At 39.7% G+C, this 144,179-nt stretch overlaps 1 protein-coding gene across 1 annotated transcript; it reads right to left on the reverse strand.

The window, feature by feature from the left end:
* Positions 1-445: 445 nt before the first annotated feature.
* LOC136866898 (uncharacterized) lies at positions 446-120,777 on the reverse strand. The gene is made up of 5 exons (XM_068226891.1): positions 120,590-120,777; positions 110,204-110,333; positions 92,480-92,575; positions 49,722-49,804; positions 446-515 (listed from the first exon to the last, which is right to left on the reverse strand). Exons 2-5 carry the CDS (start codon positions 110,267-110,269, stop codon positions 494-496), a joined length of 267 nt encoding a protein of 88 aa, XP_068082992.1. The 5' UTR covers positions 110,270-110,333; positions 120,590-120,777; the 3' UTR covers positions 446-493.
* Between the last annotated feature and the right edge of the window lie 23,402 nt (positions 120,778-144,179).

A 144,179-nucleotide genomic window follows, 5' to 3' on the forward strand; every position in this document is an offset into this window, starting at 1 on the left:
CCTTTGTGTTCTGTGCCCTCCACGCTGGTTTTGTTAATGCAGCTGCTGCTCGATGGTAAGTATTTTGCTTCTAGTGCTCATTTGGTGCTAGTTATAGGTTTTCCTTATCATTCCTGTTTTATCTAAGTCGGGTTGCAGTTATGGTTGTAGGTGAATGAGGCAAATTGTTTATCTTTGCATTCTTTAATTAGGATTTTTAGGTGTCTTTTTTACTTTGAATATCAAGTTATTGATGAGGTTATTACTGAATCTATTGTGAGGTGCTAAGGTTTTGATGGTTTTTAAAATTCTCGACAACAATATCCACCATATAACCAACACATGCAAGATGTGTAAAAGAAAAATAGATTTAAAAAGAACAACAGTAATGCTCACATCTTCCATGTCCAAGATAGCGCACGCTCTGCAATTCACCTGACATATCAGCAGGTTGAACAACAGTTCACAAGCCGTGTCTGCTCGTGCGGCACGCGACACTCTAACCGGCCTTGCATCAGACTTCCGAGAAATGATACCTGCAAAATTCAGTGACATGAAGAAGGAGGTAAGCCACCTACAAGAACATCTAGATGAGGTAGAAGAATACAGCCTCCTCCTAGCGAGGGTACCTATACTGTGGTGTTAGAAACTTTGACTGTCTATGCCGGGCCGTATGAAGAGGACGGCGGCCGAGGTGCATCTGGCGTGCCACGCAAACTATGAATCCCTGACAGAAGGAAATACTAAATAAAGCACTGGATTCTGGGATATGCGCCGGGTTTCCACGCAGAATGGCCGCATTATTGTTCATATATGTAGATGATGGAAAGAAGCTGCAAATTAATACACCTTCTGAACTGAATTCACACTTGAGGCGACTAGGTGGATTATCGGAGTGCGATGTACCTTCACAATATTGTTTTTATTAGGTTGATGTGCTAACCAGTCAGCGGTCCACTTCACCACGATATCAAGCATGCCTGTTACTCAGCTAATTACGGGACACTCCGCCTTTTGAGACAAGAACTCTACAGTGTTGTCATTTGAACAGTCTACACTTACACGCACTCTTGGCGAAATTAAGGGTATATTTCACGAAATTGCGTCTATGTGATAGGTATCAGTGAAAGTCTCCCTCTGTTCACCTTGATGACTATAATCTCCATTGCCATGGCCGTACTAATAAGAGGGGTGGAGGCCTTGTTCGTTTTTGTAGACAAGACTTCAAAAGCCAAGTCATTTGTACCTCATCGACTGGCGAGTTACCGAGGGTAGAATTTGTGTTCATTGAACTAAGAGTGGACAGAAAATACTTATTGGAGTAGTTTATCGACCAAATAATATATCTCATATCACCAAACTTGAAACATATCTCCTTAATTTACTGCTAGTGTATGAACATGTTATAATATTAGGGTCCTTAACTCTAATTTATTTATCAAGACCAGTGACACTAAGAAATTAGCGACTGATTTCGTCAAGTAATATGGCGATCCTTCCCTCTGACCATGCGTATGCTGTGTGACGATATTAAATAATGTGAGCCTCCCCCTTATAAACATTTTGAACTGGCCTGTGAGCCCTAGAATATCTTTGTCAATGGACTGCTCGACATACCGTTTTAAACTAATGTAGGCCGCGCGCAGTATCTCCTAGCTCTGTTTGGTTGCGCATGCGCAGACCTGCTACCAGGCAAAACTGGCCTCCTCCTCGCTTGCTTGCCGACGCGAGAGGCGGTTCGCTTGAGGCAGCCATGTTGTGCTGGTGTGTATTTGTGTCCGGCGTCATGGAGTGTTGGAGTACCAAGAAACCACCGTAAATTGTATGTTAACGGGGATTTTCCCCAGGTAAACTAGTTGAAGACCTCCTGCCTTTTCTTCTGAGCGTTTTTTGGATTTATTTTTCGTCTGGATACTTCACAACGAGGTCTGGATCCCGGTGGCTTGACTGTATTTCTTCGTCAACAATGTCAGGTTAAAAATTCTTCTCATTTCTTCATCACCTAAGGTACGTACCAGTGTTTGACACACTTTAAACGTCGTCCTGAAGAGGATTTTGATATTTTCGAAGATTTCTGGAAAAATAATAATAATAATAATAATAATAATAAATATTTGGACTTCGCCGTTAAATTTATTCCTATTTGCGTGTGTGGTATCGAAAATCTGGAAAACTGTTTCGGCAACTAATCACAGTAATGTGGAAGGTTCACCATGAACTAAATTGGAATAATTAATTTAAAATTTTACTGATCTACTTTTGGCACTTCCAAATTGTAACCTTCTTTGTAAACCAAGGTACAGTCTCCAAGGTACCGAGCTTTACCTTTTCGGCTTTCTGTTTGCTTCCCTGTGTTTTGTTTTCTAATTCGTTTGGTATGTTTTCTTCTCCCCTCCCCCTTCTGGGGTTTTTGGGTGAATTTAATTATTTTCTCTGGCCTGTTTTTCCTCCGTGTTTTAGGAGGCCTTGCTTGTTTTTTGGTGGTGACCTTGGCGACGGTTCGTGTGTGGATTGTTGTCGGGTTAAGAGTTGTCTGGTGTGTTGAGCCTGTGTGGATCTTGAATTATATATATATTTCGGGGTTGAGTGTATCGTTTTCTGTTTAAATTAATTTATTTATTTTCTCCTCCTTAAATGTTGTGTTACCATTTCCTTGCCCCGCGTGAGGAGGTATTTTTACGTAAAATTCTGTTTGCCTTGGAAACTGTCCTTGGTGTAAACTGAACGTTTTCAAATCTGGTAATTATTAGAAGCGACCGCGTTGAAGATCCAGTTTATTGAATAATTGTTAACTTAGTTTTTTTATTAAATAACTATCCGTGATCGATCACATTTTATTTCAAGTTGTACTTATGTAAGAGAGTCTATTGGTTTTCCGTTGTTTTCTGATTACATTTTGTTTGGTACGGAGGTCACCCCTTTCCTTCTTTGTTGTTTTCATAAAGCTCCCCATTTATTATCTGTTAAAGAGTATTTATTTTTCATTAATTGTTATTTAGTAATGAATTAATTTTCTTTAAAACCCCACCTGGGTACATTCTAATTTATTTTACTTATTGTTAATTTCCTTTTCCATTTTTCAACCTTATGTTGATTTTATTTACATTTTGCCATTATGTTTTAAAAATAAACTTAGGCTTTATCATCTTAATAACTTGGTTTGTTACTTACTATTTGCCCTTCCATTAATTTTTTTTTACTTCATGTAAATGCTGGTTTTCATTCGCCACGTTCGGTGGAGCACTGCCATTGATTTTCTTGTGCATTAATTTCCACGGCCTTTAGTTGTCTTCCTCGCTGCTCCCGGTAAGTTATTTCTATGATTTCTTGTTTTTAAATTGTGCTTGAACTTCGGTGTTTTTCTTCTTGTGCCCATCTTCTTCCTCGTGTTCGCTATTACTCCCATTTTGGGGCGGACACGCTAACAACCTTCTCACCAGGGTATCTCTCTCTCTCTCTCTCTCTCTCCGTCCTTTTTTTCTCTCTCTCTTTTTCTCTCTCCCTGGTGGATAAGGTTTTTCACCTCATCACCCCTAGGTGGTACCGGGGTCCTAGAGGGTGGTGAGCGGTGAGAGTGGTATCAGAGCGGTGGTTGTTTGTTGTTCCACTGTTGTTGCTCTGCTGCCTAATCTCTGTTGTTTCTGCCTGGTGCAGCCTAACTTTCCTCCCCTCCTACCCTTGCTCGGTGCAGTGCTGTGGCGAATGTTGGCGGATGGAAATCAAAAAGTAAAAAACTAAAAGTGTTGTTGTCAATAACTATTGTAAAAGGAAATGCAAGGATCTCGTGTAATTCCCTATGTTATTTGTTTCATGTACCTGTGTTTTGGAGTTCCCTGTTGCTTTCAACTGTGTTTATGCTGAGCTGTATGGACTTATCTACTTGCTGATTATGATTTTGAAACCCTTTGGGTACCTGTGCTGTGTATTCTGCTTCTGCCTTGCTGTTTCGAGGTGACCTGTAAATTTTTCTTCCTTTTTCCTGGCGGATTTGGTGAGTGACTGCATGTAATTAATTATTCTGGGTTGGTGGAAGTTGTAATTATTGAACAACTTGTAATAGAGTATGACTTGGTTGACTCAGGGCTACTGGTGTACTACCGCCTGGTACATGTCCTGTATTATGCGTACTGGCTGTCAACCTTGTATTTTTGCTGCCTACCTGCATACTGTGGTTGCGATTTCGGTGGGAATTAATCTGGTTTAATCGTGGAGAGCTTTTCTGATCATTATGTTATGTGAAGGTTGCTCGGTTGCTTTTGCAGAGTGACATTGTGTGTCCTGGGATCACCTTGTTGTGTTACCTGCTCTGGCCTTGCTTTGGGCTCCGAGGCTTAATGTTGTTATTATCATTTCTAGCATATTTCCTGTATGGTACCTCGGTGGTGTACATGCTAACCGTTTATTTGTCTTCTAAATTTAATACCTTCTTACTGCGTTAACTCTGGTGTGTGATTCTGATTATAATTTGACCTGGCCACTAAGCATGTCCAAATATGCCTACTTGTATGTGTAAACGGTTATGTGCCGTAGTGTACGGTGATGTGTTATGCCCTTTCATGGTTTTGAAATGTGACCTGGTGTTATGGCATTGATGGTTGTATGTGCTTTTCATTTAATTGGGGCTGTGTGGGTAAAGTTATTTGCCCCTACTAACTTATGGCTAACCTCTGTTGTTTCCATGCCAGTAACCGTTCTTGGCTGTTAGTATCTGATAATCTAGTGGGCAACATCTTGGTATTTTGAAACTTATCAAGTCTGTAATGTTTCCGTTCTTTTTGGTTGGTTTTTAATTTGGAAATTGCTTAACCTTACTTGCCTTTGTTATTTCTTCAAATTTGGTTCAAGTTTCTGTTATATGAAGTGTAGTTGGCTGTTAGTGTGCCGTTAAATATGCACCCTTGTGAGATCATGTCTGGTTTATTTGACCTGTTACTAGAGACGTGTTCCCATCCTTGTGTGGAATTTGGTATATTGAAATCTGCCTATATAATGTGCTTCGATCTTTACCGAGCTTTGTGTGTTTGTGCCTTGGCTGTGTGCTGTGTGTTGTTGGCTTGAGTGTCTTTTCATTTCATCATCCCATCCGTGAATATGTGAATGTATGTCTGGTCTTGGTTTGTGATTGGAGTTGTCTTTCCTGTCAACTGCTCGTGAGGCAGTCATCAGTTGGTTGGGCCATGTTGGCCGGTATTAGGTTGGGATAACTGGATGGCCTTGTGCCTGAGCTATTATAGTTTTAACTGGTTTTTTCCTTCCTGATTTTTGGTCGAGCGTGTTTCACTATTTCTGGTGTGTCGTGAACCATCTTCCTCGTGTAAGCTATCAACTAGTTGAAGTGCATTTATCTGGTGTCTGGGCCACTTCTATTTTCCTACTCGTGACTTGTCTTGCTGTGTATTAATTAAACTAATTGACCTTTTCTGAACTACTGCTTTGGATTTCATCCTGCTGTAAACATTACTTGGTGGTTTAGTGTTTCTTATGCCATTTTGGTATCGTGCACTACCGTGGTAATTATAGGCCTAGAATATGTGTTGTCAAAATTTTGTTAACCTATCGGTACTTATCTAATTCCTTTGAGTTGTGGGTTCAAGTATTCCTTACCATATCTACTTGTCGGGTCTTGTGTTGTGTTGTTGATGATCCTCTGCCTGAGGGGTGGTATATGCCCTTTTGAACCTTCATTGGGATGGCTTTGGACATATGTAAGGTGGTTGTGTTGTAACGGTACCGTGGATTATTTTTGGGGAATTATTTTGGGGTGGCATGAGAACTTCACGGCATGTTCTTGAGGATGTTTGTGTTCCTTTAATCCCTTTGTGGAGCTGACACATGTCCGGTGTGGTTTGTCATGGTTGGGTTATTCTTTTGTGTTGTATTATTTGGTGGTGTTGGCACCTTGGTATGGGCAGTGTTCGTGTCTGTCTTTGATTTACCTCCGTGTTCTGTGGATATGGCCATTTCTTCTACATGAATCTACTACTCTCAGAATTAGCTTGTTGGTCTTCAGTAATGTGTCTGTTTGGTATGCTCGGGTTTTACCTTCCCTGTCTCCATGCATTTCCTATTGATCTGATGTCAGTGTGTCTGTAATTTCTTCTACTGTAATGCTCATTTTAATTTTACCTACCACTCTATGGTGTTTCATTGTTCACAGTGGATCTCTTGTGTCTGTTGACTTTGGTGTTTGTCATCTTACCGTGCTCTGGGTTTGCTACTCTGGTATGGGACGGAGTAGTGCTCCCTTGGTCGGTACTGGAATCTTCCTGCGAGTTGATTATGGGGTCTTCTTGTAGAGTACTGCCTTCTTCATGCTACTGTGAGCATTTTCCATGGACTCGCCTCGTATTCCGCCACTTATGTTTTATTTGCTTGCTCTCCTGGTGGATAGGAGAAAGTACCTGTTGGCTGTAGAGCGACAGTGTGATGGGAAAGTCACGTATTTGTAGACCGGGTAATGCCGAGACCCTATTGGGTATCCGGTGGTGTACGTTGTGTGCGTCATTGCTCGATATTTTCCATTTTGGTCTTCCGGTCTGAGGTTTTACTTTGCCTTTTAATTTGATTGGCTGGCCATTGTGAAATTAATTGTATTTAAGGTTCGGTGTAGTAGGTTGGTTACTGATTCCAGATTGTGTTCCCTCCTGTGATTCTTCTATCCCTATTTCTGTTCCGTTAATTCCAGGTTGCTTATTTGTGACTAATGATGTGTGCGGTTGCTTGGTGTTGCTTGGCTGATTTGTTGTCGATGACAGACTGTTCGCGAACCCTCCATCTGGATACCTTAAGAAGTCTCCAACAGGTCCAGTCAATCCTTCCCTTGCTCTAAACATGTTTACCCTTTTAAGCCTTGGATTTTCCATATTTAATATCCTAACTCTGACTTCTTGAAGCTGGATTTATCTATTGCGTTTTGGTTTCTTGTCCTCACTCTTATTCAACTAGGTGGTGTATTTTGATGTGGGAAGTTGAACCTGTATTTGAAATATTTTTTTTTTGCCCTAATGCTCTTGTCAGTGGATCTTGGAATCTGTTAGTGGTCGATTCTTCACTGTGTCGTAGCCCTGTATCTACTAAATTCAAAATCTTGGACTTAACTTGCTTTCATTGGAGTATGCCTGTGTATGGACCTTCGTCTAGATGAAAAACCTTCTCGACCTATGTCATATTTATTTATGTTTAGTTTGTGGTGGTAAGCCGTTGTACTGTTGTGATGGTACTTGTAGGGTAGGTGTTCTTTCTCTCTGGGCTTCTAATTTGAGCTCCTGTGGAAAATCGCTATTTGGCACTGCGGTCATGGCACCTTATGTTGTGGTTGATGCTCTTGATTATGGATTGTTGTTTTTGCGGTGATTTTAATTCTGGGTATTTGATTGCTAACCGAATCGAGTGTTGAAGTTTGAGGTCTTGTTTGGCTATGGTGATGGGTGTGGTTGCTCGTTCCATTCCGGTATTATGGATACTCCGTGTACTAACTGGTGCTTTCCTCGTTGACTACCTACTGCTGTGTTTTGAGTGGTGTACCGTGGCCCTGACTCAATCAAGCGTAACAAAACTGTGTTGATCTAATATTTGCGGTTCACTTATTTTGAAGATTACATTCACCAATTGCGCTTTCTTTGGTCCTCCCCTGATCCCGTTGTGCGTTTCTTTCCCCTGTTGTCACCCTTTTGCAACCCGAGATCATGCATTTCCTTAATATCAAAGGAGACTTGTAAAGGTATTCGTGCATTAAAAAATTAATTTACCACCGTGCTTGAGAAAATAACCTGGATGGGTGAACTTATAGTCATGTGGTTTTTGTTTAATTTTGGGTCAGTATATCTGTGATTAGTGTGAGAGTTGCCAAACCTCAAGGTGAACTGCGTCATGTGTCATAAACTATATCATTGTGTGATGCATTGAAACAATGTGTATTGGGTGAAACTGAATATTTGGCGAACTCTGGTCATTGTGCTCTCTATTTGATGACAAACTTTACTCTGGTGATTTTCCGAGTGCTCGGTTAACGTTTCTGGACACTGATGTTGATTGCACCCCGCCAATTATTTCTAAAAACTATGTGATGGGGAACTGTGTCTTGGACTATTAATCTGGTCATGTGAACTCCTAACTAAAATTAGTTAATCTTGGTGGTCGTTTTCTGTTGGACTACTCCGCCCAAATTTAGTGTATGTGTGACCACCTCATCATTGATGGCATGTGCATGAGATTTTGTCGTCGATTCGGGGCGGGAGGGCTGTGACGATATTAAATAATGTGAGCCTCCCCCTTATAAACATTTTGAACTGGCCTGTGAGCCCTAGAATATCTTTGTCAATGGACTGCTCGACATACCGTTTTAAACTAATGTAGGCCGCGCGCAGTATCTCCTAGCTCTGTTTGGTTGCGCATGCGCAGACCTGCTACCAGGCAAAACTGGCCTCCTCCTCGCTTGCTTGCCGACGCGAGAGGCGGTTCGCTTGAGGCAGCCATGTTGTGCTGGTGTGTATTTGTGTCCGGCGTCATGGAGTGTTGGAGTACCAAGAAACCACCGTAAATTGTATGTTAACGGGGATTTTCCCCAGGTAAACTAGTTGAAGACCTCCTGCCTTTTCTTCTGAGCGTTTTTTGGATTTATTTTTCGTCTGGATACTTCACAACGAGGTCTGGATCCCGGTGGCTTGACTGTATTTCTTCGTCAACAATGTCAGGTTAAAAATTCTTCTCATTTCTTCATCACCTAAGGTACGTACCAGTGTTTGACACACTTTAAACGTCGTCCTGAAGAGGATTTTGATATTTTCGAAGATTTCTGGAAAAATAATAATAATAATAATAATAATAATAAATATTTGGACTTCGCCGTTAAATTTATTCCTATTTGCGTGTGTGGTATCGAAAATCTGGAAAACTGTTTCGGCAACTAATCACAGTAATGTGGAAGGTTCACCATGAACTAAATTGGAATAATTAATTTAAAATTTTACTGATCTACTTTTGGCACTTCCAAATTGTAACCTTCTTTGTAAACCAAGGTACAGTCTCCAAGGTACCGAGCTTTACCTTTTCGGCTTTCTGTTTGCTTCCCTGTGTTTTGTTTTCTAATTCGTTTGGTATGTTTTCTTCTCCCCTCCCCCTTCTGGGGTTTTTGGGTGAATTTAATTATTTTCTCTGGCCTGTTTTTCCTCCGTGTTTTAGGAGGCCTTGCTTGTTTTTTGGTGGTGACCTTGGCGACGGTTCGTGTGTGGATTGTTGTCGGGTTAAGAGTTGTCTGGTGTGTTGAGCCTGTGTGGATCTTGAATTATATATATATTTCGGGGTTGAGTGTATCGTTTTCTGTTTAAATTAATTTATTTATTTTCTCCTCCTTAAATGTTGTGTTACCATTTCCTTGCCCCGCGTGAGGAGGTATTTTTACGTAAAATTCTGTTTGCCTTGGAAACTGTCCTTGGTGTAAACTGAACGTTTTCAAATCTGGTAATTATTAGAAGCGACCGCGTTGAAGATCCAGTTTATTGAATAATTGTTAACTTAGTTTTTTTATTAAATAACTATCCGTGATCGATCACATTTTATTTCAAGTTGTACTTATGTAAGAGAGTCTATTGGTTTTCCGTTGTTTTCTGATTACATTTTGTTTGGTACGGAGGTCACCCCTTTCCTTCTTTGTTGTTTTCATAAAGCTCCCCATTTATTATCTGTTAAAGAGTATTTATTTTTCATTAATTGTTATTTAGTAATGAATTAATTTTCTTTAAAACCCCACCTGGGTACATTCTAATTTATTTTACTTATTGTTAATTTCCTTTTCCATTTTTCAACCTTATGTTGATTTTATTTACATTTTGCCATTATGTTTTAAAAATAAACTTAGGCTTTATCATCTTAATAACTTGGTTTGTTACTTACTATTTGCCCTTCCATTAAATTTTTTTTACTTCATGTAAATGCTGGTTTTCATTCGCCACGTTCGGTGGAGCACTGCCATTGATTTTCTTGTGCATTAATTTCCACGGCCTTTAGTTGTCTTCCTCGCTGCTCCCGGTAAGTTATTTCTATGATTTCTTGTTTTTAAATTGTGCTTGAACTTCGGTGTTTTTCTTCTTGTGCCCATCTTCTTCCTCGTGTTCGCTATTACTCCCATTTTGGGGCGGACACGCTAACAACCTTCTCACCAGGGTATCTCTCTCTCTCTCTCTCTCTCTCTCTCTCTCTCTCTCTCTCTCCGTCCTTTTTTTCTCTCTCTCTTTTTCTCTCTCCCTGGTGGATAAGGTTTTTCACCTCATCACCCCTAGGTGGTACCGGGGTCCTAGAGGGTGGTGAGCGGTGAGAGCTGATAACCACATTTCACGTACCTTAACTGATCTCAATGTGACTAATAACTCTCAGACAGTTGCAACACGTGGCCGTGTCCACTGATAATCAAATATTTCTTGCTCACTCCTTTCGTATTCCAAATATAAATTCAGGTATGTAACATGGAGGAATTTAAAAGGCACTGACATGAATCAGTTATGATATGATAACTAGCCCTCCGTGGCATAACACATTTAAATCTAGACGATATTGAAACTACAATTAGTCAATTTAATTCTTTAATAACTAGGCTATATAACAAACATGCACTGAAAAGACAGATTAGAGGGTCCATGGCTAACCTCTGAGGTTAAAAACATGATGTCTCAGTGTGATGTTCTTTTTTCGATGCTGCAAAAGAACTTGTAATCAAAGTGACTTATAAAAATTACAGAGTAGGAATAATTACAAGTTGCCCATTTCATGGCCGTATCAATTAATATAATCAAGAAGTTAGTAAAATAACCACCTAATTGATACTTTATTATTGCCTCAGGCAAAATTAAATGTAAAATTAGCACTTACAGGACATGTTTCGACCACTTAGTGGTCCTCTTCAGCTCTATAAAGAAAGAATTGAGAAGAAAAAACATTAGGACAATAAGCACAAATAATCAAAGTTCTTTGGAGGTTCTTTTGTTAAAAACTGGAGGTCATCAGAATAGGACATCTTGCCTCTCGTTCTTGTTTGGAAAGGATGTTTATTCTGCGCTGTCTAGAGGATTTGTCTTTGAGCGCGACCTGGTGAAGTAACGATGTGACACAGTCTGACAGTTCATGCAAAGCTCTGGAGAGAAGGGAAGTAGAGTTTTGTCGTCATCTAAAATATCATGTGAGGGAGGAGGAAGATTGGGCTGTGCTTCTGCGATGTCGTGTTTGATTATATCTCTTGTCCGTCTTGTCTGTTTTATGTCTACCCATTCCAAGTATTTACTAATATTCTCCTATAAGATTTTTTTGCTCGTTGTTTTCGTTAAGATTCTCTTCACCGTTTTCTAATTTATCAAGAACGATGTGGATGTTTTCCAGGTTGTTCATTAGATTTCCTTTATTTATCATACAGATAATTTTAAGGTCTTGTCTGATATTGGTGAATTTGTGGTTGGACTCTTTCATATGGGATCCCATGGCAGAGAATCTTTTGTATTTTTCAGCTTTGACGTGTTCTTGATATCTAATTAAGAAGTTCCTTCCGGATTGCCCCACGTAGGTTTTTTACATTGAGTACAAGTTAGTTTATAAATACCAGATTCCTGGAATTCGTGATTTTTAAGTTTATTAGCTTTATTGTGCCTGAAGAACATATGTTTCGTGTTGTTGTTGGTTGAGAAGGCTACTTTGGTGTTGTGTTTCTTGAATAAGTTGGTGATTTCGTAAATCTTCGGGTTATTCAAGGTGAATTTGACATATCCTTTTTTTTCTGAATGCTGTTTAAGTTTAATTTGTTGTTGGTATTTGCATTTAGTAATGATTTTATTGATGAATTTCGAACTGAAACCGTTATGTAGAGCTTGCTGACGAATGAAAGATAGTTCCTTCTTTCTGTCTGTTTCTGTTAGCGGAATTTCATAGGCTCTGTTCACGAAACTACAATAAGCAGGTTTCTTTTGTGGGATGGGATGTACAGAATCACTTTTGATTGTGGTCGGCGTAAAAGTGGGTTTCCTGTATATTTTAAATTAGAAATGGTTGTCTTTCCGAATTGTTTGGATCTCTCTTCTTCTTCAGCTGTAAATTTTATATTGGGGTCTGAATTATTCAAAGTATCTAGAATACTGTGACTGTCGTTGATTTCCTTATTAATTATGGCATAGGTATCATCAACATATCGAAGCCAGATATCAAGGCCTTTAATGTGGCCTACTATCTGAGTATGTTCCAAATAGTCGAGGTATATGTTAGCTAAAATTCCAGAAGCAGGCGCTCCCATTGGTAGTCCATCTTGCTGATATATTTTATTATTAAAAGAAAAGAAATTGTGGTTCAAAACGAATTCCTAGATAGTTATGAAGTTTTTTATTTCGGGTATACTGATACGTTTGTGAACTAATAGATTCGTCTTTATAATCTCAATGGTGTTTTAATAGGAATATTCGTGTACATGTCCTTGATGTCGAAGGAACTTGTTTCATGAGATGAAGTTAACTTGAAATCTTTAATAGCCGTGCAGAACTCTTTGGAGTTTTTTTATCGAAGATTTGGTATAAAATACGTAGTTTTGGGCCAAGAACTTATGAATAAACTGGGATATTTTGTATGTGGGGCTTCTTCGAAAATTAATTATAGGCCTCATAGGAGCATCCTTTTTATGTAATTTACGCATAACTCTTGCTTTAGGAAGTCCTGGATTCATATTAATGAGTTTTTGAATTTCTTGGTCGTTAAAAAGGAAGGAGCTTTACTTCAGTATCCCTTTCAAACTCTTTTGAATTTCTCAATTACCTTAAATTTGTTGTTAGTGAAACAAGTTTCCGTTTTATTGATGTATTCAGTTTCATTTAATATTACCACTGTTTCACCTTTATCAGCTTTCGTTATAACTACGTCACTTTGTCTACTTCCCTTCTCTCCAGAGCTTTGCATGAACTGTCAGACTGTGTCACATCGTTACTTCACCAGGTCGCGCTCAAAGACAAATCCTCTAGACAGCGCAGAATAAACATCTTTTCCAAACAAGAACGAGAGGCAAGATGTCCTATTCTGATGACCTCCAATTTTTAACAAAACAACCTCCAAAGAACTTTGATTATTTGTGCTTATTGTCCTAATGTTTTTTCTTCTCAATTCTTTCTTTATAGAGCTGAAGAGGACCACTAAGTGGTCGAAACATGTCCTGTAAGTGCTAATTTTATATTTAATTTTGCCTGAGGCAATAATAAAGTATCGATTAGGTGGTTATTTTATTAACTTCTTGATTATATTCAGCAATACGGCCATGAAATAGACAACTAGTAATACGAATGCTGACCAAGCAGGTAACAGTACGAACATCTATCTTAATCTCAAACTTGCTAAAGTAAGCACAGATATAATTTTCCTTAAAGTATGTCTAAATAATAATCTAATTCCTAAATTCTTAAAAGGGAAACAAAGAAACAACTTACGCTCAGTTTTCCAAATTTCTACACAAAGAACAGTTAATCGCATATGGCTTAAACGAGAAATAAATTTTTTTGTATAGGAAGAAATCCTTCCTCAACCGAGAACTTTACCTAGCGCACCTTTCTGCTTCAATTAACTTAGTTCCGTTAGAATGGGATTCCGTACAAAAATATGGCAGAGATATAGTTGAAAATCTACTAAACAAGAAATGTACAACTTTAAATAAGAAGTTAGAAAACCTAAAAAACAATGCCCCAACAAATCTAAATAAGCATCAACCTAAATCTTCTTTTAATTCTGAAAAATTTCCACCCCCCGTCATGAACATGTCGAACACGACATTTACAGAACAAGAACTACATTTATTAAGCAAAGGGCCTAATCACAATTGGCATAGTTTCGATAACAGACAAGTATTAATAAAAACTTTGGCAGAAACAGAGACGGCCATACAAACTCTTCCAGTCGACATTCAGAAAGACGTACGGTACGAAGCAAAGAAAAAAATCCCTCCGTAATTAAAGGATTACTGACCAATTCCACAAACACTAAGATCGAGAAGGATCTTCAGCGTGAAATTAGACAAAGTGACGTAGTTATAACGAAAGCTGATAAAGGTGGAACAGTGGTAATATTAAATGAAACCGAATACATCAATAAAACGGAAACTTGTTTTACTAACAACAAATTTAAGGTAATTGAAAAAGACCCCACCCTAAAAATTCAAAAGAGTTTGAAAGGGATACTGAAGTAAAGCTCCTTCCTTTTTAACGACAAAGAAATTCAAAAACTCATTAATATGAATCCAGGACTTCCTAAAGCAAGAGCTATGCCCAAATTACATAAAAAGGATGCTTCTATGAGGCCTATAATTAATTTTCGGAGAAGCCCCACATACATAATATCCCAGTTTATTCATAAGTTCTTGAACCAAAACTACGTATTTTATACCAAATCTTCGATAAAAAAAACTCCAAAGAGTTCTGCATGGCTATTAAAGATTTCAAATTAACTTCATCTCATGTAACAAGTTCCTTCGACATCAAGGACATGTACACGAACATTCCTATTAAAACACCATTGAGATTATAAAGATGAATCTATTAGTTCACAAACGTATCACTATACCCGAAATAGAAAACTTCATAACTATCTTGGAATTCGTTTTGAACCACAATTTCTTTTCTTTTAATAATAAAATATATCAGCAAGATGGACTACCAATGGGAGCGCCGGCTTCTGGAATTTTAGCAAACATATACCTCGACTATTTGGAACATACTCAGATAGTAGGCCACATTAAAGGACTTGATATCTGGCTTCGATATGTTGATGATACCTATGCCATAATTAATAAGGAAATCAACGACAGTCACAGTATTCTAGATACTTTGAATAATTCAGACCCCTATATATAAAATTTTCAGCTGAAGAAGAAGAGAAAGGCATACTCAATTTTCTAGATATCCAAACAATTCGGAAAGAAAACCATTTCTAATTAAAAATATACAGAAAACCCACTTTTACACCGACCACAATCAAAAGTGATTCTGTACATCCCATCTCACAAAAGATATCTGCTTATTATAGTTTCGTGAACAGAGCCTATGAAATTCCGCTAACAGAAACAGACAGAAAGAAGGAACTATCTTTCATTCGTCAGCAAGCTCTACATAACGGTTTCAGTTCGAAATTCATCAATAAAATCATTACTAAATGCAAATACCAACAACAAATTAAACTTAAACAGCATTCAGAAAAAGAAAATGTCAAATTCACCTTGAATAACCCGAAGATTTACGAAATCACCAACTTATTCAAGAAACACAACACCAAAGTAGCCTTCTCAACCAACAACAACACGAAACATATGTTCTTGTCAGAATAAAGCAAATAAACTTAAAAATCACGAATTCCAGGAATCTAGTATTTATAAACTAACCTGTACTCAATGTAAAAAAACTTACGCGGGACAATCCGGAAGGAACTTCTTAATTAGATATCAAGAACACGTCAAAGCTGAAAAATACAAAAGATTCTCTGCCATGGGATCCCATATGAAAGAGTCCAACCACAAATTCACCAATATCAGACAAGACCTTAAAATTATCTGTATGATAAATAAAGGAAATCTAATGAACAACCTGGAAAACAACCACATCGTTCCTGATAAATTAGAAAACGGTGAAGAGAATCTTAACGAAAACAACGAGCAAAAAAAACATCTTATAGGAGAATATTAGTAAACACTTGGAATGGGTAGACATAAAACAGACAAGACGGACAAGAGATATAATCAAACACGACATCGCAGAAGCACAGCCCAATCTCCCTCCTCCCTCACATGATATTTTAGATGACGACAAAACTCTACTTCCCTTCTCTCCAGAGCTTTGCATGAACTGTCAGACTGTGTCACATCGTTACTTCACCAGGTCGCGCTCAAAGACAAATCCTCTAGACAGCGCAGAATAAACATCTTTTCCAAACAAGAACGAGAGGCAAGATGTCCTATTCTGATGACCTCCAATTTTTTACAAAAGAATCTCCAAAGAACTTTGATTATTTGTGCTTATTGTCCTAATGTTTTTCTTCTCAATTCTTTCTTTATAGAGCTGAAGAGGACCACTAAGTGGTCGAAACATGTCCTGTAAGTGCTAATTTTACATTTAATTTTGCCTGAGGCAATAATAAAGTATCGATTAAGTGGTTATTTTACTAACTTCTTGAGTAGGAATGAAACAAAACAAATGATACGTGAACTTAAAGTTCAATGTGTTTCTGAATCAAATACGACTATTGCAAGGAAGCTAAGGCCATAGGGAAAAGAACCGGGTAGCCGACATTCCACTTGACGAACTGAACGCGTATATCACAGAAGACATGATCCAGACAAAGACGACAAACAGATCACTTGTACCTCAAAATCGCCCCTGTTTTGCCTTTCGTGCAGTCAGTACTAAGAACGTCTCGTACATCAACGGCGATATTCCTGCCACCTTATTCACAATATTACCGGTACTGTTCTCCCCATCCTCACCCATATCTTTAATTAAAAAACAATTTGTAAACTACAAAGTTGCTAAAGATGAAGAACATGAAATTCTAGATGTAAGGCTCATCTTTAAAGATAACAGGCAACTTGAGGCCTTTGGAGTGTACAGACCAGGAAAGGGTAGCGTTGACGCTGATATGGAATTATTCCATTACATAATCTGCTATGTGGGAAACGATATGGAAAGGAACATGATTGTAGCAGGTGATCTCAACTGAAAAATTTCAATTGGGAAGGTAATGCAAATTACAGGAAACATGACCAACAAATGGCAAATAAGTTAATATTGGAAGGACAGCTGAACCAAAAAGTGATGGAACCAACTAGAGGGAAGAACATTATGGATATGGTGCTGGTAAAACAAGATGAGCTCTATAGAGAAAAAGAAGTAATAGATGGTGTTAGTGATTACGAAGCTGTTTTTGTCACAGTTAAAAAATAAATGTGAAGGAAAGGAAGGTCTTAAATTAGGACTATTAGGCAGTACCATATGGCTGATAAAACAGGAATGAGGGAGTTTAAAAAAAAGTAACTATGATTAGCGGAAAATGGTAAATAAATATGTAAACATGCCCTTGGATGGGTTTAAAGCAATTGTTGAAGAATGTGAAAACAGGTTTGCACATTTTAAGATGGTAAGGAATGGTAACGGCCCACTATATTATAACAGAGAAGTAAAGAGACTAGGAAGGAGGTGCAGGTTGGAAAGAAATAGAGTTAGAAATGGCTGTGGAAGTAAGAAGAAACTGAAAGAACTTACTAGGAAATTGAATACAGCAAAGAAGTCAGCTAAGGATGACATGATGGCAAGCATAATTGGCAGTCATACAAATTCTAGTGAAAATTGGAAGAGTATGCATGGGTACTTTAACGCAGAAGCAGATTCCGAGAAGGATCCTCAAAAGGGAGAAGTATTCAGTCAACAGTATGTAAAGACTTTTGGTAACAAGGATAATGTCCAGATAGAGAAGGTGACTAAGAATAATGAAGTATTAAAATTTACCGGTGATAACACTGACATTTACAATAAGACACAGAAGTTCCAAATTAGAAAAGCAGTTGGAATAGATAAGATTTCTAGGGATATACAGAATGGGTTGAGATATAGTACCATATCTCAAGTACTTATTTGATTTTTGTTTGCATGAAGGAGCTATAGCAAATTAATGGAGTGTTGTTATTGTAGCCCCTGTGTATAAAGAGGAGGGCGGCAGACATAAAAGTGAAAATTACAGGCCAGTCAGTTTGACATGCATTGTACACTGACTGACAGAGCAAATGCAACACCAAGAAGGAGTGGTCAGAACTTTATGCCAATTGCAGGGTAGACTGACGTCACTGAGGTATGCTCATGATGTGAAATGCGCCGCTGTGCTGCGCACGTAGCGAACGATAAATGGGACACGGCGTTGGCGAATGGCCCACTTCGTACCGTGATTTCTCAGCCGACAGTCATTGTAGAACGTGTTGTCGTGTGCCACAGGACACGTGTATAGCTAAGAATGCCAGGCCGCCGTCAACGGAGGCATTTCCAGCAGACAGACGACTTTACGAGGGGTATGGTGATCGGGCTGAGAAGGGCAGGTTGGTCGCTTCGTCAAATCGCAGCCGATACCCATAGGGATGTGTCCACGGTGCAGCGCCTGTGGCGAAGATGGTTGGCGCAGGGACATGTGGCACGTGCGAGGGGTCCAGGCGCAGCCCGAGTGACGTCAGCACGCGAGGATCGGCGCATCCGCCGCCAAGTGGTGGCAGCCCCGCACGCCACGTCAACCGCCATTCTTCAGCATGTGCAAGACACCCTGGCTGTTCCAATATCGACCAGAACAATTTCCCGTCGATTGGTTGAAGGAGGCCTGCACTCCCGGAGTCCGCTCAGAAGACTACCATTGACTCCACAGCATAGACGTGCACGCCTGGCATGGTGCCGGGCTATAGCGACTTGGATGAGGGAATGGCGGAACGTCGTGTTCTCCGATGAGTCACGCTTCTGTTCTGTCAGTGATAGTCACCGAAGACGAGTGTGGCGTCGGCGTGGAGAAAGGTCAAATCCGGCAGTAACTGTGGAGCGCCCTACCGCTAGACAACGCGGCATCGTGGTTTGGGGCGCTACTGCGTATGATTCCACGTCACCTCTAGTGCGTATTCAAGGCACGTTAAATGCCCACCGCTACGTGCAGCATGTGCTGCGGCCGGTGGCACTCCCGTACCTTCAGGGGCTGCCCAATGCTCTGTTTCAGCAGGATAATGCCCGCCCACACACTGCTCGCATCTCCCAACAGGCTCTACGAGGTGTACAGATGCTTCCGTGGCCAGCGTACTCTCCGGATCTCTCACCAATCGAACACGTGTGGGATCTCATTGGACGCCGTTTGCAAACTCTGCCCCAGCCTCGTACGGACGACCAACTGTGGCAAATGGTTGACAGAGAATGGAGAACCATCCCTCAGGACACCGTCCGCACTCTTATTGACGCTGTACCTCGACGTGTTTCTGCGTGCATCGCCGCTCGCGGTGGTCCTACATCCTACTGAGTCGATGCCGTGCGCATTGTGTAACCTGCATATCGGTTTGAAATAAACATCAATTATTCGTCCGTGCCGTCTCTGTTTTTTCCCCAACTTTCATCCCTTTCGAACCACTCCTCCTTGGTGTTGCATTGTCACTGTCAGTCAGTGTATGTAAGCTTTGGGAGAGCAATCTTCCTGATTATATTGGACATGTTTGCAAAATTAATAACTGGTTTGACTGAAGGCAAATCGTGTTTAGAAAAGGTTATTTCACCGACGCTGAACTCGTAGGATTCCAGCGCAAGATATAGCAGATTTCTTGGATTCAGGAGGTCAAATGGACTGTATGGAGATTGACCTACCTAAGGCACATGACAGGGTAGATCACGGGAGACTGCTGGCAAAAATGAGTGCAATGGGACTAGGTAAAAGAGTGACTGAATGGGTGGCTATATTTCTAGAAAATAGATCTCAGAAAATTAGATAAGGCGAAGCTTTATCTCCCCCTGTAATAATGAAGAATGAAATTCCTCAAGGCAGTAATATTAGAACTTTGTTTTCTTGTATATATAAATGATATGAGTAAAGATGTGGAATAAGAGATAAGGCTGAATTCAGATGATATTATTCTGTATAGAGAAATTAATATGTTACAACAATATTGTGAGAAACTGCAACATGACCCCGATAATGTTGCAAGATGGACAGTAGGCATTCGTTTGATGATAATTGGGGTTAGAAGTCAGGTTGTAGGTTTCACAAATAGGAAAAGTCCTCTCACATTTAATTACTGCGTTGTTGGGTTGAATATTCCTTTCAGGGATCATTGTAAGTACCTAGGTGATAATATAAAGAAAGATCTTCATTAGGGTAATCACATAAAAGGGATTGTAATAAAAGGTAGAGATCTTTGCACCGACTTGCAGTCAAGCCTTGAGACTTCAGAACAGCAATGCTTACTCTCCGCACAACTCACACCGTATGCACCCAACTTCTCGTCAGGCCTTAACACTTGATAACAGCAATGCTTACTCTCCGCACCACTCACACCGTATGCACGGTACTTCTCGTCAGGCCTTGAGAATTGACAACAGCAATGCTTACTCTCCGCACCCCTCACACCGTATGCACGGTACTTCTCGTCAGGCCTTGAGAATTGACAACAGCAATGCTTACTCTCCGCACCCCTCACACCGTATGCACCCAACTTCTCGTCAGGCCTTGAGAATTGACAACAGCAATGCTTACTCTCCGCACCCCTCACACCGTATGCACGGTACTTCTCGTCAAGCCTTGAGAATTGACAACAGCAATGCTTACTCTCCGCACTCCTCACACCGTATGCACGGTACTTCTCGTCAAGCCTTGAGAATTGACAACAGCAATGCTTACTCTCCGCACCCCTCACACCGTATGCACGGTACTTCTCGTCAAGCCTTGAGAATTGACAACAGCAATGCTTACTCTCCGCACCCCTCACACCGTATGCACCCAACTTCTCGTCAGGCCTTGAGAATTGACAACAGCAATGCTTACTCTCCGCACCCCTCACACCGTATGCACGGTACTTCTCGTCAAGCCTTGAGAATTGACAACAGCAATGCTTACTCTCCGCACCACTCACACCGTATGCACGGTACTTCTCGTCAAGCCTTGAGAATTGACAACAGCAATGCTTACTCTCCGCACCACTCACGCCGTATGCACGGTACTTCTCGTCAGGCCTTGAGAATTGACAACAGCAATGCTTACTCTCCGCACCCCTCACACCGTATGCACGGTACTTCTCGTCAGGCCTTGAAACATGAGAAGGGCGCATGCGCACGCGACTTGTCGTCAGCCGACCACATTATATTGCATGCAGAAGTATTCCTGATAGAAAGCCCTACCCCACACTCTGCCGCTCCCTTTTTTAACACGTGTCAAGTACAATTTATGATTCCTAGCCCTTCCTTGATATCTCCCTTTACCCGAATAACATTTACTCCGAAAGCATGTGGATGCATCCTCTTTGCTGACTCAGTGAATTCTACCTTCTTCCATTGGCTCCATCAATACTGATAGCTCCGCATCGAATTCCATTTCGTTTGCCAAGTTGCTCGCTTGTTAAATGGAAATGGGACGGCATTACTGTGCGAAGCACGATGTTACCCTTACTTACACATAGTGCAAGTGAGGATCTCTCCTCTAATGGGTTACGGACAACCGGTGGATTGTACTCTAATCACCTGAGAACAAGAAGGACCACAACTCAGAATATGTCCACGATGCCCACGCCCGTTCAACAGCAACTAGTATCCCAACTTTCAGGACCAGTTACGCCACTCAGCCTTTGCAAATTGTTCACGAACTAGGACGTGACTACAGTAACCAAGACATGAACCACACGAACATAGAGACTTCTGATAATACCATCAAAAATGCAAGCAAACATTGTTTGCTACTGGAAGTTCCATGTCTGCTAAGATACAAGAAAATCGGTGAGAAAACTCTAACGTCTTCACATAGCTTCATTCACTTCAAGAAGTCTTATCACCAGACAAGCCCTGAAGACTACTCCAGGCTTTATCCTTTCTATTTTGAACTCCTGTGATGCTATCTTCTTTAGTCCAATTATGGAATGAATTATGAAACTGAAAGGCTGCCTCAGGTTCATTTGTTACTTGAGCATACAACTCATTATAAGCAAGAACGTCATTGCCTAAAACTTGACACTAGCCATAAGTAACGCAATGCTTTAGATAATCCGTGAACATTCGCACTGACACTCTTCTTCTTCGTGAGAAAAACGTTTAATCACTTTTAATTACTGTAAGTGATTGCCAGTGAAAATGATATAATATGCAGACTTAGTGTCCTTTCTCACGAAAAAGAAGACAACCAGAAAATATAATATGCTTTTTAATTACTTTTTATCAAATCTCTCTCTCTCTTTCTCGTGTGTGTGTTTTAATTATGTGTCCCTTGCCATTCTTGTGTATTACTAAGCTAAAAACAACATCAACAGCCATAACAGTGCGTGCCTCCACTGCGAACCATGTGACCTCGCCGTTGTGGGGAGGCTTGCGCGTCCCAATGAAGCAGGTAGCCGAGCCACAGGTGCAACCATAGCGGATGGGTATCTGTCAAGAGACCAGACTAACGAATGATTAATAGAAAGTGGCGTAGCAGCCTTTCGGAAGTTACAAGGGCGGCAGTCTGGATCACTGACTGATGTGGCCTTGCAACAATACTTAACATGGCTTAGCTGTGTTGATATTCCTACATGGATGAAAGCAACGGGAAACTACAACCACAACTAACTCCTGAGGACATGCAGCTCCCTCTGTATGCATGATGTACAGATGATGGCTTCCTCCCGGGTAAAATATTACCGATGTAAAATAGTTCTCCATTTGGATCTCCAGGTGGGGATTACAGGAGCGGGGGCAATCATCACGAAGATGGATACTGACATTCTGTGAGTCGCAGTGTGGAATGTTAGAAGTTTGAATCGTTAGAGAATCTGAAAAGGGAGATGGATAGACTAAAGTTAGAAATAGTTGCTATAAGTAAAGTACGTTGGCAGGAAGAACAGGATTTTTGGTCAGGCAACTACCGAATTATCAACACAAAATCACACAGGGGAAATGTAGCAGTTGGTTTAATAATGAATAAGAAAATAGAGCAGCGGATAAGCTACTACGACCAGCATATTGAAAGAATCAGCGTCATCAAGATAGACACCAAACCAATGCCCACCACAGTAGTGCAGGTCTATATGCCTACTAGCTCAGCGGATGATGATGAAATCAAAAGAATATATGAAGGGATAGAAGATCTAATACAATATGTAAAAGGTGACGAGAATCTAATTGTGATGGGAGAATGGAATGCAGTGGTAGGCCAAGGAGGAGAAGGTAATACAGTAGGAGAATTTGGATTGGGACAAAGGAATGAATGAAGAAGTTGGCTGGTTGAATTCTGCTCTGATCATAATTTAGTCCTTGCTAATACTTGGTTCAAACACTACAAGCGACCGCTGTATATGTCGATGAAATCTGGGGACACATGATTAAGCAGAGACTCAGAAACTAGGTGTTGGACTGCAAAACTTTCCCAGGAGCAGACGTGGACTCTGAAGTTGAAGAAATTGAAGAAAGCAAGGAATGCAAGGAGATGGGATCTAGACAAGTTGAAAGAAAAGAGTGTGAGGAGTTGTTTCAAGGAACTTGCTGTACAAGGACTAGAGTGGATAGTTATGAAAAATGAAATCAGTATGGTGGCTGAAGAAATGTTAGGAAGGGAGAAAATTATCAACTAGGAATCAGTAGATAACTCAGGAGATACTAGACCTGATTGATGAACGACGAAAACACAAGAATGCTAGAAATGAAGAGGAAGAAAAGAATACAGGCGATTAAAGAATGAAGTGGATAGAAAGGGCAAGGTAGCTAAGGAAGAATGGCTGAAGGAGAAATGCAAGGATGTCGAAGGTTGTATGGTCATAGGAAAGATATATGCTGCATACAGGAAAAACAAGGAAACCTTTGGAGAAAGTAAAACAAAGTGTATGAATATTAAGAGCTCAAATGGAAAGCCACTTCGAGGGAAGGAAGACAAAACAGAAAGATGGCAGGAACATATCCAACAGTTGTATCAAGTTAAAGATGTAGATGATTTGGTACAGGAACAAGAAAATGGGGGACCCAATTTTGAGTCAGAGTTTGACAGACCTGTGAGAGATCTAAATAGGAACAAAACACCGGGAATTGATGACATTCCCTCTCAATTACTGAATGCTTTAGGAGAAACGAACATGGCAAGGTTATTTCACTTAGTGTGTATGATGTATGAGACAGGAGAAGTGCCATCCGATTATCGGCAGAATGATGTCATTCCTATTCCCAAGAAGGTCGATGTTGGCAAGTGTAAAAACTACTGCACCATTAGTTTAGTATCTCATAACTGCAAAATTTAAACACTGATTATTTACAGAAGAATGAAGCTGACTTAGGAGAAGATCAATTTGCCTTCAGAAGAAATGTAGGAACATGTGAAGCAATCCTCGCTTTACGTCCGATCTTAGAGGATCGAATTAAGAAGGACAAGCCCATGTACGTGGCATTCGTAGATCTAGAAAAGGCATTTGATAATGTTGATTGAACCAAGCTATTTAAGATTCTGAAGGTGATTTGGATCAGATACCGAGAACGAAGAATTACCTAGAATCTGTATTAAAATCAATCTGCAGTGATAAGAGTCAAGGGCTTTGAAAAAGAAGCAGCAATCTGGAAAGGAGTGAGGCAAGGCTGCAGATAGTAAAGGAAATCAAAGAGGAATTTGGAAAGGGGTTCACAATCCAAGGAGAGGAAATCAAAACCTTGAGATTTGCCAACTATATTGTTATTTTATCTGAGACAGCAGAAGATCTTGAGAAGCTGCTGAATGTTATGGACGAAGTCCTGGGTAAGGAGTACAAGATGAAAATAAGTAAGTCCAAAACAAAAGTGATGGAGTGCAGTCGAACGAAGGCAGGTGATGAAGGAAATATTAGATTAGGAAATGAAGTCATAAAGGAAGTAGATGAATATTGTTACTTGGGCACTTGGGCAGTAAAATAACAAACGATGGCAGAAGTAAGGAGGACATAAAAAGCATACTAGCACAAGCAAGGAAGAGCTTTCTTAAAACGTTCATTGAGGATCACGTTACTTGATAAGCAGGTGCAGAGCACGCGCATAGCGCGTCATAGCACGGTTGCTAGGAAATGTGAATGACAGGTTTTCCGCAGGGTAAGAAAAGTTCTAATTGTCATTCCGCACATCGTGCAAGTCCAGTCTACTAGCAGATTCATCCGTAGCCATATCTGCGCATGCGTACTCCGTTTCCCGCGTATTTCCTCTCCAGAGTTGTCGTCATACGTCATCATTCATTTATGGGATCTTTGAGCAGCAAGACCACTTCAATGCGAGCTAAGACACTACATTTTCTGTTTATTAATTCTTCAGGAGAATTACGAGTGGTTCCGCTTTTGAAATAAATTCCACTACTGCAATATGTTCAGTAAAAGAACTGGACTTGTAATTGTCGTTTGTTCTTGCATTATATATGTTTATGACACGAAAGAACTTCTAATTGTCATTTATTCCTCATCATATTTATAATTAACTTGAAAGAACATGCAGTAATCATGTTTGACTGCGTCGTGATGCTTATGTTATCATTTGATTTATACTTTTTTTCTGATGGCCGACAATGTGGTTCCTTCAAACATCACGAGACCTACCCAATTAGCCAAAGTATTTAATTTTTGTTTGTCAAATTCTGTAAGAGAGAAGTGTAAATATAAATATATTTATGTCTCTAACTTGCTTTATACATTTGTTTGCTATCCGCGGTAAATAATGCACAGTAATCTACCAACGCGCATGGCGCGTGATCTGTCTGGTGACCAGTATTTCAACCACCGTGCGGGTCACACACCAGGCGCATGAGTGGTATAATTCCACGAGCTCGATAGACCTCGTCCTACCAACGAACAAAACTTCGATGATCACAACTTTTAAAGAGTCCCACACACATATTTTGCTTATGTTACGCTCTACTAATACGCAGTGAACGTGTTAAGAAAAGAAATTTGCTCACTTCAAAAATTGATATATGAATTAGAAAGATGTTTCTGAAGGCTTTCTTCTAGAGCGTGGCACTGTGTGGAAGTGAAACATGGACAATAACATTGCTCAAAAAGAAAGAGAATGGAAGCTTTTGAAATGTGGTGTTACAGAAGAATGCTGAAGGAGAGGTGGACAGATCAAACCACGAATGAAGAGATACCAAATCAAACTGGAGAGAGGAGATCGATTTGCCTAAATAAGAATGATAGGATACTTTTTAAGACACCCAGGACTTGTTCAGTTTGTCTTTGAAAGAAGTGTAGGCAGTACGGTAGGGGTAGACCATGGTATGAATATGACAAGCAGATTAGAGCAGATGTAAGATGAAATAGTTCCATAGAAACGAAAAGGTTAGCACAGGATAGGTTGCCCTATGACGATAACAACAGACAGACTGTGTTAGGATGGGCTGGTAACTCCCAATTACAACTTATTCATGACCCCAAAGTACCTCCATACTTTAAGAGCAGTAGATGGTGATGAGGTTTCAACCCAGGCCTGATATTTGTGAGTGAACACTGGCACAGCAATGTGCGCAATCCCATCCCAAATACCAGACCATAATGTGTCAACTTTTCTCAGCAATTCAACCAATAATGATTCCAATTCGAAAGAGGTATAATATAAATTTAAAAAAACGAACTGGCAGAAGTTCAGCTCAACTCTTAATAAAATAATATCAGATATCATCAGAGTTTGTTGAAGCTTCCCGCATTTCCATAAGACGAGGATGCAGAGTTAGGGGAACTTCACACCCAGGTATATTGCCAAATAAACCTTTATACAAAAGAACATCGATGGATTCGCGTTCGTTTTCAGAACACAAACAAAAATATCTAAATAGGGGTGAAAACAAAGTGATAACAGTCCTCCTAGGTGGAGTGATTCACTATGGTGCATGTCCTCCACGAGCATTTATCACAGCATGGCACCTACGTGGCACGGAGGTCACGTTGCGGTATCCGGCTCCATTCTACGATGAGAGCCTGTTCGAGCATTTGGAGAGTCTGTGGTGGAACAGGAGGCCCACGAACTGTTCTGTCAAACCTATCCCACACATGCTCGATGGGATTAAGGTCGGGATTCACTGCTGGCCATTCTATCTCTTGAATGTCCAGTTCTCGCAAGACAGCTACATGAGCCCTGACATTGTCGTGCAAGAGTACGAGTTCACGGCCAACTCCGTATGCAGCAACCAACACATGCCGTAGCAGTAGCTGCTCGATGTGCCCCGCAGCGGTAAGATGACGACAAGATCCGAACGGCAACCCCACACATCACAGAATCTTGTCCGAACAACATTTGGCATGTACAGCTCACCATGGCGTATCCATACACATTGACGTACATCACACTGTGTCAGAGAATTTCTGGACTAATCTGTGAACAACACAGGTCTTCCCTGGCGAAGTTGCCAGTTGACGTGTGTATATGCAAACAAAAGGCGAGCTGCGCAATGTTGCTGCGTTAAACGTGGCGCCCGAACAGGACATCTGGGTCGTCCCTTCTCTTCAGCTGTTCCTTACTGTCTGGTCAGACACCGTGACTCCAGTGACCCTATTGAGGTCTCGTTGCAGTTCTCTGGCAGTTGCTAAACGACACCGCAACGCACAGATGCTCAGATACAGGTCATCCTGTGGGGTTGTCATATGTCCACGACCTTGTCCAACCCTCCTTGTGAACTGGCCTGTCTCACTGTAGTAATTCCACAAGCGGTGAATAACTGGTGGAGAGACATTGAGAAGATGCCTCATGGGATGTGCTGTTTACGTGCATTGTGCTCAAATGGCCGCAGTACTCTGTGTACCTCACAACGACACACGGACGTACAGCTATTCACTTTGTTTTGAGGGGTCACCTGACAGTTTAATGCACGACTACACCTAAAGATAGAGTATAACTTTGATGTGACATATGCTGAGTAGCTATGGTCTCAAGGTATGCTGTACGACCGTTGGAACCCCATCTACCAAATTAATGTTCACATACCAGACGTTACAAAACATGTTCCCCTCATTCCTTTGAACTGTGTATATACGTTGTCCAACTTCAGACACAGCTGCTCAAATGAACACACATATATTTCACTGTTTCAGGAAGATCCACTAAGTGAAGACACTATCTCAGCTGGAAGGAAACTGCTTTCCTCAATTGCAGAGGCAAAGAAAGATGCTTGGATCAAACTTATGGACGAAACAGACATATCAAGGAACAGCCGAAAAGCTTTGTAGTTTCTCAAACAACTTAGTAACTATCCAACCAAGGGATCAATCCATGCAAATGCTATGGCTAACCAAATTGCAAATCAACTTGTCATCCATGAGAAAACAAATCACCCAACAAGGAAAATAGAACATAATATCCTTAAAAATGAGGTAATGAAGTCCAGTAACTTATCCTGGTCATCTGAAAGAATTACAGAAAGCGATTCAATGTAGCAAAAATGGAAAAGCGGCAGGATAAAATTATATCACAATAGAGAAAATACAACACTTCAGTTCAATTACACAGGCATGGCTTTTGAACTTCTTCAACAACTGTTTTACTTCCCTAAAAATTCAAAAAATATGGAGAAAATCCAGGGTGACCACATTTCTGAAACATGGAAAGGAACATTCTGACTCCAGAAATTCTAGACCAATTTCCTTACTCTGCCACCTATACAAAATAATGGAAAGAATGTTGCTCTATCGCTTAATGGGTGTAGTAGCCCTAATCCCTCAGCAATATTGCTTCCACAAACAGCACAGATTATATATCTACCCCAGCATATTGTTGACAGGTTTGAAATGAAGATCACTGGTGTGGCGTTTGTGGACCTCTCAGCCACCTACGGTACAGTAAATCACAGGATATTATTACACAAGCTTTATAGAATGATAACAGACATCAATGTAACCAAAATGATAGCTACTTTCCTGGGAAATCTTCGCTTGTTTGTTGAATTCCAAGGACACCGAAGCAGCTGGAGAAATAGAAGGAATGGACTACCTCAAGGCACTGTACTGGCTTCCATTCTTTTCAACATCTACATTAATGACAGCCATTACCAGAAAAGATTAAAAACTTTTTCTATGCCGACGAACCTGCACATACTACTCAATCTTACCATTGATGAAGTAGAAATCCGCTGCATTAGAAAAGCTGTCGTAGGTACGACATCGTTGTAACCGTCCAGGCTTCTCCAGGCATACTTTTACACGATATCACTCGATATCAAGATTATCCACCATCGGCAATTATTTATGACATTAATTTTAACTTCAATCATTGTAAATAAGGCTTTTGGAATCATATTGTATTTATTAGAACATCATTTATTATTTAAATTATTATATTACGTAGGATAGGAAATCATTATATATTGTAAATATGGTTAAAGTTGAGACAGAGTTGGTTTCATTTTATCGCATACTTGTGTACACGGAAAAGTTATTCTTGAAGCAGGGAAGTTGCATGACTAACGGGTTTAACTCATGAGAAAAAGGCACTACACAGCGACCCGCGTGCAAGGCTAGCAAGCTTGGATACTACATCATCGCCACACCTACTGGTCACTTGTGAAGAAAGAAGAGAGGGAGATGATAATGCGATCTACGAATCAGATGCTTCGTTGTATAGAGATTTGGTATTGAGTTGTTACCAAGAGTGGGGAGAGCCTGGTGATATATTATCTAGCGCGGAGCAATACTGGACACACATCACTACCAGAACTTCAACTACTTTATTATTATTGAGACAGTGAGTGGTCGCTTGGAGACAGTTATTTTCATACAGTGTGTTGTCGCTTCAACACAGTACTTAGCTGCTGTGATGCTGTCGGATCTGCGTGAGACGAAATAAGCTTACGGCTTGTGAGATATTCAGTAATTATTCTGGACGAAGAACTACGTTTAGTTCAAGTCCATGGCATTTGGTATAAGTCTGTATAGTATCAGTAGTATAGCTACGTTGGATTGAGATTTCTGCTAACATGGAAAAATTCATATCTCTGAATTTTCTCCTCCTACGATCAACGCTGATCAATTTTCACAAGTATAGAGCCAATGTCTAATTTAAAGACTAGGCAATTAGGGAGTGCTAGTCCAGATAGCCCAAATCACATCACAGAAGGAAGGAAGGATCTCCATGGAGCCAATTCTACAACGAGAAGAGGGGAACGAGTAACCACGGAATATAGGTGACCTCAACGGAAGCTGCATTTGGTGAGCTTCAATTAGATAAAGCAAGCAACAGTTCATTTCAGTAACGTAAATTCTAAAATCCCTCCAAGCTTAAAGGAACTTTTCCGATTCATCTCATTTTTGTATAATAAATTCATTTTATTTTATATTGCATTAATTTTCCTTCTCAAGCGATACTGAAATGTTTAATTATTTAAAATCCTGCCCCTGTGATTTAAGTATAAGTCTCTATGCTAGTAAATATAAGTGTTGCTTTACAGTTTTGTTTAAAACTGTAACGCTGGCGCCCAAACATTACATAGAGAAATGGGAAACCATGGAATGATAATTGATTATATTTGCGTGGCAATTTGCGGGCAAGCCACATATAGTTATATTGATATTCATGTGTCCCCAGGTATTAACTATCGTCTCCTCTAATGAGAACCTTAGGAGAGCGAACAGTTACATCGTAACCGGGGTAAAACCTTCAATTATTATAATAATATATTTTGTTTATATTTTATTAAATTATACATTACTTTTTATGAAATGTTAAATATGACTAATACGTGGTTTCCTTAAATATGTGTTATGAATTTGTATAACCTCAAATACGTATTGTGTATAGGTGTAACCTGAAAATCTATACAGTCGAAAGCGGTAGAAAACTCTATAATGTTCGCATATTAGATTTATTCTACTATAATTTGGTATATATGAAGGTTTCTGGAAACTTACTGTAATGTTTATTATGCAGAGACATGTAGAGACATTAGGAATGTTGGACAGATTTCTATATGTATTGGTATAAAGTAAGGAAAGTTGTAGCTGGATCCATTACTCGAGTACTCCATTCGACTTGCTGGTCGATCGATTTTTCGAGTGTGTTCCATTAGAGTGTTGTAAGAACACGTCCAGAAATCGATAATTCCATACGGTCGGTCGAACAGTATATATATCGAGCCGTCAGTCAGTGAGGCGGTCAGTTCAAGAGAGCGTATGTTATAGTGCGCGAGTCAGTGTTGTTGATATCAGGGTACTCCGCTATTAAGTGTTGTGTGTTGTGACTGACAGTGACAATAAGGAAGTGAACGTGTTCTCGTGTGATATTTATTTCAGTCAAATAAAATCACATTTGAGAACGATAAATTGGTGACCGCGACAGGACTTTGAGACTCGACAATGAATATCGACCAAATGACCGTGGCGATGTTACGGAAAGCGCTCGCACACTTACAAGAGAGGTTGCTCCAGGATTTGATAGACAACGAAGAGAACCCAGGCAGTTTCACCTCGGAGGAAGAAACCAACGACCGGGTAAGCATTATGTTCGCTCAACTAACTGCTCTGATTCAGGGCCAGACCAAAAAATCGAGGCCCAGTCAAAAACGATGATGATGATGATGATGATGATAATGATGATGCTTATGCTTGTTGTTTTAAGGGGCCTAATATCGAAGGTCATCGGCCCCTAATGGTACGAAATGAAAGAACAAAAATTTCAAAGGCATCCACTGACCAAAATAAAAACAAATAGAAAATATGTCATGAAGAATGAATGGATGGACAGGAACCCAACAAAACACAAAACAAACAAACAAAAACCAGTGGATCGGACTCAAAACAGATCGAAAATAACATTATTACCGACCAAGGAAACACTTATAAAGCACAATGATGCTTGGTGTCTAAAGGGGGTGCAAAATCCACGTCTAAGGCCCCACAGAATGGTACATGTCGCGAGTAAAATAGAACCATGGTATGTGTCATGTTGGGGTATTAATCAGAAGTAGCGATGACTCACGGTGTTCCACAAAAGATGGTACTACTCACAAGTATTGCAATACGTACAAGTAACGCAGACCTATGGTGTGTCTCACACAATGGCGCAACTCATAGCCAACGCAAACCGAGAAGGTTCCCCACCTAGGTGTACTAAACACGGGCGCCGGTATTCCCGTGGTGTTGCTCACATAGTGGGTACTAATCACAGGCAACGCAGACCCACGGTGCTGCTCACATGGGTACGACGCACGGGTACTGGAATCCACCATGCTAGGCTTTTACTGCTACTAATCACAAACCTATTTCGTACCGAATTTAGTGGTACTACTCGCAAGTACAGGCAACCTATGGTGTTCCCCGCGTGATGATACGATTCAAAATTAGTTTCATGGTTCTAATTCAGTCAGCCCTTGGTCGTCCCTTTTAGTCGCCTCTTACGACAGGCAGGGGATACCGCGGGTGTATTCTACATGTGCGTCCCCCACCCGCAGGGGGCCAGTCTAAAACCATGGAGGCCCAATCCGAAGAACTCGAGTGGAAAATCGAGGCCCAGTCTCAAGAAATAAAAGACCAAATTATTTCTTTGGGAAACGAAGTGCGCTCTCTCAGAACCAAGGTGATCACTGACGTCGTGCAGGACAACAACGAACTGGACGGGAAGCGGTCCGAAGTGATGCTTGTGGTTGTGGAGTCCGTAGTTCAAGGCCCAGCGGAAAAACCGAGTGCCCTGTATGAAAATACGACAGCTCTGGAGTGACGGTTGAATCCTGCAAGCAGTGATGGCAACTCCACGGGACGATGGGATCATTGTAGCGATGGCAACAACACGGCCAGGGGGACACCCTCAAGGAGATGGAGAACCAATGGAGTCCGAACCAACAACCAACAAACGAGGGTGCCACCTGACCAGGACACTAGTCCTGGCACGAAACCATAGGCCGGCAAGAACACTGAATTCAGCACCCCGGAAAAAGAGGAGACTCAACAGGGCCAAGTCCGCGACGTATGAGCCTCTCCCGTGGACTTCGAAGATGAGTGGGGACTGACAGAACACAAAGGTGCGAACAAGGGGAAAGTCAGTGGAGCTTCGACTGGCAAGCGAGGACCTCAGATCACTGCCACCGGGAACAGGGACAGACCAAGCGGGTCCCCCACGGGAAGGTGGTGGCCACCGATCAACTATCTGCACTGCAACAGCGCCAACCAGAGGACAGTGCGATTGAGGTAGTCTATTACATAGTGAGGACTAGAAGACATAGATATAATGTAAGGAATGTACAGGATAGATATAGAAGGTTTTAGGGGGGATAATTGTCGTAGGTACGACACCGTAACCGGGGTAAAACCTTCAATTATTATGTTTAATATATGTAATTATATTTTATTAAATAATAAATTAACTTTTATTAAATGTTAAATATGACTAATACATGGTTTTACCTGTAAATATGTATTATAAACTTGTATAACCTCAAATACGTATTGTGTATAGGTTTAACCTGAAAATCTATACAGTCGAAAGCGGTAGAAAACTCTATAATGTTCGTATATTAGATTTATTCTACTATAATTTGGTATATATGAAGGTTTCTGGAAACCAACGAGCTAGAAAGAGGACTATAGAGTGGCTATCACGTCTGCTACAGCGCTCTAGGCGGTGCCAAGGCAAAATAGCGACGCCATATTATATCCGCCCGTGTTTTACGGTTTATTCTGGTTATTGTGTGTTCTTATCGTGGTTTATTTGCACTGAATCTGATAAATTAACTGCATAAATTATGCCGCCAATATGTGCAGCAATCAACTGCACGTTCCGTAGAGGCAGCTCAAAGGATATAAGTTATCATATTTCAGGTAAGTTTTTTTTTTTTGTAAAGAATGCAATGTTTGGTCATTAGCAGAGTATGTTTCCCGTTGTCAGTGTTTGTAAATCAATCTATGCTTTTCTCTCTAGGTTCCCTCTGAAAGATAAGGAACTCACGAAACAATGGGTAATAAATATGAAACGTGATAAATGGTTTCCGACAAAGCACAGTTTCCTGTGTTCACGACATTTTGAAGAAAAATACATAGTGATCAACAATGATAGAAGACGCTTGCTGTCCAGAGCCATCCCTATAGTTTTTGATTTTCCGAGTCACCTTATGAAAATACAGCGTACTAGACCTCCACCTACGATACGAAACAATATGAGAGCCTCCAGTCCTACGCCGCCACTATTCGAATCTTCGTCCACAAATATGGAATTGAACAATTCAGGTAACTATGCGATTTAACATAATTGACATTAACACAATAATTATTTCAAACGGTTTAACGTACGAAGTGTTCGGTCTAGGCCTATCATCATTATCGCTATGGGATGGTTTGTTACAGTATTCGGTGTAAAACTTCCATAATCGGTGTGTGAAAGTGAGGTTAGAGATGGCACATGTAAAACTCGGCAGGCTTGCCAACTTACACAATCTTAGTGACAAGACAATTGGGCTGGATGGGTTATGTCCGAGGAGCGACAAAACCTTTGGTCTGGATTGGATAGGTCCGGCTAGTTACTAGACCATTGGCCGGGGGGCGTACAGGTTAGAGTCACTTACCAGCCCTTAGGCCTTTAGTATCCTGTGTGACACCACCATTGGTCTGGATAGGTTACGGTAAGATAGTGACAAAACCATTGGTCTGGATATGTTAGACAAAAATTTCAAGAAACGAGAGTGAAAATGATGGTTCTCTCACTTTTAGCGAATATGGCAGCCCTGTACTTGCACAAGATGTGAGCTCATCATTACTCCAGCCCGGTTGACAAGACTTTCACACCCGCATAACGACTGTCGTTTGTTTACATGCTCGAGGCCTTCTCAGGAAGGATGTTTCCAAGCGGTGCTCTGTAGCCTACTGTCAACCTCTGTACTTAGGAACTGATGAGTGAGTGGTGCTTCGATAGCTGGTGGTAGTGATTATTGTTGCACGATTGGTGAGGAGTTGTTCTTGCCGTGCGGACATTAGGATAGGACCTGGACAAAACCAGTGATATAGGGACAGGCAAAGGGGATCTGGGAGCTCGGCCCCCAGGTTAGAAACCGCGAAGCGGCCCTAGGCCCCTAGTTTCGTGTGGAAACACGATTGGTCTGGACTGGTTCTTGCCGTGCAGATAGGACCTGTACAAGACCATTGGTGTGGAGTGGTTTTTGCCGGTACATTTTCTTGTGCTGGGGTTGGTAACGGATTATGATTAACATTACTGACGGGAGCGAGATCACATGCTACTTTACATTGGCGAATAGGAATGCAGGTAGCCAGGCCTACTTCAGAAATGAAAATGGCGTATAGTACTCTTCATTAGGTTATAAAAGTAAATATATCTCTCCTCTGAGACGCACTCCAAGTAAGATTTCATTAGTTTCCACTTATAACATTAGAAATATGTTTTCAACTGGGCTGGAGTAATACCACATGGTCTTGGTTTTAATTCTTCTACATGTAATACCACACAGTCTTGGTTTTAATTCTTCTACATGTAATACCACACAGTCTTGGTTTTAATTCTTCTATATAAGTAGGAATACTTCTAGGCGCGGGATGGTGGGTTTCTGGCAAGCATAATAGAAGGATCTCTCCTTTCTGCTACTTAAGGTATCGTTGCACATCATTTTTATATGATTTTTATCATACCTAAGTCTGCACATCGGGTATGGAAGCAGGACCGTATTTGGTTTTTCATGCGTAGATATTCCCAGAATATGTGGATGTCATAGGCCTATGTTAAGAGATATTGGGTTAATTTTTAGTTTGAAAAGTTTCATTGCAGAGGCAAGGGAAAGCTTGGATAAATGTTGTATGTCCTGTATTGCTCTAGTAGCTTTAATAACCCTTTCTTTGACGTGGGTAGTGAAAACTATTCCCCGAGTTTGAAGAGTTATCCCTAGATTTTTAAATTTATTGACATTTACTAGATGAAATGTGTATCTGTACATTATCTCCTTCTGCCAATCTTCATCCTTTGCTGTGAAATTCAAGGGACTCTGTTTTCTGGAGGTCAGTTTCCAATTCATTGGTCATCGTCCACGCTGCAAGATGTTAAGAGATACTCCAGTTCTTCTTTTGATGTAGAAGGGTCATACGCATATGTGTAAATATTTACTTTTGTGGAATTGGCAATGCAACTTATATCTCCTGTAACCATATTTTTTAAAATGTGGCTTAGAGGATCCCCCTGTAGAACCAGATTGTTTGCTGAATTGGTTGTGATAGAATAACACTATCACAGGGCAAGCTGGCCATGCGGTTAGGGTTGCACAGTTGTGAGCTTGCATCCGGGAGATAATGGGTTCGAAGCCCACTGTCAGCAGCCCTGAAGATGGTTTTCTGTGGTTTCTCATTTTCACACCAGGCAAATGAGTTGGCTGAGGCATATGTTTGGAATGATGACCCTATTATGAAATATTTTCTGACGTGTAGATTGAGCCAAGATCATTTTGGAATTATTTTTTTCTTCTTCACGCTCTAGAGGTGGGAACAGGAATAATCCAAATGCTTTGCAGTTTAGGTCGGCGTACAGGAAATGTTTGATTGCATGTGTGCAGCCATCTGAAAGTGCAAATTGTGAACTGTCTGACTGTGATGTCCTTGTCCCTGCCAGTGGTATCACTTCTCTTCAGAATACAATCGACAACAGATTTATGTTAAATGCACTGGAACTGGATCACGACTATTTTAGTCGTAACTATGATTCAGTTAGTATATATGTTGATAATGTAGTTGAGTACATTGCAGGGAGTGTAGTTCGTCAGGCATCTAAGAAGTTGAAATGTTTACAATGTTTGGAGGTTCTATTGGCTAGCAGTACATACGGAAGTAGATTAGCAGTAGAAAAGAATGTGAATGGTTCTCTTGTGAATCCATCTCAAGATGAAGTAAAACTATGTAAAATTGCTGAAAAAGTTTTTAGAAATAATTATGAACTACTGGGAAAGCATGAAAGAAAAGTAATGTTAAAACTTCAGACTGAGGTGTTAAGTTTGTTGCCGAATTGTTTATTTTTTGAATTTGATCATTTGTTCACTGCCATGGAACCAGGTGAGGAATCTCATTATGCCTCGCTCATTAAATTAATTTTGCATCAGTATTTTACCTGTAGACTGCATCATGTTTGTAGAAGCAGATCTGAGAAGGAAGGAGGAAAGCAGGTGAGACAGATGTTTACAAAATTAATATTATTTAAAGGGCAGTAGCTTGGCCTGTACCATGTGAAATGAGATTTTCTTTTTCTGTAATATCTTCTAGGCTTTTCCAGTCTTTGTAAAAATACAGGCAAAGTTTATTAATTATTTATGAAATAAACTGTTACCAGTCACAAGTTCTACCGAGGGATCCAAAAAAATGTAGACACTTTGATAGTTAATATCTTTGGAACAAATGACATATCATTGCGATTCTTGCACAGTAGCGTAGTCCATTGTATTCTCAACAGAATGGCGTAACAATCTTGGCTTGCGTTTTCCAGCAGATGGCAGTGCAGCAATGAATGAAGTAAGATTGTCGTTTGAACAACGCAGGGCCATATTGAAGTGGTACTGGAGGTACAGCGGCAATGGCGTACTCGGCCGCCAACACGTACAGCAATTTATCGTATTCGGGATAAATTTGAAGCTGACGGTACTGTTCAGGATGTGCATAAGAAAAGGTCTGGCCGACAAGTCCAGCTTCCAGCGCTGCTGTGTTGCAACATTTTACCAGGTCACCTCAGGGTGCACGTGAAGGCAGGGTAAGCCGATTAACCATGCGATGAATTCTGAAGGCTGTAAAGTGTACGTTCCAAGATCGTTGCACGCTATGAACGAGGACGACCCGGATCGAACGATGGAGTACTGCGAGTGGTTTGAAGGCTGCTTCATGAAGATAAACGGTTTGCAGGGATGATTGTCTTGTCAGATGAGGCGCAATTCAAACTGAACGGTACTGTAAACCGCCACAACTGCGCTCGTCACGTTCACGTGGACAACATGTTAATCTACCTGGTGTTAATGTGTGGTATGGTCTGTCATTGCGCGCTTTGATTGGCCTGTTCTTCTTTCAACGTACCGTAACTGGTGAGGTGTATCTTCATGTGCTACGAACATCAATTTTGCCTGCCTTTAATGAGGTGTTTGGAAATGAAAGATATTACCTACAACAAGATGGCGCTCCACCTTACTACCACAGAGATGTCAGAGCCTACTTGGAGTATTGAGTACTCACCAATGCCTTCAGACCTTACACCTCTTCTGCATATGGGGGATGTTGAAAAATGAAATTTATCGACAGAAGCCAACTATACTGAACGAGCTACGAGAAGCCATCGAGGCTTCCTCATCCTGTGTGGCTATCAGACTGGCAACCTTGACAGCCATAGTTCGGTCAGCAGTTCAGCGGCATTGACGTTGTTTGGCTGGTAATGGGGGTCAATTTGAACCCGGAAAATGAACTTACCTCCATGCAAGGATTGTAAGGTGTGTCATTTTGTTCATTAATATTGACTATCAAAGAGTGTCTACATTTTTCTGGACCCCTCACTCTGAAAAGATTTGCTCAGTCTTTGAAATACTTAGGGGAGTAAATCATTTAAGAAAACTTGTGGCTGGAAAAAGATTTTATTATTTTATAAGAATAAATTCATGTACGAGGCCTTTCCTAAAAACATCGTTATGTTTATAACATTATTTATCTTTTGAAATACTTTGAATCAATAATGGCTCCATCAATTCAGTAGAGCGAATGTGTTTACTTTTCATGCCCTTTTTTTAACAGAGACTCATGTTTTTGCTCACTTTCATCTTTGAATCTGTAGTTTCTTAAACCATACACATTAACACAGTACCTGTTCATTTCCTTGACCGTAATGTGTGTGAAATTAGAAACTGCTCTAGATTTCTAATAGTCAAACTTTGAGATTCAGCTGATTCAGAAACCGATTGTGTGTTTTCTTTTCAACTCTCTTAGCACTTTCATGCACTTTTATTGGCAATGTTCTGCGACTACTTTGGCATGTCTTTGTTATTCCAACAAGTTGATTTTCACACTTAAATTATTGTTGCCTTTGAGAGTTATACAGAGTATTATGCTGAGGATAAGTGGCCTCCCCCGACTTTCTTTGTAGGATTGAATTGGCTTTTGAATATATAGGGTGGTTGGTAACAAAGTGAACCAGGTGCATGAGCATTATAGTATTGGCCATACTGATAAATAATTCCATATTCCTCACTGTTGTCAATTTAGCAGCTGCCGAAGTTAGCAAATCAATCACGTCATGGGCAAATTCAAATGGGCTTTAGGAGAAGGTGTTACTAAATCTGCACATGGTTAAGACCAGTTTGACAGCACCAGTTGATGAATCGATGCTGACAGGACGGCGGTCGACACTGACTAGGTTTGCGTTACAGTGCGAGTCCATGTCCACTACTGCTTAATGAACATTTCTATTGCCCCTCAGGTACCAATGATGAGAAATCATCATCAAAGACACACACACCATGGATTCAGCTGGTGTCACTTTAGCATAGTTGCTATGGTGCGATACTGTCCGCTCAGAGTTTCAGGGTCTAATTCCTCCTGTGGCAAATTTTTTTCTTCGATTGGTGCTTTCAAGCAGTATCAAGTCGTGTGCAGATTTAGCGACTCTGCCACGCATAGCCGATTTGAATTTGCTTGCGAAGTGACCTTCAACAGCTGATAAAAGGACTACGTGAGATACTGAATTACTTTTTTCAAAATATTTATCAGGTTGACCAAAATTCAAATGCTCATGTTCCCGGTTCATGTTGTTTTCGACCACCCTATGGTGTATCTCATGTATTTACATCCCATAGGCATTGCCTGGCAGCAGTATAAAGTCTTACCAGAATGCTTCCAGGGAATGAAAAACATTGCACCCATGAGGAGTTGAATAACTGGCTATTGTATGTCTGTCACCACCTGACCTTTTCCTCTTTTTTCGATTGCCTTTGTCACACGGACACAGATAGGCCTTTTGGCGACGATGGGATAGGAAAGGGCTAGTAGTGGGAAGGAAGCGGCCGTGGCCTTAATTAAGTTATATCCCAGCATTTGCCTGGTGTTAAAATGGAAAACCACTGGGCGAGTTGGCCGTGCGCGTAGAGGCGCGCGGCTGTGAGCTTGCATCCGGGAGATAGTAGGTTCGAATCCCACTATCGGCAGCCCTGAAGATGGTTTTCCGTGGTTTCCCATTTTCACACCAGGCAAATGCTGGGGCTGTACCTTAATTAAGGCCACGGCCACTTCCTTCCAACTCCTAGGCCCTTCCCATCCCATCGTCGCCATAAGACCTATCTGTGTCGGTGCGACGTAAAGCCCATAGCAAAAAAAAATGGAAAACCAGAGAAAAACCATCTTGTGGGCTGCCGGCAGTAAGGTTTGAACCCACTACCTCCCAAATGCAAGCTCACAGCTGCGCGCCCCTAACCGCACGGCCAACTTGCTCAGTCCCTTTTTCCTTTTCGTGCTTCCTGTATTAGCTTCACTTATTAAAACAAGAGCAGAAATTTCAAGTAGCCTGGACACCAGGCACCTCACTGCCACACTGTGGTCATCTAATTCCAGTCCAAAAGACTGTTACCTCAAAGCCAAGTGTAACCGAAAACATGCCTGTTTGATTGAAATATTGCCGTTACTTGATTTTCTAGTGAAGAATCATGTTTAAAATCAAAGTAAGCTCACAAGTTGAAAGTCCTTAATAAGCTGAAAATAATGCTTGCTGTACATTACTTTTTTTTTTTTCAAATAATATTTTTGGGAGAAAATATTATTTGAATGTTCGCTCCACGTGTGCATTTAACAGTTGGTTATTGGCAGGTGTAATATAATTTTTTGTTTGTAAATTTAGTGTTAGTATATTTGAACTTTCATGTTTGCTGTAATATTTTCATTCTCTGTAAATATTGTATTGCTGAATGTACTTAATGCTAGAGTATTCTGATTGCTTTTGTAATTAATTATTATGTATGTGTATATATATAGTTAAAGTCTGTGTAAAAATACACACCAATCAAAAAATGTTCAGTATACAGTATACCAGATTCTGTTGCTTTCAAGTAGAACCGATATCATATTGCTTCATGTGAAACATAGAATAACAAGTACAATGAAAATATACTCAATAACTTAGGATCCAGTGAAAATTAAAACACTTGGTCTGTAACTAAACCCCACAAATTAAAGATAGTTTTTAATGCATCCACAAGTCAATAGAGTGTTTGTCCTCTACAAACCCTGTGGCACTCTTGAATGCAGCGGGACATGTTCAGTACCAAATTATTGAACATTTCTTGAGGCAAACAATCTTGATGGCAGCATGTTTTAGGACCTGAATCATTAGTGGTGGATGTTGATGGTTTGAAATTCCTACTCTAAGAAGGGATCACGCATGCTTTATGCAGTTCCTGTCCAGGGAAGATGCTGGCCAGTCCATTCTGCCGATCACATATCCTTCCAGCTATGTTCACAGCTGCTGCACGATGTGGACAAGCATTATCGTCTTATAGAGTAAATACATCTCCTACAGTCTCTGCAAAATGACTTGCTATGGGTTGGAGAGTGTTGCATTGTACACATCAGCCGTCACGTTGAACGTGAACCAGCGGTGAAACAATGCCTGTCCAGGATAGCGCTGAACCTCCAAGATGTTGGTGACATTCTACCGAGAATCATTCATTGTAACATTCCTCTCTTGCCCGCCACACACGCGGGGAGGTATCATCAGGGTGTAAACCAATTCTCACTTCATCAGTGAACCACATTCTGGATCATTGATCTCGTGCCCAAGTCTGATGTGCTTTAGCCCATCGAATGCAATCCACCATGTGGAGGAGTCCTGAGGGGGTTATCTTGATTAGTTCCCCACCATGGAGTCTTGTGCCCAGTTTGGGTACTTACAATAACTCTTCTGTTGTCTCAAAGCTCGTGCCACAGAGTAGCAGCTGTGTGTATACGGTGTTTCCATGCTTAAATTCATATATATTGCTCTTGAGGTGGTGGTGTTTTGCGTGAATGGCCTGCGCAGTGCCCATCTGTTACTGAATGGGGGTCTTGGAACTTTTCTCGCAACTTGGAACCAACACTTTGATTCATGTCAACAATGTTATCATCAGCTTATCTAGTGTGATACGATCTGCCGTAGACAGTGTAGGATGAGGTATTTCAGTTCATAGAAGCGAGTCACACTGACAAGTTTGCTTGTACGCCACTTCAGTTCTAATGTACTGGGTTTGTTTACAAATTCTGAGTCAAATGCCCCTAGCTGTGAAGAAGGCAGGGCTGCCATGATTCAGAGGTGCCAACTATTACGGACTGTCCGTAATTATTACGGATTTCACCTCACAATTACGGAGTTACGGTCAAAGGGAAATAATTACGGAAAAGCTGACATTATCAAGAAAAAATAATTTTTGACGGAAACAAAAGAAAGGGAAAAATGTCGAGTCCTTTCGAGCCTTTCTCCTAAATCGACTTTATTTCAGTGCTTGTGAGTTGGCAACGATATTTATTCGATCGTGACTTCCTTTTGCTACCCATAAGCGTTGTAAAATTAATTGTGAATGAAGGAGCTCCACTACAAATCCTTCAGTAATGTTGTATTTGCTGTGTTAAGTGTACCTGACAGTTGACAGAAAGATCTGCACTGCACTGGTATCGCTTATGGTTTAGAAAACGAAAATGTCATCACAGTTGGAAGGATGCTTCAAGAAAAACTACACTGAAAAGCAGCTGCTGCGTGAGAAACAAGCTACAAGGAATGTTTTATCATAGAACCAACAGGTTGCGTGCAAATGTTATTGTGTAATATGATATACTTTTCGATAGATTGCTAGAGGGAAGGGCAAAAGGGGTGTGTCATTATCAAGAAGGAAGGCGTATGCTTTGGACTTGACTGGAAATTTTTCTTGGGGGCGGAGGGCAATTACTGATAATCCACTTCAAAGTTGGCACCTCTGATGATTTAAATAATGTACGTTATAATAATTATGTTGTGTGGCCTCCGAAGAGGCCTGATGCAGGTCTTTTAACTTGATGCCTGTTAGGCGATTCACGTGTCTGCAAGAATGGGGCCTTACCTATGATGAATTCTAATGCTGGAGACGGCACACACACGGCCATCCCCCGAATCATGGGAATTAACTGTTGAAGGTGAACACCCCGGACCCTTTGGACCATGCTAACTATTTAGTCATGGAGCTGGACAATGTACTTTATAAATATTTAAATCCATTGCCAGTCACAATTTTTACTGAATCTTCTTCACAATGCATTTCAGTCTAACCATAAATACAGCATAAATTGGTAGGTAAACTGCAAATATCCTTAACATTTTTGATGAGTATATTATGATTTTTTTCTTTATGTAATAAGCAATTTTGTATTGTTACTGCTTTCTAAAAATATATTGGAGACTTTACTGTTTTCCTAATGAAGAAAATATTGTACTGTTCATTTTTCCTGCACCTTGTGTCCTTGATTCATCACCACACCCATTTGTTTTAGGTCCTTAAAATACTGATGAGCCTGTGCGTGTGGGTAGGTTGTCAACTGTTTCACAGTGTCAGAATCAGGATTAAAGTTGATAACCTTCATTCAGTAGATTCCAGTCATTTTACTACTGTTGTAATTCACATTTTACTTTGAAATAAGTTCACGGTCCAACTAACACCTGTCTTGGAATTTGCAATATGAAGCAAGCAAATATCTTCCTCTTTCTGAAAAGTACTTTTTGCTTGGACATTGGCTGTCTCTGTGACATTCTCCATGTAAAACTAGCAGTATCTTGTTGAAGAACTAGATAGGTGTACCAAATAAAACTGCACCTCTTTATTAATATTTATACATACATGCAGACAGATGTGTCAGTTATAAGAACACAAGCTGACTTACTTTCTCCTTAATACATTACATTAAAGCATATTGATCAACACAGAAAATGTAAAAATTTCACAAGACTCTAAATCTCATGATTTCAAGATCATCAAGCTACAGTTTCATTCAAAATCTCGCATGTTACTGGCTCAAGATTTGAAGGGCAGCTGCAAAGGTGAGTGAAAAACTTATGTCAAAACTGAGCCAACAGGCAAGGCTCAAAATGAGCAGCATGTCCCTATGATAAACAGTACCGGTACAAAGCTGTAAAATATGAAATTATAAATATGTTACAATTATGGCCATCAGTCTGATGACTTCTGCTTAAGTGGTTTGGTATTTCCAGTTAACTAGGGTAAGTAGTAGGAAGGAAACAGTCATAATGTATTAGCAGATTATTTAAAGGCACCATGCTTTCACTGGGGATGAAATTGGAAATCATTCTAATCCATTACATGATGTTATGTGGTCTCTGGAGAGGCCAGAAGCAGGCAGGACTTTCTAGCTTATGCTCATGGGCGACTTGTGCATCTGCGTATGACGAAGGTAGGGATAGGATGAAACCCGGTGTTGGCACTTATCTTACTCCTATCAAGGGGTCTGAGCAAGCCTGACATCCCCATCCAACAGATGAGTCACCATCAGCAGAATCATATGCCCTCACTCAACATATAAACTGCTCTAAATGCAAATTAATGATGATTGAAATTAAGGTCTCCACAGCTAGCACACCAGTAGTTGGATTGGTTCATCATGATCTGTACTGCATTGAAATAAATGTAGCCCACCAAAAAGAGCTATAGATGAAGGAATTTTTGTTCATGGCTCAAAATGGTTTTACATTGATTTAACATGGTAAAAATGTCATGGTACCTGGGACGTATTTACAGTATGTACTATAGGCCAATATCTGAGATACAATGAGAATCTAACCCCAGATCAGGTTTGATATTTGTCTGATACGCATTTGTCTTGTACATCAGTTCAACATCATCGCTTGTAAGGTTGGTGGTATATAGACAGCATGTGTAGCACTTGGGTAAGCATGGCAAGAGTACCCATTTCTGCTACTGATCATATTAAAATTGTGACACGGATAAAAAAAGTGTGTGTCACTAGTGTTCGAGTGAGTGAGAGTGATTTCTTCAAAATTTTAAAAAGTTACAGGGAGAAATAAACTGTTGCTGGTCGACAAAGTGAAAAAACTCGCTGGAAGAATCGGTATTTGTTGCTTTCAGCATGTCATATGCCCATGCTACTGCCACCTTATTCCATCAGGATCTTCAGAGATGCACGTGAGTGAAGGTGTTAGATCGCCCAGGTGGCAGCTTCCCTATCAATAGTATACCTAGCCATTTGTCCAATGTTTTCAAAAAACTTGGAAATTTATTGAACATTTCCCTTTTGCCCGAGTCCTAACGTGCCGCAAATTTCACAACTTTGAATGTATGAGCGACAAAAGGTTGCCTTTGTAATAAACCACCTAAATCATGACCAGGCAATTTATAATGTTTTAAAAGATAGGCCTATGTCTGTTTAATAGAGTTAAATATAAAACCATTTTTCTGGAGAACTTTAAAATGAACATGAAACGCCAGTTTTACTTGCGAAGAAGAAAGTATATTCCATATTTTGTAAAATAAAAATACATTTACGAGTCGGTTATTGACAGGCACGAGGTATCAAGAGGTGTCTTCTTTCTAAATCGTTGGGCTGGCCTAATGTACATTTAATACCGGTAATAGGTTTATTGCGGGGCGCGCGGCTGTGAGCTTGTATCCGGGAGATAGGGGGTTCGAATACCACTGTCAGCAGTCCTGAAGATGGTTTTTCCATGTTCACATTAGGTAAATGCTGGGGCTGTACCTTAATTAAGACCACGGCCGCTTCCTTCCAACTCCTAGGCCTTTCCTATCCCATCGTCGCCATAAGACCTATCTGTCTCAGTGCAACGTAAAGCCACTAGCAAAAAAAGAAGTTTATTGCAGCTAATGTACATTTAGAGTGTATGTATTTTGTACCTTCAGTGGTTTCTGTTCTATTTTCATTCCCCATGTGCTGTAAGGCCTTTCCTATCCCATCATCGCCATAAGACCTATCTGTGTCGGTGCGACGTAAAGCCACTAGCAAAAAAAGGTTTTATTGCAGCTAATGTACATTTAGAGTGTATCTATTTCGTACCTTCAGTGATTTCTGTTCTATTATTTTCATTCTCCGTGTGTTGGTAATGCTTAATGACAGTGTAGGCCTAATCTGATTCCTATTGTAATTATGGAACCGTACTGGAAATTCATTGATTTCTCTTCTTTGTTTAATGCGTAATTATGTATGCACTTGCAGAATACATTATGCTCCTTTGAGTACTTTCGCAATGAAGAAATTGTGACGATTACTTTCCGTGCACTTTGTGTTCTCAATCACCAACGAGTTGTAGATCGATCGCCACGCCCACTTGTTTTGATCGCTAATAATATGGAGGACGCGGCGTTCAAGAAGATTCAAATATGGCGGTCGAATAGCCACTCTATAGTCCTCTTTCTAACTCGTTGCTGGAAACTTACTGTAAGGTTTATTATCCAGATACATGCAGAGACATTAGGACTGTTGGAGAGATTTCTATGTGTATTGGTAAAAAGTAAGGAATGTTCCAGCTGGATTCATTACTGGAGTACTCCATTCGACTTGCTGGTCGATCGATGTTTCGAGTGTGTTCCACTACAGTGCTGTAAGAACTGTTCCAGAAATCGATAATATTCTAGAGAGTTGATCGAAGAGTATATATACATAGCGCTGTCAGTCAGTGGGGTAGTCAGGTTGGACTCGAAGCCAAATGTTGGAGTGACTGTTGGGCTCCGAAGTGGAGGCAGTGAGTGCGCGAGTCAGTGTTGTTGATATCTGTACTTGTCAGGGTACTCCGCTATTAAGTGTTGTAGCGTCACTTGCTATTGTGTATAATTGTGTGTTGTGACTTACAGTGACAATAAAGTAATTTAATAAGGAAGTGAACGTGTTCTCGTGTGATATTTATTTCAGTCAAATAAAATCGCATTTGAGAACGATAGAGCTGGGCAAGTATTATGAGAAGAACCAACTGAAACCAAATCCAGCTTAGACTCAAATTTGTGCATTCCATCGGCGGCATGCACAGGCTTCTCAGAAACTCAAAGTACTGTGGAAAGGGAACTTAGTGGTACATTGGCTGGAAGTTGTGCTGGATCGCACATTAACACTGCTGCCAAAACTTGCTAGAAACAACATTCTAAGCAAATTGTCAGCAACAAACTCAGGAACACAACCACAAACGATTAAAACATCAGCTCTAGCTCTATGCTACTCTGCAGCAGAATATGCCTCGTACAGCTCAGCCTATATGAAGCAGGTGGTTGAGGATCGTGATTGCAGAGAGCAGCAGACAATCCAACGTCTATGTCAGTGTGTTTTATGTCCTTCAATGTGCACTACGAAAGACTTGATTGCAACCTCCCCAAACGCTATTGATGTTGCCCTATACTGGGCAAGAATCACCTAGCTCTCAAATTGTTGCTTTATCTGTCATTGTTTGTATAATAGACCAGTATATTTGTATAGTAGGAATGTACATATCATCTTTTTTTTTTTAATACCTGTACAAAAGATTGTTGTTGGTTGTCCTCAATGCTACATTTACCCCAAGGTTCTTAAACTGGTTTGTTACTGAATTGTCCTTCTGCTTCTTTTCATTAATAAGAGTAGATTTTGATTTATTTTGAAATTTAGATATTATTTGGTCGATGATACATTCCCCTCCCCGTTCTTTCCCTGGTGATGATTTCAAGTGAATCGCAACCAGTCGTCATTACATACAGTACGCGTCAAAATATACAGTACGTCTTATTGTCACTACCTTACTTATCGAGATGATAATGCAAATGTTCAAAATGTGCTCCACTGCGCTGTAGGCAGTGTTCATAACGATCACGCAGATTTTCCAACATATTCTGGAACATAGTTTGCTGCAGAGTCCCGAAGAACAAGACGATTTTCTTACGTTATGCAGGCACAGTTTTGGGTGGATCTGGACAACAGAAAATTTGCTCTTTTAACATTCCGCACATGTAAGCATCAGGTGATGTGAGATCGGAGGAATATCATGGGTAGGGGAACTCAGCCCCGCGGGAAATTACTCGTCCTGGAAAGGTTTCTTGCAGCATAGCCATAGTCTGTCGAGCGGTGTGGCAGGTCGCCCCATCTTGTTGGAACCACAGTCTATTCATTTGCATGTTTCTGGCACGACAAAAGCTTGTTAGATCCTGCATAAATGGCCTGATTACCATGTTCCTATAGCGTTCTCTATGAAATACGGACCTGACACTGCACAGCAATTAGTCACACGCACACAATGTAGCGGTTTCTGGACTATAGTGCCTGCCCTCTCGAAACCAAGAAGGCGATTGATAAAACCATGCAAGTGAATGTGACTTTCGTCGGAGAACCTCACGTTGAACAAGAAATCTGGATCCCCATACACCATGGCCAAAAATCGTGCACAATATTCCACCCTGACATGCCTATCGTGCTCCGTCAATCGTTGCCCAACCTGTATTCGGTACGGAAATCCACCTATGTCTTTAAACAATCGTCAAAGTGACGTAGGGCTGAAGTTTAATTTCAGGGCTGTTCGCCAAAGACTTCGCTTTGGAGACTGCAACACCTGATTGAGGACACGTCCATGATTTTCATTTGTGGACACAGTTACTGGCCTACCAGACCTTCGCGTGCCATGACACAATACATTACCCGTACGACGAAATATTTAACAATAGATAGCATAACTGTGTTGCTAGGTGCTGGCTTATTGAAGTGTTCACGATATTGTTCCGCCACTAACTTTAAACTCGGCCCACCTTGATAACTGTTTCCGTACGAGCGAAAATAATACTCCACTATAGACGCTTTTTCCTCTGTTACGAGACACATTGTCACTTCCAAGCACGGAGCACAACGTTCTTTACACAACCAACAATTCATCGTGGCGATGTAACAACACGCAGACGCTCACGTGTGCGCATGCGCACTGCGCGAAAATGAATACTGTATATTTTAGCGCATACCGTATTATCTAAAGTGCAACATCCCTCCACTGACTCCTATTATACAAGTCACAGAAATTAAAGTTACAAATTATGATGTTCCTCTTACGGCAAATTTCATTACACTCATTATACTGTAGTAAATATTTTGAACTGTTAAGCTTCTCATGTGAATTTTTCTGCATTAACCAATGTGAATTCTTGAGCGTCTCAGCAGTGAAGGGACCTTCCTAAACTCAGTCAATTTGTTCAAACAAAAGAAATACATTTCAAGTATGACTTTGTTAGCTAGACTGGTCCTCTTCCCCTCTGCTACATGTGCACTGAAAGCTGGAAGGTTCAATGCTTTGGAGTAAAAATACATGTAGAGACTGATCAGTTCAAATGTTGTAAAGGAGAGAGAGTTCCCATATTCCTCATATTTGAGTTAGGATTTTGTTCCCTAACAATGATGAAATGTATGTTCTAAGCTTCCGACCACGTCTATGTTGTGAAAGAGGAGATGCCTTGGCAATGTTGATGTTGAACTGCTTTTAGTTGATAATGAAGCAGATAATGACTTTCAGGAAAACAACGACCACATTTATGCGTTAAACCTTGCTTTGAACAATACCACAGTAATGTCCATTTTTAGACTTTCAACTTCTTATTTTGAAATGTCAGTTAAATAACTAGTAAAGCTACTTTTAAATGTTTGCATATTCTTGGAATAATGCACAGCACAGAGGAAATATGTATACATAAAATACGTTGAATGTATTAAAAACAAAACCACTTCAGAAATATCTTCATCCACCTCAGATATTTTTTCCAGATGTTTATTCAATAAACAGGTTCATTTAATGGTACTGGCTTTTAAGCCCACCAACTACAGTCGTTCTTTAACATGCCAGTTAATCGACTGACATATCACCAAACTGAGATGGAATCGAACCTGCCAACTTGAGCTCCACTGCCCGAGCTACCCAGCCCGGCAAGAATCTGAACATTTAATTCTAACCACTAACATTTTAAAATATTGGAGATTAAATATAAGCTTGAAAACAAAGGACTAATATGATGAAAATTGCCATTTTACAGAGATAAAACACCCACTACTTGAGCATGACACTGAATAGGTAAAAAATATGTCCCATAATTTATCAGGTTAGTGGTGTACTTACTTGATTTCTCCTTTGACGGGTGGGTCAAGCTGATCAATTGTATGCTGTTCTATGAATATTTCTTCCTTAATGTCTGCACAAGGCTAGAAGTAAGAAAAACAGAAAATAAAGAGATAAAGTATAAAAATTCAATACACAATATATACTAGCTGATATACCCGTGCTTCGCTATGGAATTCTACACTGTATACAGAATTCTAGGTTAGGTGGTATACACCCTGTGAGTAAGATTGTATGAAATTGCATAGCTCTTAACGTTACCCAACAATCGTGACGGGGTGGCCACCAAACAACTTTTCTCATATGAAGACAGAATTAGGGAATTTTCACTGTGATGGTGGCCCCGTTTGCATACCATCAGTCACAATCAGGTTGGGGAGCTTTCATCATGATGGTAGACACTCACTCTCTACCTGCCTGTTTACATCCTCAGAAAGACTGTCTTTGTGGTTTTCCCAACTGAAATGAACATATATTACAATGACGTCAGTAGCAATGGCGCGATTAAAAGCAATGCTTTCATACGAAATACTCGATCAAATGAAAAACAACACATTTTCTCACTTTTAACGAACAGAACTAGGCTGCCGATCTAACAGTCCAAAGTTCCAGAACTGGAATGACCAAGACGTAGACTGCCGTGAGCCGTGAACACTCTTCGTCCCTTTTCGGCGGGGAGGGGATCGAATAGTGGTGACTCCCAGGGCAAAAACTATGCCCTTTTACTAATCCATTTCCTAGGAGTACCCGATGAGTCGGAAAGTATCAATTCACTACACTGCCGGCGGAAAAATCTATCTGTCTTTGAAGCAAATTTTTCCTCCAAGCCAGAGGAGAAACCCCCTTTTCACTGCTAATTTGGAATAAAATGAATGTAGAATTTAATAAAAATTAAGAGGAAGAAGATTTTCTTAAGAAACGGCCCTTTTCAGGGTTCAGTGTTGAGTTATTTAGTGAATTGTAGTACTATAATTTAGAATAGCCCTAACTGTTATTCCAGACCGGACCACAGACCTTAAGTATGCCCACTGCTCATTCAAAACAGCGCGTCAGAGTAGGGATCGAATAGCTGGAATACTATGATGAACCAGTATGTTACGTACCAGCTGTATCAGAAAATGTATGAACCTGACGAATGGCATGCTAAAGAAGAAAGTTTTCTAACTCCCCAGCCACTTTCTGCCAATATTCAGTCAAGCTATTATACTCGGTACGCAGCAGTAATCCCATCTATCGGAGTTGAGAGGCAGCATAAGAGACAAAAAACATCACAACAAACAATGGTCGATGTAATGTTATTGTTGATCAATGTTATGTGCTTTCGATATTGTAGCCCTTCACATTGAGTTCTCTTCCCACTCTGAAATACCGCTGTTATCATAGTCGGTACCTTTAAACTGAATAAAACATAAGTGACTGGAAATTTTATTCTCTATAACTTTTGTTACATAGTATTTTTCGAAAGGACCAATAACATAGGTATTTAAAAACTACATTTCAGGTGCCTTACCCTAAACTACAATTTTATCCAGGGCGAATAAAATTGTTTATAGATTAGGCTGTAGTTTCTTATTTCCCGACTCTATATACCGATTTTCATTCAATTCTGTAAACCCATTTTCTCGTGGTTCGGCGTTGATATGGACTTAGCAACAAAAATAAAAATTCATGAATATCTATGTTATCATAGCTGCTACGGTAAAAATGTATGACATAAATGGTCGGAAACTGAATTCTATATAACTTTGGTTACCGGTATGTAGTATTTATCGAAACGGCCACTAATAATATAAATATTTGAGAATTAAATTTTAGGCCTTCCACCAAACTACCATTTTACTCAGTGTGAATTAAATTATTTACAGCCTATATTTTAGTGGATCATTCTCAGACTTCGCACATCAATTTTCAATGAGATAGGACCACTATTTATTTATTTATTTATTTATTTATTTATTTATTTATTTATTTATTCAGGATCAGCAACAGCATAACGCCGAATTACAACGATCTGAGCTATGTACAATAGATATGAATCTAAAATTAAAGGTATATAAATATTTAAAAAGGACACAAATATACACAATGAAAACTGTACAATTCTATATAATACATATTTACATAAACAACGTTATTAACAAAGAAAAATACATTTACAGTAAATACAGGAGCAGAACGGGAAAGAACAAGAAGGAAAATTAAGTTATATGATAAATATCATGACAGAAGGAAGGAAACGTTACGAAGAGATCTAGGTTGTTGTTGATAGATAATGTATTAAACATTGCTGGAATATGTACCGAAGGGGACCTTTGGGTGAGAGAAAGCCGGGAGTAAGGAGTATGGAATAGGGTCTTCATTCTGGTATTATGGGATGGGACGTGGAGGGGGAATAAGGAAGCTAAATCTGAAGACCTAAACAGACCATTAACTGCTTTGTATAGCAGCTTTAGGTCGGCTACTTTCCTCCGAGCAGAAAGAGTCTTGAGGTTCAGTTTCCCAAGCACTTGGATAGTGCTTAGATTGCGACATGCAGGGACCCTGGCTCTGACGATAGCACAGAAAAAAGATTGTACACGGTCAAGGTGGCTGAGGTTTGAAGAAGCAGAAATGGACTAGACTGGAGAGGTGTATTCAACAATAGGTAAGATACAGGAGACGTAGAATGCTCTGAGGGCATTTACATCTGTGATGTCAGAAAACCTGTACAGTAAACCAAGGAGTGACATAGCACGTGAGGTAACCCTGTTTATGTGCGAGACAAACAACAATTTACTGTCAAAATGCACTCCTAGGTATTTTTGATCGTCAACAAGAGCAATCGGTTGGTTCAGTAGGTGATATTCTTGCAGAACAGAGGATTTATGAAGTGTGAACGAAATGGTGGAACACTTGGAGGGATGAGGTTTAAGACGCCATGTAGTACACCAACCTGATAGTGAATCAAGTGCATTTTTCAATTGGATTGAATCTGTAGGAGAATCGATCTGCTTGAAGATTTTACAATCATCAGCAAAGAGCAGTATTTCACATGAATGGTGGGAAACAGTATCGATAAGGTCATCAATAAACAGAGCAAAAAGAAGTGGACCAAGGACACTACCCTGCGGGACACCAGAGAGGGTGGTAGTGAGAGAAGAACTGCATCCATCAAGAACAACGCGCTGTAGTCTTTCGCTCAGAAAGCTATTAATTAGAGCTAGGAGTCTCCCATGCACGTTAAACCATTCAGAAAGTTTGTGAGCAAGAAGGGTGTGATCCACGGTATCGAAGACCTTCGCGATGTCGATATAGCATACATCATAATGTAAATATTTAAGAATTAATTTTTAGGCCTTCCCCTAAACTACCATTTCACTCAGCGTGAATAACATTATTTATTGCCTGGATTTTAGCGACATATTCGCCAGCTTTGCATACCGATTTTCGTTAAGTTCTCTTTAGCCGTTTTCTAGTGATGCTTCAGTTGGAAAATAATTATATTGGTAGAACTGACCACAAGTACAAAATTAGAAGGAATTTTAGCAGAAGCGTTTGGGGTAAATTTTCATTCATTAGGAAGGGCGTGAAGGAGTGGAACAGTTTACCAGAAGTAGTGTATGATCCTTTTCCAAAATCTGTACAGATATTCAAGAAGAGAATAAACAACAACAGAGAAAATAAATGAAATGTTAGAGGGCATTCGACCAGTGCAGAATATTGTAAATAAAAAATGTGTGTGATTAAATTAATTCCATCCCCTGGTCTATGGAGTTTGGACAGCCCAAGTAGGGGACTGCCTGTAGGGGTGAAGTACAGTGGGCACTTTGAGGGCCATGGGACCGCTACGGTAGCTGTGAAGGCCCTTCAGGAACTCTGAAAGGTGGTGGCAAAAGGGGCTCTGGTTAAGACGCAGCAGGTCGTTATGCTACTTAGGTACCAAAATGGGTAAAATATAAATATGTATATAAATTTAATGTTAATTTTAATCTTATACCAGTTGTAAAGTATTGTATGTATGTTCAGTCTTCAGCCCTAAGGCTGGTTGGATCCTCAACAGCTCTGCCATCAGCTGTCATACATGGCCTAGGCATCACTGAAGAGGCGTACTTGGGAAATGAGGAATGAGGTAGTTTCCCATTGTGTAAAGTATTATTAGAAGTAATTTCACATACTGTATATGAGTTGACTATGTTTGTAAGATATTATAACTAGAATTTTGTAAACAATATAAATTTATTAAGGATGATGTGTTTACCTCAGTAAATGATCTTATCACAGGTATACTGTTACTAGAAGAACTGGACGACTTGACTGTCCATTTCCATCAGACAAAAACGAAACACAGTTCTGGGTTATGATCTCCTTTCCAGGCAGCGGATTGGAATTTTCTTCGGTCTTTGGAATCAAAGACCAGATGGATATTATGTTCTTCAGACCAGTCAACCAAGTCGTTCCAATTCTCATCACGGGATCGGTATTTCTGCAATTTGTGATGACTATTGAAATCTCCCAGATACGATGTAGGGTGGGTGTGGGCCTTGATTACGTGTGCAGGCTATTTCATATCTGGAGGATTATAGATGCTAACAATCGTATTATCAACAGCGTAAATTGAATAATATTGTATTCTAGGAAAATTTTCTTCGTCTCTTGTTAATTTAAAATTTAGTGCTTGACAATAATGTATTTTAGTGTACCATTTGCCACCGAGGTAGACACCTCATTTGCAAATAAAGAGATTTTGATTTGATTTGATACATACATACAGACAGACAAAGATAATGGAAAAGAAAAAAATGCATTTCATTTTTACTGTGGACATCACCGACACAAAAATACAGTTATTTTCAAATTCTGAGCAATGTACAGACAGAGAGAGAGAGAGAGAAACTTCAAAAAGAACACATGACATGATAGCACTACAAGAGGTAGAAAGAGAAAAGAAGAGAGCTGAAAGGACGAGGACAATCTCCACATCCTTATTTCTTGCTTTCTCTTTCCACTGCTCCCATTTTCCACACTGACTAGCTATGTTGTTTATATTATTATATGCAACATTCCCTGTTTCCATCTCTCTATACATGACTTGAATTGTCTTTGTTCCCTTCGACTGTAATGAGGATTCTGATCACAAAGCACTCCAGGTTTATGACTTGCCTACCATCATTCTCAGACGGTTTCTTCAATATTTTTTTTTCAAAGAAAATGCCTGCATTATAATCTTTTCCCAATGACAAATTTTCCCATAAAACTTACTTCCCTAAACATATCCTTGTAATGCCAGTTGATCCCCCAGTGCTTTTATACACTTTTACAAGTGGACAATGCTTACCATAGAAATATTACTGAGCATCATCCATCCTTGTAAACCACATGAGGGGAATTCCAAAGAGAACAGCTAACTGCACAACTAATAATCCCAACCTCAAAAGATGTGGGTTTGACTTCAGGACAGAATAAAATCAGTTGTGCTGGAATAGAAGTCCTTTTGGAATGTAAGATGTGCACTGATTTTAGTACAGAAATTTAAGAAAAAAATACTTTTTTTAAAATTTCTCACCATAAATGTTATCACAGGACGTTTCACTTTAAGGACACAAAATATTACACTGTATAATGAACCCACAACAATTCACATTTAGTCCACGTTTTAATCTTCAAAAACAGTTTATTTACACTCTTTTAACATACTTTGGTGCATTATTGTTGTTTTAGATGTTATTGTATAATGTTTTACGAAATCATTTTTCAACATTTTAACCTATAATTTATTAGATTAGAATGACTCCATATGTATTATTTTTAAGATTGATATAGGCTGATGATGCCCGTAAGGAGGGTGAAACATGTACCATTGACGTTTATGTATTATGTATAAAAATTTTGACCATATGAAATAGCAGATCATATTGTATTGTATTGAACAGGTGGACTTATAATATTGTAATAATATTTGAGACATACGTCAACTTCAATACGGAACCAAAATGAGAATAGTTACTTGTAACTTGGTAGCCAAACAGGCAAAATCCAAACTAAATAGGTTTATCAATCTTAAAATTAAAATAACCAAGTTGTCTAAAGATATAACATTTTAAAGCAATGTTTAAAACTAAAATTGATCCCAAAATTTTTGAAACCTACACAAAGAAAGAACTTAACCGTCCCAAGTATGAACAAAGTCCAAGATAAAGTAAATGTAATATGGTTAAGGAATGAAATTAGGTCACTATACAAGAAGAAATCCCAATTGAACTTACAACTATATAAAGTTCATTTAACGGTAGCTCAGACATTAATAATAATAAATTTTATTGCGCACAATGTGCAAAATTTACATATTACATCAAATTACAATTCGCTTAAGGAGCACTTTGTTCAGAGCAAAATTGCTTCAGAGAGACTGTTCTCTTCATGCACTTCATTACGTGATATGTATCACACTGTTCTTTGCACAGTACACATACACACTCCTGGCTGGCCCGGTGGTAGGACTTCTTGGCACAGATACGGTGATGAAAGCCGTGTATTGCAAAGCGTGTCACCAAATGTCTCAACTCATATTCCTCTTTCATCCAATCCTTATTTATCAGTGCGTCTGTACTGTAAAAGCTTTCCTCGATCGAGTCCCTTTTCTCCCGTAGTTCTCGTAACAGCTCCTCGTATGCCGGAGTTTGCTGTAGAGGCATTTGTAATCTTAAATCCTCTATCAAGAAGGTTTCCCGTGCTAAGACATATACGTACCGGGATCGGGTGAATTTAGATACCCCTAGGACCCTCTTAAGGTATCTCGGTTTCATCCTTTCCAGATCTCGTAGCTGTTTACATGATAGGTACTCCCATATTACTTCTAATCCGTATGTGAGCGTTGGTAGCACCTTGACTTGGAAAAGTTTCATGGCCGTCTCCAGCGACATTCTTTGCAGATGTTTGATTTCACTTATGCTTCTAAGTGCAGCAGCTAATCTCTTCTTTATGTGTACTGAGAAGGTCGTCCCGGAGACTTGTAGTGTGATCCCTGGTGTTAATGTGTGTCCCCCACATACCTTTCGATAAGTGTCCTCCTCTCCTGAATACCATTAATTATGTCGTCTTTAGATTCATCCTTAGCTCATTGTCATCCGCCCATTGCGTGACAAGCTCCATTCCGTTTTGCAAATCTTTTATGTTATCAGCGGCTAGTGCCATATCATCCTGGGTCAGCGCATTGAACAATAAAGGGCTCAAGGGGTCCCCTTGTAGCACTCCGATGGTCTGATCTATCCAGTCTGATTGGGATACCCCGTCACTGATTTGCACTTGGTTTGCCGCTAGTATATTAGCTATTAAATTCGTCATATCTGATCGTCCGACGGAGCTTTCCAGTTTCTCGATTAATTTCCTTTTATTGACAGTGTCAAAGGCTTTGGTGTAATCAATGAAGGTTACATACTTCTTCCCGTGGGCTTGTGTTCTTTCTTGTATGTCCTTTAGCAGGCAGCTCGCCGCTATCAGGGTGGATCTCGCTTTCCGGAATCCAAATTGTTCATCAGGTAACAGTGGTTCCATCAGGTTACTTATTTTCTGTGCTAATAGTTTGGTGAGTATTTTAAATGCCACCGACTCCAGGGCTATCCCCCTGTAAGATTCTGGTTTGCTTGTGTCCCCTTGTCCTTTATATAGCATCTTTATGACTGCCTTCCGCCATGCATTAGGTATGTTACCAGATTCCACGCATTTGTTCATAAGCATTGTCCACACTGGTTCTAGGTAAGGTAATGTAGCTTTTAGATGCTCTGCGCAAAGTCCGTCTATTCCCGGTGCCTTGTTTACCTTGCTTGTTGAGATGGCCTTTCTCACTTCCTCACTTGTGAAGATTGTAGTTCTTTCTATCACTTTCCTCTCCTCTAACTTCGGTCTGGTTTCCTTAAGGGCTAACACACCTCTCATATGATTCTCCCAGGTCTCCATGGGTATGTCTGCTGGAAATCGCGGCTGCCGTGGTCTGAGTGCCTTATAAGGGTTCTTCTCAGCATCCTTTACAAGCTTTTCGTCTTCCTTTGCCCTAAATTCCCGTTTTTTCAGCTTTAGTAGCGCCTTGAATTTCCTCCTCGCTGTCTGGTAGCATTCCAGGTCTCTTTTGTCTTTCGTTCTCCTAGCTATGTGTAATTTTTCTAGTGTAATTCGCCTTTCAATGTAACACTCCTTGTCGAACCATTTTTTCGCTTTCCTGGTGTCCTCCCTTGGTGCATTTCCTTCTTCGATGAATTCCGTTATTCCTGCTATGGCCTCATCCAGATTTCCCTCGCTGATAACTTGTAGTATGCGTGGTATCTTACTAGTGTTCTCCTGGAGCATATGTGGGTCCAACCTTCTTTGTATCCTTTGTGTTTTTATTTGTTTATTCATGTGTGTGTTTGTCTTGAGTGTCGTTCTTACTGGTATATGTTTCGTGATTAACGCTGCCTCATTTCTTATTAGGACGTTATGCTCCAATGCATCGAAACCTCTAATGAGTGTGAGGTCTATGGCGCTTCCTCCATTGTGGCATATGTATGTGAGTGCCTTTTTGTCGTTCACTAACGTGAGCCCTTCCCCTAGCAGATAGTCCAGTACTATTTCCACTTTGTTATTTGCTTTATTTATTGGGCAGTTCAGGTCGCCTGCAATAATCACTCTTTCATTCGCCTGTATAGTGTCTAATGCTCTCTGTATACCGTCTACTATGTCTACTGCGCTGCACTCTGGTCTGTAGTATACGCCTACTAGTGTTCCTATTTTTGTTTTAATCACCAATTGATTCTCCTCCTTGAGAATTGTTTCAAATGGGGTAAATTTCGAGTTGATTAGGCATGTTATTCCACCTGACGGCCTTCCTCTATCGCCTTTCCTCGCAAATGCGTGAATGTTATAGAATCCTTTCACTTCACACTTTGATTCCGCGGTAATGAATGTCTCTGTCAGTATACAGATGTCGAACTCACTGAAAATGTCTCTCGGCATCTGTCTTAATACGCCTTCTAGCCCTTCTACGTTCCAGTTGAGAACTTTCACTTGATCCGGTTCCATCCTATGATCTATTCCTGTACCTCCAGGGATCTCGAAAGGGCCGGCATATGACGTCCTTTGGCCAAAATGCCCCCTCATATACTTTGTCATGTTCTTTCATTGGGATGCCTATTTTGAACGCTCTCCTGGTATTGGTGTCACTAACCATTCGACAGTTTATTGTTCCAGACACCCCATTTTCCTTTAGGTATTCTTCTATGTCTTCTTCCGTGGTTTCCGGGGTCAGATTTCCCAGATATAGCCACGCGTCTCCCTGCACTGCTTTCAGCTTGCTTTCCCCTTGTCTTGTGCCCCTTATCCTTTCTCTTGTTTCTTTTTCTCCTTCCTCCTCCGATACTCGTCTGCTCCTGGGTCCCTTTCTTCCTCTCATCACTCTCGTCCACTGTCGTTCTTCTTCCCTCCGCTTTATGTTTTCATCCGCACTGGGTTTAGCATTTCTTTCGGTTCCGGTAACCATCTCAATCGCTATTTCCTCCTTGGATTCTATCGTTCCTCTTGAGTATGTTTGTCTTGTCTTGCGTTCTTCTTCCCTTATTTCGTATTCGCTCCTTTCCTCTGTGATAGGGTTTATTGCTCCCGGTGTGTTTGCATCCGTTTGTTGTGATGTCATTGATCTTCCGGTTTCATTCCTTATTTCCTCTTTTATTAACGTTTTAATGCTGTTTGTGATATCCTCCATCATGGTTTGTAGTTGCCGGTTGATTTTTTCCATAATTTTTTCTTCCAACTCCTCGTCTTTAAGTACTTTGTCGCCCTTGCTTACTTGGCCCACTTGCGTCTCCAACCTGTCACTATTGTCGTCTCTGGTTTGCTCTATGTCTGTCGTTGACTTGCTGCCACTGCTCTCTCTATGGTGTGCTGTATCTGTGGTAGCAGGTGCGTTCCGACTATTGAGATCTGCTTCAAGCGGGTTGTTGCTTGATTTCTTGCGGCTATCTTCTCCGTATTGTATTTCCCCGTTAGATGTCGGGTTTGCATTATTTGTGCTTGTGGCTTCGTGCGCCGAGTCTGTAGTTGTCACTATCTGTCCTTCTTGTCGAGTGATTGCCTTCCTGCCGTCCTCTCTGTATTGGGTCTCCCCGCTAGGTGTCGGATTTAGGTTGCTGCTACATGCAGTTTCCCGTGTTGGTCCAACAGATATTGTTAGTTGTCTTTTCGGTCGTAACCCCATTATAATGGAACTCTCCACCTTCACGTAGACTACAAAATGATGGTTTTACTTGACAAGAAACAGGCTACTTTAGACAAGAAATTATCACATTTAAAAGAATCTCAAACGCAATCCATTGTACAGAATACAGATAAACAAAGAACAAGTACTTCAAATGTCCACACACCCACAATTGTTAATTTAACCAATGTGCAGTTTTCTGGAACAGAAACGGAACTGCTGAATAAAGGTCCAAAGTATAACTGGCCTAGTGAAAGAAAGGACTTAGATATTATTACCACAGTGGCTGAGGTAGAAGCTAATATCTCTAAACTCCCCTTTGAAGTTCAAAATGACATTAGATTTGACATAAAAAAGAAATTACCTATACTAGCTAAAGAACTTAATGCTAAATCCGACTCTAATCAAAAATCTTTAATACGTAATTTGAGAACGAAAATAGAAGATAATAACATCATAGTCACAATAGCTGAAAAGGGAGGGTCTATGGTGTTAATGGATAAGGACAATTACATAAATAAAACTGAAGAATTTTTTAAGGATAAGATTACACAATAGTTAACAAAGATCCTATCGTAAGAATACAACGCAATTTAAAATCTCCAATTAAGAACTTCACATTCCTTCTCAATGAACAGGAACAACAGAGACTGATCAACATGAACCCCAGCATTCCAATAGCCAGAGCCCTACCTAAAATCCATAAAAACAACATTCCCGTACGTCCGATTATCAATTGCCGTAATAGCCCTACCTATAAAGTTCCCAAATATATCCACGGTTTTCTAAAACAACATTATAAGTTTAATAATAAACTTCCTTTAAAGAATTCAATCAAATTTTGCGATATTTTAAGTAAATTTGACTTACAACCTAACCACATAATGTGTTCCTATGATGTCATAAACATGTACACAAATATACCTACTAAAGAAACAGTCAAAATTATCTATGACAATATTTCAAAACATAGCAGCCTGAGTAAGCTGGAAATTGATGAATTTATGAAGATTCTGAATTTTGTATTGAATAACAACTTTTTCTCCTTTAATGGTAAGATTTATCAACAGACTGGCTGACCCTTTGTCCGGCATCTTGGCTGACGTTCAATAGAGTACACGAAAATCAAAGAACATATAAAAGGTATATGTTTATGGCTAAGATTTGTGGACGACGCTTTTGTAATTATTGACAAAAATGTTACTAACAGCGACGAAGTTTTAGAGAATTTAAATAAAATTGACCCTAATGTAAAATTCACTAAAGAAGGCGAAGTTAAACAGTCCTTAAATTTTTAGATATAACGATCACGTGCGCCAATTATACACTGACTGACAGAGCAAATGCAACACCAAGAAGGAGTGGTCAGAACTTTATGCCAATTGCAGGTTAGACTGACGTCACTGAGGTATGCTCATGATGTGAAATGCGCCGCTGTGCTGCGCACGTAGCGAACGATAAATGGGACACGGCGTTGGCGAATGGCCCACTTCGTACCGTGATTTCTCAGCCGACAGTCATTGTAGAACGTGTTGTCGTGTGCCACAGGACACGTGTATAGCTAAGAATGCCAGGCCGCCGTCAACGGAGGCATTTCCAGCAGACAGACGACTTTACGAGGGGTATGGTGATCGGGCTGAGAAGGGCAGGTTGGTCGCTTCGTCAAATCGCAGCCGATACCCATAGGGATGTGTCCACGGTGCAGCGCCTGTGGCGAAGATGGTTGGCGCAGGGACATGTGGCACGTGCGAGGGGTCCAGGCGCAGCCCGAGTGACGTCAGCACGCGAGGATCGGCGCATCCGCCGCCAAGCGGTGGCAGCCCCGCACGCCACGTCAACCGCCATTCTTCAGCATGTGCAAGACACCCTGGCTGTTCCAATATCGACCAGAACAATTTCCCGTCGATTGGTTGAAGGAGGCCTGCACTCCCGGCGTCCGCTCAGAAGACTACCATTGACTCCACAGCATAGACGTGCACGCCTGGCATGGTGCCGGGCTAGAGCGACTTGGATGAGGGAATGGCGGAACGTCGTGTTCTCCGATGAGTCACGCTTCTGTTCTGTCAGTGATAGTCACCGAAGACGAGTGTGGCGTCGGCGTGGAGAAAGGTCAAATCCGGCAGTAACTGTAGAGCGCCCTACCGCTAGACAACGCGGCATCATGGTTTGGGGCGCTATTGCGTATGATTCCACGTCACCTCTAGTGCGTATTCAAGGCACGTTAAATGCCCACCGCTACGTGCAGCATGTGCTGCGGCCGGTGGCACTCCCGTACCTTCAGGGGCTGCCCAATGCTCTGTTTCAGCAGGATAATGCCCGCCCACACACTGCTCGCATCTCCCAACAGGCTCTACGAGGTGTACAGATGCTTCCGTGGCCAGCGTACTCTCCGGATCTCTCACCAATCGAACACGTGTGGGATCTCATTGGACGCCGTTTGCAAACTCTGCCCCAGCCTCGTACGGACGACCAACTGTGGCAAATGGTTGACAGAGAATGGAGAACCATCCCTCAGGACACCATCCGCACTCTTATTGACTCTGTACCTCGACGTGTTTCTGCGTGCATCGCCGCTCGCGGTGGTCCTACATCCTACTGAGTCGATGCCGTGCGCATTGTGTAACCTGCATATCGGTTTGAAATAAACATCAATTATTCGTCCGTGCCGTCTCTGTCTTTTCCCCAACTTTCATCCCTTTCGAACCACTCCTTCTTGGTGTTGCATTTGCTCTGTCAGTCAGTGTACTTTCGATTTTCAAATCTACAGAAAACCCACACAATCTCCTATAACCATAAATAATTCCTCTTTACACCCTAAATCTCAAAAACAAGCGTCATTCTATAATTTAATACACAGAGCCTTAAAAATCCCAGTCTCCTCTAACAACTTAAAAATAGAATTAAACTATATAAGGAACTTGGCTAAGCTCAATGGCTTCAAAGTTGAAATGATTAACCAGTTAATCAATAAAGTTAAATATAAACTATCCACGAATCTCATTCCTGATAAACCTAAAAAAACTAGTTTCGCTACCTTTACATACAATAACTCAGCCATCCACCAGATCGCCAACACACTGAAGAAATACGACACTAATATTGCTTTCAGAACAGTAAATACAAATCAAAGTATATTTTTTAATCATAATAAAGTCAATCATAAAAACAGCCGTTTTGCGAGATCTGGTATTTACAGACTAACTTGTGCTCAGTGTGGATTTAGTTATGTTGGACAGACTGGGCGCAGCTTTTATACGAGATATATGGAGCATTACAATGCCTTAAGTACAACAAATATTCAGCGATGAGCTCACACATGAGTGAAACAGGACATCAGTTTACTTCAATTGATAAAGATCTCACTATTCTAAAATGTATAGGCAAAGGAAAACTTATGAACGAATTAGAAAATCTTTACATCTTTTTAGACCAAGCCTATAACAAAGACCATAATCTTAACGATGCCACGGAAGCAAAAAATCCTTTATATGAACTAACTCCAAAGTTATTAGGCATGGTGAATTCAAAACATAATACAATCCCGCAAACTTTTAGAACTTCTTGTTCTAAAGCTTCCAGCACCTCGTCAAATGTTAGGCCCGCCCATCTTGCTCCTAACAGCCCTGCAATAACAACACATGCGCGCAAGGATCCACCCACCATTACCCCCCCCCCTCCATGTCCTTCACTGCCTCAGCCACACCGTTATAATACTAGAAGTAGAAAGCTCAGTCAAGCTAGTGTTGCTGAAACAACCCGACGTACTTAATACGCTCCGTACGAGTAAGTACCGCCTTAGGCATTTTTGACGTACGGGAAGTCTCTTGTACAGTACGGCATTATTTAACCAACTTTCTTCTACATTTTGTTTCAGAAAAACTTGATCATTTCTTCCAACAAATGTTTCAACGGAATTATAACATCAACTTGACTGTCTTTTAAATCAAATCGACTCCCAACATAATTACTGACATCCGCTAGCTTTGACACACGTTTTATCATTAGCAACGCCTCTACAAGAAGTTCCATTTTCTTTTCTACTTCAGATATACCAACCGTATACATTTTAACATGTTTATTACGTTCACACTTCCGTTTAAAATAACTGACAGTGATTTTACCATCTTCGATTCAAACTATGGGAATTGAAGAAACATCCCCCTTTGATGATTGTGTTTACACTCAAGGCCATCACAATCTTAATTACATTATTAAAAAAAGGATCCATTTTAGTTTTAAACTCTCAAAATTCATGTGTAACCACGTTTTAATCTTCAAAAACAGTTTATTTACTCTCTTTTAACATACTTTGGTGCATTATCGTTGTTTTAGATGTTATTGTATAATGTTTTACGAAATAATTTTTCAACATTTTAACCTATAATTTGTAAGATTAGAATGACTCCATATGTATTATTTTTAAGACTGATATAGGCTGATGATGCCCGTAAGGAGGGTGAAACATGTACCATTGACTTTTATGTATTATGTATAAAAATTTGACCATATGAAATAGCGGATCATATTGTACTGTATTGAACAGGTGGACTTATAATATTGTAATAATATTGAGACATACATACCACTTAATCGACCAGCTCGTCTCCTTTCTCCCAAATCTTCCCATCACAAACTTTGCAACATTTTTTATAACGCTACTCATTTGTCGGAAATCACTCAGAACAAATCGAGCTGCTTTTCTCTGGATTTTTTCCAGTTCTTGAATCAAGTAATGCTGGTGAGGGTCCCATACACTGGAACCATACTCTAGTTGGGGTCTTACCAGAGACTTATATGCCCTCTCCTTTACATCCTTACTACAACCCCTAAATACCCTCATAACCATGTACAGAGATCTGTACCCTTTATCAACAATCATATTTATGTGATTACCCCAATGAAGGTCTTTTCTTATATTAACACCTAGATACTTACAATGATCCCCAAAAGGAACTTTCACCCCCATCAACGCAGTAATTAAAACGGAGAGGACTTTTCCTATTTGTGAAACTCACATCCTGACTTTTAATCCCATTTATCATCATAGCATTGCCTGCTGTCCATCTCACAATACTATCGGGGTCAACCTGAAGCCGCTCACAACCTTGTAACTTATTTATTACTCTGTACAGAATAACATCATCTGCAAATAGCCTTATCTCTGATGCCACTTCTTTACACATATCATTGATATATATAAGAAAACATAAAGGTCAAATAATACTGCCTTGAGGAATTCCCCTCTCAACTATTACAGGGTCAGATAAAGCTTCACCTACTCTAATTCTCTGAGATCTATTTTCTAGAAATATAACCACCCATTCAGTCACTCTTTTTTCTAGTCCCATTGCACTCATTTTTGCTAGTAGTCTCCCGTGATCCACCCTATCAAATGCTTTAGACAGGTCAATTGCAATACAGTCCATTTGGCCTCCTGAATCCAGGATATCTGCTATATCTTGCTGGAATCCTACAAGTTGAGCTTCAGTGGAATAACCTTTCCTAAACCCAAACTGCCTTCTGTCAAACCAGTTATTAATTTCGCAAACATGTCTAATATAATCAGAAAGAATGCTTTCCCAAAGCTTACATACAATGCATGTCAAACTGACTGGCCTGTAATTTTCAACTTTATGTCTATCACCCTTTCCTTTATACAGAGGGGCTACTATAGCAACTCTCCATTCATTTCGTATAGCTCCTTCAACCAAACAATAATAAAATAAGTATTTCAGATATGGTACTATATCCCAACCCATTGCCTTTAGTATATCCCCAGAAATCTGATCAATTCCAGCTGCTTTTCTAGTTTTCAACTTTTGTATCTTACTGTAAATGTCATTGCTGTCATAGGTAAATTCTAATACTTCTTTAGTAATACTCACCTCCCCTATCTGGACATTATCCTTATAACCAACAATCTTTACATACTGCTGACTGAATAGTTCTACCTTTTGAAGATCCTTGCATACACACTCCACTTGTTCATTAATGATTCCTGGAATGTCCTTCTTTGAACCTGTTTCTGCCTTAAAGTACCTATACATACCCTTCCACTGTTTCTCAACAGCTACATTGCCTACTAGATAATAAGACAATTTTGATTTTGGCATTGAATTCACAAAGAAATGTCCAACAGGGAAGTTGCTAGGAGGTTATACATTAACCATAGAACAGTGGATAATGTCGCATTACCCTTATCAGCTGAGACAATGGTCTGTTCAGAATCACATCTAAGTTCCTTCAGAGCTCTCCTTTCGCCTCTTGTTAAATTGGGCGCGGGTACAACAGCGGACCTTATGAGTCTCACACATTTCTGTCTTAACTCCTCAGACTCATCTGTAGGTAGTTTGTGGATGGCTGCCTCAACAGAAGTAATTAACTCCTCAGTGGGAATTTTACTGGTTTTACTAGCATCTGGGTTCATGTGAGGGGCTGCTTGTTTCTCAGGTAGTCGGAGGAACTTCGATTTCTGTCCGTATGACACCTGGTTGAATTTTCATTCAGCCTGTATACCAGTAATGCGATTTAAAGTCAACCACAATTCCTGTGAGAGAGTGCTGCATAAAAGCAGGTGTAAACGAAACAACTCTCGGGAGACTGAGTCCAGTTCCTTACGAGTATAATGCACTCTCTCGATCACAAGAGCCTTGTTAGCATGTTGATATATTCTACAGGCCATCGGAATATTTAACGTGTGCTTCAGCTTCAGTTGGGAATGATGTTATGGTCCCTGCATCTCAGTAGAAAGCACAAAGAAGAAAGAAGAACAGACTTCTTTCTCCTTAATTTGCTGAATTTTGCAGCCTTCTTAGAAGTATCCTCCCCATAGAGGTTTTTAATTTTTCCAATGATGCTTTCAAGGCCCGTATAGACATAATATTTTATAGGCAAAATTTTATAGGTGAAATTCTTTACGTTTCGCAGAGAACAGTGCTCTGCGTCATCTCGACTGTCCATGAGAGAGGCTTCTTGAACAATGAGCTTTTGAAATATAGACGTTATATTAGAAGTGGAAATGGTAGTTCATTCATCACCAGATGGCTCCCGCGACGTGGCACAGCTCTAGCACTCGAAGCAGAGGCTGACCGAACCATCAGTATTAGTCTAAGGGTGTCACATTACATATGACACTGACAGGTGTATCACATTGACACAGTGGAAATGGTAGTTCATTCATCACCAGATGGCTCCCGCGACGTGGCACAGCTCTAGCACTCGAAGCGGAGGCTGACCGAACCATCAGTATCAGTCTAAGAGTGTCACATTACATATGACACTGACAGGTGTATCACATTGACACAAGCCTGGAATGAAACATCTGGCAATGAGGAACGTTCGAATTTGGAAAACACCGATACAAAATAACAATGGTGAAGGGCAGGGAAGGGAACTACCTACGTATATCCTTAATGGCTGGGTATTACTTCATTGATAGCCAGTGACCCTGTTGAAATTGTTGGGACTTCTACGTATTTCCACAGCTTCCCGTATAATCCTGGACCTGGAGTGTCTAGTGTGGGTAAGAGCTCGAGCATCTTGGAACAAGACATCATGACCCGACGATAGAGCGTGCTCAACTATTGCCATTTTGTCTGGCTGGTTGAGAAGATAATACGTTCAAGTTCCTTGATACGGGTGTGACACTATCCAAGTGAATAGGACCTGCCTGGCAAACCTTTTTGGACTGGTATTATTACCATCGATATTCGCATCAACCGGCTTCTTGCCAACGAACTCTGATCTATTCATGTAAAATGTAATTCTCTGACGCATTCACATAGAGCGAAGTATACTATGGTTGCCTGGACGGGGCAGCCCTTGAGTTTACCGTAACTGCCTCTGCCCATCTACCACGCGCTGCAAGCTGAGAGGCGAAGCTACTCTCCACCACTTCGAGCGAGAAGCCATGAAGAGTAGACGAGTGAAAGTGTTGACAAGAGATCCTGCGTGAATTTTACCTTCCACGGGTATAGTTACCCAGTACGTTGTGATGTTGGCCTCTGCTGTTATTGTGTTTCAAACTACCATTAGCTTTTCTTAATTTACTTCACCTGCATTCCTTCGTGTGGACAGTAAGCTTGTGAGCTGAGTCGCCTCGTGGTAAGAACAAAAAGGGGGTAGCACCCATTCGGAAGTTGCAAGGGCGGCAGTCTAGATGATTGACTGATATGGCCTTGTAATAATACTCAACTTGGCTTAGCTGTGTTGAAACTGCTACGCGGCTGAAAGCAATGGGAAACTACAGCTGTAACTAACTCCCGAGGACATGCAGCCTCTCTGTATGAATGATGTACTGATGATGGCTTCCTTCCGGGTAAAATATTCCGGAGATAAACTAGTCCTTCATTCGAATCTCTGGGTGGGGACTACACGAGAGGGGGCGATCATCAGGAAGATGGATACTGACATTCTGCGAGTCGGAGCGTGGAAAGTTAGAAGTTTAAATCGTTGTGGTAGATTACAGAATCTGAAAAGGGAGGTGGATAGACTAAAGTTAGATGTAGTTGGTATAAGTAAAGTACGTTGGCAGGAGGAACAGGATTTTTGGTCAGGCGACTACCGAATTATCAACACAAAATCAAACAGGGGAAATGTAGGAGTTGGTTTAATAATGAATAAGAAAATAGAGCAGCGGATAAGCTACTACGACCAGCATAGTGAAAGAATTAGTGTCGTCAGGATAGACACCTAACCAATGCCCACCACAATAGTGCAGGTCTATATGCCTACTAACTCAGCGGATGATGATGAAATCGAAAGAATATATGAAGAGATAGAAGATTTAATATAATATGTAAAAGGTGACGAGAATCTAATTGTGATGGGAGAGTGGAATGCAGTGGTAAGCCAAGGAGGAGAAGGTAATACAGTAGGAGAATTCGGACTGGGACAAAGGAACGAAAAAGGAAGTCGGCTGGTTGAATTCTGCACTGATCATAGTTTAGTCCTTGCAAATACTTAGTTCAAACACCACAAACGATGGCTGTATACGTGGACGAGACCTGGAGACACTGGAAGGTACCAAATAGACTTCATTATGATTAAGAAGAGATTCAGAAACCAGGTGTTGGATTGCAAAACTTTCCCAGGAGCAGACGTGGACTCTGACCACAACTTGTTGGTCATGAAATGCCATCTGAAGTTGAAGAAATTGAAGAAAGGAAAGAATGCAAAAAGATGGGATATAGACAAGTTGAAAGAAGAGAGTGTGAGGAATTGTTTCAAGGAACATGTTGCACAAGGACTAAATGAAAAGGCTGAAGGAAACACAATAGAGGAAGAGTGGATAGTCGTGAAAAATGAAGTCAGTAGGGCTGGTGAAGAAATGTTAGGAAGAAAGAAAAGAGTAACTGAGAATCAGCGGATAACTCAGTAGATACTAGACCTGATTGATGAACGACGAAAATACAAGAATGCTGGAAATGTAGAGGGCAGAAAAGAATACAGGCGATTAAAGAATAAAGTGGATAGAAAGTGCAAGGTAGCTAAGGAAGACTGGCTGAGGGAGAAGTGCAAGGATGTCGAAGGTTGTATGGTCAGGGGAAAGGCAGATGCTGCATACAGGAAAATCAAGGAAAACTTTGGAGAAAGGAAATCTAGGTGTATGAATATTAAGAGCTCAGATGGAAAACCACTTCTAGGGAAGGAAGACAAAGCAGAAAGATGGCAAGAACATATCCAACAGTTGTATCAAGGTAAAGATGTAGATAATTCGGTTTTGGAACAAGAGAGGCTGTTGATGCCGATGAAATGGGAGACCCAATTTTGAGGTCAGAGTTTGACAGAGCTGTGAGTGACCTAAATAGGAACAAGGCATCTAGAATTGATGACATTCCCTCTTAACTGCTGACTGCCTTAGGAGAAACCAGCATGGCAAGGTTATTCCAATTAGTGTGTAAGATATATGAGGCAGGAGAAGTCCCATCCGATTTTCGTCAGAATGTTGTTATACGTATTCCGAACAAAGCCGGTGCTGACAGGTGTGAAAACTACCACACCATTAGTATGGTATCACATGCCTGCCAAATTTGAACATGTATTATTTACAGAAGAATGGAAACACAAGTTGAAGCTGAGTTGGGAGAAGATCAATTTGGCTTCAGAAGAAATGTAGGAACACGCGACGCAATCCTGACTTTACGTCTGATCTTAGAGGATCGAATCAAGGACAAGCCCACGTACATGGCATTCGTAGATCTAGAAAAGGCATTCGATAATGTTGATTGGACCGAGCTATTTTAGATTCTGAAGGTGATTGGGATCAGATACCGAGAACGAAGAATTATCTACAATCTGTATAAAAATCAGTCTGCAGTGATAAGAATTGAGGGTTTTGAAAAAGCAGCAGCAATCCAGAAAGGAGTGAGGCAAGGCTGCAGTTTGTCCCCCTCTATTTCAATGTTTACATAAAACAGGCAGTAAAGGAAATCAAAGATGAATTTGGAAAGGGGATCACAATCCAAGGAGAAGAAATCAAAACCTTGAGATTATCCGAAGATATTGTTATTTTATCTGAGACTGCAAAAGATCTTGAGAAGTTGCTGAATGGTATGGACAAAGCCTTGGATATGGAGTACAAGATGAAAATAAATAAGTCCAAAACAAAAGTAATGGACTGCTATCGAACGAAGGCAGGTGATGCAGGAAATATTAAATTAGGAAATGGTCTTAAAGAAAGTAAATAAATATTGCTACTTGGGTAGTAAAATAACTAACGATGGCAAAAATAAGGAGGACATAAAATGCAGATTAGCACAAGAAAGGAAGAGCTTTCTTAAAAAAAGAAATTTGCTCACTTCAAAAATCGATATAGGAATAAGAAATATATTTTTGAAGACTTTCGTGTGGAGCGTGGCATTGTATGGAAGTGAAACATGGACGATAACTAGCTCCGAAATAAAGAGAATAGAAGCTTTTGAAATGTGGTGTTACAGAAGAAATCTGAAGGTGAGATGGATAGATCGGATCACGAATGAAGAGATACTGAATCGAATTGGCGAGGAGATCGAATTGGCTAAATTTGACGAGAAGAAGAGAGAGAATGACAGGACACACCTTAAGACACCCAGGACTTGTTCAGTTAGTTTTTGAAGGAAGTGTAGGTGGTAAGAACGGGAGGGGTAGACCAAGGTATGAATATGACAAGCAGATTAGAGCAGATGTAGGATGCAATAGTTATGTAGAAATGAAAATATACCACAGAATAGGGTGGCATTTGAACTGCATCAAACCAGTCTACGGACTGATGACTCAAACAACAATAATATTGAATTCTGAGTTGGCGTTGTGACTGCTCATGCGTTACTTTGTGATGCGTTCTACTAACCAAATTATTCCTTGGCGCGTGGAAAATGCACGGTGGACAGGTTTTGAAAATTTAATTTTACATTTAATAAACTTTCTTTTTGATCAGATATGTACATTTTCTTGTAAATGAAGGTGGCTTTTCCAAGGTATTGCCCATATCACTTATGCTTAACCTGTTTTTAATTTCCTGAGTGTTTCTGCTCTGATTCTTATGTTGCTTTTGCTGCCGTGTATTTTGGCCCATATTTATCTTAGGTGCCGGGTCCTGATCTTTCTTGCTTGGGATGGACGCTTTGCGTTGTTTTTTGGTTGCCCTAGCTGATTTGATTGTCGTTAATGATTGAAAAGGATTCAACCGATACGACTTGATTTGTTTGGTATTTGGTGGATGTTTATTGTTTCTTGTGGAGTCTGTTGGTGATGTAATTCTTTTAATTCATCTTCGCCACCAATTTATCTTTGAATTTCTATTTTTCTGTGAGCGTTTTATGTTTGTCTTATGTTAGTTACCAACCTTGGGACGTCCCCTTGGTAGTAAATGGGTGTTAACTACACGAATTTGCGCAGCTGAAGTGAAGTTTTCAGCATTTTATAAAACTTTTAATCGAGTTGAAGTTTAATTTAAGTAATTTTTATTTTAATATTTCAGATTTTCCTGGTTCTCTGTGGGATTTTTTAAATGTATGGAGGTCAGTATGTTATTCGCCTCAATTAATTTCAAACAATTTTTCAATTTTCTCAATTAATTTAAATTATTCTTACTTAATTGTCTTTATCCATCTTGAAGCTTACTGCTGTTACGGTAATGTTTTTGAGTATCTAATGACGGCTGATGGATGTATTTAGCACTGCCACTGTTTCCTTTTCTTATTAATTTCGACTACAGCCTTAAGTAAGTGTTTTTCTGCAATTTGCAGGTATCTGTGATGTGTTGTAACTGTTTGTTTTTACCTTACTCTCTTGTGTTCGTTTTAACTCACTACCGACCTTCTCACCTAATGGACTCTCCTTAGGTGCGTAAGGTTAACGTCCATCTTCCGAAGGGTTATGGGGTTTGCCCTGAGGACGGTGTCGGCTGAGTGGTAGCAGAGCAATGATTGCATTTTGTTTCAGTGTTGACTTGTGCCTCATACAAATTGTTTCCGCTGAGCCCTGCGAGATCCCCTCTACTTTTCCCTTGTTATATGTACAGTGCAGTGCTGGGTTGATTGGAAGGTGAAAAGAAATCAACAACAAAAAAGAAAACAACACTAATTTTAACCTATAGTTGTGAAAAGAAATGCAAGTATCTTGTGTAATTCTTTGCTTAATTTTGTTTCATGTCTACAACTCTGTCGCGTCGTGTCATCTCCGACGTGCTGAATTGGAGTACGAGCTAATCGTTCGTGGCCTTGAACCTGCCGAATGTGCTGCCTTGCTATCACCTAACTCTAAAGTCCCTATTAATCTAGCAGTAATTGACAGGAACCCAGTTGGTGAGTACTTCAATCTCATTTGTGACAATTTAACAGAAATTAACATAATCCGGGAAGAATTTACCGAGCTGCCTCCATCGAAAGCACAGGTAAACCCACTGAGGGCCAGAGCAAGCCACTACTCTGGGCGAATTAAAGATTTACTATCGATCAAACTCAATGCAGAACTGATTTCGGAGTGTGCACGATTGTTGACAGTTGTTTCAGGTAATCCTGTAGTGCCTACCTCAAATATTCCCTCAAACCAAATTGTGTCCTCTTCCCAGAATCAAGGTTCATACTGTGTAACAGGCTCCTTTTTAGAAAGTTTGATGCCCAGGTTAAATTCTGTTTCTCCTCCAAACTGCTTAAAAGAAGTTTTTCGTGGAGTGAGAAGCTTTTCTGTTAATTCCATTGACGAAAGCATTAGGTTACTTTGATTTCTCGTAGAGCTAACCGATACTGGTAACGTCTATTCTGTTGATGATTTGGGTATTTGCCGTGCCCTCTTCTCTCATTGCAAAGGGATTTTAAAAAAGGGAAATTTCGGAGGCCATATCTAGAAACTTGACAATCAACGCCTTTTATGAACCGGTGTTAGGCAAATTCATCCCCTCTCTTGCTCTTCAAAGTTTAATTAGGCAGCACTGCTTTAGAACGCAGATTCTCCATGAAAACTTGCTTGCTTACGTTCTGGATTTAAGGTTTTTAAAATTTCTGTTCCCGAAGAAGAAATGGTAGCTTGGATCCTAAAGGGTATCTCTCCTTCATACCGCTCCTACCTTTCATTATCCCGGTGTCCGACCAAGTTTCAAGAATTGGAAGAAGCGTGTTCGTTTGTGGAGGACGTGAAACGCGGGGATGCTTCGAGACTTGTCAAGGTTACCCCTCCTACTATACTTGCCTATCCAGTTGTTTCTCCAACCTCTAAATAGGCCAATAGTCGTAAAGGCTTCAATTGTGGGTCCAAGAATCATTTGAAAAGCAATTGCCCGGTTTCCAGACGTAATTCTAGTGGTTGTTATACCTGTGGCTCCAAACAGCATCTTAAAAAGAACTGCCCCTTGTCAACACAAAGTAGTGGTCAATGACTGCAAGCCAACAAGGGGGTGTTTAACCACCCTAAACCCGAAAATTCTATCCACCCGCCTTTGTGCAATAAGATTTCAGCTCATCTCCCCTTCACTGGTACTTGCGCTTTTGTTGAGGTTAATAATGTACCGGTGGATGCTCTGCTTGATACTGGTAGTGTGGTATGTTTAATTAATTATGCTTGGTACCATCAGATGAAAACCTCAAAATAGTTGCCTGAATTGAAACCTACTAACGTCCAATGTGTTTCCGCCAATTGTCATTTCTTGGAAATCTTGGGTTCGGTGAAGGTCAAGTTAAGAATAGGTAATTTGACTTGGAAAATCAAGTGCTTGGTAACACCTAACCTTTCCTGTAATTTTATTCCAGGTGCCAATTTTCTGTCTAGTACCGGACTTGTCTTGGATTTACAAAGTCGAAATTTCTTTCTCAGATTTTCACATAGTCTGAAATTGGATTTAATTAACGTTCCATTGAAAGTCCCTATTGCTTCTTGTGTGGATTACCCTCAGTCTGATGAGCCTAGCAACATTGATCGCCTTGACCTAAATCTCTTAGGGGATGCTGAAGCTAATCAAGTCCGTGCTCTGTGTAAGGAGTTTCCGGAAGTCTTCACTAGCAAATTAGGCTTGACCGATGTTCTGGAGTACGATTGTGAGTTGTGGGATCAGCAGCCCATTAGATCTCTCCCTTACTGTCTTTCACCACCTCGAATGCTCGAATTTAAAAATGTATCGAACAAATGGAAAGGGATGTGTAATTAGACCTTCTACTTCACCATTTCTACTTCACCATATGCTTCCCCAGTTTTCTTGGTGCCTAAGCCCTCTGGCAGCTTCAGAGCTGTTGTAGATTATCGTGCCATCAACAGCAAGATTGTACTTCAATCTATCCCGTTGCCGGACCTGCATACTTGCTTTGGATGGTTTTCGGGAGCAAAATTTTTCACTGTAATAGACTTGAACCAAGCATACTCTCAAGTACCCTTATCCAAGAAATCTATTCCCCTTACCGCTTTCATAACTGATTGGAACCTGTATTAGTTCTTGAGACTGCTCACTGGTTCTCGTGCGATGCCACAGTGTTAACTAGACTGTTAAATACCATCCTCTCGGATATAAATTTAAATTTGTATTCAACTATTTGGTGGGAAGTTCATTGAGTTGGACTGTGTCAAAAGGGTGCTAAATTATTGGACTAGACTAAGACGAGGAAGTGGTGGCATTCTACTGCAGGAATTATATAAATATGAACTGGAAGGAATGTATGATGAGGGTTAGGTAGCAAAAATCAAAAGATATGTTGAGGAATTGGGTATGGGATATATTTGGTGAGAGGAATGGAAGGGGAGCAACAGCAGAATGCAGCAGGCCCTAATAATGAGAATTAAGGACATACAGACCAAGAAATGTTTGGAAGAATGTAGGGAAAGGCCTTTGCTCAGCCTATTCTACAAGGTATACCAGTTCTCAAAATTAAGTACAAAATTTGGGGACAGATGATTTAAGGATGGGTTACTTTGGTGGCTGTTGGGGTTGCATAGAAACCAAGAGTGGAACAGGATCAGGAAGAACTCTCAGTGTATACTATGTGAGGCCAAACAAGATGACTTAGTTTTTTTGTGACTGTAAAGGAACGGATAAATTAAGGGCAAAACTCCTAAGTATTAAGCAGCAAAAAATGTGCAGACAAAGAGATGAACAAAAAATTATTGTATGGATTGCAAATCAGTGGAGAAATGATAGTGGCCTGAATAAGTTTTTATGCGCAGTGAGAAAACAATGTCTCAGAGAAATACGAGGTAGTATATGATGTAATGGCATGGAATATAAATAGTGAATTAGCCAGCATAATTAGGCCAGCAAGAGATTGGCACTCAGTATTTTAGAGGCTAGGACAACGTCAGCATGTAGTAATATTTACATTAGGCATGCTGACAGGGTAGGAGGTAGAAGTAGGTTTACAGGGTTGCAACATCTTGCTTCTTATTATCATTGCCATAACCTTATGTTAACTATTTTATCTAGCATGCCATTTTAATTTGTTAATTGCCATTGTCAGCTCACATGCTGTTTGCCGAAATGCCATGGCTACTGGACCTCCGAGGAGTTGTCGAAAGCCCTTAGGGATATAGAATTTAATTTATTGTACTTACTTATTTTATTTATTTTATTTTAATTTAATTTTAATTTATAACCCGATGTGACATGTATTGGTGGAAGCCGGTTTGTTCAACAATAAATACAAATATTCAACTATTTGGACGTTTTGGTAAACTTTTCCAATACCTTTTAGGAACATATGGACCACGTTAGGGAAGTCTTGCAACAGCTAAGGAAGGCTGGACTTACGGTGAACTTATCCAAGGTTGCATTCGCCAGACCTAGCATGCCCTTCCTGGGGCATGTAGTTTCCTCTGAAGGTGTTTCAATTGATCATTCCAGAACTCAGGCCATCAGGGATTTCCCACCATCTAGGGATGTTAACGGTATCACCCGCTTCAATGGTTTGGAACGTTTTTAGAAAATTTATCCCCAACTTTGCAAAATCTGCTGCTCCATTGAACTATCTTAGGTGGAAAGATGTTAGTTCACTTGGGATAGTGTCCAACAGAAAGACTTCACTTCGTTGAAAGTTGCCCTGACCAATGCCCCAGTGTTGGCAATCCCAGATTTTGATAAGCGTTTCATTGTTCAAACTGATGCCTCTGCCCGAGCTATTGCTGGTGTCCTACAGGAACATGAAGATGGGCGTAGACCTGTAGCCTATGCATCCAGGGTCCTCAACAATCTGGAGAGTAAATATTCCATCTACGATCTGGAATGCCTTGCTGTGCTATTTGCGCTAGAAAAGTTTAGGCCCATTATCGAACATGTGAACTTCGATCTAGAGACGACAATCTTTTTTTTGCTAGTTGCTTTACGTCGCACCGACACAGATAGGTCTTATGGCGACGATGGGACAGGAAAGGGCTAGGAGTGGGAAGGAAGCGGCCGTGGCCTTAATTAAGGTACAGCCCCAGCATTTGCCTGGTGTGAAAATGGGAAACCACGGAAAACCATTTTCAGGGCTGCCGACAGTGGGGTTCGAACCTACTATCTCCCGAATACTGGATACTGGCCGCACTTAAGCGACTGCAGCTATCAAGCTCGGTAAAGACCGACAATCAGGCTCTTTCTTGGGTGTTAAACCAGCCCGAAAGGACCGGTAGGATAACTCGATGGGCACTTCGTATCTCATCCTTTAGTTCCAATGTTTGATGGAATTATGGTACTGACGTGACCCCTGATGTGGATGAACTTCAAGTCAATGCTGTTGGTGTTAGTGCCATCCTTACTGGCCTTCCTCTGTTGTACCATAAATTTGGGGATCATCAAAAAACTGATCCACAATTTAAAAGCATCATCGACACAATTAATGGTGGGAGTGAAGTAAAACCTTACTCCCTCTCTAATGGCATTCTCTGTTGTAAGGGTCGGAAGGACCATAACCTCAAAATCGTTGTCCCAAAAGTCTTGGTACCATTCACTTTTCTGTATCATCACTGCTCTCCCATTGGAGAGCATTTAGGTCATTTCAAAACCAGACAAAAAATTAGGCAGTTCTTTGTCTGGAAGTTAATGGACAGTGACATCCGAAATATGATCAAATCCTGTAAATATTGTGCCATTAGCAAACCTAACTTGAATAACCGTGTTGGATTGTTGTCATGAAGGTGAAGACGAACAGTGATAATTATTCAGAACATCGAGTGTAAATTATTAGTATCACTGTATGTGAAATTAATATATTTCTCAACATTTCATGTGTTGGAATTTAAAGGATCGACGAAACGCCGATAGTAATTTTTGAAGCCAGTGTTCAGAGCCTGAAATAAATATTTCATAACAGACGGTGTAACAATTATTGTAGCAGGGAACTGTAGGAGTGAGGCGATCACGAGGCGGCATCGTCAGGAAGTGCCGGTTGAAGACGCGATACGCGCCGGATCGAGTGAAACGACACTTCGTCGTAATGTGTCACGACGTGTGATTCGGGCTCAAGGAAGAATATATTGTGCAAATGTAATGGGTCTAGAGGCACCTATAAGAGTTTTTTTTATTCCTGTATAAATTGTTATAAATTCTCTAGTAAGGTATTAATCATGGGTAGTCGCCCAGAAGTGTTTTATTGTGTTAAATTTATAAAGTGCGATATGATGGACGTGTGAATCACCATGGGGCCATGAGGCTTCTCATCCGCTATGAGACAATGGAATTCTACATAGGCATGAGTACACAAATTTAAGATTCGGAGATGTTATTGCGACTAAACGGGGTTCAGTGTAGATTAATCATGGTTACTTAACATGGTTCGCCTCACGAATCCATGATTTTTAAGATAGATGGACGAACTAATTTATATTAATGTAATAATGGGTTAGATTAATTAATTGAGTATTTGTTTGTTGTAAATAATGTAAATATGGGATATTTCTTTCAATTAATGCATGCTGTTTGTGGATATTTTGATTTAAGTTCATTTCAAGTGTTAGATTTCTTTTTGTGCTAACCCATTTATTTGATTTTCAATCACTGCGGTGATTATTTGTAGATTAGTATGAATATTTGTTACCAGACAGCCAGATTATGAAAGTGCCAGCGAGTAAATCTTGTGTTGCGTACGGAAGGTCATAATAATAATAATACTGCTTTATGTGCGTTGCGTTTTCGCAAGTTCTATCATAATAATAATAATAATAATAATAATAATAATAATAATAATAATAATATTTGTGCGTTTGCAAGTTAAAGTGTAATAATAATGCTTTGTGAGTTTGCTAGCGGAAATAATAATCAATGTGGAGATAACAGGTAGTGTTAAAGTATTTAATTCAGGCAGTAAGTTTGATTTTACGTAAATTGTTGATTTAGTGTTTTTGGACTTCATCTTAACCATTAAAATTTGTTTAAAAGTGATAGAGGCATGTGAATTAGAATGGTCACAATATGTTGAAAGCCCAGAGTGGTTTGAGCCCATATTTAGAATTGGAAGTCATGATGGACGAAAATCCGGCATGAAATAAAATTGAGCCGTACTGTTTGTAATGATGAATTAGATGAATCTCACGGCCTAAGATGATATAAAATGCCGATTCCGATATTATGAGTGGTAGAATCTATGCACCAAGGATTAATTTACGAATTAAATGTTTGAAGAGTTCCAATAAATAAAAATGTGGACTTCAAAAGAGTTGGAAGGAAAAGTTAAGCAATCGCTGGCATTGGAGGTATTTGCCCAGCCACGATGTGCCATATGTTGTGAGATGTGTCTTGGGAGGACAGGTGTCCCCATAAAATTAACGGCAGTACGAAACTGAAGGTACGGTCCCGAATACCATGTTGTCCTGACCGATATAAAGCAGATCTTGGTGGTTCATAACGGGATTTAACATATGTGGCTAAATTCTAAAGAGTGGAGATTAAAATATCAAACTTCCCATTTTAATAATAATAATAATAATAATAATAATAATAATAATAATAATAATCATCATAATAATATGAAAAGGAATAATAGGAAGAATTTATTCGATTTATTTGAGAATAATTATGGTGAGATCAATGTAAAATATTAATAAGTGATGCGATAATGATAATCTCCACTGATAGAAATAATAATAATAATAATAATAATAATAATAATAATAATAATAATGAAAAGCTGAAGAAGCAGAAGATAAATAACTTGCAATAGAAGTTTGAGAATAATAATAATTGATGAAAGGAAATTAAGATAATTTTATGGACGATGATTCATTGTTACGAATAATAATAATAATAATAATAATAATAATAATAATAATAATAATAATAATAATAATAAAAATAATATTTTATTAGGAGATTGATCATTACTTCGTGAAGATAAATTACGAGGAAGAACGACCCTTCGTTTGAAACGTCCGCAAGGGTTGGCATATAATCATTCCGGATGACAAATGATAATAATCAAATATAGGATTATAATTGAAATTAATGATAATAATAAAATAATTGATGGTAATCAAAGAATATGAAAATGATCAGATATAGGATGATAATGATATTATTTAATAATCATAGGAAGATATGATAGGGACAGTCGTCATGTGTCGAACTGGTCAGAACAAGATGTTGCGTTTCCACGTGGGAGATTGTTAGCGGTAGATGCGAAATTACCCAAGGACGGCACATATCTTCATTGTCAGAGCCTAGTTGACAAAAGTAAATATTGAGTTAAGCTTTGAGTTAATGGGCTATACCTGGCATGTTCGTGAATCTGGAAATAATAGGCTAGAGTTGTCCGTGCTATAAATTCCCGTTTAAGATACAATAACATTTCCACGGTGGGGATCCGGCTCACCCGAATGTACATACCGGAAGTGACTCATGACAGTAAATAGTTACTCTCATGCCTTCGTCTCCGAAAGAATATCTCCAGCGGTGAAACGTCCACTCATACGGATGTGGATTCGATCCTCAATAATCAATGGGGCGAATACACCAAATATTGTACACTACCAGAGTAGTGAGGTGAATCCAAGTATTATGTCATTTATTTTTCCCAATGTAATAATTGTCACCATGTGCAGTTTGCAAAATAAGTTAATAAATTGCTCCTTATTGCAATTTCAATAGGAAAGAGTTTCCATATCTTTTTATTGTAGTTAGTCCAGTATGCCCATGAAATTTAAGTTGTCACTTCCCAGTCCTATTGTGGAGTCTATAATTTATATCCATGAATGAACCATCCCCCGTTACCGTAATTTGCATGCCCCGTTCATCCCTGTGTTCATTTGGTGCGCCGATATATATTTTTATTTTTTTATTAATTTTTTTTATATTTTACGAACTGATCACCCCTGAGATTAAGGCTAGTCTGGGACCCCAGAGGTGAGCGGGTGCAGTATATCGCAGGCAATCTGTAATTCAGAAAACTCTAGCAAAAATTAACTTGACTTAGTGTGAAATTTTACAGCTGCGACTTTTTGAGTGGTCGAATAATCTCACTGGTTATTTAACTAAATTTGATTGCACCCACTCTACTATATTGAAAAGGAACATCTTGTGGAATTGTAATTGGTACTAAACATTTGGTCATGGGGACTTTTGAACGAACAAATTTTATCTCGGTGGTCATTCTTGATTGGACTACTTCACCAAAAATTAGTTTGATCATGGACCATCGCATTGTTATGGAAATATGCATGAGAATATGCTGTGGATCACGGAGGGAGGACTGTGACAGTATTATGTGAATAGGACCTCCCTGGCAAACATTTTTGGACTGCTATTATTACCACCGAAATTCCTAACAACCGGCTTCTTGCCAACAAACTCTGACTTATTCATGTAAAGTGGCATTCTCTATCACCTTCGCATCCACTTAGAGCAAATTCTACTATGGTTCCCTGGACGGGGAGGCGCTCTAGCGCCACTGCCCATCTGCGCGCGCGCTGTGAGCTGCCAGGTGAAGCTATTCTGCCAGACGTGCTGACGCACCACTTTGAACCGAGAAGCCATGAAGAGTAGATGTGTGAAAGTTTCCTACGCGATGGAATTTTACCTTCCACGGGTATTGTTATTGTGTTTCAAACTACCATTAGCTTTTCTTAATTTACTTCATCTGCACTCCTTCGTGTGAACGAGTCGTCTCGTGGTAACAACAACAACAACAACAACAATGCAGGTTTGGACATTAAAAATTTAAGTTAAGAAAAGGTGTGTACCTATGGAATACTGTTCTAATATAAGATGGCGAAAAAGGTGCGATGTGTGTGGCAAAAGTACTTCAACCATGTCAAGTGATAAAATAATAATAATATTGAATACTGAGTTGGCGTAGTGACAGCTCATGTGTTACTTTGTGATGCGTTCTACTAACCAAATTATTCCTTGGTGAGTGGCAGGTTTTCAAAATTTAATTTTACATTTAATAAACATTTTTCAGGTTTTCAAAATTTAATTTTACATTTAATAAACATTTTTCAGGCCTGATATGTAATATTTTCTTGTGAACCAAGGTGGGTGGCTTTTCCAAGGTATTGCCCTTATCACACATATGCTTAACCCTTTTTTTAATTTTGTGAGTGTTTCTGCTCGGATTCTTATGTTTTTTTGCTGTTCTGTGTATTTTGGCCCATTTTTGTCTTAGGTGCCAGGTCCTGATCTTTCTTGCTTGGGACGGACGCTTGGCATTGTTTTTTGGTTGCCCTAGCAACATGTCGATTTGATTGTTGTTAACGATTGTAAAGGATTAAACCGATGCGACTTAATTTGCTTGGTATTCGGTGGATGTTTATCATTTCTTGTGGAGTCTTTTGGTGATGTAATTCTTTTAATTCATTTTCGCCACCAAATTATCTTTGAATTTCTATTTTTCTGCGAGGTTTTAAGTTTGTCATATAGTAGTTACCAACCTTGGGACCGCTCCTTGGTAGTAAATGGGTGTTAAATACACGAATTTGCGCAGTTGAAGTGAAGTTCTCAGCATCTGATAAAACTTGTAGTTAAGTTTAATTGAGTTGAAGTTTAATTTAAGTATTTTTTTAAGGAGGTGATCAATCAAAGTTTCATTTTAATTCTTTCATTTTTTTGGTTCTCTGTGGTATTTTTAAAAAAATGTATGGAGGACAACACGTTATTCGTCTTAATTAATTTCAAACAATTTTTCAATTTTCTCAATTTAACCTATTCAGACTTCATTGTCTTTATCAATCTTGAAGCTTACTGCTCTTACGTTAAAGTTTTTGAGTATCTAATGACAGCTGGTGTTCATTACTTTGGAATGATTTAGCACTGCCATTGTTTCCTTTTCTTATTAAATTTGACTACGGCCTTAAGTTAATTTTATCGAGCTTCCTAAGGTAAGTGTTTTTCTCCTATTTGCTGGTTTCTGTGATGTGCTGTGATTGTTTGTTCTTACCTTACTGACTTTTGTCCCTTTCTTGTGTTCTCTTTAACTCCCTTCTGGGGCAAATATGATACCAACCTTCTCACCTAGTGGACTCTCCTTACGTGCGTAAGCTTAATAACCCTCTTTCGAAGAGTTATGGGGTTTGAGGACTGTGTGGGTTGACGGGTACCAATGGACCGGCATGCTTGGCCGATGTATACCTTACCACAAGGACAGGAAATTTTGTATACCCCAGGATGTAAATGTGGGGACAATTTGTCCTTGGTTTTACTCAGACTGTGAGCAATTTTAGTGGTGGTGCCAGACACGGTTTATATATTGTGTTTGCGGAGGACCTTGGCAATTCGGTCTCTGGTCTTGTGAGTGTAAGGCAAATAGGCAGTTCCCTTCACTTATTCCTACTGTGAGCTTTGCTTCGATGTTTCTCTGGGATGCAGGGCTCTATGAATCTGCAAATCGCTGTACCCGTAATCTTTGAACGGGAATTTGAGCGGGCCCATCTCCAACAGGATATTTGACAGCTCACAAATTCGTCTCGCCCTCTTGGCGAGTGTTGTGAGAATACCTTGTTTTTGTGCTGGATAGTGGTGAAAATCTGCATGAAGATAGTGATTTGTGTGGGTAGGTTTATGAAAGATGGTATGTTATAAGGAAAGTAAAGTCAATACATAATGTCCTAAGGAGCTGTCCGGTTTCTTTCTTAATAGAACATCCAAGAAAGGATGGCATCCGTCTGACTCCATCTCCATAGTGAAATTGACGGATGTTGCTGATTTAGGTGGTTAAAAAATAGATGAAGTTTCTCAGGACCTCCCGTCCATACCACAAATGCATCATCAATATACTTCCACCATATCATAGGTGTGACGGGCACCGAAGCAGCAGCCTCCTCCTCAAAATGCTCCATAAAAAAATTAGCCACAATGGGAAAAAGTGGACATTCCATAGCCACTCCGTCCATTTGTTTGTAAAAATTCCCACCCCACAAGAAATAGCTGGAAGTCATGCATTGGTAAAATATCTTAGTAATGTCCTTAGGGAACAGGTGGTCAATGATAGACATGACAGAGTCAATCGGCATTTTAGTGAACAAGGACTCCACATCGAAACTCACCAAAAGTGCATTAGGTTGAAGGGTTAAGGTTAACAGCTTGTTGACGAAATACCGAAAGTCCCTGACGTATTATTCAGTACGTCCTTTGTGTGGCTGAAGCAATTTGCTTAGGTATTTAGCCAGAGTGTACGTTGGAGAACCTATCGCACTAACAATAGGTCTCCACACCAGGCAAATGCTGGGGCTGTACCTTAATTAAGGCCACGGCCGCTTCCTTCCAACTCCTAGGCCTTTCCTATCGCATCGTCGCCATAAGACCTATCTGTGTCGGTGCGACGTAAAGCCCATAGCAAAAAAAAAACAATAGGTCCGAGGGGAACACCTTTTTTTATGGACCTTAGGTAGTACATATAATCTAGATGGCACTGCATACCTCAGGGACAGTTGTTTAGCCTCCTCTTTTTGAATTGAAGATTGTCTTAAGAGCTTCACGGTGGCATTGGACACACAAGTGGTGGGGTCACGTAAGCTCAGTATGTAAACAGCCTCTGACAATATAGTCGAGATCTTATTCTTATACTCGTCAGTGTCCATAACCACTGTCGCATTACCCTTATCAGCTGAGATAATGGTCAGTTCAGAACCATCTCTAAGTTCCTTCAAAGCTCTCCTTTCGCCTCTTGTAAAATTGGGCGCGGGTACAACAATGGACCTTATGAGTCTCACACATTTCTGTCTTAACTCCTCAGCCTCATCCATAGGTAGTTTGTGGATGGCTGCCCCAACGGAATTAATTAACTCCTCAGAGGGAATTTTAGAGGGAGCGACAGTGAAATTAAGACCCTTAACTAGAACTGATGTTTGGATCTCGTCCAATGATTTCTTGAAATGATTGACGACAGTTTTACTATCATCCAGGTTCGTGTGAGGGGCCACTTCTTTCTGAGCTAGTCGGAGGAACTTTGATTTATGTCTGAATGACACCTGTTAAATTTTCGTTCAGCCAGTATAGCAGTAATGCGATCAAAAGTAAACCACAATTCCTGTGAGAGAGCGCTGCTTGAAAGCAGGTGTAAACGAAACAACTCTCGGGAGAATGTCCAGTTCCTTATGAGTGCACTGTAATCTTTCGATCACAAGAGCCTTGCTAACACATTGATATATTCTCCTGACCTTCAGAGTATTTAACGTGTGCTTCAGCTTCACATAGTTAGGAATGATGTTATGGTCCCAGCATCTCAGAAGAAAGAACAAAGAAGAAAGAAGAATAGACTTCTTTCTCCTTAATTTGGTGAATTTTGAAGCCTTCTTAAAAGTATCCTCCCCACAGAGGTTTTTAATGTTGCCATTGATTGTGATTGTGACACTGGCTATCAATTAAGTAATACCTGGTTGCCAGCCATTAAGGATTTACGTAGGTAGTTCCCTTCCCTGCCCTTCACCATTGTTATTTTGTATCGGTGTTTTCCAAATTCGAACGTTCCTCATTGCCAGATGTTTCATTCCAGGCTTGTGTCAATGTGATACACCTGTCAGTGTCATATGTAATGTGACACTCTTAGACTGATACTGATGGTTCGGTCAGCCTCCGCTTCGAGTGCTAGAGCTGTGCCACGTCGCGGGAGCCATCTGGTGATGAATGAACTACCATTTCCACTGTGTCAATGTGATACACCTGTCAGTGTCATATGTAATGTGACACCCTTAGACTGATACTGATGGTTCGGTCAGCCTCCGCTTCGAGTGCTAGAGCTGTGCCACGTCGCGGGAGCCATCTGGTGATGAATGAACTACCATTTCCACTTCTAATATAACGTCTATATTTCAAAAGCTCATTGTTCAAGAAGCCTCTCTCATGGACAGTCGAGATGACGCAGAGCACTGTTCTCTGCGAAACGTAAAGAATTTCACCCTTTTTTCTTGACACGGCATAAGCTCAAGAGCCTATACACTATCATGTCTATAAGTACAGGTCGTGAAAGCATCAATGATAATAATGCAAGGAATGGCGAAGAAAGCATGATTGGAATTCCTCAAGGCAGTATTATTGGACCTTTATGTTTTCTTATATATATCAATGACATGAGTAAAGAAGTGGAACCAAAGATAAAGCATTATGCAGGTGATGTTATTGTGTACCGAGTACTAAATAAGTTACAAGATTGTGAGCATCTGCAAAACGACCTTGATAATGTTGTGAGATGGACAGTAGGCAATAGTATGATGATGAACGTGGTTAAAAGTCAGGTTGTGAGTTTCACAAATAAGAAATTTCCACTCAGTTTTAATTACTGCGTTGATGGGGTGAAAGTTCCTGTTGGGGATCATTGTAAGTACCTAGGTCTTAATATAAGGAAAGATCTTCATTGGAGTATTCACATAAATATGATTGTAAATAAAGGGTACAGATCTCTCTGCACATGGTTATGAGGGTATTTAGGGGTTGACATAAGGATGTAAAGGAGAGGTCATATACGTCTATGATAAGACCCCAACTAGAGTATCGTTCCAGTGTATGGGACCCTTGCCGGGATTACCTGATTCAGAAACTAGAAAATTCCAAAGAAAAGCAGCTCGATTTTGTTCTGGGTGATTTCCGACAAAAGAGTAGCATTACAAAAAATCTGCAAAGTTTGGGCTGAGAAAACTTGGGAAAAAGGAGACGATCTGCTTGACTAAGTTGTATGTTCTGAGCTGTCAGAGGAGAGGAGAGATGGCGTGGGAGGACATCAGTAGACGAATAAGTTTGAGTGGTGTCTTTAAAAGTAGGTAAGATCAAAATATGAAGATAAAGCTGGAATTCAAGAGAAAAAATTGGGGCAAATAATCGTTTATAGGAAGGGGAGATAGGGATTGGAATAACTTGCCAAGGGAGATGTTCAATACATTTCCAATTTCTTTGCAATTTTTTTAGAAAAGGCTAGGAGAAAGACAGATAGGGAATCTGACCCTGGGCGACTGTCCTAAATGCAGATTAGTAGTGATTGATTGATTGTGTTCCAGGTAGATTGATGTTGAGATCTACTACGGTTTAGATCATTCCATTTCACACTAAACAGTGTTAAGACGTCTGTCAGAAATGAACATTAAAATAAAAAGGCCTGCAAAGAAGCCACTCCTATCCAAGAAAAAAGAAATTTCATTGAGCAGAGTGGTTTTTCTCAGGTGAAAATACATTTAATGAGTTTGATAATGATGGTGGTGCAAAATTGTGGATGGAGCCTGGAGACGAGATAAGGAAAGAATGTGTAGTTGAAACTAAGAGGTTTACTGAAAGTATTATGCTCTGGGGAGAGCAATATATTGAAAAGGGGTGGGAGAAATTAAAGTTCACACGGGATCCGTCAATGGATTGGCATAATGTGAGATCCTGAAAAAATTAGTTTGGAATACATTAGGGACCATTTTAGTGGTGCAAAACTAGGCCACATTGATTTTCCGAGATGTTAATGCCATTTGTCACTAAACCAGGGTTGTCCAGCAATGTGTCTCTGATCTCAGCATTCACCAGTTGAGGTGGAGAATTTATGAGCTATTATGTCTATAAAAATCAGAAAATATAGCTGCACTAAGAAAAAGAAATAACTGAAAAAATTATTCAAGTGTGGGATCAAGAAATTAAGTCTGGTACTTGTGAAAATCTTGTCCAGTCAATGCCACAAAAAATACAAGCTTTCACAAAGGCTAAAGGTGGTCACACAGATTATTGACGCACGTCTTATTTCCTTCTCATATATTGTAAAAATTCTGGATAGTGCCATTCTACACTAAACATTTAAATTATCTTTCAATACCCTCATAAAACATGTTTTTCCTAAAATCATGTAGGTGGGGATTGTTTATTGACCAAGCTGTATATTATTTTCACCATCATTCATAATGCTTTTGTCCAAATTTTCACTTATAACTCATATTCCTTCCCTGTTTCCATTGACCACCAAACCAAGTTTCATTTCATATTGATACCTCAGGTTGCAGCGAACAGTTACTACTACCACATAAATGAGGATGTTCAATAACATATGGAGTAATATACCAACTTGTACATGACATTTTAAATAGTGCAGGTGTCTCCATTAGTTCATAACAACAAAGCTTCAAGCAAAATGATGGTGATTATTTTTTTAAGGGACCTAACAGTTAGGCCATCGGCTCCTAATGGTACGAGGTGCAATGAAATGAAACATTAATTCAAACTTAAATGTATCCACTGACTAGGATCTAAAATGAATGGTGATCAAAAAATGACAATGAATCCAAAATAATCAGTGGATCAAATTGACAATGTCTCATTTTCTGAGATGATACTTGCCCAAAATCCAGCCCCTCATAATGGTAAAGCAGAACCAGGGTGTTCCCCCTATCACATGTAATGTAGACTTATGGAGTTCCTCGCATGGTGGTATTTATTAATCAGAGGTACTAAAGACCCGGGGTATGTAACACATAACGGCAATACCCACAGGTAACACAGACCCATGATGTTGCTCACATGAGGGTACTACTGAAAGCAACACAGAACCATGGTGTTCCTCACATAGTGCTACTAATCACAGGTAACATAGACCCATATAGAGGTAATACTCATAGGTAACAGAGACCCATTCAGAACACATTCGACCACCTACTCACACTAATCTGTGCACCCACTGCCTCAATGGGATGCACACAATGCTACTAATCACAGGCAATACCTACATCCGCAATTTTCCTCACATAATGAAACTGCTCCTAGGTAACGTAGACCCATGGTGCTCCTCACACAGTGGTACTAACTGCAAGTAACGTCGATGCATGGTGCTAATCACAAGCAGTCTCATGGTTTTAAGTCCATCATCTCTTACGACAGGCAGGGGATACTTCGCCTGCATCCCCGACCCAAAAGCTGACACAATGTTCCTACTAGTGCCTAATGACACACTAACATGCCACTGCTTGAAATAGGAAATTCCTACAATACACTGCCAATAGCTGCCACACTTCATGTACTACATCAACTGTTGTATGGTACGGAGCACAGGGACTTGAAACAATGCTAGTTATAAAACAACACTCAACTGTGTACATTTGGAACTATTTGCAGAAAATTAGAATATTATTTAGGAAATGTGGCAAACCCATAAAAAAATTCCACCTTTCATAGCATCTTCAGACTTAATGCTTTAAAATGAAGTCAGTGCAAAATGTTTCTCATTTTATTCTACATAGCATAAGCAACAGTAACCGAAAATAAACTTTGAGTTCAAAGAAATTAACACAGTCAAAAGTACTCATAACAATGATAGCACATGATATGTAGTGAAGGTCTCCCAAACTACAACACCACCTGCTACATGTACCTAGACTGAGATTTTGAAAGTGCTTGATAGAAGTATGAAAATTAAGTAACACACCTGCCAATCTTATAAAAATGTGTATTTTCCCTAGGACTTTCAAATTGTATGCACTGAAATGAAGAGTCGCCCACTGAAATTCATTCGGCAGTTTTATCACTATTTCCCTTACCAGACAATGGCTGATCAAATTATATACTGAACCATACTGTTTATGATGCGATAGACTGATAATTAATGCAATTACAGTATTGCAGAACAGTACTCAATTTACAATTGGTGCGAAGCCAGACTGGAAGCTGTTGTTGGGGCGCAGTTTGCTAATACGGGCGTGGCATCATGTTTGAGTGAGAGGAAATGTGTTGGAAAGGGACAGAGGTACTTGAATTTTGTTTGGGGAAGCACCATGCCATCGTGACAAAAATTAACGCGGCAAAAAGCAAGCTTGTCATGTCGAAGAAATAGAGCCATATCTACTCTTCCACAGGGTTATTAGAGAATATAAAATCATGGTAATAATCCTCATAACTTTCCGAATGATATGACGTGTCTGGAGACACTAACTGACAATTAATTCAATAAAACAGCATTTGCGCGTGCACCGTGGGAACAAGATGAGTAGCCGCATACCAATCTCAAGTATGTTTGCCAGTGAACGCCCCGGCATGGCGTGCCTTGCTCTTCCCTATAAGAGCTGACAGATTTGGAGGGAGGCATCTCATTCTGTTCCAAGATTTGCTTATGTGATGTCGCGAGTATGTCGGTTTGATCAAGATATTGCGCCATAGACTTTGTGTTGAACAAAGACTTAACATTTATTCAGTGTGGTCGTGAATGTTACAGTTGGCCAATAATTGTGCAATGAACTCATTATAGAACAGTTTTGATTTAACTATTCTGTTTGAACATTTCGCAGTGCAGTCGGGAGTGAATAACGGTATGACCAATAATCACGCAGTGTGCACAGACATCGTCATAGAAGCTGTATGGGCAAACTTTGTGAATATGTAGATGTGGACTGTAGGTAGAGATATAGACTCGATCCGCCTGGTTAATATGCATGTGCAGTTGAACACGGGACATTCTGCCTTCAGGTAGAGTTATTTTGCACACAAGTTCGTGTGCGGTTGAGCAACAGACAGTTAACAGTTATGCTTGGCTTTGCATATTGCCAATTTCAGTTTTAATGCCCATGTAAGTGAGTAGGAGAATCCCTTGTGCAACTCGGTAGATAATTAGGTGTCTGATTGCAGTTAAGACCTGAAGTCCACCTCAAGAGCTGATAGAGCACGAGACCTTCCTACATTTACCTCAAGCAGACGACATCACCATGATGCCATTCCAGGAAGTGAAACCAGGGCTGTCAACCCTTGTTGACGTCAGCCTGATGATGGGCTAAACAGAGTAGCCATCTCTGTAATGGAGGCGCCATGAGTTGCTTTGCGTAGCACCGACACAGATAGGTCTTATGGTGATGATGGAAAAGAAAGGCCTAGGAATGGGAAGGAAGCAGCCGTGGCTTTAAGGTACAGCCCTAGCATTTGCCTGGTGTGAAAATGGGAAACCACGGAAAACCATCTTCAGGGCTGCCGACAGTGGGGTTCAAACCCACTATCTCCCAGATGCGAGCCCACAGCTGCGTGCTCCTAACCGCTCAGCCAACTCACCCGGTGGCAACCCTCTTATGAAAGTAAGATGTTGGTCAAGCCCTTCAGGTGACCGTTGTATGTAAATAAGATGCAGATTAAGCCCTTCAGGCAACCTTTTTTATGAAAGTATGATGTTGGTCAAGCATTTCAGGTGACCGTTCTATGTAAATAACATGATGATTACGCCCTTCTGGCAATTAGTTAATATTCACAGGACTGTTGCATGTGTGGGTAATATCTTTAGCTTTGTTTATGGGTAAGGAGGGAGATAGGTGTAACTTAGGTTTGTTACTATGTAAATATTTCTTTTTATTCCTTTACGCATGTTATAGTTAGCTGTATGGTCAGTGTCTTCGAACGGAAAGCTCTGCCAACTTAAGATGTTGAAAGGGAATTTATTACAAAGTGTTAGTTACCTTGAAGATAGGATTGGCACAATTTCATGTGTGTGCATGCATTTCAGAGAGATAGGATAAGCAGAGTGCATGTATTTGCAATGTTGAATCAGTAAGGATTTTCTAAACTTTCCGGCAGAGTTTTCCCACAACTGCGCACTCGATCGGAACCAGAGACTCTGGAACAAAATGTTATATTGAATGGATCAGACTCCGTAAATTATGTGAAGAACTGACACATGGAAGTGTTTTTCTTTTTAGTGAAATAAACCCGTGGTGAGGTCAGGCACATAGGCCTCAATGTGAATGAGAAAAGAATGATCCCATGTGTATTACAGAGAGGGCCAGTTAGCCAGTGAATACCTGCTTTAGAAGAGCAAAAGAATGAATGTCCCATTTTGTCGAGACAGGAACTAGGCCATGTAAATCACCTGTTCATTTTTTGTTGTTGTTGAGACAACCTTTCCCCATCCCGCTCTGCCAACGGTCCATGACACAGTATAGCACCCCAGGCGAAACCGAGATCTTTTCTTTAAGAAGACTGCATGTGAAATGTACTGCTTTCCATGTAGCTTGTTTTTAATTTTCAGGTGACCGAAGCTGTATCCTACTGCGTGTCATATTATTGTGCTTATTGTCTTGTATATATTTTGCTGTATTGTTGTGTGTGTCGTTGATTACAGAGTGAAGTAGCACCATAGCTACCTAGTTGGTTGTGGGTTCAACCCCATTCTGTGCTTAGTGAGATTCGTGCTCACATTAAACTTCTGTGTTTTTGGAAGGAAATAATTTAGCCCTGTTTTTCATGTACATGTGTAAATATATCCCGTATGTGAGGGAATTTTTAATAGTGATAATTTATAGATGTGCGTATTATTACTGCTCCAAACATTATAAATCTTTGTTATGCCAATGCGTTATATACAAAAGACCTCTTCAAACTTATCGTAATACCTCACGGCAAAAGCAATTATCATGCGGACTCCAAGAATTTGTTGTTTGATTGCCACTTCACTGCTTATAATTTAACTTGTTATACGTTGTGATTGAATAATGTAAATTTTGAGTTTCTTTTCTACTTTCATTTCTGTGTGTTTGATTATTTAAACTTGTTTATCTTACTTTGTTCCTCATTCACTCACACGACGATATTTTCTGCTGATTAGATCTTTAAGATCCTCTTAGTTATGGTTATTAAAGCCACCGGACCGTGCACGCGCTCTTCGACTACTAGCCAGGTGCAGTAAGAACAGGAAAGATAGGTAAGTTGTATAACCCCGTACCCACTCAACTTATCTAATTAATTAAGTACCAATAGGGTATAATACATTACCTCAAATGTGTTTCCTTGTGTAGACTCTGGCTCTGTTAACTCCAACTTGGTCTCTTGTTTCAGAGGTACCATTTCTGACACAAGTTGAAAATTTTCCTGTGGATAATAATATATATTAGGCATGCTCTTTGCACACATACCACAATCTAGTCACCAAGAGAAGAGTATAATAATTAATTACCTGCCAGTATTTGACTTAAATTCAAAATTTCACTAATGCTTAGGAAAAATAGCAATGTGTAATGCAGTTCAGGAGAAGAAAAGTGTACTGTTTGTATGACCAGGAATATTTTTTATTCCGAAGCTATAACCATATTTGCTCGCATGAAACTCATCACCACGCATATCTTGCAACCTATTTTTAATATTTGAAATTGCAGGAAAAAGTCCCCGCACATAACTTGCATTAATTTCTGATGTTGTCATAAAGACATATGGTACATATACGAAATAAAGTTTGGGTATTCCATGGACATGCCTACATTAAGTATCGGGACTGTACCAATTGCTGTTACGGTACTTTGTACATGACAGTACAAGAAGAGGCTGCATTTCCTTTCTACCTGCAGAACGGATGAGGCTAGCTGTTAAAAAATACATAACTCGCAAAACCCCGCCCCAAGGCCGCATTCCTAGCTAGTCAGTCACACTCAGGCATCCCTCCCACTCTTCCATATTTGTCAATACGCTTATCGCTACCTGCCCGGCAGAGCTGATCCTACGAAATCGGAGTGTTTCCCTGTCCAGGCAGTCAAGTGATCATGGTATTAGGTACCGTATTGTTGACAAGTGCCAGTGTTCTGTCTTCATGTTTCAGTTCAGTTTCCCTGTGTATGTCGAACTTTAAGTTATGTAGAAACGTGGGAGTTATACAGCTGAAGTACATGGTAACAGAACTGCCAGTCGAGAATTCAGTGTGACAGAAAGCTGTGCTAGAAACCACCAAATAAACAGGTAAGGCATTCAAAAGGCCAAAAATCGGCGAGTTTCCTGAGTTGTGAAATTACAGCTTTAGTATCTTGCACAAGATGCTATATTTCAAAGCAATTAAAGGTGGAATCAGCTGTTTGGATCTGAAAGTGAGCCGGGTTGGTTCCGTAGATTCGTGACACGAAAGGCATTGTGTCTGCGAAGGAGAACATTTCTCTGCCAGAGAACGTCAAGCGATTTCAGCGATAAAATCATAGATTTTCATCACCATGTGATAGCAATGCTGACCTCTTATCTCAAATTGGCAATGCAGATCAAACCCTGATAAACTTCGACATGCCATTCCACACCACCATCAACAAGAAGCGAGAATCTAACATGGTTGTACTTACAACTGAGTGTGAAAAACAGCGATGCACCGTCAAGGTAGCAATAACCGCAGACGGAAGAAAATTGCCACCGTATGTTATTTTCAAAATAAAAACAGTGCCTAATGCAAAGTTTCCCAAATGCATTCTTGTATGGGTTCAAAAGGAAGGACAGATGGATACAGCTCTTGTCCAGGACTGGGTCCGTATGGAGTGGGGAGCACGGCCAAGGGCACCGCTTCAACACCCAGCAATGCTAGTGTGGGACAATTTCCGCAGACAATTGGTGGAAGACACGAAGAAACGTCTTCAGGAAATGAAAACTGATCTTGTTGTAATTCCTGGTTGCCTCGCACATTGTCTACAGCCCTTGGATGTTTTCATAAAGAAGTCCTTCAAAGACAACATACATAAATTGTATGCAGAATGGATGGCAGGAGGGGAGCATGAGCTGATGCCAACAGGCAAAATAAAGAGTCAGTCAGTTGAACTCGTGTCTTATTGGGTTATGCCAGCATGGGATATGGTGTTGACAGACGTTATTGTGAAGAGTTTCTTGAATATGGACATCGCATTTGCATAAGACTGTAACCGTACGCATGTACGATCCCCGAGTTTTTAGGTTAGACAATTTTCGTATATAGTTTGTAATGTTAAAATCATGTAATTTTGTTTATTTACAATGTAAAAACGTAATATTTTAAGAAGAATGTATAGTTAGGGTATATTGCATACGTTCATCATTATATTTTGTATAAATTTCCGTTTGGGTAAGAGTCTGTAAATATGGCCTAGCCGTAAGGATTGTGCAACCGGGAAAACAGCGACTATATCGGGAAGGACGGTTGAGGTCAGTTGTGTGTGTTGCAATTAAGTGGCTTGAAATCACGGGGTACGGCAGGTTGTATCGGTTGAAGAATTGGAGTAGATCAATGTGGACATACATGAGTGGACGGTCTATGTCACATCATATACTCGATAGCCAATGAGAGGGCTTTGTTTTGAGCGAGGTTTGGGTTGACAGAGTGACGCGGCAAGAAGTGCCGGTGTGAGCGTTGCTACCAGTGAACTTTTCAGGACGCTATAACCACGTGTAGCAAGCATATATAAGTGTGTGCGCGTGTGTGGCGAGTTATTCTGATTCTCATTCTGTTTCTGACTCTGATGCTGATAATGTGTGTTTCTCATTTGTACTGGTCTGCGGGAGCTACGTATTTGTGCAGTTTGCTATACGATCTGCTATTGTTCGTGAGTATCTGTTACGGAGTGAACATGGTATAATCACGACGACTTACCGACTTTGCAGTGGACTTTCTGAAAAAGAAAGTGTTTGTTTGTAACTTGTCAGCCGAGTATGCAGCTTCAGTTGATGGAGAATTTTGCTGTTTGCTTGCCTCCGGATATGTAAAGCTTTCTGTCCAGCCGGCAATTGGAAAGGATTCAAGACGTCGACGAAGAAGTGTAAATAAGGTTAGGGATGCTGTTAGTAAAGAAGGTTGCATCCATATGTAGAGAAATAGTCGTCGTACTTTTCTCTACCAGATTAGGATTCACGGTAACAGTGGAGTGCAGTGGGGCTCTTACCTGGAGGTATGTTAAAAGTATAATGATGTTCTATTTTTTATTGGTGATTTTAATGATTTGTAATTTGCCTTTGTAGACGGCAAACGAGTAAATCTCGTGAAGAGATGATTTTGTTGGGTAGTATTGTGTATATTAGCTCTATGTAAACGGCCAGCACTAAGTGGGTTGCATTAGTGTTGATTTTGTTGGTGTTTGTCACATATTAGTTCTTATTCGATGTTCTATTTTTTATTGGTGATTTTAATGATTTGCAATTTGCCTTTGTAGACGGCAAACGAGTAAATCTCATGAAGAGATGATTTTGTTGGGTAGTATTAGTTCTTATTCTGGGAGTAAAGTCAGAGAATCAAACTTAAAGTGAGTCTTTTGTCAGTGGAGTAAGGCTGAACCTGGCATGTTACCCAAATTTAATTTCAGGGGTTATATGGCAACAGATAAGGTTATAAAGTAAGTCTGGAGCCTCGTCAGCCTGATGACCGTCGCCTTGGGAGAGGGAGTGGCTCGTTGCTCTACATAATTAAATATTCCTGCAATTGTTTTGCAGGTGGCGTCCATTATCCTTGTTATTTATACTTAGTTGAGTCAACGTTTATCTGTTCAGTATTTCAATAGCTTGCAGTAGTTACAAGACGGAAGTCAGGATGATGCAGCACGGGATGGTAAACAGAAAGATGAATATGAGAATAGCTCGGAGCATGAAGGCAGTGAAAATGAATAGGGTAAATACGCCAGTTGTCTTGTATCAATAACCTAATGCAAATTGTACGGGTTTTTTCTGGGAATACGATTTTTTTTCACAAAAATCCCACACATATCATGCACCAAAAATGTTCACACTTATCCTTTGTTAAAAAATGCAAGTTATTTGCGAGCATACCGGTATATGGTATATCATTCACAAATCCCTTTAAAATATCAGTTTGGCATAATGAAAATGTACAGAAATACTGATAATTATTCTACTGATCCTAAAAAAGAGTAACTCGTAAGCATTCAATGCACCAAACATTACTTTCACTGGCAAGTACAGCTCAACATGAAATATGTTTCTTCCGTCTCACCTGTTGTATGTTACGTCCATGGATAAAAGACTGGTTGGATCCTCAACAGATCTAAAATCAACTGTCATAGAACACCCAGGTGACACCAATGAGGAGTGATTTTGTTTTCTAGCCAGGCAGTGCAGCCAAAAGCACTGAAATGTATTTTTATGTTTGTTTTACATCACATCAACACGGACGTGCCATATTGATAGCAAAACCTCGTATCTCCACTTTTTCACAATTTTAGAGTTTTACACCGTTTTATTCCTCGTATCTAATACTGTCAACGTGCAACATCTCAGAAACTGCAAAATATTTCATGAGCCCAAAAAATCAATATTTCATAACATCGTATTAGAAGCATTACTTAACCCTTACCCCTCGAATTAAAGTTCTCTGTGTTGCATCTACTACTCGTATTTTAAGTGTACATTTTTATCTTATATGACCTGTATTAATCTTTCACGATTTTGGAGATCGCACTTGGTTTTAAATGATGTAGTTAGGCTATACACGTTTACAGCAAGCTATACTGGAGCAAATAAAAGTAATATGTGGAATTTAAGACGAATTATTTTGCATTATTATTATTATTATTATTATTATTATTATTACTGTTATCGCATACCAATTGGTTTTGTTAATAATTTAGTGTACAAATTATCACTAAAAAGCAATTGAAAAACTCTATTCAGTCTCTGTTTTCATACCTCGCGGTAGTTTGTAGGCTGAAACCACTGTTAACGGCAATTTCTTGAAATCTGAATCTGTTGATTTATAATTGTGCCAGCCGTCAGCATCAGGTACATGTTGGGTTACGGTAAACAAACCGACCATCATCAGTTCACTTTTAGGCATCGTGAAATGCTATTAGATATATTCATTAGGAGCAGAGGTGCGAAAATACTGAGGTTTCGTGTGTTGCCTGACATATACAACATATATATGACTAGAAGAGCACATGCCAGCCATGTTTGTTTACTATTGTTCGAGATTTCATGTGCGTGATTTGACAGCTGACGGCTACACTGCCATCTAAATGATGGATTTTTGACTGACTGTCGAATAGTATCTGGATTCTACAAAGTTCCACGCGGAACCAAAAGATGGCAGTACTGTATTTCATCGTGTAGTTTGTCGGATATGAGACGGCAGACGAGCGGTGGGCGATAAAATGCCATGTCGGGTCTCTCCCGCCATGAGACCGGAACGGGAATATCGTAATGTCGAGCCTCACCCAACAGACGAGTTGTAATGGTTAAATGCCTAAGGAAAAACCGTGTATCCCAAGGGCCAATGTCATACAGGAGTTTTTAAGCACATGCAATCAACGTGCAAAACTTTGTAAACTATCAGTTCTGGTAATACAAAGTTTTGGAATATGACCCTTAACTTCCTACCTACTTGCTACATGCTTAGAAACAGAAGAGAGTAAACTGATTGTTTAACAATGGTATCGTATTGTTTCATAAACACAGTCTGCAGTCTTTTGTTTTGGCTGAGTGTTTCCCTCCAATTTTTGCTCTCCATAAACACATCTCAACAATTCTCATAACTCGAAATGAAATGCTATTGGCTTTACGTCGCACCGACACAGATATGTCTTATGGTGACGATGGGACAGGAAAGGGCTAGGACTGGGAAGGAAGCTGCCATGGCCTTAATTAAGATACAGCTCCAGCATTTCTCATAATTGTGTCGATGTCATTATAAAAGCATCATGTTTTGTGAAGAGTCCAAACAACAAGTCTTTACCAGTATGGGATCTTTGTTAATACATTTACGCTCCATGTGTGTTGAAATAGACCCCAATGTCCGTGGTGTTGCGTCCAGTTGTGAAAATCAAAAAGAGAACTGCATCACCCGAAATCCTGCAGAACTTGAAATAAATGGCAAGGTATTTATCATAGGTTTTATTATTATCATCAATATTATCATAAATATTAGAACTTGCAGCAGCAGTAGTAGTAGTAGTAGTAGTAGTATGAAAGCAGATGCAGAATATGGTAAAGTAGTGATGTTAATTTTTTTGTAGATTGAAGATGATAATCCTACTCTCCACATGGAAGATAGTATTATTTCACTCAGTGAGATCCCTCTCATTACTGAAGAGGACTCGCTGTCCATGGATGATGTTTTCAAAAGTGAGTTAAATATGGAAGATGCTGAGACACTAGTGCTTTGAGCAGAAGGAGGTGGAACTATAGATCAACAAGAAGAGATTCTAACAGAAAAAATCTGTATATTATAGAAATTTCAGGATTACATACTATGAGAAACTGTTTCACATTAATATTGACACCAAGGTGTTACACTCCTTCGTCTTCTCCCTCCTAACGTTTTTGGACCTGAGCTAACCCTCGTGGAAATTGGTATCTTACAACCTTAATTTTATTGTACTCGCCTTGCCGCCTTTCCCTACTACTTCTAGTTTTATTATTAACTACTACTCCGAGCTGGCGCTTTAGTTTCTGTGACAATCTGATCTAAGAAGGGCTCCTTGTACGTACTGACATCTGTGCAGAGAGCTTGAACTACGATGCTCCGCTCCTTGACCAATGAGAGCTCGTCTCGGAGAGAACGTTGCCTTGTTGAGCCTTGGCCAAGGCGAGAGAGTCATTCTTGTGCTTGCAACTAGTTGAAGATGGACGCACGTTGCATGTGTCTCGCTCCAGGTGAAGATTTCACCTGGAGCAATGGACTACGGCTGAAGGAACTGTGAGAGGGCTCCTTCTCTCACGCCCTCAGTTCATTTTTCGGTGTTATTGATCTTGGGAGCATCACCAGACTGTATGTTATAAATATTTTATTACTTTTCAATCACTTATGGGAATATTAAAATGGCGACTTTGCATCGTTTCAAGTATGGTTTTAATTCTACGATAATGTGCAAAACATCTTCATTCGATTTGGATCTAACTTGAAAACTGAACTGAATATATTGATTTTGGACTCCTACTCTCGGCTCAATCTTTTTTTTTTAAAAAAAAGGAAATTGTATTTTAAGGATTACTCAGGTTCCCTTTAGTGTGATGGTTTTAAGCGTGTGATGAAAGTTTTGAAGTTGCTTTGTGCTTCTTCTAATTTACCTTCTGTTCTATTGCGACCTGTGAGTTGAGTCTCCGTGATTATTCTATCTGGAATCTTGGTTATCCCTGACCTTGGCTAGAACTCCATGGTTAAAGTCCTTGCTTTAAGTCAAATATTATAAATTAATATTTTAAATAAAATTATCCAATTTTATCTAGTTTAATGGGGCCTCCATCCATTAATTTAGATCATAGTTAATTTATGTTTTGCAGTGGTCGACCACAATATTGTGTTTAAACTTTTCCTTAGTATGTCATTTAAATTTGAGTTTTTCTTTTACATTTTCTCGTGTTGACGCTTCCCTGATAACCTTTCAAATATTTTTACTAAATAAAACTTATTACTTTCCCTTTTGAAGAAGTATACGTTGTTTTTCTTTTGAATAATTGGTGATTGACACCAGGTTTCGCCTTTTCGTTCCACGGTTCCTAAATGTGATTCTTCTCATCCTATTAAGGTAAGTCTTTGCTCCTTGCTTGTGTTGTTCGTGAGTGTGTTTTGCCTTTTACGCTTCCTGTTGTTAATCTCCTTATGACCTTGTTCTTGTGTTTCTCCTTGGCTGTTTTAAATGTGTTTGCTGCCTGTTACCGTAGTATCTTGGGTTTGACTACGTAACGGGACAATATGAACAATGATTAGGTATTCTAATAACATACAAAAAGGAACAATGTTTTAGAAATCAGTAGTTGGTTCAGTAGGTCAGAAAGTGTCTAAAAACTGAAGAAATATTTTTTAAAGGAACACTTTGTACACTTCAAGGCCATTCACATATATTTTAGCTGTAAATTTTTTTTGACATACAAGATTGTGTTTTATGACGTGTCTAACATCCCACAAAGATTAATCGGTCTTTGTATTTTAATCACATAGATTTTAATGTATATACATAATTGTAAAACTTCACAACATAGGATAGCATGCTCTGTATATGTTTTTATACTGTACTAATATATCACGTAATTACCTAAAATACCTTGCAATTTTCCATTGGCTGATGATGGCACAGGAGGTGCCGAAACCGGTACCATAATGATAATAATAAATATGTGATATTTTAATTAAGCCACAATGTTAATGGATTGAACAGGTGGAAACCTTTTATCCTCAATCAACATTTTAAATTTCGATTCAATACGGACCAAACTTAAATTCTTAACATTAAATAACATTAAAAGGAAGATGGTGTTATTTCACTCAATGATATCCCTCTGATTACTGAAAAGGATACGCTGTCCACAGATGTTGCTATGGAAAATGATGTTAATAGTGAAATTGCTGAGACACTATTGCTTTTGAAAGATGAACTCTGGATGAAGGGGGACAGATGCATAACAATAGTAAGAAGAAAAGTTCTGAGAGTTTTTGTAGAGTAAGAGAAATACAACACTAAGGATGGAAGTTAAGCCATACATAGGCTACAGAAAAAACATAAAATAAGTTTCTACTCTGTGCAGAATGAGCAGAAAGAAGAATTGGACCAACATATTCCTCTGAAAAATGTGCAAAAACCAAAGTTTGTCACTGCAATATTTTCAGTGAAGAAGAAAGAAATAATATATTTCACACTTTTTGGGATTCAATGAGAAGAACCTACATGCTACTTTGTGTCACAACCCTCAGATAGTTTATAAATAAAAAGTCAGAAAAAATTCAGGTATGCAAAGTAATGTTACTAAATACTTCAGGTGTGAAGGAGTGGAGTGTTAGAGCTTGGGTATGATCGAGTATGAATGCATGAGGACAGAATACCCAACAAAAAGTAGAGTCACTAGAAATGGTAAAGACAGCAAAGCTTATTTCACACTTTCCCATAAATTTGCCTGCAGAATCCCAGCATCTGTGGGTAGAGCCTGAGGATGGGTCACATTCTAGGGAAAGACTTTTTGTAGACCAGGCTCAAAGCAAGGATGTGATACAGTGCTCAGGGACAAACTGTGGGGATGAGACCACTCTCTCCTCCCTGACCATCAGCGGTGAGCCAAACATGTTGGAGAGTACATCTGCTGTTTCAGTGCCTTGTTTGCTTGGATTCATTAAATCTGGTCAACACCGTGGATGCAGGCCATGGGCTGTGGTGAAAAGCTACTATTTTTATATATGCAAATTTACTAACAAATGTAAATTAAAGTACAAAATTCTAGAAGATGTCAGACACAGTACCTTCAATATAAAAGTGAATGAATAGAAACAAAATTAAGGAGAAGAGGGAGAAAGTGATTCACAAAAGGGAGAAGGAAACGTTGAAAGAGAAAAGGAAAGAGGAGTTTTAATGAGACGAAGAGTGCCACTGTACCAGAGCCTACAAGGACGGGGCAGATTTGTGATTATCATCTTGGAAATTATGTATTCTAGGACCTTTATGTCCCGTAGAGACTGACGGAGACCTGTTCTTCATGTTAGAGAAATAGAATGAGCTGATCACTACAACACTGTCCTACGCAAATTCAACATATACTTGTATTGAGTTAGGTGATGTTTTAGAATTTTAGCTGTTTTATTTCTCATTCTACCGGCAAATCAGCCATTTCCTTAACATTCTTGCTTTATATCCTAGCAGATACACTGGTTAACCCAAGGAAATTCAAAATATTAAATGAAATAAGTTTCAAATGATAGACACGTATTGAGCTGTAATTAAAATACAGTTGAACTAATATAATTTTAGGGTCCACCTTTCCAATACAAAATGTAAAGAGCTCAAATTACATAAATGATTAGGGACTAGTTTCGACCTAGTATTAGGTCATCATCAGCCTAAAGCAAAATTAAAACACAAATACCAAAGAAATTAAACAATGTAAAAACACATAAGGTCTCATAAAAGTGCATACCACGTGAGATATTGAGAAAAGAATTATAGAGACGTGCAGCACTATGTTAAAAATAACTCTATGAAAGAGATCCATAAAAAGTCCAGTGCACATTAAAAAGATGTTAAGGATAGGAATCCTTGAGTTGCTGGTTAAGGAGATTAGTATATGCTGGCTCCTTTAAGATGCTGGTATCGAACTGAAGAACTACTGAGCTGAAGTCACGTCATTCATTTACGATTAAAGTCCAGTGTGCTGTACAGCTTTAAAAAGTTGTTAGGGATGGAAATATTTCAGTTGTAGGTCAAGGAATTCAACATATGCCGGCTTTCTAAATATGCTGTTGTATATTCGAAGAACAATTGAGATGAAGTAACGTTGTTTTTTTAAGATATTCATAGACGTAAAACAAATGGATGCCAGAAAGGCTCTTCTGTTTTTTGGAACTTGAAGGAAGGTGATTGTTGCATGTGGAGGCTTAAGAATCCAGAGATGTGCTACACATGTTAATAAAAAAAGATCCATAAACAAGTCCAGTGTGCACTGGACATCTTTTAATGCACACTGAACTTTTTATGAATCTCTTTCATAGAGTTATTTTTAACATAGTGCTGCACGTCTCTATAATTCTTTTCTCAATATCTCACATGGTATGTACTTTTATGAGACATTATGTGTCTTTACATTGTTTAATTTTTTCTGTATTTGTGTTTTAATTTTGCTGTAGGCTGATAATGACCTAGTACTAGGTCAAAACTAGTCCCTAATCAATTAAGTAATTTAAGCTCTTTATATTTTGTATTGAAAAGTTGGACCCTAATAATACATTAGTTTACTGTAAATTCAGAATATGCCATGTCAGCTATTTTGTTACATACACCTACCAAAATATGACTAATACCTTAAATGTTGTTGTAGATATTTTAATACTGCAATGACAGATTGTTGAAAACCACCCCGAAAACTCCACAAATCACATGGTGGCAGTATTATTTTGTGTCAATTACAGATAAAATTGTTAAAGTATCAAAGCCAAACTCTGGTCTGTTAAAAAGTAAGGTAGACAGTAAAAAATTTACTGAGATTGGAAGGTATAGCAACAGATGTTGTTGATAAGTAACTGAAGAAACATGAAGTGACAAAGGGCATAATTATACTCATATGGCAGGGTAAAGAGGGCATGGTTAAGTTGCCAAAAAAATATGCTGATGAAACTATACAAGTAGAAAGATCAGGGAATACAAAAAAGGAAATGATGAGAAGTTTTGTTTCATCTCCAAGGAAAACTCTGAAATGGTAGGGACTAAGCTGCTTCTTGTACAAAGTTAGTCAATACACATATCCTCTACAAAAATGGTAAAAGTAAAACCCATATCCATAGCAAAATTCAGAGAAAGTGTTGATACAAAACTCCTGAAAATAACAAAAAACAAGAGAGGAAAAGCTACGCCCGGACAGAGCATGGGCTCTCGCCAGACTTACTGCAAAGTGGTTACATACTGTCCAGTGTGTTAGAAGCAGCCTCATTACTACCAGCAATAAGTGTTGTGAAGAAACTGGTTACATACTGTCCAGTGAGTGTGAAGCAACCTCATTACTATCTGCAAGTAAGTGTTGTGAAGAAACTGATTACATACTGTCCAGTGAGTGTGAAGCAGCCTCATTACTGTCTGCAAGTAATTGTTGTGAAGACAGTGGTTATATACTGCGCAGTGTGTATGAAGCAGCCTCATTACTGTCTGCAAGTAAGTGTTGTGAAGACAGTGGTTATATACTGTCCAGTGTGTGAGAAGCAGCCTCATTACTGTCTGCAAGTAAGTGTTGTGAAGACAGTGGTTATATACTCTCCAGTGTGTGTGAAGCTGCCTCATTACTGTCTGCAAGTAACTGTTGTGAAGACAGTGGTTACATACTGTCCAGTGTGTGTGTGTGTGAAGCAGCCTCATTACTGTCTGCAAGTAAGTGTTGTGAAGACAGTGGTTATATACTGTCCAGTGTGTATGTGTGTGTGAAGCTGCCTCATTACTACCTGCAAGTAAGTGTTGTGAAGGAAGTGGTTACATACTGTGCAGTGTGTGTGAAGCAGCCTCATTACTGTCTGCAAGTAAGTGTTGTGAAGAAAGTGGTTATATACTGCCCAGTGTGTGTGTGTGTGTGTGTGTGTGTGTGTGTGTGAAACAGCCTCATTACTGTCTGCAAGTAAGTGTTGTGAAGACAGTGGTTATATACTGTCCAGTGTGTATGAAGCAGCCTCATTACTGTCTGCAAGTAAGTGTTGTGAAGACAGTGGTTATATACTGTCCAGTGTGTGTGAAGCAGCCTCATTACTGTCTGCAAGTAAGTGTTGTGAAGACAGTGGTTATATACTGTCCAGTGTGTGTGAAGCTGCCTCATTACTGTCTGCAAGTAAGTGTTGTGAAGACAGTGGTTACATACTGTCCAGTGTGTGTGTGTGTGTGTGAAGCAGCCTCATTACTGTCTGCACGTAAGTGTTGTGAAGACAGTGGTTACATACTGTCCAGTGTGTGTGAAGCAGCCTCATTACTGTCTGCAAGTAAGTGTTGTGAAGACAGTGGTTATATACTGTCCAGTGTGTGTGTGTGTGAAGCAGCCTCATTACTGTCTGCAAGTAAGTGTTGTGAAGACAGTGGTTATATACTGCCCAGTGTGTGTGTGTGTGAAGCAGCCTCATTACTGTCTGCAAGTAAGTGTTGTGAAGACAGTGGTTATATACTGTCCAGTGTGTGTGAAGCAGCCTCCTTACTGTCTGCAAGTAAGTGTTGTGAAGACAGTGGTTATATACTGTCCAATGTGTGAGAAGCAGCCTCATTACTGTCTGCAAGTAAGTGTTGTGAAGACAGTGGTTAAATACTGTCCAGTGTGTGTGAAGCAGCCTCATTACTGTCTGCAAGTAAGTGTTGTGAAGACAGTGGTTATATACTGTCCAGTGTGTGTGTGTGTGAAGCAGCCTCATTACTGTCTGCAAGTAACTGTTGTGAAGACAGTGGTTATATACTGTCCAGTGTGTGTGTGTGTGTGTGAAGCAGCCTCATTACTGTCTGCAAGTAAGTGTTGTGAAGACAGTGGTTACATACTGTCCAGTGTGTGTGAAGCAGCCTCATTCCTGTCTGCAAGTAAGTGTTGTGAAGACAGTGGTTACATACTGTACAGTGTGTGTGTGTGTGAAGCAGCCTCATTACTGTCTGCAAGTAAGTGTTGTGAAGACAGTGGTTATATACTGTCCAGTGTGTGTGAAGCTGCCTCATTACTGTCTGCAAGTAAGTGTTGTGAAGACAGTGGTTATATACTGTCCAGTGTGTGTGAAGCTGCCTCATTACTGTCTGCAAGTACGTGTCGTGAAGACAGTGGTTATATACTGTCCAGTGTGTATGAAGCAGCCTCATTACTGTCTGCAAGTAAGTGTTGTGAAGACAGTGGTTATATACTGTCCAGTGTGTGTGAAGCTGCCTCATTACTGTCTGCAAGTAAGTGTCGTGAAGACAGTGGTTATATACTGTCCAGTGTGTATGAAGCAGCCTCATTACTGTCTGCAAGTAAGTGTCGTGAAGACAGTGGTTATATACTGTCCAGTGTGTATGAAGCAGCCTCATTACTGTCTGCAAGTAAGTGTCATGAAGACAGTGGTTATATACTGTCCAGTGTGTATGAAGCAGCCTCATTACTGTCTGCAAGTAAGTGTTGTGAAGACAGTGGTTATATACTCTCCAGTGTGTGTGAAGCTGCCTCATTACTGTCTGCAAGTAAGTGTTGTGAAGACAGTGGTTATATACTGTCCAGTGTGTATGAAGCAGCCTCATTACTGTCTGCAAGTAAGTGTCGTGAAGACAGTGGTTATATACTGTCCAGTGTGTGTGAAGCAGCCTCAATCCTGTCTGCAAGTAAGTGTTGTGAAGACAGTGGTTATATACTGTCCAGTGTGTGTGTGTGAAGCAGCCTCACTACTGTCTGCAAGTAAGTGACGTGAAGACAGTGGTTATATACTGTCCAGTGTGTGTGTGTGTGAAGCAGCCTCACTACTGTCTGCAAGTAAGTGTCGTGAAGACAGTGGTTATATACTGTCCAGTGTGTATGAAGCAGCCTCATTACTGTCTGCAAGTAAGTGTCGTGAAGACAGTGGTTATATACTGTCCAGTGTGTGTGTGTGAAGCAGCTTCACTTGTTTTAATGAGGCCTGCAAGTAAGTATTGTAAAAGATTCTGGGTTGGGAAGCTGTGATGCCATGTTTCATCTGCTCTGCAGTAAGCATTCTCAAGACATGAAAGACTACATCAATGCAAGTATTATAAAAATTGTAAAAAGTATGATTAATGATTTTCTAAGCATAATTTCACAATTACAAAATAAAGTGTTAATTAAGGTCAATTTAATCTACACTTGTATTATTAATGAGGAGTTACAATTGGTCAGTACGCGTTACGGCTTGTTTCAAGCCATCATCAGCTGACAATGGTACCGAATAATTACTCTTATAAAGTAAAAACATGCATGAAGAACACACGAACCATTATGACGATGACTTAAAATTAATGTCACTTGAAAGCACTGGTATATCGTGTTAAAATCAGTGTACATTCTTAAAATAATTGACCCTTCATAGGAATTCTTAAAATTAATATTCCTTAACAAATGTAATGTTCGAGCACTGCACATGCATTTCGTGTTGCGTGAGCGAATCCTCCGTTGTACTATAAGCGCTCATTAGATCAATTAACATAAACGGAGGTGTGCATTTTCATGTGGTTGAAGTTAAGGAATATGTGTTGTTTATGGAATGGGGCTAAAAGAATATTAAATCACTGTACATCTTAGGAAATTCTTAAAACCGAGTACTTCTTGATTAACCCCGTCAGTGGTGGGTTCTGGCAGACATCGTATGCCATAAAAGTGAGGTTTCTTCAGATAAAATTATTTATTTATACAAAGCAAGGATTGAGTAACAATTATTAAGGGAACACATTCATATATTATTCAAGGTTAATAAAAACTTACTTTACACTCTTTTTATACTTTTTTTTACAGTAGGGTTGTGATATGATTTCATAAAATATTGGTGTTTTGAGAATAGTGTCCAGTGAGCAATACATTATTATTTCAGGCTTTTGTATTATTCCAATCAACAGCACTAAAGCAATAAACTGTCAAATTTCATAATAGTTTGTTTCATTCCAAAACTGTGCCCTTGCATTTAATTACAAGTTTTTCAATGCATTTCTAGCATACGAATTTTTTTCGGTTACTGTCAAGTTTTTTGCTATTTGTTTATCATCGCACCGACACAGATAGGTCTTATGGCGATGGTGGATAGGAAGTGGCCATGGCCTTCACTATGGTACAGCCTCGTGTGAAAATGGGAAAACACGGAAAAACATCTTCAGGGCTACCGACAGTGGAGTTCGAACCCTCTATCACCCGGATGCAAGCTCACAGCTGCGTGCCCCTAACAGCACGGACAACTCGCCCGATACTGTCAAATTTACAACTTCATCCATTAGAAACAGTTCAAAACAGTCAACCCCATTCACCTCTGGTAATAATCCAACCCTCACACCTGGATTTCCCATAAATGGAATTATATTAAGTTGCACACTATCCTCAGACTTACACTTTTTCCACACAAATGTATATTAAACATCTCCTACCATCACCTTAGTTTCTGACATTAAATCTTTTCACTTTCACTAGAAATACTAAGAATCTGAAGAATCAATAGAATCATTATCACTACTATCAGAAATACTTTGATGTAGTTCCTTTTTTTGCCTTCAGACAAACATCTCTTCTGTTTTGTGCTTGCCATTTATGTTTACCTCATCAGCTGGCCAGAGATTGTATATATAAAGTAGAGAAGATAAGGCTTATTTTAGGCCAGAGACTTCACGAATACAGCTGGAAACCCTCCCACCATCTGTTGAGAATGCTGGAAAACATTTTCCAAAGAGTTTGCAGTACCTGAGAAATTATTGGGCAATCACGAAATGAGCATTGCAGCTAAATGAGAATTTCTTGCGCGGTGATGTTATGGATAAATGTGCGCCACTGAAGAGATTGACAGAACATCCTGTTTGAAACACTGTGTTTCATTGAATGTAAAGGGCATATTGACTTTTTTAACAGAACGTAGTCCTTGATTTGATTCAATCCTTCAAGCAGAAGCAAAAATTAATAAACAGATGGTGAGAGATGTAGATATTAACTATGATGTGGTCAACATGTTGTTGACTTAACAAAACAGATTGTTGATTTGGATGATGTATGTTCTTGGAACAAACTGGATACCATCTTATCTTCTGATGTTCTGTCAATATGGCCCAAATTGTTCAAAATGATGAGTTTGGAAAGCAGATGAACGTCTGAAGATTTGAGATGATAATAAATACAGATGCTATGAGATTTTCTCTCACATTATTTTTGACTGTGATATTACTTCACAGTGATGAAAGCGATGTGACTATTCCCCCTCCTAGCTGAGTCTATAACTGTCGTGAGTAGAGCGATTCACATTTCAAGGGTAAGCACCCCCTCCCCTAGTCAGAACAAAGGTTCCTATGTGTCCATGCACGCTGCGTGAGAGTTTCTCTCATCGCGCGACTATTGACGTTGGTCTTATGTTGAAACGGAACAGGAAAATTACTTCCGTTGTACGCGTTAGTATTTGTATTATGAGCACTTCCTGTTTCTGAAAATGTTATTGTGTTCAGAAACCTTGCTTTTTACGTAAATATTACTAGATATAATGCATGTGTGAGATTTTATTTTTTACATCTTCAGGACGGAAGTTATTTTTATGTACACTGCATATGTTGTTTTAAGTAGTAATTTGTGTCTTTAATAAACAGCTAATCATTTCATTTTGTCCGGCTCCATGGCTAAATGGTTAGCGTGCTGGAATTTGGTCACAGGGGACCAGGGTTTGATTCCCGGCAGGGTTGGGAGTTTTAACAATCCTTGGTTAATTTCACTGGCATGGGGGCAGGGTGTATGTGTCGTCTTCATCATCATTTCACCCTCATCACAACGCGCAGGTCGCCTACAGGGGTCAAATCAAAAGACCTGCACCTGGCGAGTTGAACATATCCTCGGACACTCCCGGCACTAAAAGCCATACTCAATTTCATTTCATTTTTACCTAAAATATATAAGGTAGAACTTGCATTTCATTTCAGTAGTAAATTTCAGCCTTACGCTCCACAAAACTGTGAAAAATGTCTTATTTATTTTAATGTGAGAGAAAGTCTCATGCACGACCACTCACGTTACATTTCACAGGTTAAAGTGCAGATTGGAAACTCACTCAGGAGTTGTCCACAGCTTGTGAATATATGACAGTTTGACAGCTACTGTTGTCAGGCTATGAATTGCCATTATTGCAATGGGAAACTTTTAGCTTTTAGCAATTCTTGGGCAATATCACATCTATGAAGTAGCAGAAGAGATTATTACCGTCAAGTTACAGTTATTCACTGAACATCTCTCTACCAAATTTTAAGGTTTACAAAGAAAGTGAGGTGCCAGAAAGTTATCATGCAGGAAGTCACTTACATGTCAGTATAACTGGACCAAACCAAGATCACACTTGCCAACATGAAATAAGCATGCCATCACTTTACCCTCTCTACTCAGACTGACATTTCTCCTCTCAAGATGAAGAGCCACAAACTCTGAAATTTACAATGGACTGTGTTGAGTGTAGCAACAGACAAAGGAGTAAAACAGAATGATGAAAATCTCTCATTTCATCTCCAAATGCTGTTACTAAATCTCAGCCTTCATCAGGGTATTTGCTTTCAGACATGCTGTACTGACAGTAATCTGGCAAATTTATTTAACTACTATAGGTTAAATTCTAATTGATATACAATTACCTGGAATGACACTTACAAGTGAAGTATTTGTGGCTCCTTCAAGCCAGATTGGTTCCTCTTTGATCTCTACTTTGATGTCCATTTCACTCTGCAAATGAAGTAGTTAGAAAGTGCTGAAGTTGTAAATTGCTTCCAATGACCTTGCACTGAAACATGAGACAGAAAATATATCATTATTAACATATTTATTGTTGATATTTAGGTTATTAATCCATTGAATAAGCAACAAGGTTGTGGTTTTAAATGGTGGTCATAGCTATATGACCTGAAGTTTTACATGACTGTCGATATTGTGATCGTAGCTTTAGGACATCCAGTTTCTCAGGTCTTTTGATACAGTGATCACAGCAAAAGGGCCCCTAGTTTTACAAAACTTTTGATATCATGATCTTAACTGTAAGACCTTAAGTTTCCTATTAATGATCTCATGATCATTGCTATATGACGTATAGTTTTACATAGAACCAAATCTATTGGGACATGACAGTTCTTTTAAAAAATCACACATGCTTAATCAGGATCAGACTGCTGAAAACTTCATGAAAATCCAGTCATTAGGTACCCTCTTATTCACTCTGAACACACGGGCCCATATCCTGGTTTGAAGCAGCTCTCCATGAGACACTATCCTCATTTCCACATAAGCATAATGTCCTACACATACTCCAATCTGTTTTGCCAGGCACCTACCCACCATTTTTATCCTCTGAACTCCCTTTCGAAACCAACTGAACAAGTTTCCATTGTCTTGAGATGTGTTCTATCAATGTTTTCATTCTTAGGGTCAAATTCTCCCAGATACTTCTCCTCTTATCATTACATTTAACCGAGTTTGATGTATCCTTTACAGTGTGCACCCTTATCGAAACTCAGATGCGGGTTTTTAGATGATGTCGATAAATTAATCAGAAGTACAGTAAAGGAAATAATTGGTTTACCAACGGATTGTCCAGATTGTATGCTCTGCAGCTCAAAAACAGTTTTTGGATTGGGCATTATGAGAGTATCATGGGAAGCTTTCCTTCAACACATTAACATCTGTAACAGACTGAACTCTGTCGTTGACCCACTTCTGGTACAAACAAGAAATTTTCAACAAAGAATAAAGGAAAGTCTGAGAAGCCTTGGCTTCGCTCCCGATGAACAACCTAAGGTACAGACTCTTCGGAAGAAACTGAGAGATCAACCGTTTGAAACATGGAAAAAACTACCACGCCGTGGAAAACGTGTCTCGCATTTTTCAGAATGGACACAATCAAACACCTGGATTACAACGAAGAAAGGGCTTTCACCTTCCCAATGGAATAATGCCATTAAAATGAACTGCAATGTGATAGCAGTCTGAAGCATTCCCGGTATATGCCAAGAAAACCGTTGCCGTCACTGCAATGAGACAGAAACCCTCCCTCGTGTTCTTGGTTTCTGCTCGAAAGAGGAACTATTGAGAAATAACAGGCACCATAGGGTCAGGAGCAGTATTGCAGAACTTCTCAAAAAATCTGGCAGATTTGAAGTCTTTGAAGAAGTGCACTGTATCTCTAGTGATGCATCCAGTAAACATGCAGACATTGTTGTGACTGACAGGAAGAGAAACATCGGCGTTGTAATTGATCCAACAATAAGGTTTAAGAGTAACGGTTCACAGGCCAAAGAAGTTGATTCTGAAAAGAAGAGACAATACGAACCCTGTTTTAAGTACTTTGAAGAAAAGTATAACATACCCGCCAGTTGCTGGGAAGTGATTGGGTTACTCTTCGGTGCGCAAGGATGTCACAAAATTTTCAATGAATTTCTTCCTTCGTTTTGGTATTCCCATTTTGTATCTAAAAGATATTTGTTTAGATGTTTTACGAGATTCTTTGGCAACGGTAAATCATCATTTGTATGGTATGTGTAAAGAAAAATAAAGTTTTCGTGATCGGGGATAGTTGTAGGGCTACAATACAGGATTTTCAAAATTAAAAAAATATATAAGGTCATTTTATCCTAAGATAAATAGTACAAAAATAGATAATTTTATGCTGTTACCATATGGTACCCCTTGTTCTAAGGCAGCTGTCCCTTGTGGATTCTCTCTCTCTCTCTCTCTCTCTCTCTCTCTCTACATATATATATTTCTTTATCTGTGACTCATTTTAACCAGAAGACAACTTTTAATAACACCACATTTTAAAGACTTCAATTCTGTTTCTTCTAGCACCAGTTATTATTCACTCTTTACTGAACTCCACACTGAATATAAAAATAATATTTAAGTATTTCAATCTGTTGAACTCAATATAAAAATGTCAAAAGCACTGCTATCAGCTCATTTTATGTTTGTACATGCAGGCAGCTTGTTTGTTACACCCACATCTGAGTGTAGAGATAGTTGCGAAGAAAACGACTACCTTGTTGCCGTAAGGACTATTCAAAGTCTGTTGCTACATAGGGTTTGATAAACATATACCTTCTGTTCGACAGACTGAAAAACTTAGAAGTTCTTTTGACCAAGTCAACACTCAAGAGCAAATCTTCCATGTTCTCAAGCCATAATTAGCGTCATTAAAATATCTTTCTCATACGAATTTCTATGCCAGAAGTGAAGAAATTCCTTTTCATAACACAGGACTACATAAAACTTCAGTATGCTCAATGGGTGAGAGTTCTATGCACAGGCCAGAAAGGAAAATCCTCTCTTGTTGTTCGTGCCTCACTCACTTGTTCTGACAATGGCTATTAACAAAGTACACTTTCTTAACTGATCTACAGATATCCTGACTGATGACACAAGCTAGGGGTGCTAGGTGGAGATCCTCGCATGTTAGATGATTGGTCTAGGTGTATCAGACATTTTGTTGTTCATCAGGCAGTAATGAAACCTGTTTGCTCTGAATTCTGGGAGTGATTTTAACCAATAGCTGGCTACATTGAAAAGGTGATATTTTACTACAAATGTAAAAGTGCTTATTACGATGGGTGGGTTGGTCCCTGTAATATGAGGTAACATTTGACTTGATAATGTGGGGGACAAAACTAAAATGTAACACTGGTTATTCTCTCAGTATATTACTGCTTTTAGCCAGAAGTCATTTTATACACTGGGAATTCAGGAAATATCTTGTGAAATACAGACAGCCTACTTTTATACCGTACATAAATAAAAAGGCAGGAGTCAATATTGGCAATCAACTGCATATAGCCCTTGTGAGATGCTAATATGGTACAGGAGAATCTCCAAAATAAAACTTATATACCAACAAATTATTCAAAAATGCAGGTTATCTTACAGACAACCTAAAAGGTACAATTCTCAAGATTTCAAACGTCGAACATTACTCCTAACATCTTTTGCAGCCTACCAGGATAAATATTCATTGTGTCCTTCTTAATTGAATACACAGATATATAACAAATCTATACAATAATTAAAATTATACACTAAATATTGTCATCTCTTTCCATATAATATACAATACAATCACTACTGATCTGCATTTAGGGCAGTCGCCCAGGTGGCAGATTCCCTATCTGTTGTTTTCCTAGCCTTTTCTTGAATGATTCCAAAGAAATTGGAAATTTATTGAACATCTCCCTCGGTAAGTTATTCCAATCCCTTACTCCCCTTCCTACAAATGAATATTAGCCCCAATTTGTGCTCTTGAATTCCAATTTTATCTTCATAATGTGATCTTTCCTACTTTTAAAGACACCATCCGTGGTTCATGTTTGTGAGTTACTGCAGTCACGTCCTAGTTCGTGAACCAAGGGCAATGGCTGAGTGGCCTAGTAAGTCATCCTGAGAGTCGGGATACCAGCTGCTATGGAATGGGAGTGGGCATCTCGGACATATTCTGAGTCATGGCCCTCCTTGTGCTCAGACGGCTAGGACTATACAATTCACCGGTGGTCCATAACCCGTTAGAGGAGAGATCCTCACTTGGACTATGCGCAAGTAGGGCAGCATCCTGCTTCATGAATTTACCGAGCTCAGAACATTTTAAGCAGGCCTCGGACCTACGGGAGTAATGGAGTCCCACTCTCATTTGACAAGCGAGGGACTCCTTGGAAACAACTTGGGTGAATAAAATGAAATACGATGGGGAGCTATCAATATTAATGGGGCTCATGGAAGAAAGAAAGTAGAACTGACTGAGTCAGCAAAGAGGATGCATGTGGATGTGCTAGGAGTAAGTGATATTCAGGTAAGGGGAGATAACAAGGAAGAGATAGGAGATAATAAAGTGTATTTGATGGGTGTAAAGATCGGGAAGGGCAGAGTCTGGGGTAGGGCTCTTTAACAGGAATAACATTGCACGCAACATAGTTTCTGTTAGGCACGTAAATGAGCGAATGATGTGGGTAGATTTGTCAATTGGAGGAATTAGGACTAGAATTGTCTCTGTGTAGTCACCATGTGATGGTGCAGATGAGGATGAAGTTGACAAGTTTTATGAAGCATTGAGTGACATCGTGGTCAGGGTCAACAGCAAGGATACAATAGTGCTAATGAGCGATTTCAATGCGAGAGTTGGGAATAGAACTGAAGGATATGAAAGGGTGATTGGTAAATGTGGGGAAGATATGGAAGCTAATGGGAATGGAAAGCGTTTGCTGGACTTCTGTGCTAGTATGGGTTTAGCTGTTACGAATACATTCTTCAAGCATAAGGCTATTCACCGCTACACATGGGAGGCTAGGGGTACCAGATCCATAATAGACTATATCTTAACAGACCTCGAATTCAGGAAATCTGTTAGGAATGTACGAATTTTCTGCAGATTTTTCAATGATACAGACCACTATCTGATCTGTAGTGAACTAAGTATCTCTAGGCCTAGGGTAGAGAAAGTGAAATCTGTCTGCAAACGAATAAGGATAGAAAATCTCCAGGACAAGGAATTTAGACAGAAGTACATGGATATGATCAGTGAGAAGTTTCAAACAGTAGACAGTAAGCAGGTTCAGAATATAGCAACTGAATGGGTGGCATACAGGGATGCTGTAGTAGAAACAGCAAGGGAATGCCTAGGAACAACTGTGTGTAAAGATGGGAAAAGGCGAACATCTTGGTGGAATGATGAAGTGAGAGCAGCCTGTAAATGTAAAAAGAGGGCTTATCAGAAATGGCTCCAAACAAGGGCCGAGGCAGACAGGGATTTGTACGTAGATGAAAGAAACAGGGTAAAACAAATAGTTATTGAATCGAAAAAGAAGTCGTGGAAAGATTTTGGTAACAACCTGAAAAGGCTAGGTCAAGCAGCAGGGAAACCATTCTGGACAGTAATAAAGAATCTTAGGAAGGGAGGGAAAACGGAAATGAGCAGTGTTTTGAGTAATTCAGGTGAACTCCTAATAGATCCCACGGAATCACTGAAGAACTGGAGCGAATATCCTGGTGGTGTTGCTAACAGCCAAGCTCATGGGGAGGAGGAAAATGATGTTGGTGAAATTATGCTTGAGGAAGTGGAAAGGATAGTAAATAAACTCCATTGTCATAAGGCAGCAGGAATAGGTAATTAGACCTGAAATGGTGAAGTATAGTGGGAAGGCAGGGAAGAAATGGCTACACAGAGTAGTAAGATTAGCATGGAGTGTTGGTAAGGTATCTTCAGATTGGACAAAAGCAGTAATTGCACCTATCTATAAGCAAGGGAACAGGAAGGATTGCAACAACTATCGAGGTATCTCATTGATTAGTATACCAGGCAAAATATTCACTGGCATCTTGAAAGGGAGGGTGTGATCAGTCATTGAGAGGAAGTTGGATGAAAACCAGTGTGGTTTCAGACCGCAGAGAGGCTGTCAGGATCAGATATTCAGTACGCGCCAGGTAATTGAAAAATGCTACGAGAGGAATAGGCAGTTGTGTTTATGTTTTGTAGATCTAGAGAAAGCTTATGACAGGGTACCAAGGGAAAAGGTGTTTGCCGTACTGGGGGACTATGGAATTAAAGGTAGATTATTAACATCAATCAAAGGCATTAATGTTGACAATTGGGCTTCAGTGAGAACTGATGGTAGAATGATTTCTTGGTTCAGGGTACTTACAGGGGTTAGACAAGGCTGTAATCTTTCACCTTTGCTGTTCGTAGTTTACATGGATCATCTGCTGAAATGTATAAAATGGCAGGGAGGGATTCAGTTAAGTAAAAATGTCTTAAGCAGTCTGGCCTATGCTGACGACTTGGTCTTAATGGCAGATTGTGCCGAAAGCCTGCAGTGTAAAATCCTGGAACTTGAAAATAGGTGCAATGAGTATGATATGAAAATTAGCCTCTCGAAGACTAAATTGATATCAGTAGGTAAGAAATTCAACAGAACTGAATGTTAGATTGGTGATACAAGGCTAGAACAGTCGATAATTTCAAGTATTTAGGTTGTGTGTTCTCCCGGGATGGTAATACAGTAAGTGAAATTGAATCAAGGTGTCGTAAAACTAATACAGTGAGCTCGCAGTGGCGATCAACAGTATTCTGTAAGAAGGAAGTCAGCTCCCAGACGAAACTATCTTTACATCGGTCTGTTTTCAGACCAACTTTGCTGTATGGGAGCAAAAGCTGGGTGGACTCAGGATATCTTATTCATAAGTTAGAAGTAACAGACATGAAAGTAGCAAGAATGATTGCTGGTACAAACAGGTGAAAACAATGGCAGGATGGTACTCGGAATGAGGAGATAAAGGCTAATTTAGGAATGAACTCGAGGGATGATGCTGAACGCATAAACAGGCTTCAGTGGTGGGGTCAGCTGAGGCGAATGGAGGAGTATAGGTTACCTAGAAGAATAATGGACTCTGCTATGGAGGGTAAGAGAAGTAGAGGTAGAGCAAAACGATGATGGTTAGACTCGGTTTCTAATGATTTAAAGATAAGAGGTATAGAACTAACGGCCACAACACTAGTTGCAAAGCGAGGATTGTGGCGACGTTTTGTCAATTCACAGAGGCTTGCAGACTGAACGTTGAAAGGCATACCAGTCTATAATGATAATGTATGTATGTATGTATGATCCAGACTTATTCGTCTACTGATGTCCTCCCACGCCAACTCTCCAATGACAGCTTGGAACATACCACATAGTTAAGCAGCTCGTCTCCTTTCTCCCAAATATTCCCAGCCCAACTTTACAACATTTTTGTAACGCTACTCTTTTGTCGGAAATTGCCCAGAACAAATCGAGCTGCCTTTCTTTGGATTTTTTCCAGTTCCTGAACCAAGTAATCCCCGTAAGGGTCCCATACACTGGAACCGTACACTAGTTGGGGTCTCACGAGAGACAAATATGCTCTCTCCTTTACATCCTTACTACAACCCCTAAATACTCTCATAACCATGTGCAGAGATCTGTACCCTTTATTTACAATTCATTTATGTGATTACCCCAAGATATTTCCTTATAATAATACCTAGGTATTTACAATGATCCCCAAATGGAACTTCCACCCCATCAACGCAGTAATTAAAACTGAGAGGACTTTTCCTATTTGTGAAACTCACAACCTGACTGTTATCCCCGTTTATCAACATACCATTGCCTACTGTCCATCTCATAACATTATCAAGGTCATTTTGCAGTAGCTCACAATCTTGTAACTTATTTATTACTCTGTACAGAATAACATCTGCAAAAAGCCATATCTCTGATTCAACTTCTTTACACATATCATTGATATATATATATATATATATGAAAACAAAGGTCCAATAATACTGCCTTGGGGAATTCCCCTCTTAATTTTTACAGGGACAGATAAAGCTTTCCCTACTCTAATTCCATGAGTTCTATTTTCTAGAAACTGAGCAACTCATTCAGTCACTCTTTTGTCAAGTCCAATTGCACTCATTTTTGCCAGTAGTCTCCCATGATCTACCCTATCAAATGCCTCAGACGGGTCAATCGTGATACAGTCCATTTGACCTCCTGAATCCAGGATATCTGCTACATCTTGTTGGAATCCTGCAAGTTGGGCTTCAGTGGAATACCCATTCCTAAACCCAAACTGCCTTCTATCAAACCAGTTATTAATTTTGCAAACATATCTTATATAATCAGAAAGAATGCTTTCCCAAAGCTTACATACAATGCATGTCAAACTGATTGGCCTGTAATTTCCAGCTTTATGTCTATCACCCTTTCCTTTATATACAGGGGCTACTATAGCAACTCTCCATTCATTTGGTAAAGTTATTTCATGCAAACAATAATCAAGCAAGTACTTCAGATATGGTACTATACTATATCCCAACCCATTGTCTTTAGTATATCCCCCAAAACCTTATTCATTCCAGCTGCTCTTCTAGTTTTCAACTTTTGTATCTTACTGTAAATGTCATTGCTGTCATAGGTAAATTTTAATACTTCTTTAGTATTAGTCACCTCCTCTATCTGGACTTTATCCTTGTAACCAACAATCTTTACATACCGCTGGCTGAATACTTCTGCCTTTTGAAGATGCTCATTCATTAATGATTCCTGGAATGTCCTCCTTGGAACCTGTTTCTGCTTTAAAGTACCTATACATACTCTTCCATTTTTCATTAAAATTTGTATGACCACCAATTATGCTTGCCATCATGTTATCCTTAGCTGACTTCATTGCTAGATTCAATTTCCTAGTAAGTTCCTTCAATATCTCCTTACTTCCACAGCCATTTCTAACTATTTCCTTCCAACCTGCACCTCCTTCCTAGTCTCTTTACTTCCCTGTTATAATATAGTGGATCTTTACCACTCCTTACCACCTTTAAAGGTATAAACCTATTTTCACATTCCTCAACAATTGCTTTAAACTCATCCCAGAGTCTGTTTACATTTTTTATTTACTGTTTTCCACCGATCATAGTTACTTACTAAAAACTCCCTCATGCCTGTTTTATTAGCCATATGGTATTGTCTAACAGTCCTAATTTTAATCTCTTCCTTTCTTTCACATTTATTTTTAAAAACGCATAAACAGCTTCGTGATCACTAATACCATCTATTACTTTGGTTTCTCTACAGAGCTCATATGGTTTTACCAGCACCACCTCCAGAATATTCTTCTCTCCAGTTGGTTCCATCACTTTCTGAATCAGGTGCCCTTCCCGTATTAACTTATTTGCCATTGCTTGGTCATGATTCCTGTCGTTCGCATTACCTTCCCAATTGACATTTGGTAAATTGAGATCACCGCTACAATCACGTTTCTTTCCTTACCGTTTTCCACATAGTTGATTATCTTATCAAATAATTCTGAAGCAGTTTAAGCGCTACCCTTCCCCGATCTGTACACTCCAAAGACATCAAGTTGCCTATTATCTTTACAGATGAGCCTTACCCCTGTTTGTCATCTTTAACTTTTTCATAGCTTACAAATTCTACTTTCACAAGAATTAATACTCCCCCTCCTACCATTCCTATCCTATCTCAACGATACACCCTCCAGTGCCGTGAGAAAATGTCTGCATCCATTATATCATTTCTCAGCCATGATTCAACTCCTATTACAATATCTGGCAAGTATATATCTATTGAATTACATAATTCTTTCCTTTCCTTTCTTTACAATACTTCTACAGTTAGCACTAACAGTTTTATGCCATCCCTACTTGATTTACAGTTCCCCGTTCCCTTAACACTGCTCCCTAGGCCACCCTGTTTCCCTGAATGTACCTCCCTATAACCCTTCTAAACAAATTTCCTATTTTATATGTAGCACTGCGGTTTAAGTGAAGGCCATCTGAGCGCAGATCCCTATATCCTACCAACCCATTAGAATCTAGAAATTTCATTCCCAGTTTCCCACATACCCACTCCATAGTCTGATTTAAATCCCCAATCACCTTGCAGTCAATATCCCTCCTACACAGTATTCCACTGATACCAATCTCTGCTTCCTTAAACTTCACCTGTGCTGCATTTACCAGATCCCACACATCCCCAACTATGTTGGTACTTATACCTGCTTGTCTTACGTTGTTAGTACCAACGTGAAACACTGCCACCTTCTCCTTTCCTCCCTCCTCCTCCTCTTCTACTTTCCTCAACATCTGCCTCAACCTAATTCCTGGAAACACTCCACCCTGGTACGCTTTCCTCCACTCACTTTCCCGACATGTCTAACGATGGAATCCCCCAAAATTATCATCGTCAATTATTCACACTTCAGAAAAATTCCATACAGTTGAACTTGGATATGCATTGTAACAAGACACGAGGCTATAATTTTCCAAAATGAAGCTAGTTATGTGGGTATAAAAGTTTAATGCTTAACCAAAAAACAAAATCGTGCACAGTAGGCTATGCTATATATCTGTTGTGATCTAAAAGCTTTATAAGTTGAGAACACAGTGTAAAATGATAGAAACGAATTCATTAATTAAGGGAAGTAACACAATTAACAGGCACCTTATAAACCTACTGCAACATAGTAACTACATACCTTCCACTTCGAAACCAAACCGGATATTGTGATGTAGGTGAATAACCTGGTATCACGTAAATCAAACACTTGATGAACAAATTTGATTTGTATCAGAACAGGGTGACCACCTCCAGAGTACGCGGACACTTAGTGAAAGAAAGCACAGAGTACGATACATCTACAATGTCCCGCTATGTCTAGCCTACGTCGACTACTACAAAGTAGTGATGTGCGCGAGTGATGCCTGGAATCGCGATACTCGACTCTTTCGAGTTCAGGCTCGGGCTCGTTTCGCTTGCGAAGACTCGATGACAGCGTGACGTCACGTTCGCTCTCTCCCGCTCTTGGATGAATGGAGCATGCAGTACAAGTGGTCGCTGAGGTTTTATGGGATTGCGGTAGACCGGTACGATATAAATATTCTTAATGAGTGATCAAAAAAAATATTCTGAATTTTATGATGGCTTGCGAAAAATAATACTACAACTATATACGCATATTAAAGTATGAAAATATCCGTTCACGGCGTTTCTCACCCACTCCACTGAATATGCCCTATATTCTAATAATGATAGCATAGCTTATCTGGCCTTCAGCCCAACTTGGCAGGTTCGATACTGGTTTAGTCCGGTGGTATTTGAAGGTGCTCAGATACGTCAGCCTCGTGTCGGTAGAATTGCTGGCACATGAAAGAACTCCTGAGTGACTAAATTCCTTCACCTCGGTATTTCCGAAAACCATAAAAATGTACGTAGTTGGACGTAAAACTCATAACATTATTATTATTATTATTATTATTATTATTATTATTTAAAATCACTGTCACGGTGTCCGGCTCCATGGCTAAATTGTTAGAGTGTTGGCCTTTGGTCACAGGGGCCCGGGTTCGATTCCCGGCAGGGTCGGGAATTTTAACCATCATTGGTTAATTTTCCTGGCACGGGGCTGGGTGTATGTGTTGCTTCATTATCATTTCATCCTCATCACGACGCGCAGGTCGCCTACGGGAATCAAATCAAAAGACCTGCACCCGGCGAGCCAAACCCGTCTTGGGATCTCCCTGCACTAAAAGCCATACGCCATTTCATTTTTTTCACTGTCACGGTATGCCTACAATCATCCGAGGGGACAGGTGAATAGTTTATACTTACATCATACTTTCGGCAGATATAATGTATAATTAGGCGTCCAGAATATGATGTATGTACACGAAGCAAATCATCAGACAGATCGTCATTCTGTTCTAGGTAAACAATGAACGCAATGAACAAAATACACCCTCCGTTTTGACGTTTATCATTGCAACACATGACTGCAAAGGAACAAAACCGAGTGTAGTCTTCAGAAGTTGAGCGAAGGTCGAAGAATAGCAGCGGGATGTAAGCAGTACTTTTTTTTTTGCACCGACACAGATGGGTCGTAAGGCGACGATGGGATAGGAGAGGCCTAGGAAGTGGAAGGAAGCGGCTGTGGCCTTAATTAAGGTACAGCCCCGGTATTTGCCTGGTGTGAAAATGGGAACTCACGGAAAACCATCCTCAGGGCTGCCGACAGTGGGATTCGAACCCACTATCTCCCGGATGCAAGCTCACAGCCGCGCGCCCCTACCCGAACTGCGTGTTTCTGTGGTGATTTGTAGTGTAGTGTGTTGTGTGAATATGAAAAGGAGTGTGTTGGGACGGACACAAATACCCAGTCCCCGAGCCAGGAGAATTAATCAGAAGCCCGGACCCTCTGATCCGAAGGCCAGTACTCTGACCATTCAGCCAACGAGTTGGACAATAACAATAAGTGATACTACAGCATCAAGACTCTGGAATACACTCCCAATGGACATTCGGCACCTTACTTCCTCTCATAAATTCAAATCTGCCTGCAGAAAGTTTTTCCTGGTAACATAAAACTGAGTTGTGTGAGTCATTGTGTGTATGTTGTGTGAATGGGTTTTCTTCATTTATTATTATTATTATTATTATTATTAATTATCACATTAATTGCTGTACTGATATGTAGGCCTAACTTACCGGTAGTCTTAGAATTATCTGTCTGTAGTATTATTTCTTTTTAGAATTTCTGTGTCTTACTTTTATGTCTACATTTTTAAATTCTGTTTATAGTGGTTAAGTGTAAGAGAGGGCAGTGAGCCCTAACTTCGCCACAAATGTACGTCAGGAATAAATAACATACTTACATACATTATCATTATAGACTGTTATGCCTTTCAGCTTTCAGTCTGCAAGCCTCTGAGAATTTACTAAACGTCGCCACAATCCTCGATTTGCAACTAGTGTTGTGGCCTAATTTAGTTCTATACCTCTTATCTTTAAATCATTAGAAACAGAGTCTAACCTTCGTCGTCTTGGTCTCCCTGTACTTCTCTTACCCTCCATAACAGAGTCCATTATTCTCCTAGGTAACCTATCCTCCTCCATTCACCTCACATGACCCCACCACCGAAGCCGGTTTATGCGTACAGCTTCATCCATCGAGTTCATTCCTAAATTAGCCTTTATCTCCTCATTCCGAGTTCCCTCCTGCCATTGTTCCCACCTATTTGTACCAGCAATCATTCTTGCTACTTTCATGTCTGTTACTTCTAACTTATGAATAAGATATCCTGAGTCCACCCAGCTTTCGCTCCCGTAAAGCAAAGTTGGTCTGAAAACAGACCGATGTAAAGATAGTTTCGTCTGGGAGCTGACTTCCTTCTTACAGAATACTGCTGATCGCAACTGCGAGCTCACTGCATTAGCTTTACTACACCTTGATTCAATCTCACTTACTATATTAATATCCTGGGAAAAAACACAACCTAAATACTTGAAATTATCGACCTGTTCTAGGTTTGTATCACCAATCTGACATTCAATTCTGTTGGATTTCTTACCTACTGACATCAATTTAGTCTTCAAGAGGCTAATTTTCATACCATACTCATTGCACCTATTTTCAAGTTCCAAGATGTTAGACTGCAGGCTTTCGGCACAGTCTGCCTTTAAGACCAATTCGTCAGCATAGGCCAAACTGCTTACTACATTTCCACCTAACTGAATCCCTCCCTGCCATTTTATACCTTTCAGCAGATGATCCATGTAAACTACGAACAGCAAAGGTGAAAGATTACAGCCTTGTCTAACCCCTGTAAGTACCCTGAACCAAGAACTCATTCTACCATCAATTCTCACTGAAACCCAATTGTCAATATAAATGCCTTTGATTGATTTTAATAATCTACCTTTAATTCCATAGTCCCCCAGTATAGTGAACATCTTTTCCCTCGGGACCCTGTCATATGCTTTCTCTAGATCTACGAAACATAAACACAACTGCCTATTCCTCTCGTAGCATTTTTCAATTACCTGGCGCATACTGAATATCTGATACTGACAGCCTCTCTATGGTCTGAAACCACACTGGTTTTCATCCAACTTCCTCTCAATGACTGATCGCACCCTCCCTTCCAAGATGCCTGTGAATACTTTGCCTGGTATACTAATCAATGAGATACCTCGATAGTTGTTGCAATCCTTCCTGTTCCCTTGCTTATAGATAGGTGTAATTACTGCTTTTGTCCAATCTGAAGGTACCTTACCAACACTCCACGGTAATTTGACTACTCTATGAAGCCATTTCATCCCTGCCTTCCCACTATACTTCACCATTTCAGTTCTAATTTCATCCATTCCCGCTGCCTTATGACAATGGAGTTTATTTACTATCCTTTCCACTTCCTTAAGCATAATTTCACCAACATCATTTTCCTCCTCCCCATGAGCTTGACTGTTTGCAACACCACCATGATGATTTCCTTTTACATTGAGAAGATGTTCAAAATATTCCCTCCACCTCTCCAGTGATTCCCTGGGATCTGTTATGAGTTCACCTGAATTACTCAAAACACTGTTCATTTCCTTTTTCCCTCCCTTCCTAAGATTCTTTATTACTGTCCAGAAAGGTTTCCCTGCTGCTTGACCTAGCCTTTCCAGGTTATTACCAAAATCTTCCCATGACTTCTTTTTGGATTCTACAACTATTTGTTTCGCTCTGTTTCTTTCATCTACGTACAAATCCCTGTCTGCCTCGGCCCTTGTTTGGAGCCATTTCTGATAAGCCTTCTTTTTACGTTTACAGGCTGCTCTCACTTCATCATTCCACCAAGATGTTCGCCTTTTCCCATCTTTACACACAGTTGTTCCTAGGCATTCCCTTGCTGTTTCTACTACAGCATCCCTGTATGCCACCCATTCAGTTGCTATATTCTGAACCTGCTTACTGTCTACTGTTTGAAACTTCTCACTGATCATATCCATGTACTTCTGTCTAAATTCCTTGTCCTGGAGATTTTCTATCCTTATTCGTTTGCAGACAGATTTCACTTTCTCTACCCTAGGCCTAGAGATACTTAGTTCACTACAGATCAGATAGTGGTCTGTATCATTGAAAAATCTGCAGAAAATTCGTACATTCCTAACAGATTTCCTGAATTCGAGGTCTGTTAAGATATAGTCTATTATGGATCTGGTACCCCTAGCCTCCCATGTGTAGCGGTGAATAGCCTTATGCTTGAAGAATGTATTCGTAACAGCTAAACCCATACTAGCACAGAAGTCCAGCAAACGCTTTCCATTCCCATTAGCTTCCATATCTTCCCCACATTTACCAATCACCCTTTCGTATCCTTCAGTTCTATTCCCAGCTCTCGCATTGAAATCGCCCATTAGCACTATTCTATCCTTGCTGTTGACCCTGACCACGATGTCACTCAATGCTTCATAAAACTTGTCAACTTCATCCTCATCTGCAACCTCATATGGTGAATACACGGACACAATCCTTGCCCTAATTCCTCCCACTGACAAATCTACCCACATCATTCACTCACTTACGTGCCTAACAGAAACTATGTTGCGTGCAATGGTATTCCTGATAAAGAGCCCCACCCCAGACTCTGCCCTTCCCTTTCTAACACCCGTCAAGTACACTTTATAATCTCCTATCTCTTCCTCCTTATCTCCCCTTACCCGAATATCACTTACTCCTAGCACATCCACATGCATCCTCTTTGCTGACTCAGCAAGTTCTACCTTCTTTCTTCCATAAGCCCCATTAATATTGATAGCTCCCCATCGAATTCCATTTCGTTCGCCAAGTTGTTTCCAAGGAGTCCCTCGCCTGTCAAATGGGAGTGGGACTCCATTACTCCCATAGGTCCGAGGCTTGCTTAAAGTGTTCTGAGCTCGGTAAATTCATGAAGCAGGATGCTGCCCTACTTGCACATAGTCCAAGTGAGGATCTCTCCTCTAACGGGTTATGGACCACCGGTGAATTGTGTAGTCCTAGCCGCCTGAGCACAAGGAGGGCCACGACTCAGAATATGTCCGAGATGCCCACTCCCATTCCATAGCAACTGGTATCCCGACTCTCAGGACCACTTACTAGGCCACTCAGCCGTTGCCCATGGTTCACGAACTAGGACGTGACTACAGTAACCCACAAACATGAACCATAGGAATAAATAAATAAATAAATAAATAAATAAATAAATAAATAAATAAATAAATAAATAAATAAATAAATAAATAAATAAATAAATAAATGTTTCTGAACGCCCTACACAAGTACCTTTGCAATAAATTCTCTGGCAGTAATATTGCCATTATTTCGCACAATATTATTACACGTTTTCCTACAAGGGCGTCGCGGGAATAATATTTCATAGCTATCATCAAATCCCTGGTGGCTACTTCCAGGCTGCATAATAATAATAATAATAATAATAATAATAATAATAATAATAATAATAATAATAATAATAAAAACGCTGCCGTTATCGACATTAGAAAAGGTCCCCACCACAGTGTGGAAATTGTCCCCATCCCACGCTCATCTTCGGTCCTACGTGTCTATCTTTCAAGTTGACGGTTTGTTAGTAAGTCATAAATATTTTGCCTTTGATGATAACAATTATCGTAACAGTCAAATTATTGACGACCGATGACTCAATAAAATCAATCATCAGCAGCAAACATATTGCAATTCACGTATGTTGGGTATTCAGCCCGAAGGCTGGTTTGATCCTCTGCAACTCCACCAACAGCTGTCATAAATAGCCTAGGCGTCACTGACGAGGCGTACTAGGGAAATGAGGAGTGAGGTAGTTTCCCGTTACTTTCCTCGCCGAGCCAGCCGTTGCTATTACATATCAGTCTGCCAAGCCCACTGAAATGCATGCACCAACCGACCCTATGAGCGATATTTTCACACCATTCATAACAGGGACTGGCTGCATAAGCAATGGTATTACTAGCATCACTCATACCTCAGTCACTTTCATATTGTCAAAGCCAAGGATGAGAATGAGACAGGTAGATGAAAGTAACAAATTTGATATAGCCCATACCAGAAGACATAGTGCACTGTAAACACTACATCTCACCAGCAAAGACATCACAAAAATATTCTGTGGGTGACCCTGGATGCCGTGGAATCCAGTACAATAGATTATAGTACTAAGGCATGTCCACAGATAGCGACACTAGTGTGCTTGGACTCGAGTGTACGGATTCTGAGAGCACATTACTCGATTCTACTCGATTCCGTCGCTAGCCCATCACTACTACAAAGCATTCCGTCCTTACTAGTAGTGTTGGGTCGCTCAGGAGCGAGTCGTTCCTGGTGAACGACTCTTTTTGTGAAGCAATTCCCCGCTCGCTCCTTTCAAAAGAGCGGAACGTTCAAACAAAACACTCGAGTAGTATAATAGGACAGTTCTACCGCCACCACCCCCACCGGCTCCCAGAGGCCTCCTCCACCACCACCACAGCCAGAGGCCTCCCAGGGGCCTCCTCCACCACCACCACAGCCAGAGGCCTCCCAGAGGTCTCCTCCACCACCCACGGGAAATTTGAATTTGTAAACAAAGCCACGTGCTTTTTGACAGCTATCATCGACAACAACGCATCGCTAACCTCAGTACTGCCATCTTGACAGGCCTAAACCTCTGTAGTACCAACTTAACCTAACTAGCGCGAAGTAAACAAATCCACGTGTTTTTTGACAGCCACGTGCTTTTTGACAGACAACGCATCGCTAACCTCAGTACTGCCATCTTGACAGGCCTAAACCTCAGTAGTACCAACTTAACCTAAATAGCGTGAGATAAACAAATCCACGTGCTTTTTTGACAGCTGTCATCCGCCATCTTTAAATTACAGAGCACCGTGCTGCCCTCTTTATCGCAGTAGCTGCAAATTCGTCACCTGTGATCCGCAGTGCTGCCATCTTGGCGGGCCTAAACCTTAGTGCTACCAACATAACCTCACTAGCGTGAGATAAACAAATCCACGTGCTTTTTGACAGCTGTCACCAGCCATCTTTAATCTATAGAGCACAGTGCTGCCCTCTTTAGCTACTTACCTTTGAAATGTGGTACGTCACAGCTGTCATCCGCCATCTTGCATCGCAAACCTCAGTGCTGCCCTCTTTAGCTAGATACCTTTGAAATGCGGTGGCGGCAAATTCCACGTGCTCTTGTTTGGAAACAAAGCCACGTGCTTTTTCGACAGCTGTCATCCGCCATCTTTAATGAACAGAGCACCGTGTTGCCCTCATGCGGGCAATTTCGTCAGTTGTCATCCGCCATCTTTAATGAACAGAGCACCGTGCTGCCCTCATGCGGGACAATTTCGCTAGCTGTCATCCGCCATCTTTAATGAACAGAGCAGCGTGCTGCCCTCATTTGGGGCAATTTCGTTAGCTGTCATCCGCCATCTTTAATGAACAGAGCACCGTGCTGCCCTCATGCGGGACAATTTCGCTAGCTGTCATCCGCCATCTTTAATGAACAGAGCACTGTGCTGCCCTCATGCGGGGCAATTTCGTTAGCTGTCATCCGCTATCTTTTAATGAACAGAGCACCGTGCTGCCATCTTTAGTTGACATGTGGTGGCAGCAAGTTCTACATCCACAATTTGAGAGCACCGTGACGTACTCTTCGTTGTGGCGGACAATTTAAGAAAAAGAACATGTCAAGGAATACCTTTGTTCTAAAAGAAAACAAGACTACGGTTCTGAATGGCTTGCGTAAGATAGCGATTGTTATAGCCTCCTTTTCCCTGCTCTGTTAAGGCATAGCTTTATTGAACATACAACGCGATTCTCTTTCTATATAATAATTTCATGTAGCTATTTCTAGCCAAGTGCAGTCTGAAATAAATCCTAGTCTTGTTACATCAGGAAGGGTAACTGGCTAAATCCTGGTCTTTCAGCGTCAGGAAGGGCAACCGGCTGTAAAACAGATTCTCGCGTCAGGAAGGGCATCTGGCCGTAAAATAGGTTCTTACAATTTGAAATCTCATGTAAAAACAGGAGGAGAGCAGCGGCTAGCTGCTTCCTAGTGCATTTCAGGTGTTATGCCTTGCGAGTAGCTATGTACTAGCAGCGGATTTAGAATAAGCAGACTCTAGAACGAGAAAAAATATCTGGGATGTGTTTTTGAAGCATGCCTATACACACGCACGCACGCAAGCTGTATCCGGCTAGCCAGCTCCTACCTGGAATGCGTTTGCCTCAGCAGGGTACGAAGTCCGCTACACGCGTACAGTTCGCATTAAAATTATTAGCAGCTTCTCGAGCTGAGCTCAAACCTTCCCGTTTAATCATAGTACAAATACGTCTGCTTGTAGAACTTGTATATTTCGGTACCTCAGCGTTTCGTGTTGTTGCTAACAGGTAGGGGGTACTGTGGATGTAGACTTAGCTTAACTCATGACAATGTCCGACCTCAGTAGGTTGAATCTGTGTTTCTTCCGAACATCGTAACATTTAGCTAATTTCTATTGATGACGAGGTCGTTAGTTTTGTCCTGGCATTGCTTCTACTTACTTGTGCCAGGATCCTCACTTTCACATATCTACTCTAGGATTAGAAGGTGTAGACATGACAGAGGTTAATCTTGTAATTTCAAACTTACAGCAATGTCTGACCTCTATATGTTGAAACTTAGTTTTTTCCTCAAACATTACAATCACGTGCTAACTTTCTAAGGCTCGATCCACTGCAGAACACTTAAATTCTAACACCTCGGCATCAACAGCAGGTTTGATCCCGGCTTAAATACGTCAGCCTGCAGAACTCAGCGTAAGGCACTCAGGAGAGATCTTGTTGCATAAATATTTCGCTCCGACTGTACCGCAAACGTCTGCAATTCTTGATATCCGCTTGGTAACAAGGAGCATATTTACTCACTGCAGTCTGTGTGAAGCGCTCACAGTTCTCTGTACGCGTTTATTACGTGCACATCTCCCGTCTAAGTACTGTCTGCTGTGAATATTATTCTTCAGCCTTTATCTTAAGGTAAGCTAGAACTGTTAGTTCCTGTTTGCAAAGCAAATTCTACGCTAGGTAATAGACATCTACATTCATATATGTTTGTTCTTTTCTTTTTAGGTACAACTAGAATATTATCATTCGAGTTACAGGCTTGAGAGTACGCATTTTATTCATCCGAGTAACAGTCTGCAGCACGTGCATTTTTTAAGGTATGTTTTCGAACTTTGAGTTGTAAGTATTGTGATGTGAAAATGGGAACTAATATTTACTGGACATAACTGAATTATAACATCAAAGCATCTAAGAGTATTTATTTATTCATCTGTCATGTCGACTTGTGTATCGAGCCGTTATCAATATTATCGGCCATTGTTGGAACTGTTATCTAACTGTGGAGGTTACCAGACAAATTTAATTCAAGTTATTTATCCATTATTGTCACGCATTTGACTGGACTATGTGATGCGCTGAATTATCATTTGTAACTTATGCGCACCTTCGCGGTGCACGCGTTGAATTGTGGGACGAATGGCTACTCGCCCAGCTCAGAGTGTGAGCTCAGTAGACGGCAGTAGTCTGCTCGCCGCTACACTCCAAGATGGCTGTGTTATGTGAAGCTCCCAAGTGGACGGCTTGGCAAGAACGGAAAGCGATTATAATGGACCTTGACTCTGGCGGTTAAGTGATGATGTTAGGGCTAGGCCCTGTTATTCTTTTGAAAGTTATCCAGAGTGCTCCAACCTTAATATTTTCTTAATGTAACATGTAAACTTGGTGCTATGAGTTAACCGTTATCGGTATGAAAAGTTTTAAGTGTCTTGTAAGTTGGACTTACTCCAAGTAAGTACTGAAAATTACAATTTATTGAAGGGATCCCGTTCGTTCAGACACTAGAGTGAGTAATTTCATCGTGGACATGACCAACATTATAAACGCAACTTTTGGTATAGTGTAACCTTGTAAGCAAAATTTGATATATATTTGAACTGAATCCGTTGGAAAAAGAAAATTAATGTAATGTAGGGAGCTCGGGATCGCTAGTTATGCATCTATGAGGTGGTATTTTGTGTAAGTGATTTTATCTTACGGTTTTGTCGGTGTGCATTATTGCCTACTGTTTTTCTTGATGTTCATAATGTTGATGAATATTATTATTATTATTATTACTTTTATTCTTTTGTAATTCATTTCGGTGCGGGTTTTCTCCCTTAATTTTTTCCTGGTTGGTGGTATTTGCTGTCTGATTTTGTCCTATTGCCTTCGTGGCTGATTATTTGTACGTGATTATTATCGCATTGTTACGGGCGTTAATTAATGACACCTCATATTCGCATCGTAGCGCAATCCAGGGCCCCCTCTATTCTAAAGTATGTAAGCCGCAGGGCAATTGGTTAACTAAAGCTAATGTAAACTGGTACTATCGCCTCTTGGATAAAGAATAATAATTATTATTATTTTTAATAATTTAAAATCTTAAAATTGAAATTTTAAAATATATTTTAATCTTTATGTATGTAAGGTAATGAGTTAGTAATGAATTTTCAAACCTTAATTTTGGTGGAAGCCTAGGTTAATGTGAGCTTCATTTCATCTTAATTTCAACTTTATTTTAAAATACTGTTTCTCTCATTTAGTTTAATTGCATTTTAAATTTTTGGAAAAAGATATATATATATTTATTGTTCTTATTTTATACCATTTTCAAATTACATTTAGTAAATTTTCTTCATTTTAAATTTATCTTGTGTGTCATTTAGTAGCTAGCAATATTTACCTGGATGTAAGCTCCTGGCCTTTTTATTCTCACTTTTGCCCTCCACGCTTCATATTTTATGCTACTGCCCTTACGGTAAGTATTGTGCTTGTTTTCTTCTTGATGTTTGTGCTTTTCTTTTGGATGTTTTGTTTACTAATTGGTAAGGTTACAGTAGTGCTTGGTAGCTTTCGCCGTGGTTGTTGTTGTTGTCCTAACAACTTGATAAGTTGCCCGGGTCAGTGTTGCTGGCTGCTAAAAGTGACCAACCTTTTAAACTTAAAAATTGTAAAACTGAAATGGATCCAAGTAATTGTGCTTAATATGTGTTTCATGTCTGATCAAGACTTGCTTGTCGCTGCCTTCTTGACCTTGGAGTATGGCGTGGCTCTGTATCTGTGCACTTGCTGCTTGTTTTGTTTACCATGTTCCGTGGTCATGGAATCCTGTTGGTTTTGGGGTCTGCTTATTCTATACCTGCCATATAGGGGTAAGTTGAAGACCATTCTCACTTTTATTAATAATTAATTTGAAATATTTACTTAATCTGCTTTCTGATTTAAATAATTGAAAGTTTCTTCCACATTTTACCTGAAGGATGTGATGTTCTTTGACCTTATTATCTGCAGCTTCTTGGTATACTATAGGTCTTGCTGGAATTGCTGTGCCTGTCCTTGGTGGGATTTACTTGGATTAATTTGTGTTGGGTTTTGGAACTGCTGTTGTGACCCTGATTTAAATTCTAAGTGATGTTTTTATTCCAGTTTCATCCATGGTCCAGAGGGTGTGGTATGAAATTTTATTGTAATAAAATTTTCTCTTGCAGTGACTGTGCACCCACCTCGCTGTTTGGCCTGAACATGTGAAATTGATTTACAATCTTGACCCATGGTGACTCTCTCCTTCCATTTTATTTTACTGTCCTGCCTTGTCCAGGTTACGATGTGTCATGTGTTATTATTCTGAGTTTATTTAATGTGGTGAGTTCTCATGTGTTGATAATTCTTGCTTGTGTATATTGGTTCGTATCTGGGTCATGTGCTGTGGGATTTCTTCCTATTTTACCTTGTGTGGTCTTGTGCATGTTCCTGTTCTTGATATGGTATGGTGTATTGATGGGAATCTCACTTGGATTTGTTGTGTTTAATGCTATTAGTGTAACCTTGAGCAGTGTTCTTGTTGTCATGTGCTCTGAAATGAGTGTTCTGATTGAACGGTGATAGGCTACGTCTGTATGGTTCATCTGAGATGGTATTATCTTTTTAATTTGATGTGTCCATGTCAGGTAGCTCTGTCAGTTCTGTTGTGGAGTGATTAATTTCAGTACCTGATGTTATTTATGTCTTAGTCCTTTTGGTACTACTCATCACCTTTTATTCACCTTTTCTGCTGTGTGCATGTACTTCACTCATGTGGTCTTGTTGTAATGAGGTGTGGTCTTAATTTATTTGTAAATTTGTGATTTCCTTGACCTGGTTAATTGTGGTCATTGTGTATTAGCTTCTTCCCCTTGCATATTTTCTGTCAGGTGTCTGTGTACTAAACTCTTGCTCTGGGTTTCATTCTCTGCTGCTCATTATGTGTGACTAGTGTCACGCATGTGTGTGATCTTCTGGTGCTGGTTAATGATATCAGTTTTGGCCATGTGCTTGAGTGAATTTTCATTCTTCCTGATTTTTCATTGCTAGTCCTGGTTGGTTGCTGCAAGTGTTGATTCTTAGTTGCCCTTGTCAGTTGTCGTTATATCTGTGTGTTGTTACTGGTACTTCATGGCGGTTGTGTGGGTTCATTTCTGAGTTCTGGTGTGGAGTACAGCTGGCTTATCGCTTAAACAACCCTTTGTTTTTACTGTGTCTTCATGTTCGGAGTTTGGTTATGGATCGCGCTATTGTTGTGTGGTTACTGGTGCTGTTTGTTGCCTAATAATTGTGGAATCTGTTCTGAAATTAACCTTCTGCATTAGATCTTCCTTCCTGTTCATTTTCTGTGGGTTATGGGAGTGTAATTGGTAAATGTTGTCATTTTGTTAATGTACACTGTCCTGATCATGTCTTCATTTGATGTCTAGTGGTATGAGAGCTTATGTCTCTTCTGATTTGTATCCATATATCTGATGTTGTAAGTGATTCAGTATTATTATTTTTAAAAAATGTGTACAAGAAGTTTTCCTTGCATCTGGTGGTTGTCACTGTGTAATGTCTTCCGATTTATCTTATTTACATAAGGTATTCCTTTGTTCGTGCCTTGCGTAGTTCTTCATCTGGTTTAGTAAGGTAACCCCTTGTAATTCAGTTGCTTCTGGCTCTACCCTGCATGTTTTTGCAACACTATATTGTTGCCTGGTTTTCATCTGACTGTTCTGGGTTCTATTCCAGTGAGTATGGGATCATTTGGGGTAAATCCGGAACTGTCGCTAAAATTCCTTGTCCGTCGTTGGGGTATGGGACCCAACTGATTGACTGAAGGTTCTTCTCCATCAGCTTATACGCTTTGTCATCGTGTAATCTATCACTTCTTCATCGTTTATATTTTATTATATCCCGTGTATTCCGACTGGCTGGTAGGGTGTCTGTGGTGATTGGCCTAATCACACAGGGTGGACTGTTGTTTTGCCACCATATTATTAGTCCTGGGTTATCCAGAGGTTCTTCTGAACACTTGATGGTTGTGATAATACACCTGTGCTCAGTATATTCGAAGATTATTTATATGGAGAGGTAACTTTCCCTGAATTTTGGCCCTTGTTATGCTGCGTTTAGCTGGTTCTGGTGGATGTAATATCTTTTTCCATGTCTTTTCAGTTGTTCTCTATCGTCCTGACTGTAATTGTTGGCTCTCATGTGGTTGTTGGCCTCGGTAATGGTTGCATGGTGATCTCTTGCGGACACACACTGTGTACACCCCTCCACCTATTATTATATCGGTTAAGTCTCCAGTTATTGCTATTGCTAGCTCCTTATTCTGGTCAATCTTCCGTGTGGTTGCTGCATTATGGTTATGGCTGATTGTTTGCTATAATTCTTTTGTCTCTTTTTTCCCTAATCTTCACGTTCTGGGTTACTTGATTTCTATAGATGGTTTGTCGGTATGTGCACTGCTACATTCCTCTAGTAATTTGCTTTTGCTTTGTTACCTCCCTGTACACCCCCCCCCTGGTCATTTATCTTTCTGTTCTTTGCCTTGGGATCTTTCTGGTATCTGTACTGTCCTGTGGAATTATGTAATGTGTGGAAGAATGCTAGTATTACATGTAAATGGATGTGTAAACTATAATGGTCTTCAACCTATCAAATTGTTGAGTCTATTGAATTTTACTTAACTTGCTGGGACTAAAACCGCTGTCCTTGCCACTGGATTCCATGAGCCACCTTAAATATTCAAAATTACATTTCTGATCTCTCGTGATTAGTCTCGATACTAGTATATTGAAGTCTTGGAATATTTCAGTTGAGTTATTTTCCCTTTTCTTAATATGTAAGTCTTATTCAAAGGTTGGATGTGTAATACTATAACTCATGAATTGGTAATTCAAAAATTTGTGTAGGTTTGCTTACTAGCCAACAAAAGAATGTAAAATAACCTTGTTATTTTGGTAATTCTTCAAATGCCGATACAAACTATGTGGTCTGGCATAATGACGTTAACGGTGTTACTTATACGTTTAACTCGAGGGCAAAATTTGAACTGGTATCGCTGGTAAATTTGGACATGTGGAACTTGTGTAACTCCTCGAAACATAACGAAATATTACTAAGGTGTCCTGGAAACATAGTTGGAAAAATTTTGTGGTTCCTATCATTAGTGGTTGAATCATTTCCGTTTATTATGGTCTGCTATGTACACTTGGACCCTCTCTTTCTGCTCCTGTGTGTGGTGTTCCAGTTATTTGCACGCGCGAGCACCCATGCATCTGCTGATCGGTGATCTAATGTGTGTGATATCTATGGTTCCCTACTGCAATCGGTACTGGTGTGATCAATGTGCTGAAAAATGTACTGTCAACTTGTGTGGTGCGTGATGAGACGCTGGCCCCGTTGCATCCCATTCTGTTCACACTCAGCATGTTTGTCTGCTAGTATTGTGTGAAGGTCAACATTCCTGCAACCAAGTAAGACCATTCCTTGTTATTTGAAACTGAAAAAATTTGGTGTGTCTCTTCCTGTATCCAACGTATGAAGATTTGTTTGGACATTGAAATTATACCTATGGCATGCTATCCATTCTTTTGGACTTGCGCCTCCCCTGTGTTCTGGCTTCGGGAGGGGAGGACTGTGATGTGAAAATGGGAACTAATATTTACTGGACATAACTGAATTATAACATCAAAGCATCTAAGAGTATTTATTTATTCATCTGTCATGTCGACTTGTGTATCGAGCCGTTATCAATATTATCGGCCATTGTTGGAACTGTGTTCTAACTGTGGAGGTTACCAGACAAATTTAATTCAAGTTATTTATCCATTATTGTCACGCATTTGACTGGACTATTTGATGCGCTGAATTATCATTTGTAACTTATGCGCACCTTCGCGGTGCACGCGTTGAATTGTGGGACGACTGGCTACTCGCCCAGCTCAGAGTGTGAGCTCAGTAGTCGGCAGTAGTCTGCTCGCCGCTACACTCCAAGATGGCTGTGTTGTGTGAAGCTCCCAAGTGGACGGCTTGGCAAGAACGGAAAGCGATTATAATGGAGCTTGACTCCGGCGGTTAAGTGATGATGTTAGGGCTAGGCCCTGTTATTCTTTTGAAAGTTATCCAGTGTGCTCCAATCTTAACATTTTCTTAATGTAACATGTAAACTTGGTGCTATGAGTTAACCGTTATCGGTATGAAAAGTTTTAAGTGTCTTGTAAGTTGGATATCTTAACTCCAAGTAAGTACTGAAAATTACAATTTATTGAAGGGATCCCGTTCGTTCAGACACTAGAGTGAGTAATTTCATCGTGGACATGACCAACATTATAAACGCAACTTTTGGTATAGTGTAACCTTGTAAGCAAAATTTGATATATATTTGAACTGAATCTGTTGGAAAAAGAAAATTAATGTAATGTAGGGAGCTCGGGATCGCTAGTTATGCATCTATGAGGTGGTATTTTGTGTAAGTGATTTTATCGTACGGTTTTGTCGGTGTGCATTATTGCCTACTGTTTTTCTTGATGTTCATAATGTTGATGAATCTTATTATTATTATTATTACTTTTATTCTTTTGTAATTCATTTTGGTGCGGGTTTTCTCCCTTAATTTTTTCCTGGTTGGTGGTATTTGCTGTTTGATTTTGTCCTATTGCCTTCGTGGCTGATTATTTGTACGTGATTATTATTGAATTGTTACGGGCGTTAATTAATGACACCTCATATTCGCATTGTAGCGCAATCCAGGGCCCCCTCTGTTCTAAAGTATGTAAGCCGCAGGGCAATTGGTTAACTAAAGCTAATGTAAACTGGCACTATCGCCTCTTGGATAAATAATAATAATAATTATTATTTTTAATAATTTAAAATCTTAAAATTGAAATTTGCTGGTCGAAATTAAGTTATATATGGGGGTTTTCTTTCGTTGTCTTATAACATTTCTCCCATTGTTTGTGTTCCTTGCTTTTGTCCTTATTACGTCATGTCATCCCTTCTTATCTAATCTGAAGATACGCTGTTTTTTGGGGCGGCTTTGATGATTATTATGGGATCTTGGCTTCGCGTCGGTAACGGGTTGCTCCTGTTGTGTGCCTCAATGTTCTTTAATTATTATTATTATGTGCGCACCGTTAATTGTAAATTTCCTTTAATATACTTCATTTTGTTGGGGTTGCTGTGTGCTATTATTTTATTTTGTTTCATCTAGCTCGTTTCTTTGGTGTAATGTTAATTCGCGGTTGGAGCCACTAATTTTTTTCCTTTTTCGTGTGTCCTTGTGTGCGTCTTGTAATTTAGCATTTTAGTAGTGTAGCTAATTTCAATTTTAAAGAGATTTTATATCGCAGGCCCTCATATCGGTTGCAACCAAATTTTAAAATATATTTTAATCTTTATGTATGTAAGGTAATGAGTTAGTAATGAATTTTCAAACCTTAATTTTGGTGGAAGCCTAGGTTAATGTGAGCTTCATTTCATCTTAATTTCAACTTTATTTTAAAATACTGTTTCTCTCATTTAGTTTAATTGCATTTTAAATTTTTGGAAAAAGATATATATATATATATATATATTTATTGTTCTTATTTTATACCATTTTCAAATTACATTTATCTTGTGTGTCATTTAGTAGCTAGCAATATTTACCTGGCAACCTGTCAAAGTTATGTAAGACCCTGGCCTTTTTATTCTCACTTCTGCCCTCCACGCTTCATATTTTATGCTACTGCCCTTACGGTAAGTATTGTGCTTGTTTTCTTCTTGATATTTGTGCTTTTCCTTTGGATGTTTTGTTTACTAATTGGTAAGGTTGCAGTAGTGTTTGAGAGAAACAGTATTTTAAAATAAAGTTGAAATTAAGATGAAATGAAGCTCACATTAACCTAAGCTTCCACCAAAATTAAGGTTTGAAAATTCATTACTAACTCATTACCTTACATACATAAAGATTAAAATATATTTTAAAATTTGGTTGCAACCGATATGCGGGCCCGCGATATAAAATCTCTTTAAAATTGAAATTTGCTACACTACTAAAATGCTAAATTACAAGACGCACACAAGGACACACGAAAAAGGAAAAAAAATTAGTGGCTCCAACCGCGAATTAACATTACACCAAAGAAACGAGCTAGATGAAACACAATAAAATAATAGCGCACAGCAACCCCAACAAAATGAAGTGTATTAAAGGAAATTTACAATTAACGGTGCGCACATAATAATAATTAAAGAACACTGAGGCACACAACAGGAGCAACCCGTTACCGACGCGAAGCCAAGATCCCATAATAATCAACAAAGCCACCCCAAAAAACAGCGTATCTTCAGATTAGATAAGAAGGGATGACATGACGTAATAAAGACAAAAGCAAGGAACACAAACAATGGGAGAAATGTTATAAGACAACGAAAGAAAACCCCCATATATAACTTAATTTCGACCAGCAAATTTCAATTTTAAGATTTTAAATTATTAAAAATAATAATAATTATTATTATTTATCCAAGAGGCGATAGTACCAGTTTACATTAACTTTAGTTAACCAATTGCCCTGCGGCTTACATACTTTAGAACAGAGGGGGCCCTGGATTGCGCTACGATGCGAATATGAGGTGTCATTAATTAACGCCCGTAACAATGCAATAATAATCACGTACAAATAATCAGCCACGAAGGCAATAGGACAAAATCAGACAGCAAATACCACCAACCAGGAAAAAAATTAAGGGAGAAAACCCGCACCGAAATGAATTACAAAAGAATAAAAATAATAATAATAATAATAATAATAATAATAATAATAATAAGATTCATTAACATTATGAACATCAAGAAAAGCAGTAGGCAATAATGCACACCGACAAAACCGTAAGATGAAATCACTTACACAAAATACCACCTCATAGATGCATAACTAGCGATCCTGAGCTCCCTACATCACATTAATTTTCTTTTTCCAACGGATTCAGTTCAAATATATATCAAATTTTGCTTACAAGGTTACACTATACCAAAAGTTGCGTTTATAATGTTGGTCATGTCCACGATGAAATTACTCACTCTAGTGTCTGAACAAACGGGATCCCTTCAACAAATTGTAATTTTCAGTACTTACTTGGAGTTAAGATATCCAACTTACAAGACACTTAAAACTTTTCATACCGATAACGGTTAACTCATAGCACCAAGTTTACATGTAACATTAAGAAAATATTAAGGTTGGAGCACACTGGATAACTTTCAAAAGAATAACAGAGCCTAGCCCTAACATCATCACTTAACCGCCAGAGTCAAGCTCCATTATAATCGCTTTCCGTTCTTGCCAAGCCGTCCACTTGGGAGCTTCACACAACACAGCCATCTTGGAGTGTAGCGGCGAGCAGACTACTGCCGACTTCTGAGCTCACACTCTGAGCTGGGCGAGTAGCCAGTCGTCCCACAATTCAGCGCGTGCACCGCGAAGGTGCGCATAAGTTACAAATGATAATTCAGCGCATCACATAGTCCAGTAAAATGCGTGACAATAATGTATAAATAACTTGAATTAAATTTGTCTGGTAACCTCCACAGTTAGAACACAGTTCCAACAATGGCCGATAATATTGATAACGGCTCGATACACAAGTCGACATGACAGATGAATAAATAAATACTCTTAGATGCTTTGATGTTATAATTCCGTAATGTCCAGTAAATATTAGTTCCCATTTTCACATCACAAAGATAGCTAGGTTAGCTGATGTACCCTACACTACATTCATATATGTTTGTTCTTTTCTTTTTAGGTACAACTAGAATATTATCATTCGAGTTACAGGCTTGAAAGTACGCATTTTATTCATCCGAGTAACAGTCTGCAACACGTGCATTTTTAAGGTATGTTTTCGAACTTTGAGTTGTAAAGATAGCTAGGCTAGCTGATGTACCCCACACTACATTCATATATGTTTGTTCTTTTCTTTTTAGGTACGACCAGAATATTATCATTCGAGTTTCAGGCTTGAACGCACACATTTTATTCATCCGAGTAACTGTTTGCAGCGCGAAGATTTTAAGGTATGTCTGACCTCAACAGGCTGAAACTTGGTTTCTTCTAAAAGCATCGTAACTTTAGTCTATTGATAAATAGTCGTTCTATTCAATCCTCATGCTATAGACGAGGTTAATTTTATAATTTCAAACACACATAGCTATGTATGACCTCAACAGGCTGAAACTTGGTTTCTTCTAAAACATCGTAACTTTAGTCTATTGATAAATAGTCGCTCTCTTCAATCCTCATGCTATAGACGAGGTTAATTTTATAATTTCAAACACCACATAGCTATGTCTGACCTCAACAGGCTGAAACTTGGTTTCTTCTAAAACATCGTAACTTTAGTCTATTGATAAATAGTTATTTTCTTTAATCTGCATGTTATAGAAGAGGTTAATCTTATAATTTCAAACTCACAGCAATGTCCGACCTCTATACATTGAAACTTGGTTTCTTCCGAACATCCTAACTTTAAGCTAATCATAAATAGTTGTTCTCTTCAATTCTCATGCTATAGACGAGGTTAATCTTATAATTTCAAACTCACAGCAAAGTCCGACCTCTATACGTTGAAACTTGGTTTCTTCCAAACATCGTAACTTTAGTCTATTGATAAATAGTTGTTCTCTTCAATCCTCGTGCTATAGACGAGGTTAATCGTATAATTTCAAATTCACAGCCATGTCCAACCTCTATACGTTGAAACTTGGTTTCTTCCGAACATCGTAACTTTCAACTAATCTCTATTGGTTGTTCTCTTTTTGATGTTCCCCTGCTGTGAGGAATGCAATGTAACGTTTACAAGACGAGATGCTCTTACACGACATTTAAAAATGAAACATGGAGAAGCGTCTACTACGTTCACCTGCGAGCAGTGTGAGGTGACGTTTACGAGGGTAGATGCCCTTTCGCGACATAAAAAAGTAAAATACCCTAGCATAACCTCCGCTTTATGTGAAGTTTGTGGGGTGTATTTCGCTAATGTACAGCAATACCAGGCTCACTTTGTAGAGGTACATCAAATATCTACTTGCCCTCAGGTAGTAGTAGGGAAAAAGCGTGCAGCTACTGATGTAGCTGTAGAAAGTACTAGTAGTAAAAAACCTAGGAAAAATGAACTTCAAACTATTTACTGCGAACACTGTAATACTGATGTACCATCTTCGCATTTTCAGGGACACTTACGGAGTAATGCACATAAAAATAATGCGTGTAGAAGTGGTAGTAACGCAAACATCGAGGAAATTAATACAGCATTTAAAAGTAGGATTTCTAGTTACAGAATTCGCACCAGTCAAAAGTTTCAGAGCACTTCAAACTTTTTAAATTGTGTTCAACCGGATGTACAACAGCTTCTTGCTAAATCTTTGTCCAATCATAATTTATTTAAAGTTAATTTTGAACTTTTCGCCTTGTACATTAAAAGCACGGATGAATCCGAAATAACGGACATTAAATCATTTAATAGGAAGAATTTTGTCATAATTCAGTCAACTAATTTTGGTGATGTACTTAGGGATGTCTCTAACATTATTTCAACTAAGAGCGAGGAATTTCAGGAAAAGGAATCAGGGTGGGCTTTAGTTGAAATAATGTATCTAGAAGTTAACATCAATAAGTACAATCCTATGCGTGGATCTTCGCACTTCGAGCTGCCGACATGGATTCAGCAAAGAAAAGCCGTTGTAAACATCCAAAACAATGACGAAGCATGTTTTGCATGGGCGGTGATGTCGGCTTTAAATCCTGCTAAATCGAATGTAGCGAATAGAACATCATCGTATCCACACTATTCAACGCAGCTAAATTTCGATAGTATAGAATTTCCTGTGCAGTTAAAAGATATTAAGCGCTTTGAAGAACTAAATAACATTAGCATTAATGTGTATAGTGTAGAGAAAAAGTCTGTAGTAGGCCCTCTGTATTATACATGTCATAAGAAGAGTACTCATGTTAACTTACTCTATATCGAAAACAGTGAGAATAGCCACTTTTGCTGGATTAAAAATCTGAGTAGACTTGTTGGTAGTCAGTTGTCAAAACATGAAGGTAAAAAGTGGCTATGTGATGGATGCTTGCAGTATTTTAGAACTGAAGATCAGTTAACGAAGCATTCCAAGAATGACTGCAATCATGTACGTACAGAGATAACTACTACGGGCAATAATGTTTTAAAATTTACAAATTTTCACAAGCAGATTTGGGTACCTTTCGTGATTTATGCAGACTTTGAAGCCATCCTCACGCCATGAAACACATGCTTACCTAATCCTGACAACTCTTTCACTAATACTACGCACATGCATGTCCCGTATAGCTTCGCGTATTACATGAAGTGTAGTTATGATAGTACGCTTAACAAGTTAGAGCTGTATCGAGGACCTGATGCTGCTAAAGTATTTTTAGAAAGACTTGAAAGTGATGCAGTTCGTCTCGGTCGTATTCTAAATAGTAATATTCCTATGATGCCACTCACCGAAATTCACTTAAATGATCATGAACGTACTACAAAGTGTGGCATTTGTGATGGGGAATTTTCCGAAAATGACCCTAAAGTTTTTGATCATGATCATTTAACTGTTTTCTACAGATGTGCCGCTCATTATAGCTGTAATCTTAAGTATAGAGTTCCTAAATTTATCCCTGTAATTTTTCATAACTTATCTGGTTACGGCTCTCATTTCATCATTTCACAATTTGGAGCTTCAGATGAAAAAGTAGATATAATCCCTCAGAATAAAGAGCGGTACATTGCGTTTGCAAAGTCTGTAAAAGTAGATGCGGAGCATTCTATAAAAATGAGATTCCTTGACTCGTTTCGCTTTATGGCGAGTGGCCTCGATAAAGTTTCTAGTCATTTACAGCCAGAACAATTTACGGAAATTCGACGCGTTTTTCCTGAAGAAGCGCAGTTTAATTTACTTCGGCGTAAGGGTGTTTTTGTTATGAATATCTTGACTGCTTAGAACGCCTCGAAGAACGTGCCTTACTATCGAAACAATCCTTTTACAGCTCGCTGAATTCAGCAGATATTAGTGATGATAACTATTTACATGCACAACATATCTGGGAGCAGTTCCGCATTCAAACGCTGGGTGAATACTCCGATTTATATTTAAAGACGGATGTACTTTTGTTAGCTGATGTTTTTGAAAATTTTCGCTGTGTTTGTAAGAAAACCTACAGCCTTGACCCATGTCAGTATTTTACTGCGCCTGGGTTAAGTTGGGATGCGATGTTAAAATACACGCAGGTGAATTTGGAACTGCTAACTGATATTGATATGGTGCACTTTATAAAATCATCTATTCGAGGCGGTCTAAGTCAGTGCAGCGGGAGGTATTCCAAGGCAAATAATAAGTACATGCCGAGTTTCGATTCTAGTCAGGAATCTCAGTATATCGTTTATCTCGATGCTAATAATCAGTATGGGTGGGCGATGAGTTAGCATCTACCGGTGAGTGGTTTCCGCTGGCTAACGCAGTGCGAAATTGATGCTTTACAGCTGCACGCCCTAGGCGATGAAGCTGATAAAGGCTATTTCCTCGAAGTTGACTTACAGTATCCTAAAGAGTTACACACTTCTCATAATGACTTACCGTTCTGCCCTGAAAATATGAAGCCCCCGTACATCGCATCAACGACGAAAATTCTAATTGCTAATTTGTGTGATAAATCTAAGTATATCATTCATTACCGAAATTTAAAACAGTGTTTGCAGCATGGTTTGAAGTTATCCAAAATTCATCGCGTACTAGAATTTAATCAGTCACCGTGGCTAAAGCCATATATCGTTCTGAAAAATAATTTAAGAACGAATGCGGATAACGAGTTTGAAAAAGATTTCTACA

Source organism: Anabrus simplex, chromosome 3 (assembly GCF_040414725.1).
Source record: "Anabrus simplex isolate iqAnaSimp1 chromosome 3, ASM4041472v1, whole genome shotgun sequence".
NCBI lineage: Eukaryota > Metazoa > Arthropoda > Insecta > Orthoptera > Tettigoniidae > Anabrus > Anabrus simplex.

Bases quoted from the DNA above. Each gene is read 5' to 3' on its own strand.
- LOC136866898 (XM_068226891.1), bottom strand. From the start codon at position 110,269: ATGGACATCAAAGTAGAGATCAAAGAGGAACCAATCTGGCTTGAAGGA. The intron at 92,576-110,203 runs GTAAGTGTCATT...TATTATCCACAG, and splicing joins GAGCCACAAATACTTCACTT to GAAAATTTTCAACTTGTGTC. The intron at 49,805-92,479 runs GTAATGTATTAT...TCTTACTTCTAG, and splicing joins CACAAGGAAACACATTTGAG to CCTTGTGCAGACATTAAGGA.